We start from the raw sequence: 119,654 nt of genomic DNA, 5'->3' as shown, positions 1-119,654 counted from the left end.
GATTGCAGCGTATTTGCCATAGGAAGCGTTGTTCCCACTGCATTCTGTTCTCTCCTCTCGTTTTTTTACCACCTCATCCATCTGCCAAGACGTGTGCATGGCTCCCGGTCCCCATGACAGCCAAAAACTTCTCGGCCGCCTAAAAATAGGAAGAACAGAATGAACATTTCGCACTTGTCCCCTGCAAAATGCAAAACTGGGTTTGCTAACAGATTGGCTGGTTGGTGAGCACGCACAAAAGTGCCCTCGGTATAAGAAAGACACATGGCTGCTGTGCAAACCCAGCTCACCCTTGAGCAGAGCCGGCCCACCTGTTGGGCCAGGTGAAGCGGCCGCCTCGGGCTGCGGGAGCGCAAGAGGCAGTACCTCACCCACTCCACTGCTTTACCAAAACGCCTCCCTCTTGCCAAGTTTGGGGGCATCCCTCTTGCCAAGTTTGGGCTGCATCAATAGGAGTATAGCATCTAGATCAAGGGAAGTAATAGTACCACTGTATTCCGCTCTGGTCAGACCTCACCTGGAATACTGTGTCCAGTTCTGGGCACCACAGTTCAAGAAGGATACGGACAAGCTGGAACGTGTCCAGAGGAGGGCAACCAAAATGGTCAAAGGCCTGGAAACGATGCCTTATGAGGAACGGCTTAGGGAGCTGGGTATTTTTAGCCTGGAGAAGAAAAGGTTAAGGGGTGATATGATAGCCATGTTCAAATATATCAAAGGATGTCATATAGAGGAGGGAGAAAGGTTGTTTTCTGCTGCTCCGGAGAAGCGGACACAGGGCAATGGATTCAAACTACAAGAAAGAAGATTCCACCTAAACCTTAGGAAGAACTTCCTGACAGTAAGAGCTGTTTGACAGTGGGATTTGCTGCCAAGGAGTGTGGTGGAGTCTCCTTCTTTGGAGGTCTTTAAGCAGAGGCTTGACAGCCATCTGCCAGGAATGCTTTGATGGTGTTTCCTGCTTGGCAGGGGGTTGGACTGGGTGGCCCTGGTGGTCTCTTCCAACTCTAGGATTCTATGATTCCTGTTGTGTTCCTTGGTTTCCCGTGGGCATCTGGTTGGGTATCCACCGTCAGAACAGGATGCTGCACTAGATGGGCCATTGAGCTAGCTAATCCAGGAGGGCAATTATTATGTTCTTAACTGCAGGCAGAATTTTTTAGCCAGCGCCTGTAGTCACCGAGATGTAGGTCTTTCGATTGTTTGTTATCGCCGTGCTGTTAATATTTAAGCAATGTCAGCTTAACATGTGTAAAAAAACCTTTCAGGCTCGGATTGCCCTTTTTTTTAGATCATCAGATTCCACAGGTGAGGTGCCCCTTCTCTCCCCAGCTGTTTCCCACCCATCTCATCTGCGGCCACGATCCAGAGCTCAAGGTCAAGTCTCCCTGTAATCTCGATCCCTCTTGGAGAATGTCTGAGTAAAGCAGCTCGTGATCAGGGCGTGACGGGCAGGAGAATGATTGGGGTGCAAGGGGCATCTGGTGTTGTCAGCTCCTGGTTATGCAACTATAATAATAATAATAATAATAAAACCCACAGACTCCAGGAAGGAGACAGGCTTCTTTTTTCAATCACTGTATTGGGCTTCCTCAATGACCGCACAACACCAGAGGAGGTGTAAATAGCAGTGGTTGGAGCCGCCGAGCCTCTGCAGGGTTGCGGTGACGGTAAAAAATAGTCTTTTGCCTGTCAATGTGGATTTTGTGGCAAGAGGGTAAAGCACGGCTGGTTAAACACTTCTTTTCTTTTTTAAAATAGACACCTGATGAGACACAGCAGGACAGGGAGGCAAGGAGGAAGAAGAAGAGTTTGGATTTGATATCCCGCTTTATCACTACCCGAAGGAGTCTCAAAGCGGCTAACATTCTCCTTTCCCTTCCTCCCCCACAACAAACACTCTGTGAGGAGAGTGGGGCTGAGAGACTTCAAAGAAGTGTGAGTAGCCCAAGGTCACCCAGCAGCTGCACGTGGAGGAGCGGGGAAGCGAACCCGGTTCCCCAGATTACGAGTGCACCGCTCTTAACCACTACACCACACTACACCACATTCTCTTTCCTAGCTAGCTGTCTCTTTTATCAGGTCTGTCTCTGATATATATATATATATATATATATATATATATATATATATATATATATATATAATTTTTTTATTAGGTTTTCGGTTTTACAATTTGAAGTACTCATTTTTACATCCTTAAGATATCAGTGACTTCCCTTCTTCTCTTTCCATGGTTCATTTTACATATCATAAGTGCCTACATATTTTACAGAAACTATACCATTCAGGATTCTATTATTGCATCCATCATAACTTGTTTACACTGTTGAATTTGCCTTAATGCTGCCGGCAGTGGCATACATAAATAACCTTTTTTGACGCCTGGGGATTCTAGTGTGAACTATCCTCAACAGAAAGGACTCTGGGGTTTTTTTGGGGGGGGAAGTACTTTTAAACTTTTTCCCCCCCTTTCAATTCGTTATGGGTCATTTCCCAATACTCTTTTACCCTTTTACAAGTCCACCACATATGAGTCTACAAGTTTTCAAACGGTGTTTTGAGAAGCTCTGGGGTTCCCCAGAAGCCCTTCAAGAATTCATGAGCCCTTCAGGAATTTCCTGAGCACTCATCAGAAGTTGCAGACGCTGGAAAACTCGGGATGGGCGAAAAAAATAGAAGGCACCTCGCCTTTACACAGCATGCAAAGTCTGGCAGCGATGCCAACCAACTTGGATGGCTTCAAGAGAGGATGAGGGAAACACATGGATGAGAGGGCTCTCGGTGGCCACTAGCTACAGTGGCCGTGTTCTCCCTCCAAGATAAAAATGTCTTTCAAATAACCTGCTCCAGAATCATCGAAAGCACGTCAAAGTGCAAGTAGATAAATAGGTACCGCTCCGGCGGGAAGGTAAACGGTGTTTCCGTGCGCTGCTCTGGTTCGCCAGAAGCGGCTTAGTCATGCTGGCCACATGACCCGGAAGCTGTACGCCGGCTCCCTCGGCCAGTAAAGCAAGATGAGCGCCGCAACCCCAGAGTCGTCCGCGACTGGATCTACCGGTAATGGTCAGGGGTCCCTTTGCCTTTACCTTTTAGAATCATGCAGGACTTTGTAGGTTATGATTTTGTTTTTTTGTTTTTTTCTAAATTAGGCCATTCGTCCACCTACCCAGTGGGGCAACCCAATGTCCTTTTTAAGTGGAGATGTTGGAGTCTGAGCCTATGGCTTTCTCCAGGCCAGTGGCGGACCTTGGGGGTCTCAAATTTCAGCAGCTCCCTGCGCGACACCCAAATTCAGCACCCCTCCGGGCTCTTGTGCACAGTTCTAAGTCATAGCTGCTCCCGGTACGGTTGAACCAGTCGCACACACCTAAATCAACCTCTGCCTATGCAGAATATGTGATTTACAATTGAGTTGTCAACATAGCATCTTTTGAATTTGTCATGGCAAAGCTATGACCAGTATGCTGCCCTGACCCGGGGTCCCTCCAGACTGGCAAGCTGAATCTGCGACATGTTCTTGACACCTTAATGGTTTGTTCTGCTTTCTTAGTGGTTCTGTGATTCCTTTATTAGTCGTTCTGTGATTTATTAGGCTTTTCTGCCAATGAGCTACAGCCCTTCCCTTAAAATGTTTCCGCCCGGGAGCTAAACGGGCGACCTTTCGCACGGGAGGCGAAAGCGACAATTGCTAAAAACGTTATAGTGCAAAAGAAGCGGGACAAAAACAAACCAGAACATTTGAGACATAAAAAGCTATGAGATTTCAGCAAGAAATTACAGAATAGGCGCTGGATGGTAATGAATAAGTGTGACTGCCCCAAAACCTTAGCAGCCTCAAACAGTATCAAAAGAGAGTTCCCAGGATCTATTGGCTATGTGAGGGCTTGTTGTTCAGTCGTTCAGTCGTGCCCGACTCTTTGTGACCCCATGGACCAGAGCACGCCAGGCACGCCTATCCTTCACTGCCTCTCGCAGTTTGGCCAAACTCATGTTAGTAGCTTCGAGAACACTGTCCAACCATCTCATCCTCTGTTGTCCCCTTCTCCTTGTGCCCTCCATCTTTCCCAACATCAGGGTCTTTTCCAGGGAGTCTTCTCTTCTCATGAGGTGGCCAAAGTACTGGAGCCTCAACTTCAGGATCTGTCCTTCTAGTGAGCACTCAGGGCTGATTTCCTTGAGAATGGATAGGTTTGATCTTCTTGCAGTCCATGGGACTCTCAAGAGTCTCCTCCAGCACCATAATTCAAAAGCATCAATTCTTCAGCGATCAGCCTTCTTTATGGTCCAGCTCTCACTTCCGTACATTACTACTGGGGAAACCATAGCTTTAACTATACGGACCTTTGTCGGCAAGGTGATGTCTTTGCTTTTTAAGATGCTGTCTAGGTTTGTCATTGCTTTTCTCCCAAGAAGCAGGCGTCTTCTAATTTCGTGACTGCTGTCACCATCTGCAGTGATCATGGAACCCAAGAAAGTGAAATCTCTCACTGCCTCCATTTCTTCCCCTTCTATTTGCCAGGAGGTGATGGGACCAGTGGCCACGATCTTAGTTTTTTTGATGTTGAGCTTCAGACCATATTTTGCGCTCTCCTCTTTCACCCTCATTAAAAGGTTCTTTAATTCCTCCTCACTTTCTGCCATCAAGGTAGTATCATCAGCATATCTGAGGTTGTTGATATTTTTTCCGGCAATCTTAATTCCGGTTTGGGATTCATCCAGTCCAGCCTTTCTCATGATGAATTCTGCATATAAGTTAAATAAGCAGGGGGACAATATACAGCCTTGTCGTACTCCTTTCCCAATTTTGAACCAATCACCAATGTGAGGGCTACTATCCATTTTTCTGTTTTCCTTGGGTTTCATTTTTTCTTTCCTTCTGTGTTTTTTCCCCCCAATGAAGCTGAAAACCTGGAAAGAAAGATTGTGTCTGACCGTCCTCCTGATAGCAATAAAAAGGGCACACGGGACGGTTGACCCTAGAAGGCAATTATTGAACATGCTGTTCTTTTTCAGGGAGAGGAAGCTATTCTTGAAATCTAGGTAAAAGTTCGCCGTGCGACACAGCCCAAGAGAGGACTTTGCACCTATGGGCTCACTGCCCACCCCAGACTGGAAAGGAGCAGGTGTGGGTGGGTGTGGGGGTGGTGGTCAAAAGCTATTTAGATAACAGTTACTCAATTTGACCCAGCATCGCTGATTCCTCCTTTTTGCCCATCAACGAGCAGTCTATGGTCCCATTGGTGGACTGGACAAGGGGAGGGATTTATAGTTCCCCGACGCTGGTTTTTTTTTTTGTTTTGTTTAGTTGGAGTTTAAACTTTGCTACACAGTGGAAGAAGGTTTCGGGGCAGAGGGACCCAAGTAGGAAAGGAGGAGGAGAAGAACTCAGCCGGAGACGCCACCATCACGTTGGAATAAAGACCACTTGTCAAAAGCCACACCGAAGGCGGCAGAAGCCACCAACACACGGCTGGGGTGAGTTGGCGCAGTTTGGTTTGTGGCAGAATTTGGCTCCCCCCCCCCTGCTGCAACCCCCCCCCACCACCACATCCGCCACCGTTTGACCCAACCTGGGCCATCTTTGGAAGCCTGGGCAATGCAAACAAGAGGACGAAGGTCAGGATGGAGATGGGAGGGTGGAGTGTGGGGGGGAGATTAAGCCTGTTAGCCGCTTGAGCAAGCAAACAACAAACAGTTTGGGTTGCGTCTAGCTCAGATCCACACCCTGCAGATCCTGCTCAGAGTAGACCCATCGAAACCAACAAACCTAGGGGTCGCTTGCTTCCAGTTTTAGTTCTACTTGGAACAGACCTACTGGAATGACTCGACCTAAGTTAGTCATGCTCATGAATTTCAGCGGGTCTGTGCCGAGAACGACTAACACTGGGCACAGCCCTAATCCGTCATGTTCATTAACTTTGGTGAGTCTACTCTGCGTAAGGTTAGCATATGGTACAGGCTTGCTTGGATTCACAGCCCCAGGTACAGTGGCATTTGCGTTTGGTTGCAATTATCTTTTTCAAAGCGGGGGAACATGCTCAGAATTACTGAAGAGTCATGATTTTGTAGGTAGGCACGAACTGGAAAATTGTGCATGCATTAATTCTGCTCACAGGGCCTGAATTATCTTGTGCCACAGTAGCAGAATGCGTATTTGGTGTCAAAGCTCAGGCTAAAACCTGGTGGATTAATATTGATTATTTCAAGTATTTCAAGTGTTCTACATCCTTTCCTTAGATGGGTTTGTTTAAAGCAGGTTTGCAAAACCACACACTGCAAACACGAACTAAGCATTTAAAAAAACCCCAAAATGTACATACTGCTGGATCGTAATAAAACATCTGAACTGTTTACCAAAAAATTAGATTTAATAGAACATTAAAATTTTAAGTCTGTTAAAAAAGGTATTGAAAACATTTGAATGATAATTAAAATCAAAGATGGGCTAAAAAGACTTGTGCTTAATCTCAAATGCTGCATGTCTGGGTAGGCTTTCCTTAAAAAAAAAATGTTTTAAGCAAGCACTGAAAAGAGCAATGCAAAGACACTTGCCTGATGTCAATAGGCAGAGAGTTCCAAGGTATAGGCACTGCCACGTTAAAAGGTTGGTGTTTTACAAGTGCAGGACAATTATTACTGGCACCTGCGCCAGTTCCTCAGATCGAAGCAGTCATCTGGTAAAACCTGGAGGTCAGTAAAGTGATCCTTCAGATAAACTGGCCTCTTGGACTCGGACTCCCCATGGAAACTGGGCCAATAATGGTCAAGTCTTCCTTGTGCGCAACAGCATCACGGAATCATAGTTGGAAGGGGCCACGCGGGTCATCTAGTCTGACCCCGCTAAAATGCAGGAATCTTTTGCCCAATGTGGGCTCGGACTCATGGCCCTGAGACAGAGCCTCATGCTGTGCTGAATGAGCTATCGCCCACAGCCCTCCACTGCTTGCTTGTCCCCCCCCCCAAAAAAAACCAGGTTTGAGCTTGGAAGCTCCATTTTACTAAACTGAAGCATATATAGACATTGCTGCCTCGTGCTGCTTATTGTTTTACTGCATTTATTCCCCCCCCCCCACTTTATGCTCCAAGGAGCTCAAGGTGGAATGCATAGTTTTCCAGGTTCAACCCCCTGGCTGAAAGCCCCAGCACTTATTTTAAGGGAGCCTAAGCTGGCGCTGTGGTCTAAATCACTGAGCCTAGGGCTTGCCGACCGGAAGGTCGGCGGTTCGAATCCCCGCAATGACGGGGTGAGTTCCCGTTGCTCTGTCCCAGCTCCTGCCAACCTAGCAGTTCAAAAGCACGTCAAAGTGCAAGTAGATAAATAGGTACCGCCCCGTCGGGAAGGTAAGCAGCGTTTCCGTGCGCTGCTCTGGTTCGCCAGAAGCGGCTCAGTCATGCTGGCCACATGACCCGGAAAAACTGTCTGCGGACAAACGCCGGCTCCCTTGGCCTGTAAAGCGAGATGAGCGCCGCAACCCCAGAGTCATCTGCGACTAGACCTAACGGTCAGGGGTCCCTTTACCTTTTTTATACTGGTACTGTAGCAACACCTTGAATTTGGACAATGCAGTTCGCTGAGGACTGTCATATGCTGACTGTGCCTCCCTCTTTATAGAGTGATTTGAGCATGTTCAGGGTGCATTTCCACCTGCCAACGAGCAATCAAAACCAACTTTCCTTAACCCTCCACCCCAGCGGAGCCTATGGATCTGGTTCAGTGTTGACAATTCAACCTCGCTGTATAGTATTCTCTCCAGTGAAGGAGAGTCCGTTGTCTTTCCCAGGTAGTCCGTTCCACTGTCAGAAAGCTCTTCCTAAATATATATATATATATATTTCTTTTTTCTTCTTCTTTTTCAAACCTGCATATACTGCTGCATTGCAGTTTCTACGAGGATCTACGACAGACTTTTATTACCCCAGTTCTTCACAAGTTTAAAAATGAATCAGAATCCCAACGCTTGAGAGCCCTAGTAGAAGACAGGGTCTCCGAGACTACGATTAATGTTGCCAAATTCTGCGTTTCTGCTACTAGACGCAGGAAATATAAGCTATCCATTGACAATGTGCAGGCAAAGGCAAACGTTTAATTTTATTTAAGATCTTAATTTCGAAATGCTGTTTTTTCGTGTGTTTGTCTTGTGTGTGCTACGTTGATCAGTTGAAGAGGACGATCTGGTCTGTGACCATTTAATAAAATTTGATTTGATTTGAAACTTCTTCTTTTTACATATAATTTTTATTGGTTTTATTGATTATATGCTTTTTGTTTATTGTTTATTTGTTTCTACTGGTTGATTGGGTATGATTGTATTTTATAAGTTGAATTTAAATAAAGCTATTTTTTAAAAAATGGTTTTTGCACATGTTTTCCAAACATAACACCCCATCGTATACAATATAACAAACCTGTGGCTATCACAGCCTAGGACTTCTGTCAACCTCGACTAACGGTTTTCTAACTTTCTTTCTGATTTTGCATTTTATTTTAATAGTTACTGCTATAAAATCCAAATCCTAAATAAACTCCTTCTTAGTCCTTTTTCGCATTAATTCATATAATTCTCCTTACAAAACTTCTTGCAACCCTACAAGCGATGTCAATTGATTACAATTGTCTTTCAAATATATCATAAATTTCCTCCAATCTTTCAGGAAAGTCTGGTCTTGCTGGTTCTGAATTTTTCCCAGTTAATTTCGCCAACTCGGCATAGTCCATCAGTTTCATCTGCCACTCTTCTTTTGTTGGTAGTTCTTCCTGCTTCCATCGCTGGGCTAATAGTATTCTTGCTGCAGTTGTCGCATATAAAAACCAATTTTTTTATCATGCTTGTAAATCCCTGTACCTACTATACCAATTAAAAGGGCTTCTGGTTTTTCTGCAAATGTATATTTCAGCATTTTTAAAAATCTCATTATAAATCATTTCCCAGAAGTCCTTTACTTTCTTACATTCCCACCACATATGGCAAAAAGTACCTTCTTTTTCCTTACATTTCCAGCATTTGTTATTTGTTTCCTAAAAAAAAAAAAGATTTTTTCAAACCTGTCCATTTATTCTAGCACAACACACCTGAGGAAATGCAGCCAAGTCTTTTCTGTGCATTGCTGGCTGGTTTTTGCTGGCTGGTTTTACTTATTTATTTTTCGGCAGACCGTTCCGCTGCAAGCGCAACTTGCTGTTATCTGTACAGCGCAATTGAAACAACACCCTAAAATTGAAGTACAAAATGCCCCAATAGCAGCAAAAACAGCCAAAACTAAATGTTGACCTCCAAATAAACCTATAAATAAAATCGCTGCCTCTCTAGAAGAAGGTGTTATCTGCTCCCTTCGGAGGCTCCCCACCAGACAGCTGATCCTGTCCCAGTCACACATCCAAGCAGAAGAGAATGTGCTAGTGGTGCTGGCCTTGTATTGGTATTGAAGCAAACACAACAGAATATTGTGGCACCTTAAAGATCAACAGTCTGTAGCCAGTAGCCCTGAAGTAGCCCTGAACTCCTGTTATGGCCAATCAGGGCCGGCCCACCCATGAGGCACAATGAGGCAACAGCCTCAGGTGGCAGGATCCACTGGGGCAGCAGACCTGGCCTCCAGGAACGCATTGCCCGCTGCCGCCGCCATGATAACAGCAACAGCTGTGATGGGCTCCTTGGACACCAACTGTGCCCCTACAATGCCATCTCTACAGTGGCCTCTTGGCCAGCTGGTCTCCACCCACCCTCAGCTGGTTCACCTCGGGTGCCAAAAATGTATTGGAGTGGCCCTGTGGCCAGTGGCAAAGGAAGACAGGGGCTACCTTTGAAGGTGACCCAGAACTAATCCAGAATGCAGCAGCTAGACTGGTGACTGGGAGCGGCTGCCAGGACCACATAACTCCCAGTACCTACATTGGCTCCCAGTATGTTTCCGAGCACAATTCAAAGTGTCGGTGATGACCTTCAAATCCCTAAACGGACTCTGCCCTGTAGACCTGAAGGAGCGTCCACCCCCATCGTCCAGCCCGGACACTGAGGTCCAGCTCCGAGGGCCTTCTGGTGGTTCCCTCACTGCGAGAAGCAAAGTTACAGGGAACCAGGCAGAGGGTCTTCTCGGTAGTGGCACCCTCCCATCAGATGTCAAGGAAATAATGAACTACGGTAGTACCTCGGTTTAAGAACAGCCCTGCTTATGAACTATTCGGTTTAAGAAGTCCGCGAAACCGGAAGTAGTGTCCCGGTTTGCGAACTTTACCTCGGTCTACGAACGGAAGCCGAACGGTGGAAGGGCACCGGCGGAGGGAGGCCTCATTAGGGAAAGCGCACCTCGGTTTAAGAACGGTTTCGATTTAAGAACGGACTTCCATAATGGATTAAGTTCGTAAACCGAGGTACCACTGTACCTGACTTTTAGAAGACATCTGAAGGCAGCCCTGTTTAGGCAAGTTTTTAATGTCTGATGTTTTATTGTATTTTTTATATTTTATTGGAAACCGCCTAGAGTGGCTGGGGAAACCCAGCCAGATGGGTTGGGTATAAATAATAAATTGTTGTTGTTGTTGTTATTTCTGCGTGGTGATGAATGCTGTGGATGTGGCCCACAGTCCCGAGCTTGTGGCCATGCCGACTCCTCTCTCTCTCTCTTGCAGACATGACGGCCGCCAGCCTTGACAGTATGGAGCTGCTGGACCTCCTCTTTGACCGGCAAGACGGGGTCCTTCGCAGCGTGGAGATTGGGTCAACGGCGACAGCTTGGATGGGACTGGAAGACAGTGTGAGTGTAAAAGCCTGTACAGTAGTGGCACAGAAGCAGAGAGGGAACCGTAGAACAGTAAGGTTGGAAGGGATCTCAAAGGGTCAGTCCAGTCCAGTCCAGCCCCCTGCAATGCAGGGATCCCTCTTGCAGGCGACACCCACACCACAAAAGCACGATGTCTGGCCCCTCTCTCTGCCAAGCAGTGGCCAGAGCGCATGGGGTTAGAGGCATAGCTGTCAAGTTTCGGATTTGAAAATAAGGGATCAGCAGTCTCACCTATCCCGGGGACAGTCACATGTCAGTGGTGGGCGGAGCCAGAAGCAAAAATGGGCGGAGCAGCAATGTAAACTCCAAGCGGGCTCGGGCTCGGAGTGGAGCAAAGAGGAGGGCAGCCATGTGCTCCGCGCGATGGAGCCCCATCGTCTTCTTGTCTGATCCCATCAAAACAGGACAGGAAGCAGCAGCTGCTCAAAGGCAGCCAGGCTCCGCCCGCCAGCTAACCCTATTGGCCGGCTGAGGGGCTCGGCAGCAACGGATAGGGGCTGATGCAGGGGGAGGAATACACCCCCCCCCCCTGTAAGCGCGGGAAACGGCTCCCACTTGCTTTGAGGGCTGAGGCTTTTCTCTCCAAGTAGGTGAGGTCTTCCCACCCAGTCCTTGGCCAGCAGGGGAGGAGCTGCTTCCATTAAAAACGGGAAATTTAAGGGAAATAAAAAATAAGGGAGAGCAGCGGGAAACTGCTTGAAATAAGGGAGAATCCCGGGGAAAACAGGATACTTGACAGCACTGTCTCTAAGGTGCTACTGGAAGGAATTTTTTACTTTATTTTGTTTTGACTATGGCAGACCAACACGGCTACCTACCTGTAAATGGTTGGACAGTGTTCTTGAAGCTGCTAACATGAGTCTGACCAAACTGCGGGAGGCAGTGGGAGACAGGAGTGCCTGGCGTGCTCTGGTCCGTGGGGTCACAAAGAGTCGGACACAACTGAACGAATAAACAACTTGCCTGTCTTTTTACAGCGTTTGCTGAAAGCTCAAGAGAACGAGGATTTCATCAATTCTATCTTGGGGGCCCCAGATGCCGCCCTTGACTCCCCAAGCTGGTCCCCAGCAGCCAGTGACAGCGGCCTCTCCGAGGACCCCAGCTCTGACCAACTGGACAGCCCCCCTCACTACGTGCCGACGGGCAGCCCTGGTGCCTACTCTGACGGAGGCTCACACGGTGACCTCACTTACCCTTCCTACCAGGACTCCTGCCGAGCCCTCCCGGTTCTGAAAGGGCCGGGTGCTGAGCTGAGAGAAGCGGAGGTGTCCATAGACTTCAGTGAGTGACACCCTTTGTCTTTCGCTAGACCAGATTTTCCCAAAGTAGCTTTGGAAAGTTTGTATCGCTGGATCAGCTGCATCCGTTTCGTTGAATTATTTATTTCATAAAATTTATACATCGCGTGACTGTAAAAAAATTGTTGCAGGTCTAACTATTTTATATATAGTTATTTTTATTAATTTTGCAGTACATTTTAGATTACATTTTGTAAATTTATAACAATCCAATCTTATCAGTATAGCATAGTAATCCATGTAAAACATATACACATACATATACCTATTCATATACATATACATATATAGTTATAAACTGTTTTATATATATTATTTGATTAATTTTGCAGTACATTTTAGATTACATTTTGTAAATTTATAACAATCCAATCTTATCAGTATAGCATAGTAATCCATGTAAAACATATCCATGTACATATACCTATTCATATACATATACATGGTATGTTAACAAATTAACAATTTTACTTTCCTTATATACTGCCATTTCTTATTTCCATATCGGTTTCTTACCCCTTGTCTTCCCTCTACCTGTGTGTGACTTCCTTATTAATTTTGTATAATTCTTCTGTTGAGATTATGCTTCTCTATCTTAATTCACAATCATTCATTTTATATAATTTCATATCATAACTTGGTCCAGCTTAACTTTATGAGCTCAGTCTATACATATCAATAAATTCTTATTCACGCTTCTTTTATTCATATATTCGTCAACACATCTCCATTCTTGCTTGAGATTTTGGTTGGATTGCATTCTAATTGTTGCCGTCATTCTTGCCAATTCAATCATTTCAAAAAAATTATTTTGCCACTCTTCTAATGTTGCAGGTCTAACTAATCAAATGTCTTCTCCCTCCTCCTCCTCTTCCTGACCCTATTCAATTTCTTTATGATCAGTCAAAAACCTTGCTTATTTCTTTGTTCCCCGGTTGTTCCTTGCTTACAGTAGGAGGTGGCGCTGTGGTCTAAACCACTGAGCCTCTTGGGCTTGCCGATCAGAAGGTCGGCGGTTCAAATCCCTGCGACGGAGTGAGCTCCCATTGCTCTGTCCCAGCTCCTGCCAACCTAACAGTTCGAAAGCACACCAGTGCAAGTAGATAAATACGTACCACTGCAGCAGGAAGGTAAATGCGCTGGTTTCCATGCGCTCTGGTTTCCATCACGATGTCCCGCTGCGCCAGAAGTGCTTTAGTCCTGCTGGGCACAAGACCTGGAAAGCTGTCTACGGACAAACACTGGCTCCCTTGGCCTGAAAGCGAGATGAGCGTCACAACCCCATAGTCGCCTTTGACTGGACTTAACCGTCCAGGGGTCCTTTATCTTTTTTATGTTACCTGCATGAATCACTCCTCTCCACATCTAGGGCTTCCTCTCCTGAGTTAAACTCAGAAAGAGAAAAACCTGATCTAGAACATTGGGTGGTGTAGTTGTCTCTGCACAGCAATGGTTTGGTGTCTTGTGTTGCTGCCAGGAGATCTCCCCATATGTTATTGGGGTGGGTGGTGGGTGGGAAGCAAGGCTGATGGGCTGAGACTGAGTACGACCTGCTGGCTTGCACATTTTTCATTTGGGCTGCAAAGCCAGAAAGAAGCCAAGCTGAGGGGTACCCTGTGAGCTTTCTGCTTACCGTATTTTTCGCTCCATAAGACGCACTTTTTTCCTCCTAAAAAGTAAGGGGAAATATCTGTGCGTCTTATGGAGCGAATGGTGGTCCCTGGAGCTGAATTGCCCAGGGGCCAAAAGAGGATCATGTTTTTTATTTTACAAAGAGAAAAGGGGGTGTTGAAAGGACCCCGCTCAGCAGCTGATCAGCAAGAGATGGGGAGAGAGATAAGAGTTCCAGCTCCCTTTCAGCCCCGCCCTCCTTTGTTGAATGTGCTGCAGAGGGAGGTTGTTTGTTTCCCCAGCTACATGTGACTAGCTGATTAGATTATCTGTCTGGAAACTGTAGAAAAGGCTCCCTTTCCTTTAGAAGCTGCAGAAATGTGAGTTGAACCCCATAAAAACAGAGCTTTTCCTCTTTGCTTTTCCCCCTTTGCAAAAAAACTGCAAAACTTTTAGCTGATCCGCAAAAAAACAGGGTTTTTCCCTTTGCAAAAAAAGCTGCAAAACTTTTAGCTGATCCTCAAAAAACCAGGGCTTTTCCCTTTGCAAAAAAAGCTGCAAAACCTTTAGCTGATCCTCAACAAAACAGGGCTTTTAGAGGAGGAAAACCAGAAAAATATTTTTTTTTTCTTGTTTCCTCCTCTAAAAATGAGGTGCGCCCTATGGAGCAAAAAATACGGTACCTTGTTTTCATCTTCATGCAAAATGCACCAGAGCAAACAGACTGGAAAACAGAAGGGAAAGTGGACATTGCTATTCTTCAGGTGCTTCCAGAGGTCTTATTTCTTCAGCATCCGTCCTGATTTGTTTGCAGGGAGATTAGACGACCGTTTGCATCAAGGCAACTTCTGCCCTGGCCCTGTCACTTCCCTTATCTCTAAAAAGTCTGACCTTTCCGAGGGAGCAGGTTCTTCCTCCAAGACCTGGCAGCCAACTTTAATTGCATAACCTGAATCTGTCAGTATGTGATTGAATCCCACACCAAATACAGGGACAGCCAGGGCAGTGCCCTCGGTCTCCAGGACCTGGTGTTAAGGATCAGAGAATTGTAGGGTTGGAAGGGATCCCTGAGGGTCATCTAGTCCAACCCCCTACAAGGCAGGAATCGCAGCTAAAGAATCCCTGACAGATGGCCACCCATCTCCGTTTAAAAACCTCCCGTCAACCACTTTCCAAAGTAGCCCAGCCCACTGACAAACAGCTCTTACCGCCAGAAAGTTCTTCCTAATTTTTAGTCCGAATCTGCTTTCTAGTATTTGAACGCATTGTTTCGAGTCCTGCCCCTCATGGAGCAGCAGAAAGCATAATTTTTGTATGCTGAACAGGCATGGCTCACCTGTGGCCTCTCCTTCCAAAATCAGTCATTTTAAAATAATCTTAATGCACTTAAAAAGCAACAACAACTGTTTCTCCTATTGATCTCCTGCCAAACTGCTTGCTCCCTGTTTTTTTTTCTAACCATTTAAATTTTTTCTAAAAACATTTTAACCCCCCTCCAATTACTCTCATAGACCACCTGCTGTGATACCATGATGCCCAAATAATTTTTTGGGGGGAGGGGGCGTCTTCAAGCCTTTCCCCAGAGTTGTTGTATATATGATTATTTGGTTGGGGGGGGAGGGGGATAAAATTAATTAATTAATTAATTAAAATTCCGAAGATCCCACATTGTGATACTGTAATGCCAAAAGCTTCTTATATTCCCCCCCCCCCACTTTTTTTTTTAAACGCAGCAACTCTGAGCGTTTTGTTTCCTCTTTTGCAGATATGTGGGAGGCGGGATTTTACCCAGAGGAGAGGCACGAACAAGCCGCCCCCCAGCTGAATTCGTGCACCTTGACCATAAAGGACCTTCTGTTGTCAAACAGCTGCGAGATGGTGAGACTCTCAATCAGGATAAAGCTCTCGCGTGGCTTCAGAGAAATCCTGGTTTGATTTATGGTATTGTCTTCTGTTGAAGAACCTAGTAAGCGGCCGACTTCGGCTTCGATTAATGCGCCCCTTTTGTCACATCACAGCACCAGCAAGGCATGAACCCATCGCTGTTGAGACAAAACCCAGGGACCTGCCAGGAACTGGTCCTGACCGAGGATGAGAAGAAGCTCTTGGCCAAGGAAGGAGTGACTCTACCCACCCAGCTTCCTCTCACCAAGGTGCGGCAAGCATGGCCATTTCACCAAACGTAAGGAGAGCATGCTACAGCAGGCCAAAGGCTGGACCACCTAATCCAGCATCCTCTTCTCGCACTGGCCAAGGGGATGCCTCAATGAGAATGCCCCAGTTTCTTGAAACCACAGGAGGAGAGAGGGCTCTTGTGCTCGATTCCGGCTTGCAGGATTCCCACAGGCAGGGCCGTCTTGCCATAGGGGCTGGGTGGCGTACCGCGCCAGGGCGCCGGGCCCCCCAGGGGCGCCCCACGAGACCGCGGACATACCTGGCTCCCCCTCCCCAACCCGCCCCCATGGGCGGGCAGGCGGGTGCTCACGCGCCGGCAGGCGAGCTGCAAGCCACCCGCCCTCCAGAGCCCCAGCTGGAGCGCTGGGAAGGGCATGCAAAGCCCCACACCGCTCCAGCGCAAAGCCCCTCATCCCCCACTCGCCCAACCCCCCTCCCAGAGGGGCGGCCAGCGCGGGAGGGAGGCGGGCGGAGAGGCGGCACACCGGGGGTGCCGAGGGATCGCCGCGCCACGGCGGCCGACCCCTCTAAGATGGCCCTGCCCACAGGCATCTGGGCGGCCACTGTGAGGACAGGATGCTGGCTTAGGTGGGCCATTGGCCCAGGGGCGTAGTGGGGGTGGGGCTACCAGGGCAATTGCCACAGGCGCAAAAATAAAATAAAAAATATGGGGTCACCTCTGCAGCTGCCATCCCGACCAGAGGCACTCCTCGTTCCACCTGCCTGCCTCACCTGATGTCAGGGACGTGGCTGAATCAAACGCCTGGGAAGAGTCAGACTCTGCAGACAAAGGAATGCCTGTACAAAGGGAGACAGAGTCCAACTCTGGAGAGGAGGAATTGCAGCCACAGCCAGAGCAAGAGTGGGCTAGTTCGGCCCCTCTTCACCAAGGGTTCCCAGATTTGGAAAGCTCACAAGCAGAGGGAAGGGAGGAGATAGATGACATTGAAGGGGTTGCTACGCAACCAGGAGGCAGGCAGTGTTTAGAGCAGGGGTTGTCAACTTGGTCCCTACCGCCCACTAGTGGCCGTTTCAGGATTCTAGGTGGGCGGCAGGGGGTTCTACAGCACAAACTGAATCCTCCTTCCATCAAGCACCAGTGGGCGGTAAGGAAATTTAACCATCAAGAAAGATGCATTAGTGGGTAGTAGGTATAAAAAGGTTGACTGCCCCTGGTTTAGAGGGGACTTCATTTGATAGTGGAGGGGGGGGGGGGGTTTGAACCAGAAGAGCTGAAAGGGTTAAAATGCAATGGAAGTGTAAGAGAAGAAGGACTAGACTCTGGCGCCCTTCATTCGGTGACGGGGCGGAGACTCAGAGTGACCAGCTCATAGCTAAGGGCAGCAGGCCAGGAGCCGCTCTCTGGATGTAAATCGGGTCAGCAAACTTTTTCAGCAGGTCCACTGTCCCTCTGACCTTGGGGGGGGGTGGACTATATTTTGAAAATAAAAATAAAAACGAACGAATTCCTATGCCCCACAAATAACCCAGAGATGCATTTTAAATAAAGGGACACATTCTACTCATGTAAAAACACCAAGCAGGCCCAACAAATAACCCAGAGATGCATTTTAAATAAAAGGACACATTCTACTCATGTAAAAACACGCTGATTCCTGGACCTTCCGTGGGCTGGATTTAGAAGGCGATTGGGCCGCATCCAGCCCCCGGGCCTTAGTTTGCCTCCCCATGATGTAAATTGTAAATAAACATACACAAAACTGCCAAAGACTCATTAATTTCTTATCGGCGTTTGCTTGCCTGCCTGAGATCATTATACCTGAGTATCACTCCAAGCTGGAGCTGGGAGAGGAAGGGCCTTTGCATCCCTCTCCCATCGTTTGTGAATTTCCACGAGTTAATTCACAAACCGATACAGAAATGAAGTACAGAAAGCGGGGGAAATGAGAAATTGAAATGGGCATATTTTCCCATGCCTACCTTAAGCTGGCTGCCAAAAAAAAAAAAAAAATCTAGTTAGTAAACCCCGTGACTAGAATCCAGCTGTTAAGCTGTTTGCTTTGCACCTTGCAGTATGAGGAGAGAGTCCTCAAGAAGATTCGCCGAAAGATCCGGAACAAGCAGTCGGCTCAGGAAAGTCGGAAGAAGAAGAAAGAGTATATTGATGGACTGGAGAGCCGGTAAGTCATCTTTCTGTGCCCTCTTCGTGCAGAATTTCTTCATAGTCTGATAAGGAAGGGGGAAAGGAGATGTGAAAGTTGAGATTTTTGAGTTCAGTGTTCAGTTCAGATTTATTTATTTATACATACATACATACATACTTTTCATATTTATACATTTCGTTAGTTCCTTAGCTTCTTTCCTTTTTTTAATATCTCTCTTTATTATTTAAAAAATACAAATACACAAACACAAACACACAAAATAAACATAAACATATACCTCTTTCCACTTTTGGGCATGTAACATTCTTGCTGCTGTAGTCACATACCTAAATAAATTTCTATACAATTTAGGTAGTTCTATCCCTATAATTCCAAAAAAAAAAAAAAAGCTTCTGGGGTTTTGTAAAATAAAAGTTATTTTGAACATCCTTTTCAATTTGTTATATATCATTTCCCAGTAAGCTTTAACCTTGCTAAACTACAACCACCACATATGATAAAAAGAACCGTCTTTCTATTTACATTTCCTTAATGTTCAGTTTAATATATATACACACACACACACACACACAGCAGACGAGGGGTGTGTGTTGCGGATAAGTCACACAGTCAGGGAACTGTCAAGTTGGAAGGTCATCCAGTCAAGTCCTCTGCAGTGCAGGAATCACAGGGACTTAACTCTTTTTCCTATGCTGTAACTAAGAACAGGGGAGAAATTAGAATCAGTTAGCATGTAAAGGCAAACCTACCTGATTTGCACTTCCTGAAACAATATGTGAACCGCCTGTCCTCCGAAATTTGCATTTCCCGGAAATCTGCGATGCAGTTCTCCGGCCAAGCAATGTGCACAAAAATGCACATGCTAGGTTACAGAGTGCGTAAGAGTCAGTGCATTAATGTGGAACATAACTTACAAAAATCCATCGTATTGGGGGAAACGGGTTTGCAAGAATGTGTGTATTGGACAAAATCACATACAAATGTGTGTAGATTTGGAGAAGTTCATACAAAAATGCTTGCCGGTATTCAAGAGCACTTTTTTTTTTTAAATAAAATAAAAGAATTGCAAACTGATGGGGAAATGTGGTGAACTAAAGACTGGCAAAAGGAGAGATACAGGTGAAACTCGAAAAATTAGAATATCGTGGAAAGGTTCATTTCTTTCAGTAGTTCAACTTAAAAGGTGAAACTAATATATGAGATAGACTCATGACGTGCAAAACGAGATATGCCAAGCCTTTATTTGTTATAATTGTGATGATTATGGCGTACAGCAGATGAGAACCCCAAATTAACAATCTCAGCTTTGGAGTTTTCATCAGCTGTGCACCATAATCATCACAATTATAACAAGCAAAGGCTTGACATATCTCGCTTTGCATGTCACGAGTCTATCTCATATATTAAACTCCAGTAGCTTATGAAAACAATTGCTTACATAAATGGACTTTTCCACGATATTCTAATTTTCCGAGTTTCACCTGTACTTTCAGGCGTGGAGAGTCCTCCCCTCCCTTCGGTAACTTCGCAGACAAGAATGAACAAGAAGCTTATATTTTACAGTCCATTTTATTCAGTCATCTGGTTGCAAGCAAAAATCCACATCTCTCTGCAAGGAGAGCAGTTGGCTACTCCAAATCCTTCCTCTTCTTTCCCCAGCAACATCCTGGGTGCCAACGGGCAGTTCCTCCTCCTCTCTGCATTCTTTGTTCTCTAATACGGTCGGAGCGCCTAGTTTGTGCGAAGGAAGGCCCCCCCCTCTCTAATGACATCTCTGCTACCTGTTCCCTCCCTTCTGTTTCTTTTTCCGTTATCTCATAACTACGCAACTCCTGCTGAAGCTGCTCAGTGCCTGTCTCTCTCTGTTCCTGGAACTGCTAGAAACGGAGGGGGCGAATGTCCCCTCTCCTCCTCCTCTTCAGAGAGGAGCTGATCTGCCCGAGAAAGTATTCCCCACTCCTCTGATTCAGGCAGAGACCCAAATGGACCAATCTGCCACTCCCTAGCTGCAGTTCTGACAAAAAAAACCCTCCTGCGAAGTTGTCGCTTGCATTGGAAAGGGAATCTGCTGCTGGCACCAATGGAAGCTTTGCGTTCCTTGTGCATAGATTTTGCCGCCTCGTTTTCTCAGCCGACAGGACGTTTTAAATTTTAAGGAATTTTTAAGGGGTGGCCGGGCTTCTTGCTCTCCTTCCCCGCTCACCCGCTTTGCCGTCTTCCAGGATGTCCGCCTGCACGGCTCAGAACCAGGAGCTGCAAAGGAAGGTCGTTCACTTGGAGAAGCAGAACTTGTAAGTCGTCTCCTGCTTCCGTGGTGGTGTTTGGTTTTTTTAACCGGGAAGCAATTACTCGCAAGAGGGGGGGTGGATGGAGAGAGGCCGTGAGACATTTGTGCCTGCGCAGATGTAGGAAGTGTGGAGGACTGAATTTAAGAATAGAAATGCGAGGAAACCGAAATGGAAACCCGTCCCTAGTTATCTACCTAATTTCTTCCCAGGTCCCTCCTGCAGCAACTGAAGAAACTCCAAGGACTGGTGATGCAGTCAAGTGGCAAGGCAGCCCAAACAGGCACTTGCGTAGCGGTACGTGGTAGTGGGGGGGGGGCCGGGGGTGTCATGTGGGTGTTGAAGAAGCTGGTCTATTCCCCCTCCCTGCTGCCTCTTTTCAAGACAGGTTTTGGGATGAGTCTAGGCTTGGATGAGTCTGTGCAGCCTGGGCTAATGATCGAGAGAGACCCCGTGGCCCTTCAGAGGTTTCCGGGCTCCACGTCCTACTCAAGAGTGGGCCTGTGGAAGTTAATGGGCTAAGACGAAGACTAAAACCACTGAGCCTCTTGGGCTTGCCGATCAGAAGGTCAGCGGTTCGAATCCCCGCGACAGCGCGAGCTTCCGTCCTTGGTCCCAGCTCCTGCCAACCTAGCAGTTCGAAAGCACGCCCACAAGTGCAAGTAGATAAATAGGTACCACTCCAGCAGGAAGGTAAACGGTGTTTCCGTGCGCTGCTCTGGTTTCGGTGTTCCGTTGCGCCAGAAGCGGCTTAGTCATGCTGGCCACATGACCCAGAAAAACGGTCTGCGGACAAACGCCGGCTCCCTCGGCCTGTAAAGCGAGATGAGCGCCACAACCCCAGTCGTCTGCGACTGGATTTAACTGTCAGGGGTCCTTTACCTTTACCTTTTAAGACAGACACTTGACTCTACTTTCTGCCCCCAAACCTTTCAGGTCCTGCTGCTCTCCTTTGCCCTGATCGTCTTCCCCTCCATCCGACCTTTCACTCGCACCAAAGCAGAGTTGGAAGGAGACTTCATACCTGTGAGAGGTGAGTGATGGGCTGGGTGAAAATGAGTGGCTGACGAGCACACACACACACACACAGTTAATTGCCAGAGGTATTTGATGCACAGAACATCTTGTTTTGTGTCCAGTAGCTAGGGATTGGGGAGGGAATGATTTCAGTACAGGTTTTCCACACCTATCAGCCAATCCCCTATTCCCACCCCCCTTCTGAGTAATACCCCTCCCCACTCTCTCACTATATATAACGTTCTGGTGACTTCTGTTTCAGTGTATCTGAAGAAGTGTGCATGCACACGAAAGCTCATACCAAGAACAAACTTAGTTGGTCTCTAAGGTGCTACTGGAAGGATTTTTTATTTTTATTTTTTTTCCATATTTAATGGCAAACCTAATTTGCAGCTTCCAAATCATTGGAGGTTTTTCAGCAGAGGATAGGTGGGAAACCCAGCCTGATGGGCGAGGTGGTGGTATTATTATTATTATTATTATTATTATTATTATTATCTCAAGTTCCAAGATGATCAAGGGCCTGGAGACCAAGCCTTATGCCAATTATTTTTTTATATATATATTCCAAATGATTACAGATTAGTTCGATGTAATACAGGGATTGGAAACCAAGCCTTATGAGGCATGGTTGAGGGAGTTAGGTACGTTTAGCCTGGGAAACAGAATGGGAGGCGACAGGGTAGCCACCTTCCTGATGGTAAGAGCTGTTTGGCAGGGCGATGCGACTCCCTCGGAAAGTGGTGGATTCTCCTTCCTTGGAGGTTTCAAAGCAGAGGTTGGATGGCCATCTGTCAGGGATGCTTTCGTTGAGATTCCCACATTGCAGGGGCTTGGAGATCACCCTTGGGGTCCCTTCCAGCTCTATGATTCTACGCTACTCTGAAAGGCAGGGCCTTCAGTTTCTGAGCCCCGCTGAATACTCAAGCCTCATGGCACTTATGCCTTGCCTTTCTCCCCCTCTTCCCAGTTTTTTACATTTTTTAAAAAAATAATGTTTATTAAATTTTACATACATTCTTTTAAACACCCATTAACATTCATCTCTTATACATGTTTTAGACTTCCATCAACCACTTCTCAGGATTTTCAAATTTCCTAGTTTCTTATTGTATTTCCAACTTCACTATTACTTTTTATCACAACAATTAATTATTACCATCCCAAATTATTTCCGCAATATTTCCTAAAATTAACCTTACAAAACGTCTCGTAGGCCTACTAGCGTAATTTGTTGTTCACAATTGTCTTTCAATTATTTCTCAAATTTAGTCCAATCCTTCAGGAATTCCTGGTCCCGCCGGTTTTGAATTCTTCCTGTCATCTTATCTGATTCTGCATAGTCCATTAATTTTATCTGCCATTCTTCAATCGTCGGTAATTCTTCTTGCTTCCATTTCTGTGCCAATAACATTCTTGCTGCCGTCGTTGCATATAGGAACAGTTTTTTTATCCTGTCTATTAATCTCTTTTCCTACAATTCCAAGTAGAAATGCTTCTGGTTTCTTTATAAATGTATATTTCAACATTTTTTTCATCTCATTATATATCATTTCCCAGAAGCCTTTCACCTTCATACATTCCCACCAAATATGATAAAACGTTCCCTCTTTCTCTTTACATTTCCAACATTTATTACTTATTTTATACATTTTGGCTAATTACTGGTGTAATGTACCGTCTATACCTTCCCAGTTTTTTCCAGGTCCCTCAACAACGACGCTTCTTCCAGGGTTGCCTACCCCATGGCAAAGGAAGCCGACCAGAGCTCCAAGGAGCCCGAGAAACCCCTCTGGACCCAATACGCCCACAAAGCCCACATGGAGCAGGATGAAACCCTCAAAAACCTGGTCACAAGGCACCACGTCTTGTCAAGGCACCACGACGCAGGAGAGGCCGTGGTGAGCAACAGCACCGAGCCTTTGCACGAGGTCACCTACTCGCACTTGGAGGGACTTGAAGGCCCCAGGGAACACGTTGGGCACAGCTTGGCATCCACGGCCTGGGCAGAGTCTGGCCAGCCCAGCAAGGGGGTCCTGGAGCAGGCCGACGAGTTGTGACCCTCTCTTCCTTCTGCTTTCCCCTGTACGGCATTTGGGGACTTAACAGGGGGTGGTGATGGGAGACTGGGCTGGATGTGTGTAGACCAAACTGCTTCTTTCCCACTGAGCAGGGAGGGGGAAAGGCGTGGAGGTGCTGTCTGCAAGAGAGCAAGCGAAAAGTGTAAAGAGGGTGGCCCGCTTTCTCCTTGCCCTCTCCGTGATAAGCCTCAGAAAAGCCCAACTCCCTCTCTCCCAGTGCCTACAGTCAGCAGTGGGCCTCATGCAGGGAGTCTTAGCTTAAGGCTTGTTGACTCCATCCTTCCTCTGCCCACTGGACATCTTACACAGCAATTCCTCCTCTGCTTTAGAGGTTTTGTCCAACATTGCCAACGTTTTCGAGTATATTTCTTTGCAGTCACGAGGGCTAGAAACTCCCAAATGAAAGCTTGGCTGGGCAGGGGAAGGCAGTGGTTTTCTCGTCCTGTCCTGGGTTCGTCTCAAACAGTGCTGTTCCTGTTCTGCTACAGTTCGGCTTCTGCCATGTTGTTTCTTTCGCTATCTGCTGTAGCCTGGAAGTAATGTAATGAATTGTGTACTTAATCTCAACGGAAGGGAAGCATCAGAAAACAAGAAAATTATTTATGTAATGTTTGTGGACTAATAAAATAAATTCATTGCAAATACCACTTGTATGGGAAATAATGTATAATGAATTGGGGGGAAAATGTTTAAAAGTACATTTCCAAAAAAAAACCAGAGTCCTTTTTGTTGGGGATAATTCAGATGGAAATTCCCAGGTGTCAAAAAAGACTATTTTTGTATGCCACTACTGCGGCCCGTGTTTTGTTAGCCCAAAAATGGAAAACGAGCGAGGTCCCAACTAAAGAAGAATGGCAACTTAAACTGATGGAATATGTGCAGCTTGCGGACCTAACATATAGAATAAGAGAACAAGAAGAACATACGTTTAAAGAAGATTGGAAAACGTTTATTGAGTATATGGGGGGGGGGGAATTGTGTGCACTTGAAACACTGGCAGCATCAAGTGTAAATAAGTTTTAATGGATATAATAATGGAATACTGAATGGTATGGTTTCTGTAAAATATGCAGGGATTTATGATATGTAAAATGAACCACGGAAAGAGAAGAAGGGAGGTCACTGACATTTTAAGGTTGTTTAATGAATATTTCAAATTGTAAAATAGAAAACTTAATAAAAATTATTTAAAAAGAGCGAAATACCACTTGTATTAGCTTGTGTGATTTCCGTTCCTGACCTTCAAAGAACGCACAAATTGCGGAAATGTCAGTTTCCGCTTCTGGCAGAATTCTGTGACCTCCCCAGTGAACCCCTGAGGTTCTTAGTGAGCTGAATTCTATGACTGCATTCTCCAGAATCACAGCAAGGTTACACATCCCTGGTTACACTCTTTTCTACTGTAGAATTAGAGCTGAGAAGCTTCTACAATCCAACTCTTTGAGCCAGTTTTCAACAAACAAATCTATTTTCTTACCTTACATTTCATTTTATCCGGGGCTTCTTCCATCGGTCTCCCAACTAGTCTAGTTCAACGCCAGTTTTGTTTTAGGCGCTCCTGAACCATTTGCCCCCTCTCTTAGAACAAAACAAAAGCCCCAAAACATACGTCCTGTGTTTGCATACTCAGGCCCCACAGCGCTGTACTGTTAAAAAGCACATCCTATTGCTCTGAACAGTCATGGCTTCCTGCAAGGAATCCTGGGAAATGTTGTTTGTTAAGGGCGCTAAGAGTTCTTCAGAGACCCCCTAATTCTTCTTGCAGAGCTACAATTCTCAGATTTCCTGTCTAAAAAGTCGCCCGTCTGAAAGCCAGGGCCTCGTCAAGAATAAAGACAGGCTACTTGTGAAGAGATGCTCCCTCACGAGTAGACACAACTCAGATAGCTCTGGTGGCCAACCAGCTGTACCTAGAGGGGGGCTTAGCAGGCTCCTGGATAATTTAGTCCTGGGGAAAGCTGCCAGAACAATTGCCATATTCCAGCTTCTCAACCAGTTGCGACGCCTTGCTGGGAACCTGATTTCCATGTTTGCATGAACTTGGCCTGTGACTGGGCTTCGCCTCTCTCATTGACCCAAACCAACATGACCTGACCTTGCACTCTGAACCATCCAGTAAAGGGACTTTTGACTCCTGGAATCCTTATCCCCCTCTGAAGCAGGGCGCTCTGCCCCCCCCCTCTCCACAAAAATATCGCAATAAAAATCATCCAGCCTTTCGGGTTCGTTTGGGAAACTCTGGCCCTTGTTGGATCCTCAGAGCGAAGTGAGAAAGAAGATTTATCTCTCTAGAAGAAAACAGATCCATAAAGACAACTACTACATTTGGAAAAAAAAAACACATTTTATTTTTTCCCCCAAAACTTCTTTGTACAACTCTCCTCTCCCTTTGCATGGCCGGCATGCAGGTTTTTAATGTACGTCTTTGTCCCGAAGCAGCAAAAGCCCAGCTTTTTCACTTTTCCTTTTATCTCCTTACACCGGGGGGGGGGGGGGCACACAACTGGCTCATCCATAGACACACTAAGCATTAGATGGTTTTTGCCAATGAACTGCTCTGGATTATACACCCTGTGTCCCAAAGTGGCCCTCAGTCTTTTTCAGATCTAACTTCTTAAAAATTAAAAATTCCAAGTAAGAAGAAAACATGAACACAGGGTATAGACAAGGCCCTGAGAGCTTCCTGAGCCTCTCGCATTATATAATAGCAGCCACAACCTTTTAAAGTCAATATGACTTCCAAACCTCCTTAGCTAGATAAGCACTTGGTCTCTTTTATCCTAAGGAAATTATAACCTAGCAAAAGGTAAAGGACCCCTGGACAGTTAAGTCCAGTCAAAGATGACTATGGGGTTGCGGCGCTCATCTCGCTTTCAGGCCGAGGGAGCCGGCGTTTGCCCGCAGGCAGCGTTCCGGGTCATGTGGCCGGCAGGAGGGAAACTGCTTCTGGAGCAACAGGACACCATGATGGAAACCAGAGCGCATGGAAACGCCGTTTACCTTCCCGCCACAGCGGTACCTATTTATCTACTTGCGCTGGCGTGCTTTTGAACTGCTAGGTGGGCAGGAGCTGGGACAGAGCAACGGGAGCTCACCCCGTCGTGGGGATTCGAACCGCCGACCTTCCGATCGGCAAGCCCAAGAGGCTCAGTGGTTTAGACCACAGCGCCACCCTAGTTAGAGATGCTAGCAAGATGTGGCTTGGGGAAATTCCATCCTGCTGTCTTGTTTGGGCAGAGTTGAAAGCAGTTGGCAACAGGCTTCCTTACACCCTTTATCCTTTAAAGGGTGCATCGTTAAACTACGAAACCTGCCGGTCATAGGAGGCAGCGATGGCCAAAAACCTTTAAAAGAGGATTTCGACAAATTCATGGAGGAGAGGGCTATCTAAGCCTACTAGCCGTGATGGCTGTGCTCTGCTGCCACAGTTGGAAGTGGCAATGCTTCTGAATACCAGTTGCTGGAAAACACAGGAGGGGACGGTTGCTCTCATGCTCGAATCCCGCTTGCATATTTCCCCGCAGGCGTCCGATTGGCCGCTGTGAAAAAAGGATGCTGCAATAGATGGACCACCTGGCCTGGTTCAACAGGCTCCTTTTACGTCTTCTTCATGGGAGGCTCATGTCTCAGGCCAAATGCTGGGCGGTAGGGAGGGGGCAAACAGGGAAGGTCTTATTGCACTTCTTTCCTGCTGATGGACTTCTAAGTCGGGCATCTGCAGGGGAAGGTCTGTAGCTGAGCAGCAGAGCGTCTTGCTTTGCATGCACAAAGGTTTTGGGTTCAACCCCTGGCATCTCCCAATAGGCTAGGAATGGCTGGGAAACAGGAAATCCTGTTTGCCAGCTTCCTACGGGCATCTGGCTGGCTGCTGTGAGACTAGATGGGCCACTGGCCTGGCCCAGCAGGCTCTTGTCATGTTCTTATCCGTGCAAGAGGAGGTCTTCACGCCGTGGCACTTTGTGTCGTTCTGAGCTTCTTCTTCACCGTGCATATCTCTCTGCTGTTGTTTGTGCGCGATGAGGCCCTTGTCCGGTGGGACACTCAGAGGATCAAGCAGCTGCAACAGGCACCTTCTTAGCACTGACCTGCCTTCCCTTCCCAGGAGCAGGTGGGCTGCAGGTTATCACACCTGACAGATGTTGTAATTCTTTTGCTCAGCTAAAACCTCTCCGATCACTTCCATCACATGGTCATTGGAGGCAGGCGTCCCCCTCAAGGCTGCTTTTTCTTCGTTGCTCTCGGGATCCTGCAGGGAAGTGGGAAGCAAAATACAGGTGCTGAGATGAAACAGCTCTGAATTCAATTCAGTCCACATTTTTAAAGCGTGCAAGCCAAATCTTTGCCTTTCGAAACAATGTGCAAAACGAAATGCAGACGTTCCTTAAAATTCTGCACTCCTTCAGCCAAGTAATGGGTACAGAAATAGATAGATAGATTTATTGTCATTGTCCGTATATACACAGTATACACAACAACGAAAATCAAACACCCAATCAAATGTACAAGCAAAGGCAACGCATGCATATAAATGCACATTTTTTGTGAAAATATCATACAAAACTGGGGGGAAATCGCTCTGCAAAAACATTTATTAGTCAAAACCCAGTTTTTTAAAAGTATGTTTTGCGCTAAGAAGCTGACGAATCGTCATGAGGACTTTTTAAGCAAATCACAAATTACTGTGGAAATGTGGAGGACTGAACTTAAGATTGGAAAAATGAGAATTTTTGAAAACCAAACCCGATCGATTTGTCCTTCCTTACCCCTTCCACCCACCCGACTCCTTAACTGACTCTCTGATATGTTTGGATGTACAGTGGCACCTCGGGATACGAACTTAATTCGTTCTGGAGGTCTGTTCTTAACCTGAGGTACCACTTTAGCTAATGGGGCCTCCCGCTGCCGCCAGCGCACAATTTCTGTTCTCATCCTGGGGCAAAGTTCTTAACCCGAGGTACTACTTCCGGGTTAGCGGAGTTTGTAACCCGAAGTGTTTGTAACCCGAGGTACCACTGCAACTGCTTCTCAAGTGACACCCACACATACTTTGCCTGGTTTCGGAGCAAAATCTTTCCGACAGACGTGGGCTATGATTCCTGCTGCCAGCGCATCTCCCAAGACGTTGGTCATTGTGCGTAATCGGTCCCTAGGTGATGTGGGGAACAAAGAGAACGGGTTGGAAACCAATTCAAAGGGGAGGTTCAGATGGTCAGACAGGCTGCCCTTCCCATTTCTCCGCAGTTTTATGTTCAAAGAGGATCACCTGCAATTTCCCATCTGAAGCTGTTCTCCAAATGGGCGGGCGATCACAGAATTGTAGAGTTGGAAGGGACCTTGCAGGTCATTTAGTCCAGTGATGGCCAAAATTGGCCCTCCAGCTGTTTTGGGACTACAATTCCTGAACACTGGTCCTGTTAGCTAGGGATGATGGGAGTTGTAGTCTCAAAACAGCAAGAGGGCCAAGTTATTTAGTGCAACCCCCTGCAATACAGGGATATGCAGCTGTCCCATACGGCAATCAAACTAGCAACTGCCCTTAGCTCTGAAAATCTGAGTCCTTCCTGGGACTGTGTTCTATCCACAGAGCAGACACACTACAAACAATGGCCTGCAGTCCCATCATGCTCATTAATACCAGTGGGTCTCCTCACCGTAGGACTAACACTGGGTACAATCCCATCTCTTTTGCTCTTTTTCCTTGGCTGAGCTGCAATTACTGTGATTATTCTGATTTATTACCCGGCCTTCACCTTGAGGCCCCAGGTTGCGCCACAACCATTTGAAATACAGTATTGAAAATGGTTTCAAGCAAGCTGCAGTCACAAGAACAGGGTGGAGCCTGAAAATGTATATCTCAAGTGTCAACAGTCAAGGTAAAGGAGCATGTCTTCAGCAAGCAACAGGAATGGCAAGGGAATGCAACTCCATCCAAGCTTTTAAGGGTTCAGTTTTTATACGGCAGGACACAGCCTTTCTCAAGCTCGAGCCCCCAGATGTGGTTGGACTACAACTCCCATCATCCCAGAGCGCTGGTCCTGCTAGCTGGGGATGATGGGAGTTGTAGTCAAACATCTGGGGACCCAAGCCTGAGAAAGGCTGCAACAGGACATTAAACGAAGCCAGCTCACTCACGCTACCAACTTTGGTTTTGTTTTTTTTTGTAAACTTGTGGGCATGTGGTTTTGCCAATTTCCCCTGTTAGCAATGCAATCTTAGATAGACCCTTAAGACTATAAGGACAGAGTAAGAGCCTGTTGGATGAGGCCACTGGCCCATCTAGTCCAGCATCCTGTTCTCAGAGCGCAAGCGGAACATGAGCACAAGAGCACCTTCCCCTCCTGTGTTTTCCAGCAACTGAGATTCGGAAGCACTGCTGCCTCCCAACTGTGGAGGCAGAGCATAGCCTTTGTGGCTAATAGTTGTCAACAGCCCCCCCCCCCCAGATTTCTCTAATCAATCTGTACCCAAACACGACACACCAATGGAGTAAAGAGCAACTCACAAGGCCCAGTCAACAGCGATGATCAGGGTGATGTCGTCCGTAGGGAGGCCGACAGAGGTCAACACGATGACCATCGTAACAAGGCCCGACTGGGGAATCCCGGCTGCCCCGATGCTTGCTGCTGTGGCTGTGATGCTGCAGGAAGAGGAGAAGCAGGGTGCTGTTGCTCTGGGGACAGGGGGGCTTCCCCAACCATTGCAGCTACCATATAGACCAGTGGTGGCCAAACTTGGCCCTCCAGCTGTTTTGGCGACTACAACTCCCATCATCCCTAGCTAACAGGACCAGCGGTCAGGGGTGATGGGAACTGTAGTCCCAAAACTGCTGGAGGGCCAAGTTTGGCCATCACTGATATAGACGAATGGTCAGAACCTTTCAGTAGCCCCCGGTGATTTCCACTTAGCAATTTCCGCATCATCTCAGCAATCCTTACAGCTAAACCGGCCAAGTAGTATAGCCCCCATTTTACAGATGGCATTGGGGGGAAGTTAAGTCTGAAAGGCAGCAGCTGGCCTAAGCAGGGCCGGCCCACCCAAGAGGCAAGGTGAGTTGACTGCCCCAGGTGGCAGGAGTTCCCGTTGTCAATCTTTCTTTCCCTTGTTCCTGATGTAATCTTCTCTCACCCCTTCTTCCCTGGCAGGGTGGCAGGGAAGGGGACGCCATTTTGGGGTCTGACTCAGGTGCCAAAATGTCTTGGGCTGGCCCTGGGCCTAAGCCACTAGAAAGGTCCATAAAAACTGGTCTGCTGCATCCCCATCCAGCCCAGCATTCAGTTCTCACAGTAGCCACCCAGCTTGTAAGGCCCAAGAACAATGTCTCCCATCTGCAAACTCCAGGAACTGGCATTCAGAGGCATGCAGTCTCTAATACTGGTGGGCAACACAACCATCAACGCTAGCTGCCTGGACCCTGGTTTTAACTGGCTACAGGTTCATCAGTTTCAACATTTATCGACACATCAAAGTTTGCCAAGCGAACTAAAGGTGAATTAAGTTCATCTCCTGGCAGAACTTCACATGATTTCTAGTTGAAGTTGAAGTTCAGAACAAGAAAACTCGAAAAGTGTTGTGAGGAATTAGCAATTCATATCCTATTGTGTTATGCATTTTGAGGGTTTCATAGTCCTTTTACACATGTTTTTTTCTGCTTTAGATTCTTTGGGCCTTTAAGCTTAAAGATTGCGAAAATAAACAAAGCCATTCACATTTCATGTTTTCTCAGTCTACTTAATTATATTTTATACTGCAGATTGGAACATTATGAATACAGATTTTTGGGGGGGGGGGGAAGGGGGCGAAGATGGATTTTTTCTAAAGTTTTCATAAGTTTGGATTAACTTAAACTAAACTATCTTGCTTTGTAAAACGATGAACTGTTAACAGGAACTAGTTCATTTTTGGAAAAGATGAACTTGAGCTGCGTCTTTTTTCTTTTCTTTTTTAAAAAGAACTTTCTAAGCACTGGGTCATCACCATATAAAATAAAGAAGACTGGCAAAACATAAGAAATATGGTGAGAAAGCCACACTTGCATTTTCTTGACACGTATCATGAAAAGTGAATGGTCTCAATCACAACATCTGAAATTGATTGATTGATTGATTGCATCTGCTTCAGTTACAAAGGCCAGAGGGGGGGGATGAAAGAAGGAAGCGGACTTACCTGATGGTTATGATCTGCCCCAAGTCCAGGTCGTATTCGTTGACCTGCGCGATAAATATGGCTGCCACAGCCTCATAAAGCGCAGTCCCGTCCATGTTGATGGTTGCCCCGACCGGGAGGACAAATCTGGCTATCCGCCTGTCAATCCCGTTGTTTTCTAAAAGACACTTCAGGGTGATGGGCAGCGTGGCTGAACTACGGGGGGAAAGCCATGCTAGTTAGCAAGACACAGGTGTTTCCGTAGGGAGGCCCTGTAACCACCCTGTTCCCTAAGATGCAAATAACTAGACAACACGCGGCATATTGGTTTGGGATCAAATAAGGCCACAAAGTTATTGGTTACAGATGTGAAGGTTTGGCCATAGGCATTGTGGCAAGTAATTGCATATGTCACTCCCGGTCGTCCGCTGGAAGTGTTACTAAGGGTGAAGCCAGTGGGGGGACGGACGCCCTATGACCTACATCAAATTGGAGCGTCCCCCAAGTGGTCCCTGTTGGAGGAGCAGTATAGCCCTAGCCCCTGCCTGGGCATCAGACAGGGGTCACTCCTCTTGGATCCTTTTAACAGGATACCCTTACCCATGGAGGGGCAGGAGGAGGCAACAACTCCCCCTCCAACCAAGACTAGGCTTACCCAACGCCTATCCACCTTTCAGTGAGAGACAGGCCGAAAGGCCCCACAGGCCAGGAATTTATCCTTGCCCTGGGCGTTGGGCCAAGCGCCACTACTGGTCAGTTGGCCCCGTGCCCACGCTCTGATCCCTGCCGCCATTGGCCAACTTGTTGGCCGGAGGAGAATCTGGCTTGCGACAGGCCGGTTCGCAGAGGAGGCCCGGGGCCCATCCGCAAAGCCGCCTGCCCAAGAAGGGGCAAACAGACTTCTAAAACCAGCTGTGCATACACCATATACACATGGCGTGTGTGCACACCCCCCCCAAAGAATCCTGGGAACTGTAGTTTTTAAAGGGTGCTGGGAATGATAGTTCTGCAAGGGGTAAACTGCAGTTCCAAGGATTCTTTCAGAGTCAGGAAGATGTCAGAAAGAAGAACCTAGGGAATCTCTTCCTGCTGCTGCAGCAGCAACTAGCTCCCTTCCCCTCTGGTCTCCCGGAGAAGAGCAGAACAGAGATTAGTTGTCTGCAGACACTGTTTGAGACTGCATGGGGGAAAGCCCTCGAGAGGAGAAGCCTTAGAGAGAGGAGTGGGAAGGGGTGGGGTGCTGCTTCCTGGTAAGCTACACTCTCTATTGTGTGGGCTGGGTAGTCCCTCCCCTTACCTGGCCAATCCCCTGGCTATGCCTCCCCCAGGCAGGACTGGACAGTTAGCTGGGTAGGCGGAAACTCCAGGTATCCCTTCTGGGGGAGGGTGCAGCCAGCCGAACTACCAGGTGTCGCCCAGGAATTCAGGGGGCTACGCGCGGCCAGGCAAAAGTCGCCCCCCCCCATTTTAATGTGGGGAGCGGTCATTTGTCAGGAATGCTTTGATGGTGTTTCCTGCTTGGCAGGGGGTTGGACTGGATGGCCCTTGTGGTCTCTTCCAACTCTATGATTCTATGATTCATTGTGTGCAGACACTGCTTGAGACTGCATGGGGGAAACCCTCGAGAGGAGAAGCCTTAGAAAGAGGGGTGGGAAAGCAGGGACCGTCAGTCCTCGCAACTGCTTCATTGGGGCAAGACCTCCTGGGAAGAGTTGCTGAGACCACTAGGCCTGAGCTCCGTGGCTGGCTTCCTTGAATGAAGATTTAACTTCACTGGCCTCGGGTGATTTGCCGTTTGTGTTGCTGACCTCTGCCTGGCTCCAGCCCTGACACCACATTACGCCTTAAGAGTCTCTCCTGCGCCTCTTACCTGGACGACGTTGCCAGAGCGATGAGCAGGGCTTGGAGGATCCCCCGGATGAAGGAGAAAGGGTTCTTCTTGGTGATAAGCACAAACAGCAGAGGCAGGAAGCAGAGGCCATGGATGGCCAAGCCAGTCACAACAGTCATGGCGTAGAGGCCGAGCTTCTTCCCAATAGTGGAGGGGTCTTCCATCTCCAAGATCTTCCCGGCTATCAAGAAGACGATGCCGAACGGGAAGTACCTGCAACAGCACAAAATGGGCAAGCTCAGGATCAGTGGAGCCTGTGGCGAGGGAGTCAAAACACACACACACAGAGGAATGTGAACTGCTTCGTTTATTTTCCCCAACAATTTAAATTTAAAGGCCCAGAGAGCAAAGCAAAACGTAAGGGGATTAGCTGGAATGTGAGCTAGAAATCATTCTACTCCGAAACAAATTTAGTTCACGTTCTATTCGCTCAGCAGCTGGAATGACTTTGGAACTTTTGAAACTTATTTAGTGAACTTCTTCTTCTTCATCATCATATATATTTTTGTACCCTGCTCATCTGGCTGGGTTGCCCCTGCCACTCTGGGTGGCTTCCAACAAATATACAAAGACACAACAAACCACAACGCATTAAAAACTTCCTGATACTGATCTGCCTTCAGATGCCTACGGAAGATTGTATAGTTATTTATCTCTGACATCTGATGGGAGGGGATTCCATAGGGTGAGCACCACTACCAAGAAGGCCCTCTGCCTGGTTCCCTGTGACTTCATTTCTTGAAGTAAGGGAACCGCCAGAAGGACCTCGGAAGTGGACCTCAGTGTCCGGGTAGATCGATGAGGATGGAGATGTTCCTTCAGGTATACAGAACCAAAGCCATTTAGGGCTTTAAAGGTCAGCACCAGCACTTTGAATTGTGCTCGGAAACGTACTGGGAGCCAATGCAGGTCTTTTAGGACCATTAAACCAAACTACTGTAGCTCGTTCCACTGGAAGAAGAACGCAGCCACCAGGGCTTATTTGTTTTAAATATTCTAATCTTGCTTTTCAGACAATTACTTTCTCCCAACATGTCTCACATCAGTAAAAAAAAAGGGAGGCAGGCCTTGCCACCAGGTTTACAAACTAAAAAGGCAAGACACACACATACCGGTACCTGTCAAATTTGATCCTGGAAAGGACCTGGCCCACGAAGCCGAAAAGCTTCCCCATCTCTGCCTGAATTGCGGCATTTGACTTACCAGACTGCCATGGCCACAATCTTCATTACTGCCTCGTTCAGGCACTGGCAGACGTTCACCAGAGGAGCCCCTCGCTCGCCCATCTTCCCCAAAAGGAGGCCTGCCAACAAACAGTTGCTGGTGTATAAATGAAGGTCCCACTTGCATAATAACAAGGTGCAATGTGTGGGAATGTTTAGGAATGTGGATGAGTATATATTATTTTATATATATCATCCCAGCTTGTGTGAGCAAGCTCCAAACTTAGCAGAGTTTCATTCCCTTTTTAAAACACAGCAGAAAACGGTTGCATAGGCTTGCTAAAGCCTCTATAAGAAATATATATTCCTGGTATATTCCCCTTTTTCCCTCTTAAAAGTAAAGACACAACAAAGTACTGATTATAAGATATAAAAGTTTACTTACATTCATCCATGAGTTGCAGTACAGGCTCAAAGAGGCAGATAAGCTTAGATAAATCTATTTACATGTGGTGAAGCTGATTCCATAGGGGAACAGGCTTCACCTCTGCTTCTCTCAGCTGGAAGCTGAGAGAGAGCATCCTACTTGTTCAAAAGACGAGGCAAAATGGGGAGTCTTCTTTGGGTTCTTGTTCCCAGGTAAGACCACACCTACTTCTGGTTCCTGTAACTCAGTCCAGGTAAACAGGAAGTTAAGCCTGGAGGACTGAGTTACCTTCATGTCCACTCTAGCAGTGTTGTGTTTGGCTGCTCTGTGTTTACATCCCACACAATGCAGTGTCCAGCTTTACTCGCGGCTGCAGCGGGTCGTAAACAATGCCAGCCCTACTCAGGACAGACGCACTGAAATGAATGAACCCAACTTAGCCATGCCCAGTTAACTTCAATGGGACTACCCTGAGTAGGCCTGGCATCGGACAGAGTCCTTTACCAACTGGTGTGAGCCAGTGTGGTGTAGTGGTCAGCATGCCGGACTAAGACCTGGGAGACCGGGGTTCAAATCCCCACCCAGCCATGAAGCTCGTGTGTGACCCTCAGGTCAGCCAGTCTCCCAGCCTAACCTGCCCCACAGGGCTGTTGTGAAGATAATATAAGGAAAGAGTGCACTACCTTGAGCTCTTCGAAGGGAAGGTGGGGTGCAAACGTGATAAATAAATGTAAATAACAAGAAGCATGATCTCGTCTTCAAGGGGTGTAAGGCAGGATGTTCCTTTCTTGTTTAGTTTCCAGCCAGGATAATTCAGCCAATTATTATGTGACTTTTCTCTTTGCAGATCAAGCTGGTGGCAGCAGAGTCTGCAAAATTCTTAGCGACAGCCACAGTCTTGCCCCATGTTTTAAATTGTATGGGTTTTTTTAAAATTATAATTGAGCTTGAAATTTTATTTGCTTAGTAGTGTGTACAGTGGGACCTTGGTTCTCAAACTTAATACGTTCCGGAAGTCTGCTCCAAAAGCAAAGCGTTCCGAAACCAAGGCACGCTTTCCCATAGAAAGTAATGCAAAATGGATTAATCCGTTCCAGACTTTTAAAAACAACCCCTAAAACGGCAATTTGACATGAATTTTACTATCTAACGAGACCATTGATCCATAAAATGAAAGCAATAAACAATGTACTGCAGTCACACAATCAATCAATCAATCAATCAATCAGTAGCTGAACTGGATTCCACACGGTCACAAAAACAAAAGTGTCACAAAAAATAAAAACGCAAAATAAATAGCAAAAACAGACAGACCTCAGTGTAACACTCAAAACGGAAGTGTGGCACTCAAATCGGAAGCCTAACACTCAAAACGGAGCACGTTCGGCTTCCGATAAAAAGTTTGCAAACCGGAACACTTACTTCAGGGTTTGCAGCGTTTGAGTTCCAAGTTGTTTGAGAACCAAGGTATCACTGTACGTACTGTATGTTTATATTTTGTGCACCAATCGTTAACAGGACAATTTGCAAATGTTAAATTCAGTTTGCTAATTCAACAATCATAGAACTTTACAGTTGGAAGGGACCTCAAGGACTATCTAATGCAATCCCCTGCAATGCAGGAATCACAGATAAAGAATCCCTGGCAGGCAGGCAGCCATCCAACCTATGCTTGAAAACCTCCAATGAAGGAGAGTCCTCCACCTTCCAAAGTTGTCCATTCCACTGTTGGAACGGCCCTTACTGGAACAGGAATCACCAAGATGATGCGCTAACATGTGCTATCCATCTTGTGATCAGGATGGATAAAAATCAATGATTTTTTAAAAAATATATATTAAAAAATCAGATTTTTTTTATTTAAATCAGATTTTTTAAAATAAAATGCTTTTTGGGGGAAATATATTACCATCCAAAGGTTATTCAATCATGAAATAAATATTAGTTTTTTTAATTATGTAGAATAAGGCTGGATATGTTTAATTTTTTTGGTAAATAAATTCCATTAATCCATTCACAATGTCATTTATGCTCTTCCAGAGGTTTTGGTAAGATTATTGGGCAGTTTCTCTGCCTACAAGATATTATCACAGATGCTTGGTTTACTTTTGCAGTTCTCAAAACTGAATTTGACTCAGCAGAGATCACATGCCTCTTCTTCACAGCAAAAAATGTTATAACGTGAACAGAGTTGAGAAAAAGACCTTAATCCTATTGTTCTACAAACCCATGAATACAGAATCAACCCCTTCAGTGTTAAGTTTCAAGAAGTTCAGTGAATAGAATAGAAACAATATTTTTCTGATTGTTTGCAGTGGAATGGATCTAATAAATCTATTTAAATTGCTATTATTAAGGTAATGATTATTTTTCCTCCTTCCTAAGTACAACAGAAAAGTTGTCCAAATATGAATGATTAACCTATTAAACTGGGCATAAAAAACTAATATGAAAAGTTGTTATTCTAAAAATCTTCATCTACTTGCATATTAAAGTTATACCAGCAAGAATTAGTCTTTATGTAGAAGACTGTGATTTAAATCAAGCCTTACTGACTAGTGATTTAAATCGTGATTTAAATCAGTTTGATTTAAATCAAATGCACCCTGCTTGTGATGTTCTCTTTCTTCCCCCTTTTTTACATTATTAACGAATGAGAGCATGTATAAAATTGTTGGCCTTGGGGCAGGGGGAAATGTGTATTAACAAAACCTTCTTAAAATCAAGACATCTTAGAAATACAAAGGGCTATATCCAACATCCTCTGTCCTTTGGCACAAGGGCACTTGCGCTAGTAGACAAGCAAGTTCTAATCCTGTGCACGAGAGAAACCCAGTGCAGCAGTTGCACCAGTGGAAATTCACTGGGGGGGGGGGGCAGATTGTGCAACCAAGTTACCAGCATCCTTCTTACGCATTCTCTTGCGCGACAACGTTCCTCTGGCACAAAGCATTCTGCCAGCAGTTAACTTACTTTAACTTACTGCTACACTGCACGCAACCCAAAAACCTCAGCCACCCAAAGAACCCCTTTCTGTGCAGAGAGAAAACCATGTCTCCGAATCCCGACTTCACCAAATCCATCTGTTCGCGCACGTTGGGGAGGAACCACCCCCCCCCACGGTGGGATCTGATATGCGTACCGATTGTGGCTGAGAAGATAACTATTCCTAGCACGTTCATCTCGTTATTGCTGCCAGGGAGGGTCCGGTAGGTCATTTCTGGCGCTGGCGTGATCTCAAGGAGCACCGGCCGCTGGATCTCCGAGTTCTCAGCATCCGGCACAAAGTAGATGAAACTTAGTGACTTTGTGGATATCTTTGGGATCCCCGGTGACTTCACCACGGGGAGAAGAACTGTTCGGTACTAGAAGCAAAATGTCAGATGACAGTGAAAGATGGGTGGATCCCGGAGAAATTGTTTTTTTTTTTTTTTTTTTACACAATTTGGGTTGGGCTGCTTTGTTTAAATCATGGGTAGACAAACTAAGTCCTGGGGGCCGGATACGGCCCAATCGCCTTCTAAATCCAGCCCGCAGAATCAGTGTGTTTTTACATGAGTAGAATATGTCCTTTTATTTAAAATGCATCTGTGGGTTATTTGTGGGGCATAGGAATTCGTTCATATCCCCCCCCCCAAAAAAAAATATAGTCTGGCCCCCCACAAGGTCTGAGGGACAGTGGGCCGGCCCTCTGCTGAAAAAGTTTGCTAACCCCTGTTTAAATCTTAGAAAAGGAGGGCTCATAGCTTTTTCAGCTGGGGGTTCCTAAATTTACAGCTAGAAAAAGAATATGGATGATTACTGCAATATATGATCACAATGGCAAGACTGCTATATGCACAAAGATGGAAAGACTTATTATTACCTACTGTGGAAGAACAGTTATTAAAACGAATAGATTTAGCTGAGATGGCAAAGCAGATGTATTTAATTTGAGAAAAATCACTGCTGACATTTATTAACAGCTGAAAACTCCCCACACAACATGGAAAACGAACTTGTGGTGTCAGGGTTTGAAGACAGAAAAAAGAAAAGGTTGGTTTATGGAAAGCGGAGAACAGAATGTTATTATGAAGCAATAATTCTACGTAAGTTTTTTAAAGCTGGTAGACAGAGAATCGGAAGTTTTTTTCTTTTTCTTTCCTCTTTATGTATTTTCTTTTAATCTTTATGTTAAAAAGTGCTGGATGTCAGATGTTTTATTTCTGCACACTGTCTTGTTTTTCCCCAAGCTTTAATTAAAAGAAAATAGAAAAGGAGCCATATACCATATTGGCCCAAATATAAGCCGTCCTTTCCCCCAAAATTCTGACAGTGAAAAGTTAAAAGTGTGGCTTATATCTGCGACCTTATGCTGCTGGCAAAACAGCGTGGCTCCCCCCCCCCAAGGAAGCAGCCTGAGTATTGTCTTTTTTTCCTTCCCCCTCTTCCATTTTAAAGGTGCAGCTTATTTGTGGGTGCGGCTTATATTCGGGCCAATAAGGTAGGTAACACCCACACCATATATTTAAAGTTTGTGGCTTCCCCACAAAGCAAGCACAGGCAAACTCGGCACTCCAGGTGTTTTGAGACTACGATTCCCATCATCCTTGACCTCTGGTCCTGTTAGCTAGGGACGATGGGAGTTGTAGTCCCAAAACATCTGGAGGGCTGAGTTTGCCTATGCCTGCCCCAAAGTATCCTGGGAACAGTCATGTGTCCCTCATCAAACTACCATTCCCAGCACCCTTAACAACCTACAGTTCCCAGGGTGGTTTGGGGGAAGCCATGTGCTTTACATGTGCAGGGTCGTATTCAACCAAGTCTCATTCGGAGATTGTTGAAATCACCCCAATGTGGATGTCACTTAGGCCTCATAAAACTAGTCCAATCCCCTACAATATAGTCATACCTCGGGTTGCGAACGTGATCCGTGCGGGAGGCACGTTCGCAACACGCAGCGTTCGCAGCCTGAAGCGCTGCGTCTGCGCACGCGCGTGATGCGATTTGGAGCTTCTGCGCATGACGTCACTTTTCGCTTCTGCGCATGCGGCCCGCAACCCAAAAACATGCAGCCCGCAGCGTTCGTAACCCGAAGTATCACTGTACAGGAAATCACAGCTAAAGAATCCCTGACAGGTGGCCATCCAACCTCTGATGGTCTCAGTCCACCTCCACCTCTCACTGGAGCTATCCATGGTGCTGAGACCATGGAGTCTTTTCAGCTCATAGTACCTGCTATGGATGGGTGAGAACACAACCCTCCTGGCTCGCTGAGGGGGGAAAAGAGCTTGAGAGGGTTTCCCCCCCTTGTGAGTACATTCTGCAACAGGCAAATAGTGCATTAGCAGTCAGGCAGGGACGCGGGTGGTGCTGTGGTCGAAACCACTGAGCCTAGGGCTTGCTGATCAGAAGGTCGGCGGTTCGAATCCCCACGACGGGGTGAGCTCCCATTGATCGGTCCCAGCTCCTGCCAACCTAGCAGTTCGAAAGCACATCAAAGTGCAAGTAGATAAATAGGTACCGCTCTGGCGGGAAGGTAAACGGCGTTTCCATGCACTGCTCTGGTTCGCCAGAAGCGGCCTAGTCATGCTGCCTACATGACCCGGAAAAACTGGCTGCAGACAAACGTCGGCTCCCTCGGCCTGTAAAGCGAGATGAGCGCCGCAACCCCAGAGTCGTTCGCGACTGGACTTAACTGTCAGGGGTCCTTTACCTTTACATTGTGGACTGACCACACATCATTTTGCTTTATTAGTTGTTCTGTGATGCATCGTTATTGCGATCTGGAGGGAAGCTCTTGTGGTACAGCTCAACGAAAGCAGAACAACCTCCCTCTCCACCAAAAGATTAGCTCCCTCACCATCAAAGCATTTGCCGTATTAGAAGCTATAGGGTTTTAAAAGGAAACTACAGGACTTGCACCAATTGCAGAGGAAGCAGTCTGACTGCCCTGGGACTTTAGCAGGGGAAATGGCAGTGGAAGTGGGATTGCACAGAACCACGCCAATACCACCATGAGCAGAAATCATCACGAAAGCACAATAAAACAGATATCTGGAGGGGCCCTGTGTGTTTTTTTTTTTTGCTGGGGGTAGGAGAGAAATCCGATTAAGTTCACTTTTAAAGCCAAATTCACACTTTCTTAAACGACATGCAAACCGAAACAACAGCCATCCTACAAAGTCACACTTCTTTGAATTTTGCAGTCAATTACAAACACGCGTATACTAGAGTAAAGCGCATATTTTAGTGGAAATAACATACAAGAATGCTAGGGGGAATGGCTTGTCAAAAATATGTGTGTTAGGGGAAGACCTCTGCATCTCACAAACACAAGGCCAGCCCACCTATGAGGCAAGGTGAGGCAAGTGCCTGAAGTGGCAGGCTCCACAGGGCCAGCAGATTCTGATGTAGGGTATTTCTTTCCCCCTTGTGCCTGATGTAGATATTCCCTCACCCCTTCTTCCTCACTGGTAGTAGGAGGAATTATTTTGGGGACTGCCTCGGGTGGCAAAATGTCTTGGGCCAGCAGGCCATATATTTCTGGAAGCTCTCGAAAATGGCCAGGCTGGGGTTAGGATATCCTGAGCTCTCAGAGATTCTGAATATGCCTATGCCCTATGGGCCACATGAATAAGAACTGAGAGCAGAGAGAGGCAGCCCCTGGGCTGGCTGGACAGCTTGATCTGCACACAAGGGCTGGGAAGAGAACTATTATCAAGGGCTCACCTGCTGGAACGAAGCCTCGATGAGGTTGGAAGGAAACATATTTCTGCAGGAGACAGAACAAAACAGTATTGAGGAGGCCACTCGAGACCTCAGCCTCAGCAACACGAATGGAGGTTTACTCGTTTATTTTTGGTCACACCCACACCATACATTTGAAGCACATTTGTAGCACATTAAGAGTCATGGCTCCCCTCCCACCCTCAAAGACTCATGGGAACTGTAGTTTACCCACAGCCCAGGTTGGGTGGGACACTTCACAGACTAATGATGGTACCTGTCAATGGCATATCGAGAGGGTGGGGGTGGAACTGCCAGTGCACCATATCAGAAAGTTTGAGCAGCAATGATCTATGAGATGCTATGGCATCCGTGCCGGAGGCTCACAATTTCTCCACCTCTTGATCTCAAGTCGTGGGTGGCCGAGCTAGGCAGCCCCCCAAACAATCTTTAAGAAAGGGAGTCGGATTCATATTGGAGAAGTGGGATGTGAGAGTCCAAATTAGAAAAGCAAATTAGAAAAAAACCTCACGGCAAGTCACAGTTATTTACTAAAGTAAATAATCTCCGGAGAGTTTCCGTCATTTGCATATTAAAACCACATTGCTAGCCCTTACTGGTCTATAGAAAGAACATGTACAGGCAGTTGCTCCTGAATGGGGTAACTGAGCCCCTGAAGGACCAGGTGCGCAGCCTGGGAGTCATTTTGGACTCATAGGTGTTCATGGAGGCGCAGGTTAATTCTGTGTCCAGGGCAGCTGTCTACCAGCTCCATCTGGTACGCAGGCTGAGACCCTACCTGCCCACAGACTGTCTCTCCAGAGTGGTGCATGCTCTGGTTATCTCCAGCTTGGACTACTGCGAAGCACTCTCCATGGGGCTACCTTTGAAGGTGACCCAGAAACAACAACTAATCCAGAATGCGGCAGCTAGACTGGTGGCTGGGAGTGGCCGCTGAGACCATATAACATCGGTCCTGAAAGAACTACATTGGCTCTCAGTACGTTTCCAAACACAATTAAGTGTTGGTGCTGACCTTTAAAGCCCTAAATGGCCTTGGCTCAGTATACCTGAAGGAACATCTCCACCCCCATCATTCAGCCCGGACACTGAGGTCCAGCACTGAGGGCCTTCTGGCAGTTCCCTCACTGCGAGAAGTGAGGTTGCAGGGAACCAGGCAGAGGGCCTTCTCGGTGGTGGCGCCTGCCCTGTGGAACACCCTCCCGTCAGATGTCAAGGAAATAAACAACTATCTGACTTTTAGAAGACATCTGAAGGCAGCCCTGTTTAGGCAAGTTTGTAATGTTTGATGTTTTATTGCTTTTTATTAATCTTCTGTTGGTAGCCACCCAGAGTGGCTGGAGAAACCCAGCCAAATGGGAGGGGTATGTATGTATGTATGTATGTATGTATAAATAAATATTATCCTGGGAAAGATTGCACTTGTCAGAGGGTGACTTCAGGGCATTAGATCTATGGCCCTTACACCGACTACAGGTCTTTCTTAGATGCAAACAACAACAACAACAATTTCTACTTCGCCCATCCGGCTCCCAACAGATTAAAAGCAGAATAAAACATCAAACATTAAACCCTTGTTCTAGTGAGAGTTGGCTACCTCCTCTGTAATATAAAAACCATTTGACAAATCTAGTTCAAAGTGCTGGCTGGCAAAGCCCTCCAGATATGGCTGGACTCCAGCTCCCATCATCCCTGGCCATTGGCCATACTTGCTGGGGTTGCTGGGAGTTGGGAGTCCAGCAATGCCCACAGGGCCAAAGGTAACCCAATTTAGGACCAAGAAACCTGAAGTACTGTCTCATCCCTTATATACCTGACTGATCACTGCACTCTGCAGTAGAGGGCCTCCTACAGATGCCATCTTGAGCAAGTCCATTCCACAAACTGTCAGGATCAGGCCTTTAGCGTGGCAGCACCTACTTTCTAAAACTCCCTCTCGATATATATGTCAGGCAGGCACAACCCTCTATCGTCTTTTTGGTGCCTGTTGAAGGCTTCCTTATTTCAAAATGTCTCCAAAGCACAGATCTGTTTTGCCCCAGTCAGGATTGGGTTTGAACTTGTTTCCACCAGAGGCGGATCTGCTATGAAACTAAGGAAGCTTAAACTCCAGGGCCCCTAATCCTGAAGGGGCCCCAGAAACAAACTGTGTTCACATTGCTTTAAAAAATTGGGCCTAGTAGGTGTGATTTGAGTTGCACGACTCAAATTGATTAGTTTTTAAAACCAAACTCTTGGTGAAAAGAAAAGAAAAGAAAAGAAAAGAAAAGAATGATGAGACTAAAAATTACAAGATGTGTCAGGTCTGAAGACTGAAAAGAAGGTTAAGTATTTATAGAATCATAGAGTTGGAAGAGACCACAAGGGCCATCCAGTCCAACCCCCTGCCAAGCAGGAAACGGTTGGTGTATGGTTAACAGCAAATAGTACAAATCTGTATAAAGATAATTATTTAAAAACCTGGGAAGATATTAAAAGTAATTTCCAAATTTGGGGCAGAATGAAACTTTCACTGTTAGGTAAAGTCTGGGCTATAATGTGGCTTCCATGGGCCGGATGAAGATACCTGGAGGGCCACATTTGGCCCCCCCAAGGCTGAGGTTCCCCACCCCCCCTTTTAAACGATTCAAACACACCGCAAGCTTTTGAGAAATAATAATGAGAAGAAGAGTTTGGATTTGATATCCCGCTTTATCACGACCCGAAGGAGTCTCAAAGCGGCTAACATTCTCCTTTCCCTTCCTGCCCCACAACAAACACTCTGTGAGGTGAGTGGGGCTGAGAGACTTCACAGAAGTGTGACTAGCCCAAGGTCACCCAGCAGCTGCATGTGGAGGAGCGGAGACGCGAACCCGGTTCACCAGATTACGAGTCTGCCACTCTTAACCACTACACCGGCTCTCAAAAACATGCAGAGAAGCAGATTGTACCTGATGAGGTCCAGCAAAGCATCTGCGGAGCTGAGCACCATTTTGCCGACGGTGTACTCCTCCTTTTGGGCAGCAGCCCCTGGGTGGATGCTGATGACTAGGATGATCCCGGTGGTAACTGCCAGGAAGGTGGTCCAGAGGTAGTATGTGATGGTGATGACTCCCATCCTTCCACAGGCTTTGGAGTCCATGGTGGCCAAGCCAGACATCAAGCTGAAGGGAGGGAAAGGAGGATAGTGGTGATCTGGTTAACTGTGTACATCACCACAAAGACTTCGCTGCGATTCCTGTGTCACAGGGGGTTAGACTAGATGACACCCCCCACCAGCCATCCTTCCAACATTACATTTCCGCGATTCTATGAAGACGGGGTGAGCTCCCGTTGCTCGGTCCCTGCTCCTACCCACCTAGCAGTTCGAAAGCACATCAAAGTGCAAGTAGATAAATAGGGACCGCTCAAGCGGGAAGGTAAACGGCGTTTCCATGCGCTGCTCTGGTTCGCCAGAAGCGGCTTAGTCATGCTGGCCACATGACCCGGAAGCTGTCTGCGGACAAACGCTGACTCCCTTGAGATGAGCAAGATAGATAAGATTTCTTTATTGTCATTGTACAAGATGAGCACCACAACCCCAGTTGTCCGCGACTGGAGCTAATGGTCAGGGGTACCTTTACCTTTACGAAGCAGACAGATAAATAAGACGCAAAGGTCAGCAAAGTTTTTCAGCGGGGGGCTGGTCCACTGTCCCTCAGACCTTGGGGGGGGGGAAGACTATATTTTTTTGGGGGGTGAACGAATTCCTACACCCCACAAATAACCCAGAGATGCATTTTAAATAAAAGCACACATTCTACTCATGTAAAAACACGCTGATTCCCAGACCATAAACGGGCCAGATGGAGAAGGCAATTGGGCCAGATCTGGCCCCCGGGCCTTAGGTTGCCTACCCATGAATAAGAGGATGCGGAAGAGGATGCACCTGTAGACAGATATGGACTGCATGATAAGAGGAGCCATGTTGGATCATCAGGGTCATTCCAGTCCAGCATCCTGTTCCCCACAGTGGTCAACAGGCACATGTTAGTGGTCATTCTAAGTATCCTACAGGTTTGGCACTAATCTATACAATAAAATGCTCGTTTTCCCCCATATTGAGAACAATTGTTCAATCAGTGAGTCGGGCTTTTTCTCATCTTGGAATCACAGAATTGTGGAGCTGGAAGGGACCCCTAGGATCATCCAGTCCAACCCCCTGCAATGCAGGAATCTTTTGCCCAACGTGGGGCTTGAACCCACGACCCCGAGATTAAGAGTCTCGCGCTCTACCAACTGAGCTATCCCAGACTGGCAAAGTCCTCAAATATGAGAATTGATCTAGTAAGCATACACAGTACGAATTTGGACTCCCCTGTAATGTTTCCTGGGTGTTTAAATCATTTGACTGAGATAGCATTGGGTAAAGGGGTGGAGGTTTCAACGAGATTCCAGATCTGATTTCCTGCCCTGCCATCCCATCGGCAGAGCAACATCTCAGATCTCTGCAGCAGCAGATTCCCTTAGCAGCTCATCTCTCTTTGGAGACTTGCCAGCTCCTTAAATGCATGCATTTACACTGTTTTAAGTAGCTCATTTTCAATTAGCACCTATAATTTTGGGTGCCGGCTTTGGAAGCTGCTGCTTTTAAAATTATAAATTCACTGAGCTGGCGGGAGTGAGACACAAACACGAATTTGCAGATTATCTGGGTGCAAAATACTGCCCTTTTTGTGCTGCCCAGTCTTGCAAGGTGCCCCTGCTCCGAAAGCTCACTCTCAAGTTGCTAAAATGGTGTGCCAGCCAGACTGGATGGGCAGCTTTGGGAGCTAAGACAGGTGACATGTGAGATCCCTGCCATGTCAGGTAATCTGCAGCAATTTAGCAAGGTCTAAGCTCCCAGCTGCACGTTTCTGGGCCACGTGATGGATCCCATTAAGTGAAAACGGACAGGGCGGCTGATTAAAGGAAGCAGGAAGAGAGGCTGAGGTTGTGGGGGCGGGGGGAGAGGTTTGGAAAACAAGAGATGCAACCCTCCACATGAATGGACACCTGGCACAGATGGCTAACCTGCATCTAGCAATGGAGGGAGAAACTGGATTCGGTCTGCATTTAAAGGCAAACCTACCAAATCTGCAATTTCCCCAAACAATGCACAAACTGAAACACACAGCCATCCTTGGAAATTTGCACTTCAAATTTGGCAGTGCAGCTCTTCCCACCAAGTTGTGTGTACCAAAAAAATACATATAACTAGGGTAAAGTTTATGCATTAAACTCCACCCCCATCGTCCAGCCCGGACACTGAAGTCCAGCTCTGAGGGCCTTCTGGCGGTTCCCACCCTGCAAGAAGTGAGGTTACAGGGAACCAGGCAGAGGGGCTTCTTGGTAGTGGCGCCCGCCCTGTGGAACGCCCTCCCATCAGATGTCAAGGACATAAACAACTATCTGACTTTTAGAAGACACCTGAAAGCAGCCCTGTTTAGGGAAGTTTTTAATGTTTGATGTCTTAGCATGTTTTTAATATTCTATTGTGAGATGCCCAGAGTTGCTGGGGAAACCCAGCCAGATGGGCGGGGTACAAATAAATAATAATAATAATAATAATAATAATAATAATAATAATAATTACTGCTCTGAGATCTAAGGATGAAGGGTGGTGTGCAAATTTAATAAATGATAATAATAATAAAGTTTGCATAAGAAGACATCAGTTAGCAAAAATAACATACTGGGTAAATTGCTTTGCAGAAATGTTTGTATCAGAACAGGATCGTCCAACTTCCGGCCCACGGCTGAAAAAGTTTGCTGACCCCTGGACTAGACCATGTGAAAAGTGAACATAATATTTTAGCTGCAGTTCATTCATTTTCAGCTTTGTATTCTTGTTATTAAAAAAAAAAAGCACGCCTAGACATTCTGTTGTTGCGCCCATAACCTAGGTTTAAGGTGCCATTTAGCTCCTTGCTTTCATATCTCAGTTTCTAACACTGTGCCTTGGTCAGACCACACCTGGAGTACTTGTGCCCAGTTCTGGGCACTGCAGTTTAAGGAGGATATTGGCAAGCAGGAAGGTGTGCAGAGGAGGGTGATTGCCTTCCAAGGTCACCCATTCCACTGTTGAACAGCTCTTTCCATCAAAAAGTTATTCCTAAATGTTTAGTCAAGACTCTCCTTTTGCTGTCATTTGACTCCAATGATTCAGGTCCCGCCCTCTGGAGCAGGAGAATACAAGCCTGGGCAAAATCCTGAGGCATTTAAAAAAGGGGCCCACTACACAGGGGCGGAGGAAGCCTCCTCGGTACCCGGGGCGGCGACCGGATGCACCCCTGGGGGCGGGGCATCGTGACATCGCGTTGTGACGTCATGACGCAACGTCACTGCGGCTCCGCCCCGGCAGCGGGGAAAAAAGCCCTTTAAAAAAAAGCGTGCTTGCCTTGGCTTTTCTTTTTTTTAAAGGGCTTTTCTCCCCGCTGCAGGGCGGAGCTGCCCGCAGGGGCGAGGGGGGCCAGTGAGGATGGGGAGGTGTCAGCCTTGTGACAAGCGTGGCACCCCTCCTCCTCGCTGGCCGCCCCGGCAGCGGGGAGAAAAGCCCTTTAATAATAATTTTTAAAAAAGGAAAGCAGGCGCCAGCAGCTGGCTAAGCAAGCAAGCAAGCCTCCGATCGCGGGGGGGCTGTGCGCCCCACCCCAAGTGTCATCCCCACCACAGGGCGCTGCCTGGGGCAGCCCGCCCCCCTCGCTACGCCCCTTCCACTGCACCCCCCCACGTTGCCCTTCCTGTTTGATGGGTGCTATTTTTCAGTGTGTGTTACCTCTTTGTCAATCCCCTCGAACTGAAGCTCCGCTCTATCCCCACAACCTTTAAACTCCTTTATCATTCAGCTGGAGAGGGTGGGTTTAAACTCCTTGTGGGGAAGAGGGTGTAGGGAAGTGGGGTGAGGTGTGCAGACTAGGCTGCATCCTGGCCAGCTCCTCAACCCTTTGCCCAGGGAACGCCTTCCCTATCGTCTGCCTTGCCTTTGCTACCAACCTCTGTGCTGTGTGGCTGCCTTGAGGCCTGAATCTCAGCCTCTCAAGACAGCCTCTGTTCTTTCCTCTGCCTGAAGTCAGCTTTTCCTTGACCCTGCCACCACCCAGTTTTCTGGTTCACCTAAGGTGGCAAAATGTCTTGGGCCGGCCCCGATTCCTGATTTGCATGCATTCGGATGAGTTGACCCTTGGGACCCCTCGTGACTCTACGGTTCCATGCGTAAATAAATGCAGAGGCCCGTGAGATTCGAATGTTTTCTTCCCTGGGGTTGAGAATGTGCTTTACGGTGTTAGGTGGCTCAAAAACAAAGCTTATTATTTCTTTTGTTGGAATAACTAATTGCACCTCTCCTGGTACATTGCCCATGGCAACTCTGGAGGGAGGTCTGAACTGCACCCCCAGGAAAGCAAACTCCTCTTCCAAGGTGCAAAGAAGCCATTCTAAACAATATGCAGTGCTGTCAAGTATCCCGTTTTCTCCGGGATTCTCCCTTATTTCAAGCAGTTTCCCGCTGCTCTCCCTTATTTTTTATTTCCCTTAAATTTCCCGTTTTTAATGGAAGCAGCTCCTCCCCTGCTGGCCAGGGACTGTGTGGGAAGACCTCGCCTACTTGGAGAGAAAAGCCTCAGCCCTCAAAGCAAGTGGGAGCCGTTTCCCGTGCTTACGGGGGGGTGTATTCCTCCCCCTGCATCAGCCCCTCCCCGTTGCCGCCGAGCCCCTCAGCCGGCCAATAGGGTTAGCTGGCGGGCGGAGCCTGGCTGCCTTTGAGCAGCTGCTGCTTCCTGTCCTGTTTTGATGGGATCAGACAAGAAGACGATGGGGCTCCATCGCGCGGAGCACATGGCTGCCCTCCTCTTTGCTGGCTGCCCTCCTCTTTGCTCTGCTCCGAGCCCGAGCCTGCTTGGAGTTTACATTGCTGCTCCGCCCACTTTTGCTTCTGGCTCCGCCCACCACTGACATGTGACTGTCCCTGGGATAGGGGAGACTGCTGATCCCTTATTTTCAAATCCGAAACTTGACAGCTATGAACAATATGGCAACTCCCTCTCCACCTGCCACTTCCTGGTCTTCTTGCTCTCACCTGGAGGTGATCAGTGGTAATATCAGCATCTTCAGCATCCTCATCAGGAGTTCTCCAGGGAATGAGAAATACTGCTTCTCCTGTAGGGGAGAGAGGAAAGGCAAAAGTGTTAGGCCACAGAGGAGAACTCGGGAAGAGCAGAGAAACACTGAGGCCAGAACTTGCAGCAAAAAAGAAGAAGTCACATAGCTGTCAACTTTTCCCTTTTCTTGCGAGGAATCCTACTCGGAATAAGGGAATTTCCCTTTAAAAAAGGGGGAAGCTGACAGCTATGAAGTCATCACACACAAGAGCTGGAACCTAGGTTGAAAACAATTTCACATTCACGCCATACATTTAAAGTGTGTGGCTTCTCCCGAAGAACTCTGGGAAATGTAGTTAGTTAAGGGGGCTGGGAACTGAAGCTTTGTGAAGGGTAAACTACAGTTCCCAGGATTCTTTGAGGGAAGAGATGTGCTGGTGTGGATGTGACCAAATAGCAGCCATCGTTCAATGGCAAGGATGTTCTTTTCAAGCACATTTACATGTTGGTATTATTTTTATAAAGTCCCTTTTTTGCCAAAGCAACTCAAAAGTATTTTAAGCATTAAAGCTAGCAAAACAAAACAGAACAAACCACACACCTAAAAACCCACATGAAAACATCGCACTCACACAAAAGGGCCAAAGTTAGTTAAAAGCCAAAGGCCTGGTGGATGTTTTCACCTGGCACCTAAAGATATGTAACGATGGTACCAGGAGAGCATTCCGTAATGCTCCCTAGTCTCCCCAGGAGAGCATTCCGTAATAGTAGTAGCAGTAATAATAATAATAATAATAATATTTACACCCCGACCATCCGGCCACCACTGAAAAGGCCCATTCTTGTGTTGCCAGACATACATTTTGGGACCCTGAAGCTTGAACTGTTATGGGGGCCCCCTTTGCAACCAGCAACAAGGTCTGGGTAACCACTGTTATCTTCTCCAACGGGGTTGTTCCATGACAGATCACCACATTTTTTATTTTAAAAAATAACTACTACACCTAAGATTTGGCTTAAAATTGCTGTACTGCGACACTCCCCCTTTACAACATTTGTGCTACTGATGCTCAACACTTTGGGATTGTTGAAACATAAACAAAAAAAATAATCAATTTTGAGTTAATGTTACGGGGAAAACAGCTTCCTTGGTGGCCAAATTTCTTTTTCTAGCTCTTAAGTGCCGTAAGACTAAAACTGATTGCATTGACATGGGTTTATCTGTATAGCTTCCTGTTAGTGCTGGCTATGTTTTATTCTAAAGTTCCTCTAGATGTTTTAGATGTTTTAATTTTGTATGGATAAATGTATCTTTTCTGACTGACGGACGAATAAAGAATGATGATGAAGTCAATTTTGAGTCGTGTGACTTAAATTGGGTCTACTAAACCCAAATTTTTAAAGCAATGTAGACTAACGTCACTTCTGGGGTCCCTCTGGGATTAGGGGCCCTGAAGCTTAAGCTTCATTAGTTTCATAGCAGATCCGCCCCTGGCACCAATAATTTTCCAATTTCAATTTATTCAATTCAGCACTGCATTCAGTGGGAATTGTAGCCACTGCTGCAGTTAAGTAACCAGTTTAGCTTGGCACTATGAGCTATGACACCAGCACCCGTTAACTGAAATGACTTCTCTAAACCCTGCCGGAGATGGCACAAGGCCATGTCGAAAGAGGAGCTGGACATCACAGGAGCCAAGGCGGGTGGGGAAACAGTAACAGCTCATTCTCTGGTGATTCCTTCTGAGTTTTCAGGCAGCCACAACCTCTGAAATAAGGAACACCCGTCCTTGGGGATGCAGGATGAGTTTGATTTGAATCACATTTAAAGGCGAACATAGCTAATTCAAGCTTTCGGAAACAATATGCGATCTGAAAGACAGTTGTCCTGAGAAATTCACACTTCTGAGTTTTCCAGCCAAGTAAGGTCCCAACATTTTGGTACAGATTTCTCCTAATAAGCACATTTTTGGAAGCAATTCCCTCTAATATAATGCCTTTTTGTACGTTACCTTCACTAATACATGTGTTTTTCTATACAGTATATTACTTGATTGGAACACTGCACTGCAAAAGTCAGAGAGGTGTGAGTTTCGAAGGACAGCTGTGTTTCTGTATTAGTTCAAGAAGTACATAACAGTTAGTTTCTCATTAAAATGCAAATAAAATAGAATTGCTCCTCCATCTTTAACCCACAGATCATCATGCTAGCAAAAAGCTTCACCTGCAGAAACTCTGCCTCTCTGGATACCAATCCCTCTGCCAGAAAAAAAGTGAAGAATCCTAAACTCAATGCCCTCACTAAACAAAGCAACAGCCAAAAACACACTCTCTCCATTTTTCCAGGGCCACTCAAGATTTGAAACTGGCTGCTTCTGGGGTAACAAAATCCCACTGCTCAGTTCCTTTCTCCAGAAAGAAGCTTCCTGCAATATCTGCATGGTATGTTAAGTGTACCTGAGCATATGCACTATACTGGAGTAAACACAGCAGATCCCTACCACGTTGGGGTCATGCCAGAGTATGCCATTTCCAAGCAAGCTATGTCCTCTTGTAGAAATCCAGTCTCTGCCTATTGCATGCCTTGCTTCAGAAAGGCCTGTCCTGTTGCTGTTCCATAAAAACCAGTCACTTACCAAATCAGATAATTCCAGTGTCCTAAGCAGAAACCCCACAAGGCATCCAGTCATCACAGAAAGCATGGAAAGTGTCAAGAGGCCATTTTTGCTCCAGAAGGCCCGGATCCACTTCCGGAATCCCACAAGGCTGATGGAGAACGGGCAAAAGAGTGCTTTCTTCAACTGCTCCCACATGGTGCCTTAGCTTTCAGAGCTTCACCAAGATCAAGGGCAGGATTCTGAAGCCCACGGGGCATCATTGAGGCACCTTTTGTCCCGGAGGAATCATATCTCCTTGCTGATTGGAACCTGTCTGGAGAGGTAGAAGGAATGCAAGACAAGACTCTCTCTTTCGCTCCCTGATAATCTCCATGGAGGATCACACCAGAGCACAGTTGTTATCTGATCCCCTTTTAGCTTAATAGAAAGTGACATGTCCTGTGACGTATTAATCCAAGTCTAGATTTGGAATAAGCAAGAATAGAGCCATGTCTGCTTGCAGCAAAAACAAAGGAAGGCCCTTCCAAGCATCTGATCCATTGCACATTCACAATGATTTGTGCTCAAGGTAGTCACACGACACACAGCCAACCCCACTTTCAGTACTGTATGTGTGCTTGCAGAAGTTTTGAGGTGGCCACATTGCTTCATTCCTAATGTGCATATCCTGTATACCTTCCCGGTGAAATCCTGTAACTGCACAAATGTTCTTTTCGTCCCATTTTCTGTTGTCCTCTGGACAGGATAGCATTGGAGAAGCATCACAGAACTACGGTAATACAGTAAAGCAGAATAAATCCACCACTGTTACTATGTCAAGAACATGTTGGCAGGATACACACCCAATAACACACCAGTGTGCAGGAGCCCAGGGTCATATTGTATACTTCAAAGGCTCTGATTTACCAAGCAAGCTCTCAGTGTAGACCTCCCTTATGCACTCAGAAGCAGATCTTGTGCACTATTTCTGGTCTTGCCCACATATTCAAAAAGCTGGAAATGAAACCCTGACTGCAGTTCCAACAATTCACAGGATACCAGTTGTCAGCAAGCCCCCACAACCCAAATATTTACTTAATTAAAGTGAAATACTAAAATACTAACTTAGAAGCATTATGCCGTCTTATCACTGTTCTGTTTAGCTGTCATGCTTGCATTGACTCACCACAGTGCTCCTATGTTTTGTTATAAGCCCTTTATAGAGCATTTCCTATTTAATTCAGCCCGTTATTCAGGATCCATTAATTTTTATGGAAAGGTCCAGAGCTCAATGGTAGACTTTTACATGCCCAAGGTCCTTGATTCAATTCCCAGCATCTCCAGATAGGGCTGGAAAGGACCCATCTTTAAAGTTACTGCCAGTTGGCATAGCTGATATTGAGCTAGGTGGGCCAGCAATTTGACTTGATACTGGTTACACTTCTCCTTCTTGGGAGAAAAGCAATGACAAACCTAGACAGCATCTTAAAAAGCAAAGACATCACCTTGCCGACAAAGGTCCGTATAGTTAAAGCTATGGTTTTCTCAGTAGTAATGTACGGAAGTGAGAGCTGGACCATAAAGAAGGCTGATCGTCGTAGAATTGATGCTTTTGAATTATGGTGCTGGAGGAGACTCTTGAGAGTCCCATGGACTGCAAGAAGATCAAACTTATCCATTCTCAAAGAAATCAGCCCTGAGTGCTCACTAGAAGGACAGATCCTGAAGTTGAGGCTCCAGTACTTTGGCCACCTCATGAGAAGAGAAGACTCCCTGGAAAAGACCCTGATGTTGGGGAAAATGGAGGGCACAAGGAGAAGGGGACGACAGAGGATGAGATGGTTGGACAGTGTTCTTGAAGCTACTAACATGAGTTTGGCCAAACTGCGAGAGGCAGTGAAGGATAGGCGTGCCTGGCGTGCTCTGGTCCATGGGGTCACGAAGAGTCGGACACGACTGAACAACAACAACAACACTTCTCCTTTCTATCAGCTTCTGCATCGGTATATTTTTTAATACCAGTGTAAATTAAATAAGGTCTGGGTAATATGCAGTGGGTAAACTGTAACTGTCAGAAAGCCATGCAGAAGATTCCAGTTTTGATTCCAGTTACCTTGTAAGATGCCACCGAAAACTCTGGAGGGGCATTGCCACAATGTGAAGCCCTGACTTGGAATTTGGCAGCTTTCTATGTACTTCTCTTTTTTTATCTTTTTAATCTATACTTCTTTAATCTATCATTGCTTAAATTATCATATACACAATAATCACTATAAAATTCATAATTACAATAATATTTCTTCATTTGTCTACAAAGCTTCTTGTAGTCCTATAAACGTATTCAATTGAGTATCATTGTCTTTCAAATAATTCGTAAATTTAGTCCAGTCTTTGATTAATTTCTGGTCCCGCTGTTCTCGGATTCTTGCTTTCTATGTACTTCTCAATACTAAATATGATCAAGTAAAAGGAAATAATCACTACCTCAATTTATTCTAAACCAGAATATATATATATGCACACAATGGAATATTGAGTCCATGGTGGTGATTACGAGAAGGATTTATGTATTGTTTATTAGCAGCACCCTACCTTACAGGATTTTTCGTAAAGATTACGACAAAATGTCCACAAAGCCATTTGAATGCTCAAAGGTTCTATACTTTTTATTTTTAAAAAATGTAGGGGAGCATCGTGTATCAAATAATATTTTAGCTGGTTATCTGCCTTTATAAAACACACTTCTTTCCTGGATATTCTGGAAAGGGACTGTTGTCCTTAATAATGTATATGGTTGACTATTTTCTTACTTCTTATAAAATACATGGCAACCAAAACTCCGTATTTCAAAATGAATATCCCCCACCCCACCCTTCATCGCTTACTTTTCCAATGGGTTAACTTAGCAACGAGCCAGTTCCCTGACAACTGGAATCCGGTCTAGAGGTTTGCCACGTGGTAACTTAGCCGCCTTTGAACATGTGATAGCATATAGGGCTCAAGAAGCACGTGGCGCGCAAGAGGGGGCGTGGCGTTTGAGCGCAAAGAGCGGGAGATGGGCGCTTCGATTGACAGGCCGGCCGCGGCGCAGGCGCACTGGCGCCACTCCGCAGCCCGGCTAAGATGGCGCTGGCTGAGGGAAACGCCGTGGCGGCTTCGGCGCCGGCAGACGAAGAGTCCGAGCCGCCGCCGCCGGCGGCAGTACCGGGGGCGGCAGCTGCTGCCACCTCCTCCAGCGCGGCCCGGCCAGCCCGACTGCCGCTGGCGCGTGTCAAGGCGCTGGTCAAAGCCGACCCGGACGTCAGCCTGGCCAGCCAAGAGGCCATCTTCATTTTGGCGCGCGCTGCGGTGAGCGACTGACTGAGGGAAGCGGTGGGTGGGGTCTCGTGTTTGCCTCGGCCAATCAGGAGGCCGACTGCGTTGGCGCGCGAGCGCGCGGCGGTGATTGACTTAGGTTAAGGCGGTGGGCGGGGCCCCGCTTTTAAGCCTTCGCCAATCAGGAGGCCGGCTTTCGTGGTTGGCGCGAGCTGCGGCGTTTGACGTGAGTTTCTCTCGAGCTAAGGAGGTGGGCGGTCCTGGACTGTTACGCCCTTGCCCAATCAGAAGGCTGTTTTGTCTTCGGCTACGCGGGGACGGGTGGGTACGTGGGTCACCCCTAGCCAATCAGAAGCTTACTTTTGCCCTAAGTCGGGTGAAAGGCGTGACAGAGTGGAAAGGAGGGTGGAAGGTAGGCGGGGCTGAGCAACTTCTGGCTACGGCGATTGGCTGCAAGTTCTAACCACGTGGCGAAGAGAGGGTGGGATTCTGCAAACATATTCCTGATGCTTGTTCTGTTAATTAACCTGGCCAAGTAATTCATTATTACATGCTCCGTATGAATTAATTACAATTGTGGGTGTTCTGATTATAATTATGGCTATTCTTGAATGTTTATCCTAATTGTGAATATTGGTGTGTCTAATACAGTAATCGTAATTATTTTTCTAATGCTCATAATTAATATTATAAGTTTTAGCTCCCCAAATTGTTTATAAATCATCTTATGCTGGTATATTTCCTTGGGACACATGTAAAAGGCAAAGCCTAACTTGGGAGACAGGCAGGATTCATATTTTAAATAAATTCATATATTAATTAATTTAATTTAATAATTTTTATTGTGCTAGCCAGAGGCCATGGCAACATCCGAAGAAGGAAAAAACGAACAAACCAGCAGTTGCCGGATGGGCTAGCGGTCAATTGCAAAGGGGACTCAGATCTAATTTGCACACTTTATTTGAGAATTACTTTTTTATTCTGTGCAATAAGACATTTTGTTGGATTTGACCATGGCTTTATATTAATTAATAATATGATAACCAATACTCTGCAGTAAATAAAGTGCTGATGACACTTAATTATTGATGATTCTACTGTTTTGAGAGAACACTGATATTAAGATTAATAAAATAGGATGTTTTAGTATTGGGATGTACCATTGGTAGTGTTGCTGAGTGAAATTTTTATTTGTTAAGATAAAGCTATTGACCCCACTGTGGCTTTTGGGTCTTCTTCTAACAAACCAACATGGCTGTCCATATTAATGCACAGTATCATAATGCTGTTATACAAATCTATGGCATGAATGTGCTTGAAAATACCATGTACTTCTTTGGACACAGGTGGCGCTGTGGTCTAAACCACTGAGCCTACGATCAGAAGGTCAGTGGTTTGAATCCCCAAGGGGTGAGCTTCCGTTGCTCTGTCCTAGCTCCCGCCAACTTAGCAGTTCGAAAGCACACCAGGGAGAGTAGATAAATAGGTACCTTTTTTGTAGGAAGGTAAACAGTGTTTCCGTGCGCTCTGGCTTCCCTCATGGTGTCCTGTTGCGCCAGAAGCAGTTCAGTCCTGCTGGCCACATGACCCGGAAAGCTGTCTGCGGACAAATGCCAGCTCCCTCTGCCTGAAAGCGAGATGAACGCCACAACCCCATAGTCTCCTTTGACTGGACTTAACTGTCATGGGGTCCTTTACTTTTACCATACTTTACTTTTTTGGACACCTCAACTCAATAAGGATATTGTGGACTTTAAAAAGGCTCAGAAAAGGCAACCAAAATGATCGTGGTGGTGAGACAACTCCCTGATGACGAAGGGTTGCAACATTTGGGGGCGTTTCAGTTCAGAGAAAAAGCAAGAAAGCAGACATATAAGAAAGGCGTATAAAAACTGTGAGAAGGAAGTGAACAGAGAGAAAAGTTTCTCTTCCTCTCTCCATAATGTCAAAAGTCCTGGTCATCCAGCAAAGCTGAATTTTTGGTGATTCAGGACAGACAAAAGTAGATACCTTTTCACACAGTCCATATAAGCTGTTTCCCCCCGCTTTGCTTCCATCCCCATAGGAGTTGTTTGTGGAAACCATTGCAAAAGATGCCTACATCTACGCACAGCAAGGAAAACGGAAAACTCTCCAGAGGAAAGACCTGGGTAAGGAAGTAAAATAACAATAATAATTTTATCATTTATACCCCACCCATCTTGTCTTCCTAATTCTTGAGAACCTAAATGAATGCGTTGACAAGGTTGTAAACCAGAGGAATGCTTCGTGGGTTATCAAAGAACTAAACAAAATGGGGTTGCCGTATTTTGAAAAGTGAGCTTTTTTTTGGGGGGGGCAAAGTTGTTGGGCTTTTTTTTGCAACATCTCCAATAAATAGAAGTTTTCAAGCTATGTTTTAGGGAATTTACCAAAAGAAAATCAACGCTTCCCATATGGGCTGCCATATACCTGGGTTTTCCTGGACATTTTAACTGATTCTTATGTTGAGGTCCCAGCTGGAAGGGGCCACTCCTGGATTCTGCGAGTGACTGATACAGGCATGAACTTGCAGCTCTGCACTGTAAATAGCATGCACAATAAACCTGTTAGAAGACAGGTTGGAGTCTTGCCCAGTTACTTGCGAGCAACCTTACAGGCAGAAAAAGAGTGGCCATATCGGGGATCTGGGGAAGCTGCAAGGGTATGGAGAAGATTTGAACTTAGCTGCCATTAATTCGGAATACACATTTCTGTGATCTGATCCATCCCTGCAGATATCAGTCCTAATTTCCCTTTTACTATTATTTCCTTTTCAAATTGGTGCTCCTGCCGCAGACAACGCCATAGAAGCAATAGACGAGTTTGCGTTTCTGGAAGGTAAGGTTTTGTTTCAAGTTTTCTTTGCGGTATCGCTGCTTTGTCAGAATGGTGAGCTCGCCTTACTTTGGCTCTGAATGGAATGGAATAGAATTTTATTTACAGCCATAGGCCCATACAAGTAAAAAACACATAGATAACAACTTATGCAAGTGGGAACAACAGCCACTAAAACACCACAGTAACAATAAAATACAATAAAATAGAATGGCATACTAAGCCTTAGCTAGCTTGTAGTGCTCCTTGGCGTCGCTTTTGGGTAAGGACAGCGACCAGGAACCTTGCCACTTTCAGGGTCGTATGAGTATCCTTATCCTGCAAGATTTGGGCGAGGTGGAATTCTGGTGGGGTGCCCTCTAGTTTCTGTATGATTGATCCCAGCAAATTTGCCCGTGGCACGTTGAACAAGGGGCAAGCGAACATAATGTGCTGGAGAGGCTCCAGTGTCTCCTTATCACATTCGCACATGGCAGAGGCTTGGCTCCAATTCAGGCGGCGGGTCACTTGGGTCACATCTACAGCATACATTTAAAGTTCATGGCTTCCCCCCAAAGAATCCTGGGAACTGTTAATTTGCCACTCGCAGAGCTATAATTCCTGGCACCCTGAACAAACTACAGTTCCTGCCATTCTTTGGGGGAAGCCATGAACCTCAGAGGTATGGTGTGCATGTGAAGCCAGCAATTTCAAGGCTTTCAAGTTAATTTAAAGTCAAGTTAATTTCAAGAATTAACTTGAAAGTCACCCTGGGTAGCCAGTGTGAATGCCATCCAAAAATGGTTGGAGTCCATTCTCCCATCAGTCCTAGCAGCTATCATAACCAGCAGCCAGGGATTATGGGAGTTGGAGTCCAGGAAATATCACGTGCTCTCACATACCCTTTCCCAGTGCCTTAATGGATGTGTGTGTGGGTTGGATCCTTCAATTGCTCCAACAGTGTGTTTTGCGGCTTGTGGGCATATGAGATGGTGTTTGTTTTTTTGTTTTTTTGTTAGGAATTTTTTTATTAATTTTCAACATCAAACAACAAACAAACAAGAAATAAACCACACAAATACAAATATAACAATACTACAATTACAAGAACAAGAACAAAGAAAAAGAAAAAGAAACTTATACATACCTAACACACGAACACTGGAACAATACAAACTTATTGTTTAAATCTAATTTCAAATCTTAATTGGGGACTTCCCCCGTTCTCTCATCTTCGTTCAGTTATAATTTACTTTAGTAACTTTGTAACTATTTTATCATTCATTCACCATTATTCTTAATCCAAATCCAATAACATCTAACTTATCACTATTAACTTATTTCTAACCTCCTTAAAATAAAAATTCCATATACAATACTTCTTCTATACTATTTTGATCTAACATTGTATAACTAAAGCCACTTATATTTACTGATTCTGCTTCAAATGTCCCAATTTTTCACGATTTTTAAAATCTTTAAATTTCTTCCAATCTTCTTGCACCTTCTCCTCCCTCTGGTCTCGGAGTTTCGCGGTGAGATGGTGTTTGAAATCCTTTTGATGGCAACTTGAGATGTAAAGGAGTGATTTGTTTGGTTGGCCTTGGGTTTAAGAGCTAAGGCCTCCAAACAACAATACAGTATCTGGAATATTTTATTTTTATTTATTTTCTAGTAGAAAAGTGTTTCCCCATTGCCACTTCTCCACTCAGTCACACACACCCCTACCAGATTTGCAAACTGGAGGAAAAGGCATTTGAAGGGGTGTGTGGGTGTGTGTTTCTAATTCAACCTCTTCCTTCAAAAACAGGGTCTTGTGGCTATTGCAACCCTCAAACTATCCCAAAATACTATGGGGTACAGTAGGTTAGGACTCTGTGCTGTCTCATTCTGTGTAGATCCAGGCCCGGTTTTTGGAACAAAGTTCGCTGAATCGGTTCAAAAGTCTCTGAACTGCATGTGAAAGTAGCTTCCACAATTGCTGGGCGAACTGAACCTGAATTAAATTTGTTTGGTGGTAGAAGTTGGAATGACTTCTAGTTTATCATCGCATCCATTCTCTTATATGTATTTTTTAGTCTCCAGAGCAGCCTTTCGCAGCCTTGGGTCTCCAGATATTCTTGAGTTACAGATCCCATTATCCCTGACCGCTGGCCATGCTGGCTAGGAATGATGGGAGTTGTAGTCCAACCCTTTGGGCCTTGAAGGTTCGTGATCCTAATAGTTGAAAAAATTAAATTAAACCATTCGCATTCCGTTGTGTGTGTGTGTTTTCTGATGTTTTCTTAGTCTTCTTAAGTATATTTTATGCTTTAGCACGTCAGTTTGTAACAACCCGAATGCTGAGAAGCAGAACAGAAGCCAAGGCACAGCTGATAAAAATGGATAAATTTAGACCCCTTCCTAAAGGCATGAACGTGAACTGGAATTAGTTCCTCTTTAAAATGAAACTTTCCTTTTTTTTTTTTTTTAAAGATTTTATTATTTTTCCATATGCATATATAAAGAAAACAAAACATACACCAATACACTAAAAATACAGAATACAATAAACAATAAACAAATCAAACAATAACACAATAAACATAAGAAAAACACATACAAACCTGTCTAAACACTAATCTTTATCTCGTTCTTATTTTATCTTCTAAGCATAAGGGGGACTTCCCCCACCCCCTCCACTGCATTGTTATTCCAATATACTTTAGGTAGCTATATATCTACTTTCATAACTATTAACCTTCTTATTTGTCCTTAGATTCCTTTACTAAAAAAAAACATAGTTCTTAATCTATTCTTAAAATCTTCAGACATTCTTATTTATATCTTGTACTATAAAATTCTTACCAAATCTTTAACTTAAATTTATCTAGCTAAAGCCTGTTCAATAGCTAATTCTGCTCAGATATTCAATTTTACATCATTAACTAAGTAATCCTTAAATTTCTTCCAATCCTTCGACACCTTCTCCTCCCTCTGGTCTCGGATTCTCGCGGTCAGTTCAGCAAGCTCCATAAAGTCCATTAACTTCATCTGCCATTCTTCCACCGTTGGAATCTCTTCACCCTTCCAATTTCTTGCCAGTAAAATTCTAGCTGCTGTTGTGGCATACATAAAAAATACTCTGTCTCGACTGGGTATCTGTTCGTTGGTCATGCTCAAAAGGAAAGCCTCTGGTTTCTTACTAAAGGTAATTTTCATTACCTTTTTGAGTTCATTGTAAATCTTATCCCAGAAAGCTTTAACCCTTGGGCATGTCCACCACATATGATAAAAGGTACCTTCCACTGATTTGCACTTCCAACACAGGTTGGTCATTGACGGGTTCATCTTAGCAATCTTGACTGGTGTTAAATACCATCTATATATCATTTTCATAATGTTTTCTCTTAGGTTATTACAAGCTGTAAATTTGATACCTTCCTTCCACAGTCTTTCCCAGTCCTCTAACATAATGTTATGTCCCACATCCTTTGCCCAATCTATCATTGTTGATTTAACCATTTCATCCTTCGTATGCCACTCTAGCAACAAATTATACATTTTGGAAAGATTTTTTGAATTCGATTCTATTAGCTCTGTTTCCAGTTTTGATTTTTCGACTTGAAAACCAATCTTCTTGTCTGCTTTAAAAATCTCATAAATTTGATGATATTGCAGCCAGTCGGTGACCTCGCTTTTTACCTGATCATAACCTTTCAATTTAAACGATTCACCTTCCTGCTGCAATATATCTGCATATCTTAACCATCTTGCAGACATATTAGGTCTCTTATACGCCTTGGCCTCCACCGGTGAAATCCATCTAGGAGTCTTTCTCTCTAACAAGTCTTTATATCTCACCCAAACCTGGTACAAGGCCTTTCTAACAATATGATTTTTAAAAGTCTTGTGGACCTTAGCCTTGTCATACCAAAGATAGGCGTGCCAACCGAACATGTTATCAAAGCCTTCCAAATCTAAGACATCAGTATTTTCCAGTTTAAACCAATCTTTCAGCCAGCAAAAGGCCGCCGCTTCGAAATAAATCTTTAAGTCCGGCAGAGCAAAGCCTCCTCTCTCTTTAGAGTCCGTTAAAATCTTGAATTTAATTCTAGGCTTTTTTCCCTGCCATATAAATTTTGATAGGTCCTTTTGCCATGTTTTAAAACAGTCCAACTTATCTAAAATTGGAATGGCTTGAAATAAAAACAGCATCCTTGGTAAGACATTCATCTTCACCGCAGCTATTCTGCCCATCAGTGAGAGTTTCAGTCTTGTCCATATCTCTAAGTCCTTTTTTATCTCGGTCCACAGCTTCTCATAATTGTCCTTATACAGGTTCAGGTTTTTTGCAGTGAGATTGATCCCTAGATATTTTACTTTCTTGGCAAAATTGAGGCCAGTAGATTCATGTAGCTCTTGTATTTGTTCTGTTTTCATATTTTTAGTCAACACTTTGGTCTTCTGTTTGTTAAGTTTGAAGCCGGCTACCTGCCCATACTTCTCAATTAATTCCAATGCTTTGGGGACACTACTTTCAGGGTCTTGTAGGGATAACATTAAGTCATCTGCAAAGGCACGTACCTTGTATTCCTTCTCTCCCACCCTAATTCCTTTAATCTGGTTCTCTTTTCGTAACATATTTAGAAGAACCTCCAGGACCGTAATAAATAATAAAGGGGAGATAGGGCACCCTTGTCTTGTTCCTTTTTCCACTCTAATCTCCTCCGATATCACACTGTTGATTATAATTTTTGCTTTTTGTTCTGTATATACGGCATTAATGCCATTCAAAAATCGTTGTCCGACTGCCATTCTTTCCAGATTTTTCTTCATAAATGTCCAAGAAATATTGTCAAAGGCTTTTTCTGCATCTATAAACATCAGTGCTGCATCTATATTTATGTTTTTTTCCAGTTTCTCTAAGATGTCCACGACGATTCTAGTATTGTTATTTAGTTGTCTACCTGGTAAAAAACCTGCTTGATCTTTATGTATATATTCCTTAAGCACTCTTTTTAATCTTGTAGCCATGACGTTCGCAAAAATCTTATAGTCCACGTTTAACAAAGAAATTGGACGGTAATTTTTCATATTAGTCTTATCTGTATCTGGTTTCGGGATCAGTGTGATATAGGCCTCTTTCCATGTCTCTGGTGCCCTATCTCCTTCTAGTATTTTATTGCAAACTTCTTTTAAAGGCTGTGATAGCCAATCTTTCAAACATTTGTAGTATTTTGCAGTCAAACCATCTGGTCCTGGGGCCTTTCCTATCTGCATATTGTTAATTGCTTCTTCGATCTCTTGTGTCGAAATAGGGTGGTTGAGTATTCTTGATTTGTCTTCTGGGACTTTTTGCAATCCATTTTTCTCCAGGAATTGGTCAATCTCTATTTCGTCTATCTTCTCCTCCTTGTACAGTTGTTTATAAAACCTTTGAAAATGCCATCTAATTTCCTCTGGATTCTCCACCATCTTTCCATTTACTACCAAGTTGTTGATGATATTTGCTTTTTGTCTTTTCTTTAATTGCCAAGCTAGTAGTTTTCCACATTTATTTGCTGACTCGAAGGATCTCTGTTTCATCATTTTGATCTTCCATTCGATATCTTGATTTATGATTTTAGCGTATTGGGATTGCAAATATTTTATTTCTTTTTGTATTTTTTGGTTCTTGGGGTGTCCTCTTAATTCTTTCTCTTTCCCTTGGATTAATTTCAAAAGTCTTTCCATTTCTGCGTTTTGTTGTCTCTTCTTTTTTGCCTTTTCACTTATCAGGAACCCTCTCATTACTGCCTTGCTTGCATCCCAAACAGTCCTCTTTTCCACCTCCGAATTTAAATTAAATTGGAAATACTCCTTCATCTTTTTTACTGCCCTTTCTACTAGCTTGGTATCTCTCATCAAGGTATCATCCATTCTCCATCTAAAAGAGTCCTTGGAAATTAGTTTTAGATTTGCTTGTACAGGATTATGGTCTGAATATGTTTTAGGGCCAATTTCTGCTTTACATAATTTCGGTGTCAATTCATTCGATATCCAAATGTAATCTATTCTCGACCATGACTGCTGAGGTTCACTGAAAAAAGTTGCCTCTGTTTCCATAGGGTTTCTTAGCCTCCAGGCATCCACCAAATTTAAATTGTCAACCATTTCGAAAAAGGTCTTTGGCAGTTTCCCCTCATTTGTTAATTTAGTCCTCTGGGATCTATCCATTAATGTGGAAACTGCCCCATTGAAATCTCCAAGGCATATTATTTTGTAATCCAAGTATTCCAACAGCAGATCATGGATCTTTTTGTAAAAAATTGACTTACTATCATTAGGTGCATAAAGTCCCAGAATCAGGAATTTTTCGCCTTGTACTTTAATTTCAATTGCAATGTACCTCCCTTCTTCATCTTTAAATAGCTGTCTTGGGCTGTATTTCTCTTTTACATATATTACCACTCCTCTCTTCTTGACTTTATCCGATGATATAAATTCTTGGCCTAGTTTTTTGTTTTGTAGAATTCTTCTATGTCGTCGAACCACATGGGTCTCCTGTAGACATATTATGTCTAGATTCTTTTTTTCCAAACTATAAAACACTCTGTGTCTCTTTGGTCTCTGGTTCAATCCCCGAACATTCCATGTCATCAATTTTAGAGCCATTTTGAATCTTTAATCTGATCCTCCTGTAGCTAGGTCTTTCTTATCTTTTTCTGAGTCTCTTGGGTCTCCTGTTCCTGGTAGTGGAAGCTCTCCTGGTGTCCCTGGAGGTGGAAACACCCCAGGTAGTCGGTACATATACGCTGGGTCCAAAGCAGAACCCTTGAAGTCTTCCAAATGTTTGTCTAGAAACTTTTGCTTATCAGCCGGAGATCTTATCCTGATTCTTTTTTCTTTAAACATAAAAGTCAGTCCTTCTGGAAATTCCCAGCTAAAGGAGGTGTTCCTTCTTCTTAGCTCAGTTGTTAGGTCGTTATAAGATGCTCTTTTATCCAGGAAAAATTTGGGGATGTCTTTAAAAAGCACAACTCTGTTCTGCTGTACCACTAGATTGTTCTTGTAGTGCAGGTCCAAGATGTAATCTCTTTGGTATCTGTTGTTCAACACAATAAGACAGTCACTCACCGTCTTGGAGCTTTTCTTTCCTTTTGTGCCAAATCTGAAGGCCTTCACTATGAGTGCTGAGACGTCTTCTTCTTTCAGATGCCAAAATGTTGAGAATTGAGTTACAATATAGTCCTTTAGGCTTCCTTCCTCCAATTCTGGTAAGCCCCTGAGACGGATGTTTCCTTCCCTCTGTTGTAGTTGCAGAAACGCGAGAGACTCTTCCACGCTTCTCTGCCTGGATCCAATTTTTTCTATATTCTCCAGGTCAATATTGTCTAACTTCTGTTCCACTGTCCGAATTTTCTCTTTTACTACCTTAATTTCCTCTGTCTCCTTTTTTAAGACAGTTACTTCCTGAGCAACTTTATTAATTTCTTCTCTGTTTTTCCTCACGTTTTGCTCAATTTGACCAATAGATGTTTCAAGTCTTTGAGAGGATTCTTTTATTTCTGCTTGTAGTTTCTCCGTTGCAGAGTTTACTGTTGAATTAACAGAGTTTACTGAGGATTGTGTCTGTTTCACATCCTCAGAAACTTTTTTCAGTCCTTCTGTAATTTCTGCAATACTTGAAGTTAGTTTCTCAATAGCCTGGGCCATTTGTTCTTGTGTAGTTAAAGAAAAGGAGCTCTTTCTTTGTTGTGTTTTAGCTCTTGTGCTTTCTTGCATATCTTGTTCACTTTGCAGCTGCAATCTCAAGGTCACACCAGTTTTAGTAATTGTCCCAGACATTCACAGTAGAAAGCCAACAGTCCCAAAAATCAACACCAGGTGGCCAGCACTTCTATCCAGATAACAAAGAGGCAACAGAGCAGAGCCAGAAGTCCCAGGCAACCCAGGCAGTTTCAACCAGTTCCAGCCCTCCAAAAAAAATAGGCAAAGATCCTTAAAGTTTAAAGTTCTAAAGTCTCTCAAAAGTCAAGAAGAAGTTAATTTCCAACAGTCCAAGGCAACAATATAATTTTACATAGTGTATCCACCAAGTCCACAATGTTTCCTGGGCTGCAGACAGCCACAAAAAAAGTTTATTCAGTCTCTCTCTGGAAACAGTTGCAAAAAAAAAATAATCCAAGGGGGAGAAATGGCAACTAAGTTACGCTGCCTGCTTACTGACCCGGAATCCTATCCAGAGGGTGAAGCAGTGACTTCTTCAGTTACCATTCTCAGTTTTAAGTCTTTATAAACAATTTAAACAACTTTAAAATCACTTTTACGAAGTTCAGCAGAGTTAGCAAAACTTTTTCCCGTTAGTCGCGGCTTAGCGCTCTTGCCGCTACCTCGCTCTATCAGCAGTTCAAAGAGAGCGGGCTTCCTTTTGAAGTTTCTCTGTAAGTTTTCAAAAGTCTTAATTCCAGCAAGAAAAGCAAGTTTACTTACAGAGTCTCTACTGTAATCCAAGTTAGGAAGTGCCAGATGCTCAGGAAAGGCGGAATCGCTGCTTCGTTCCTCAGGGGCAGCCGACTCTTCAGTCCCGTGTCAGCGCTCCGTTCACCCGTTCTCCCCCCTTACGAGGGTCGATCGGGAGCGGAGATGGCACGTCTTAATCCAAATCCAATAACATCTAACTTATCACTATTAACTTATTTCTAACCTCCTTAAAATAAAAATTCCATATACAATACTTCTTCTATACTATTTTGATCTAACATTGTATAACTAAAGCCACTTATATTTACTGATTCTGCTTCAAATGTCCCAATTTTTCACGATTTTTAAAATCTTTAAATTTCTTCCAATCTTCTTGCACCTTCTCCTCCCTCTGGTCTCGGAGTTTCGCGGTGAGATGGTGTTTGAAATCCTTTTGATGGCAACTTGAGATGTAAAGGAGTGATTTGTTTGGTTGGCCTTGGGTTTAAGAGCTAAGGCCTCCAAACAACAATACAGTATCTGGAATATTTTATTTTTATTTATTTTCTAGTAGAAAAGTGTTTCCCCATTGCCACTTCTCCACTCAGTCACACACACCCCTACCAGATTTGCAAACTGGAGGAAAAGGCATTTGAAGGGGTGTGTGGGTGTGTGTTTCTAATTCAACCTCTTCCTTCAAAAACAGGGTCTTGTGGCTATTGCAACCCTCAAACTATCCCAAAATACTATGGGGTACAGTAGGTTAGGACTCTGTGCTGTCTCATTCTGTGTAGATCCAGGCCCGGTTTTTGGAACAAAGTTCGCTGAATCGGTTCAAAAGTCTCTGAACTGCATGTGAAAGTAGCTTCCACAATTGCTGGGCGAACTGAACCTGAATTAAATTTGTTTGGTGGTAGAAGTTGGAATGACTTCTAGTTTATCATCGCATCCATTCTCTTATATGTATTTTTTAGTCTCCAGAGCAGCCTTTCGCAGCCTTGGGTCTCCAGATATTCTTGAGTTACAGATCCCATTATCCCTGACCGCTGGCCATGCTGGCTAGGAATGATGGGAGTTGTAGTCCAACCCTTTGGGCCTTGAAGGTTCGTGATCCTAATAGTTGAAAAAATTAAATTAAACCATTCGCATTCCGTTGTGTGTGTGTGTTTTCTGATGTTTTCTTAGTCTTCTTAAGTATATTTTATGCTTTAGCACGTCAGTTTGTAACAACCCGAATGCTGAGAAGCAGAACAGAAGCCAAGGCACAGCTGATAAAAATGGATAAATTTAGACCCCTTCCTAAAGGCATGAACGTGAACTGGAATTAGTTCCTCTTTAAAATGAAACTTTCCAAGCTACTTTCCAAGCTAATGTTAAAACGGTAGCTGCCTTGATTCGAAAACCACCTATTTCACGGTCTGCCTGCTCCTCTGTTTAATTCTGTAGGTACTCTGGACTGACGCAAGAAAGAGGAATCCCTGGAAGGAGAGATTGGAACAGAACGTGCTGTGCAAAAGGGACGGAAGGAAAAGTTCCCAGGGAGATGAAGGGCCTGTTTCTGCCTGCCAGGCTTGGTGGATTTGAAATGGCCCTGAATTTGAAACAGGATCTGTTGTAAATTGCTTTGTATATACCCCAAACCTTGTGGTTTCTCCAAAGTCTGTATGTTGTTGTTTTTTACTCTAAATACATACATTTTTTCCCAATACCTCTGTTGTGCAGTACAGTGTTGTGTATGTCACCTCTTGGCCACCTGGTCTCTACCTTGCAATTCCTAATATAAAACACGCATTGGTAAGGTAAAGGGACCCCTGACCGTTAGGTCCAGTCGCAGACGACTCTGGGGTTGCGGTGGTCATCTCGCTTTACTGGCCGTGGGAGCCGGCGTACAGCTTCCGGGTCATGTGGCCAGCATGACAAAGCTGCTTCTGGCGAACCAGAGCAGCGCATGGAAACGCCGTTTACCTTCCCGCCGGAGCGGTACCTATTTATCTACTTGCACTTTGACGTTCTTTCAAACTGCTAGTTGGGCAGGAGCTGGGACCGAGCAACGGGAGCTCACCCCGTCATTGCGGGGATTCGAACCGCCGACCTTCTGGTCGGCAAGCCCTAGGCTCTGTGGTTTAACCCACAGCGCCACCTGGGTCACACGCATTGGTACGTTCTCATTAAAACATTGGCATCAGAAGTGGCTGCGATTAAAACACGCAGTTTCAATAGCCCCGTTAAACATAGCGCCGCAATTAAAACAGGTGACTTGGGGTCAAAGAAATCGAGGGAATGTGTGTGTAAAAAAGGGGGGGCTGGCAGGTTGCCAGTGCAGATGGGGGGCATCTCATATTTCAGCAGGGTGTGCATTTCACAGCAATGATGCTGCTGGTGAAAAAGCATGCCTGTTAGTCGCTGATAATCATTGAGCCATTGTAAGACAGACCAGGTTGCATTGGGAATGTTGATTCTCAAGAGCCATTCCCTCTTTGGCGTTGTTTTTTAAAATCTCTGCTCTCGTTAAGCATTTGTGGGGGCTGGTAATGATCTTTGCCTATCTCGACTCCTGGCCTCATTGCTTGGTTCCCTCTCGCTATCACTGGGTAACTGCAAACATATTTCCTTTTTTTCAGATTTCTTTTATTTCAAGATTCAAAGTTACGTTTTATCACTCAACAGCTGTAACCCTTATTCTACAATGCTAATCTCTTCCTGCTCACCCACCCTTGATATTTATAATCGCGATTACGTACAACTGTGTCTTGAAATACCCAGTCTCATCCTCTTTAACAGGTTTCTCAATGTATTCTGCTATTTTTCCTTAAAACTCCAAACCCCGCTGTGGACTTCGCTAACAGAGAATTGTTTTTTTAATGGACTGGAAAACGTTTCCCGTCCTCCTTGAAAGATTCTAGATTTGTGTCTCTTATCAGAGCTGTCAGTTTGGCAGCCTCTGTATATTCCATGATTTTCATCAGCCATTCTTCTTTTGAGGGTAGTGTTTATTCCTTCCACTCCTGTGCATAAGGATTTTTGTCGCTGTGTTTACATACATAAATACAGTTGAAGCTTCCTTTGGAATTTTGCTGTCTAGTATCTCCAGCAGGAAGGCCTTGGGAAAAATAATGTTTGTTTGTTTGTTTTTAAACTTCATTGTATATCATGTCCCCAAAGGGAAATATGTTTTCTGAGCGTTTTTACCTTTACTTTGCCGTCACAAAAAGTTTGGGCTCTTTTGCACTTGCAAAGATAGTAACCCAAAGTGACTTGCGATATATAAACACATACACAAGGAGAAGGGGATGACAGGAAGAGGTGGTTGGACAGTGTTCTCAAAGCTACCAACATGAGTCGATGACTAAAGTGCGGGAGGCAGTGGAAGACAGGAGTGCCTGGCGTGCTCCGGTCCATGGGGTCACGAAGAGGCGGACACGACTGAACGATACGGCTGCATCAATAGGAGTATAGCGTCTAGATCCAGGGAAGTAATAGCACCACTGTATTCTGCTCTGGTCAGACCTCACCTGGAATACTGTGTCCATTTCTGGGCACCACAGTTCAAGAAGGATACTGAGAAGCTGGAACGTGTCCAGAGGAGGGCAACCAAAATGGTCAAAGGCCTGGAAACGATGCCTTAGGAGGAACGGCTTAGGGAGCTGGGTATGTTTAGCCTGGAGAAGAGAAAGTTGAGGGGTGATATGATAGCCATGTTCAAATATATAAAAGGATGTCATACAGAGGAGGGAGAAAGGTTGTTTTCTGCTGCTCCAGAGAAGCGGACACGGAGCAATGGATTCAAACTACAAGAAAGAAGATTCCACCTAAACATTAGGAAGAACTTCCTGACAGTAAGAGCTGTTGGACAGTGGGATTTGCTGCCAAGGAGTGTGGTGGAGTCTCCTCCTTTGGAGGTCTTTAAGCGGAGGCTTGACAGCCATCTGTCAGGAATGCTTTGATGGTGTTTCCTGCTTGGCAGAGGGTTGGACTGGATGGCCCTTGGGGTCTCTTCCAACTCTAGGATTCTATGACTAAACAACAACAACAAATATTAACACCCTGTGCTGTGTCTTGCTTTATTCCCGTAGTAGCAGTTTTATTGTTCCGCTATAAACCATTGCAAAAGGAACATTCAGAGTAGAGTCCCAGATTTAGCTGTTAATTCTCTAGTTGCGTCGACACAAAAGAACGTAGAACAAAATAAAATAAAAAATTCCTTCCAGTAGCACCTTAGAGACCAACTAAGTTTGTTCTTGGTATGAGCTTTCGTGTGCATGCACACTTCATCAGATACCACGAAAGCTCTTACCAAGAACAAACTTAGTTGGTCTCTAAGGTGCTACTGGAAGGAATTTTATTTTATTTTATTTTGTTTTGACTATGGCAGACCAACACGGCTACCCACCTGTAACAAAAGAACTTAGTTTTCATTATTGGGTGGGTGGGTGGGGAGATAACAGACTTGCAAAGACTAAACACAGATGCTTTCTCCTGAGAGTCCCGAGAGGAGAGCTATGTAAGGAACAATATCCTCAGGCAATTTCTTAAAATGGCCTTGTGAAAAAGCACAGGGGGTGTGACATAAAATCTCAGTTCCGTAACAGTGTTCCCTGAGTGCAGCTCTAAAGCAATGAGATCCAAATAGTTTCTGGTGATCTGGTGTGAGATGCAATGCCATCTGATTCACTCCAAACCTGTGCCAAACTTTGGCAAATGTTTTCCTGTGTTTTTCAGCGAAAAACCTGTGCCGGTTTGAAGTGAATTGTATAGTGTTTGTGTGACCTTGTGACTCCCAGAAGTTTGAGGGTCTGTGGCTCTGCGGGGTGCTGCAAAACGGGGTCTTCGCTTCAAAACCTTTTGCCCAAATTTGGCGCCCCTTTTGGAGTGAATGGGACAAATCTGGGTTTTGGGGTGTTAACTATGAATCTCGGTTTGATGCATCCATTACTCGATTGTGGGGCACTGCAAAACATGGGGGTCTTCGCTGCAAGATACAGGCAAAACTTTGCCACTAGTTTCAAGGGGATCACATATTTTGGGGTTCACAGTTAATGAAGCTCACGGATTGTTGTTGTTCAGTCGTTCAGTCATGTCCAATTCTTCGTGACCCCATGGACCAGAGCACGCCAGGCACCCCTATCCTCCACTGCCTCTCGCAGTTTGGCCAAACTCATGCTAGTCGCTTCGAGAACACTGTCCCACCATCTCATCCTCCGTCGTCCCCTTCTCCTTGTGCCCTCCATCTTTCCCAACATCAGGGTCTTTTCTAGGGAGTCTTCTCTTCTCATGAGGTGGCCAAAGTACTGGAGCCTCAACTTCTGTCCTTCTAGTGAGCACTCAGGGCTGATTTCTTTGAGAATGGATAGGTTTGATCTTCTTGCAGTCCGTGGGACTCTCAAGAGTCTCCTCCAACACCAGAATTCAAAAGCATCAATTCTTCGGCGATCAGTCTTCTTTATGGTCCAGCTCTCACTTCCGTACATTACTACTGGGAAAACCATAGCTTTAACTATACGGACCTTTGTCGGCAAGGTGATGTCTTTGCTTTTTAAGATGCTGTCTAGGTTTGCCATTGCTTTTCTCCCAAGAAGCAGGCGTCTTCTAATTTCGTGACTGCTGTCACCATCTGCAGTGATCATGGAACCCAAGAAAGTGAAATCTCTCACTGCCTCCATTTCTTCCCCTTCTATTTGCCGGGAGGTGATGGGACCAGTGGCCACGGATTAGGGCCCCCCCCTTAAAAAAAACGGCCTTTGGACATGCCGGCTTCAATCCCTTTTCAAACCTACTTGAAAACATCCCTCCAGGGACTTGAGAATTTAATGAGTTTTCAAGTGGGGGGCTCCTGGAGAGGAAGCTTGCCCTTTTCCTCCTTTGATCTTCCCTCCAGACATGTCTCCATCCCATCTCAGGTGCCTCAGAGGTGCTGCCGCAAGAGATAACACTTTCCTGCCAAGGGCCAAGCCCCATTTTGGCAGCCGCCTCTGATTAACCCAGGAGATAAAGAGATCCCTGTAGCAGAGAATCTCCCAGCCCAGAAGGATGCTCTTTCTCTCCTGGTTGGTTTGTCTCTCCAGCTCTCTCAGTAAGTCTTATTTCTTCCTTGCTTTTTGGGTGTGCTGGGTTCAGGGAGCTGCCGGCGGGGGGGGGGGGGAGGCATAGCTGTCAACCTTTTCCCTTTTTGCGGGAAATTCCCTTATTATAGCATTGGGAAACAGTAGGGAGGGTTGACAGCTATGCGGGGGGACGGGACGCCTTCTCAAGTGTCGCGTGCGCAGGGCCGGATTTAGGTTTGATGAGGCCCTCAGCTACTGAAGGTAACCCAGAAAAAACTGCCTGTGGACAAACGCCGGCTCCCTCAGCCTGTAAAGCGGGATGAGCGCTGCAACCCCAGAGTCGTCCGCGACTGGACCTAACGATCAGGGGTACCTTAACTTTTACCTTAGGGCCTCATCAAGCCTAAATCCGGCCCTGTATGGAAGGGATCACAAAGGTCCTCTAGCCCAACCCCATTCCCCCCCCCCAACTTGGCGCTCAAACCCACAACCTTGGGATTAAGAGTCTTGTGCTCTGCTGAATGAGCCGTTCCTTTAAAGGTAAAGGTAAAGGGACCCCTGACCTGCTTTTAGGGAGATGGAGGTTCTTCCCGGTTTCAGCCCCAGAGTATGACCGAGAGGGATCCCTGCCCATGGCAAACCGAGCTGATGGACTATGCCGAGATGGCGAAGCCGACTGGGAAACTCAGAAACCAAGAGGACAAGAACTTTATAAAAGAAGGGGAATAATTTATAAGTTATTTAGGAGGCCACTGTAAGCGGATGGAAACAAAAGCAGGGTTTTGATTTCCCTTGCAGTGTAAAAAATACCATGGATAATATGGTTTGATATAAAAATTGGAGAATGGGTGAATCTGCAGTAAAGGGAAAGGGACCCCTGACCGTTAGGTCCAGTCGTGGACGACTCTGGGGTTGCGGCGCTCATCTCGCTTTACTGGCCGAGGGAGCCGGCGTACAGCTTCCGGGTCATGTGGCCAGCATGACTAAGCCACTTCCGTGCGAGCAGCGCACGGAAACGCCGTTTACCTTCCCGCCGGAGCGGTACCTATTTATCTACTTGCACCTTGATGTGCTTTTGAACTGCTAGGTGGGCAGGAGCAGGGACCGAGCAACGGGATCTCACCCTGTCACGGGGATTCGAACCGCCGACCTTCTGATCGGCAAGCCCTAGACTCTGTGGTTTAACCCACAGCGCCACCCTTAGTTTCCTTTAAAGGCTTTCCCGGGTGTTAAGCTGGCGCAACCTGAGCGTTGTGTTTTGTAACTCTAGGCATGAGAGCTGCCAGCCAGCTCCACGAAGAAAGGAACCTCTTTGCCAAGCACGGATGCTGCAAGAGGCAAGCGCGGTCCATCTACATTGGGCACGGTGAGTCGTCCAGAAAACCAGGTTCTCTTCCAGCTGCTCCGTCTTCTGGTTCCCTCTGCTTGTTTCGTTTTAAACTTTCATATCCCACTTTCCACCCGGCAACCGTACATTTTGAAGGACGTGAATCCTGGGAGCTGTAGTTTTGCGCCTAGCGAAACTACAGTTCCCGAGACTCTTTAGGGGAAAAAGACTGTGTGCTTTAAATGCATAGCGTGGATTTTAGCGCTTGTTTCGTTAAAAACTTTCATATCCCACTTTCCACCCCGCACCGTACATTTTGAAGGACGTGAATCCTGGGAGCTGTAGTTTTGCGCCTAGCGAAACTACAGTTCCCGAGACTCTTTAGGGGAAGAAGACTGTGTGCTTTAAATGCATAGCGTGGGTTTGATCTCCGGCTTTAAAGAAACGAAACACAAAGCTCGCAAGGCCAATTTGAGGTGGTCGCAACCGAGGAAACAGACTTGAGAGGAAAATGAAAGTCTCGCCCTTCCCAAAAAAGATGGATGAATGAATGCCAACATTAAAAATATGTGGAGAGAAAAAACAGAACAGGCAAGGAGCAGCCAAATATTTTGCCCATCAAATGTTAATTATTACGAATTTAAAAACGCAGCGATTCATTAATCGGCGTCACTTTTAACAGCTGGGTGAACCAATGTGATACAGTAGTTGAACGTGGAGGTGGGTTCGAATTCCCACTCTGCCCTTAAGCTTGGGCCAGTCACTCGCTCTACGCCAGGGGTCAGCAACCTTTTTCAGCCGTGGGTCGGTCCACCATCCCTCAGACCATGTGGTGGGCTGGATTATATTTTTTTTTTGGGGGGGGGGAGGAATGAATGAATTCCTGTGCCTCACAAATAACCCAGAGATGCATTTTAAGTAAAAGGACACATTCTACTCGTGTAAAAATGCCAGGCAGGACCCATAGATAACCCAGAGATGCACTTTAAATAAAAGGACACATTCTACTCATGTAAAAACACGCTGATTCCCGGACTGTCCTCGGGCCGGATTGAGAAGGCGATTGGGCCGCATCCAGCCCCCAGGCCTTAGTTTACCTACCCCTGCTCTACGCCTAACCTTCCTCACAAGTTTGTTGGAATTAAAGAAAAAGGCGGAGAAACATTTAAACCACGTTGAGCTCGATAGAGGAAAATTTTGGGTGTAAATGCAATCAACTGATCAACGGACCCGTCAAATGAAATAAAACCGCTGGTTTAGATGCATACGGTCCATATATACAGGTGAAACTTGAAAAATCAGAATATCGTGGGAAAGTCCATTTATGTAAGCAATTGTTTTCATTAGCTACTGGAGTTTAATAGATGAGATAGACTCATGACATGAAAAGCGAGATACGTCAAGCCTTTGCTTGTTATAATTGTGATGATTATGGCGCACAGCTGATGAAAACCCCAAAGTTGAGATTGTTAATTTGGGGTTCTCATCAGCTGGACGCCATAATATCACAATTATAACAAATAAAGGCTTGACATATCTCGCTTTGCATGTCATGAGTCTGTCTCATATATTAGTTTCACCTTTTAAGTTGAATTACTGCAAGAAATGAACCGTTCCACGATATTCTAATGTTTCGAGTTTCACCTGTACTGTAAACTGTTTTCCACTTATATAAGATTCCCCTTTTTTCTATGCTTTGTAGCAGCCCCCCCGCCGCCCCCCGCCCCCCACCTGTAGTCCTCTAGTCAGGGGGCGCTTACTTCTCAGAGCAAGCTTATGCATTTCTACTCGAAAGTAAGCCCCACCGATTTCTCTGGGACTTACTCAAAGGTAAGTGCGCATAGGATCGCGGCCTTGAACGATGGCACGTGTAACATTTCAATCGCATCTCTTATACTTTAAATATGTGTGATATCTCATTTGCTTGCCTGTTACGGTGTAGTGTTTTTGTTTAAAATAAATGGAAGAGAAGAGTGAAAAAGCAAATGCAGAGGCCTATAGAGTGCTTGGAAGAATTTTCTTTTTTTAAAATAATAATGATGATGATGATGATGATGTCCGAATCTTGACATTTCCCCCCCCCCACTGTTTTGACATAAATTTGTTCCTTTTATTGGAGAAAAAAGTCATTTTAGAAAATGGTTGTTCACAGAAGGGATAGAAGGAAGCGATTTTTCAGCATGAATAAAATGCACCAGATGGGACAAAAAACAGATGGAATGGATTTTAAACCCCTCCTTGTCGTTTTCTTTTAAAAACTCCTGCCGTTGCCTTTGTCCTGAAATACACCCTGGCAGATTTACTCAGCTTCCTTCCCAGGTCTCTCTCCCATACAATAAAAGGTTTTCTTTTTAAAAACAAACAAACAAAAAAACCATTTCCCTTCCGCCTGATTGATAAATATATATAAAAAATCAAAACTTGCTTGCAAATGGACAACGCTGGGCTTAATAATGCAAGTCTTGTCTTGAATCCCTAACATAAAAACTAAGAATCCTTTTGCAGCCAGCAGCCAAGACAAAAATTAATTCAGCACAGCTTTTGTGGTAAATGCTGTGTGGCACAGGGCTGCCTCCTAAAGCACTTGCCAGCTTAAAATAAAAATAATTCTAGAGGGTTTTGAAACCTACCCCCTTCTGAGAGTACTTAGCAAATCCACCTTCATAGTAGCAAAGGAACCTGATGGAGTAGGTTGAAGACGTTCTCAAAGCAAGGCAAAGCGAACCCTGGCTGGACAGAATCTTGACATTTTTACGGCTTCGGATCTTCCTTATCCAGAACCTATAGAAACATTTCCTGTATAAAGGATGAGAGCTCCCAACTTCCTTGCTTTGTCGTTTGCATTGCAGATGTCAGAAATGCAAAAAAACAAAACAAAACACCAACCCTTTCAGGTCTTCTTAAGAACCAGGTGTGAATTCAGACTCATTGGGTTTGTTTGTGGGGGTTTTGAGTTGGGGTGGGGGTGGGGGAGAGCAGTCTTTGCATTTCCCTCATCCTGTGATTGTTCTTCCTGCCTAAGTGCAGGACCTTACACCTGAACCCTGATGAAATTCATTTTGCCAGCCTGCTCAGGGGTCTCCGATCTGTTAATCAATCAATAGAAATTTTTACAGGTAGGTAGCCGTGTTGGTCTGCCATAGTCAAAACAAAATAAAAAATAAAAAAATTCCTTCCAGTAGCACCTTAGAGACCAACTAAGTTTGTTCTTGGTATGAGCTTTCGTGTGCATGCACACTTCTTCAGATACACATGAAAGCATGCACACGAAAGCTCATACCAAGAACAAACTTAGTTGGACTCTAAGGTGCTACTGGAAGGAATTTTTTTGGAGACTAAGGAGCTACTGGAAGGAATTTTTTTTTTAAAATTTTTATTTTGAACAGAAACTGGCCGTAGCAAGAAGAGAACATTGAAATACACATGGAAGAAAATGGAAATTAAATATAAAAACGCAGTTTTGCGTCCTGAGTTGACCGTCAGTTAATGGACCGTCTTCTCGGATCTGTTAAGGTCACCTTGAACCCTGAAGATTCTGTCTTCTGCGGCATTGGCTACCCCTCCAAGTTTGGTGTCAACTGCAGATTTGATGAGCATCTTTTCAATTCCTTCATCCAGGTTAAAACAATTCCTTCCAGTAGCACCTTAGAGACCAAGAACAAACTTAGTTGGTCTCTAAGGTGCTACTGGAAGGAATTTTTTTGTTTTATTTTGTTTTGACTATGGCAGACCAACACGGCTACCTACCTGTAACTTCATCCAGGTTGTTTGTAAAGACATTGGACAACAACGGGGGGGGGGGGGGGGCAAGACTGAACCCTGCGAGTGATGGCCAAACTTGGCCCTCCAGCTGTTTTTGGACTACAACTCCCATCATCCCTAGCTAACAGGACCAGTGGTCAGGGATGATGGGAATTATAGTCCCAAAACACCTGGAGGGCCAAGTTTGGCCATCACTTCTTTATGCCCATCGGGGATGTTGTGTTTCTTTGCCACCAGAAGGTGGAGCTGGTCCAAAAGGTAAGGGCAGCCTTTGCACTTCTGTGGCAGCCAAAATTTAACTACTACTACTTGGGCGATCACTTGTAGAGATTTGTCTTCCATGAACGCGGTTTTAACAGTGAGTCCGTAAGGGACTGGGGAGGCCAAATCTGGATCCACACACCCTTCCACAGTGGGGACATAGGTTTCCGGGCGGGAGTTGGTCCCGGTGAGGGTTTGCCAAGCGTGCCTTCCTCTTAGCACGTTTCTCCCTTGTGTCCTGAGTTCGAGTGTCTTCAAAGCCCACGACGCCTTTGGTCAAGGCTGTTCTCCAACTGGAGCGCTCGCAGGCCAGTGTTTCCCAGTTGTCGGTGTCTATACTACATTTTTATAGATTTGCTTTCAGAGAGTTTTTTTTTTTTTTTACATATATATAATTTTTATTATTTTCACACTATACTACTACAACATTAAATCAAACATTTTCATACATTTCCCATTTTGGCCTACAAAGCCGTGACTTCCCTCAATCCCTCCACATGGCTTTCAAAATTATATCTTGATATTATATTTCTTAAATCAACCATTGCTTACATTATCATAAAATTCCTTCTTATTTTTACTGTCATACTTACAATAATAGTTCTACACATTAACTACAAAACTTCTTGAAATCCTATAAGCGTATTCAATTGTAAATTGTCTTTTAAATAATTCGTAAACTTTAACCAGTCTTTGATGAATTTCTGGTCCCGCTGTTCCCGGATTCTTCCCGTCATTTTGTCCAATTCTGCATATTCCGTCAATTTCACTGTCCATTCTTCTTTCGTCGGTAATTCTTCTTGTTTCCATTTTTGCGCTAGAAGAATTCTAGCTGCAGTCACTGCGTACTGGAAAAGTCTAATGTCCTTCTTTTCAATGTCTGTACCTACAATACCTAACAAAAAAGCTTCAGGCTTCTTGACAAAGTTATATTTCAACATTTTTCTTAACTCCTGATATATCATATCCCAATACATTCTGCTTTGAGAGAGTTTTTAAACCTCTTTTGTGGACCACCCGCTTTACGCTTTCCATTTTTAAGTTCGGAATAGAGGAGTTACTTTGACAGACGATAACCAGGCATCCGAACAACATGGCCAGTCCAAGGAAGTTGATGTTGAAGAATCATTGCTTCCACACTGGTGATCTTTGCTTCTTCTTCTTCTTCTTCTTAGCAGTGGCTACAGGGTGGTCAGGCTATCCCTGTTGAGAAATGGCCATAGCTGGCCAAAGCTGGCCAAAGGCGCTCCTAGCCATGGACAACCCTCAGGCCTCTAGCAGCAAAGATGTATCTCAGGGTTCTTAGGTCTTGGCTGTTAACCAGAAGGTGGGCGATATGAGACAACCCAGGAACTTCTGCAGGCAGGATTCCTGCATTTGCAGGGGGTTGGACTAGATGGCCCTCAGGTCCCTTCCAGCTCTACAAGTTTATAATTCTATGAAAGAACACCCCCCCAAGCTACACACCAGGTCCTTCAGAGGAGGTACAACCCCATCCAGAACAAGTGACTTGCCTATCTCCCAGACACACACACACAAAAACCACCTATCTTCCAAAGACTCCGGCGCAGTTTATTTTCTGTGCTAACATCTGGTGGCCTCGATCCAGCAGTTGCAAGCTCTTTAAAAAAAAAATAATGCATATTTTCAGCAGAAAGCAAAGCCACACATTCACGGCATTTCAGAACATCGTTTTATAGCCCTGAATTGCTCCTCCCCCCTTAATCACTTGGTCAGATTTGTGCGGGAGGGGGGGAAGGAAGGAGGAAGAAAACTGTACATTCCTTAGCTCAGTGTTTTTCAACCTTTTTTGGGCAAAGGCACACTTGTTTCATGAAAAAAATCACGAGGCACACCACCATTAGAAAATGTTAAAAAAATTAACTCTGTGCCTATATTGACTATATATAAAGTAATTTTTCAATTTTTCCCACGGCACACCAGGCAACATCTCGCGGCACACTAGTGTGCCGCGGAACAGTGGTTGAAAAACACTGCCTTAGCTGGTATATTTTTTAGCATTCACCTCCTTCATAACAAACTGAAAGGGCAGCCTTGGAAGCAAAAAAAACCTTTATTCAGAGATGTGCTTGCAAGCTCATCTCTGCTCCCCAGCCCCCAGCCACTGCCCCCCCCACCTGATCCTTTTGTCTATTTGGTACTCTGTAGATTACGGTCTCCCACCGGTTTGCTAATCTAATACCTGCTACTGGTCTCACACCCTATTAACACAGCTCTAAGACAGTGAAAGGAATGGTAAATAGTAGTGGCAAACTGGTCTTAGGTGAAATGTCTGGATGTTCGGTTTTTTTGTTTTGTTTTAATAACTTTTTTTGTACATTTTTTTTAACCTTGTCCTTCAACCGAAGTGCATTTCTTCCCCAAAGAAACCTGGGAACTATAGTTTGACCCTCGTTTAATAGGCGCAATATGGGTATTGATGCAGCACACAGTGGAACTACAAAACTCACTCACTCAGGAAGCAGTGCCTTGGGGCAGGCCCTCCAAGTGCCCCTATTTTCCAGGGACATTCCCGGATCTACAGAAGCAGCCCCGGTTTTTTATTTGATCCCAGAATGTCCCGCTTTTCCTTAAAGGTAAAGGTACCCCTGACCATTAGGTCCAGTCGGGGACGACTCTGGGGTTGCGGCGCTCATCTCGCTTTATTAGCCGAGGGAGCCGGCGTACAGCTTCCGGGTCATGTGGCCAGCATGACTAAGCCGCTTCTGGCGAACCAGAGCAGCGCACGGAAACGTCGTTTACCTTCCCGCCGGAGCGGTACCTATTTATCTACTTGCACTTTGAGGTGCTTTTGAACTGCTAGGTGGGCAGGAGCAGGGATCGAGCAACGGGAGCTCACCCCGTCATTGCGGGGATTCGAACCGCCAACCTTCTGATCAGCAAGCCCTAGGCTCTGTGGTTTAACAGCACAACCTGCTTTTCCTTAGGGCATCCCAATTTTCATTGAAAACTGTTGGAAGGGGTATGGATTTATGCAACCTCTGAGCCAAGGAGATGAGTAATTATACAACCTTTAGAAGGCATCTGAAGGCAGCCCTCTATAAGGAAGTTTTTTTAAAAGTTTAATGCTTTATTATGTTTTTATAAGTTGGAAGTTGCCCAGAGTGGCTGGGGCAACCCAGTCAGATGGGTGGGGTATAATAATAATAATAATAATAATAATAATAATAATAATAATAATGGAAGCAAGGAGAAGAAGCTATGGCTTCTGGGATCCAGTGAGATCCGTGAGATTGTGCCGAAATCTGGAAGCAGCAGCCATGGGATCCCAGAAAGCAAGGTTCAGCGGAACGTCAGTGGGAGGCAGTGAAACGGGTCACCCCTGTAGGGTGGCGCTGTAGTCTAAACCACTGAGCCTCTTCGGCTTGCCAATCAGTAGGTCGGCGGTTCGAATCCCCGTGACGGAGCGAGCGCCCGTTGCTCCGTCCCAGCTCCTGCCAACCTAGCAGTTCGAAAGCACGCCGGCGCAAGCAGATAAATAGGAAGGTAAACGGCGTTTCCATGCGCTCTGGTTTCCGTCACGGCGTCCCGTTGCTCCAGAAGCGGTTTAGTCCTGCTGGCCACATGACCTGGAAAGCTGCCTGCGGACAAACGCCGGCTCCCTTGGCCTGAAAGCGAGCTGAGCGCCCCAACCCCATAGTATATATTCTACATTAAATATTGAGGGTTTTGTTTTGTTTGTTTGCTAAACTCCAGCAATATAGATATAGTGCATGCAGAACTCAGCCGTGGAGGCTTTGCAAAGCGAAATGTCTGCTGGTAAGGAGGTCGTCCCAATTGCCCGGTCTTGCTGTTGTAGGTTTCCATAAGAGCTTTTCTTGGAGATACAAACACCCCTTTCCTTTGTTTTTCTACCCAGATCTCGAACCCCGGCAGCTTTCTTGGGAGGGTGGAGGTTGGATTACCTTCTGTGTCTGCCAGGGCCCACTTAAGATTCCTACGATTTTACATCAACCTTGCAAACACTTCGAACACCTTATTGGCCAAACAAGCCTTTGTATCTCTTCAAAAGAACACCACTTGGCGTCAAAACCTATCTGAGATCCTGGTTAGATACACCCTACCAGAGTTTAATACTCTCAAACTGTGGAGCCCAGACAAAGTTCGGGAATGGATCCTGGAGAGAGACGCCCGGTTAGACACCACAAAAATACAGAACCCAGGGTCCTCCCACTGGTTTCCCCGACTGAAAACAGTCAAAACCTGCGCCAATTACTTGGCGAATATCACCGATCCCACCCTTCGGAGAGCCTATCTGTCAGGCAGATTTGCAAAAACCCCGGTAGAGCACCGTATATGTCCTTGTCATATGAGAACCAAAGAGGATCTCACACATTACATGTTGTATTGTCCCATCTACTCGGCCTTCAGGGATGTGATGTTACAAACTATTCCCAAATCAATAGTCAACTCTGAGGACCAAGTAAAGTTTTTGCTGGTGGACGCTGATCCACGGATTTCCTACGTGGTAGCGGTCTTTGTGGTGAAGGCTATGAAAACTAGGGTATGGTTCCTGGATGAAGTGGTGAGGTCCCTCCCATTGCTCTCCTAACCTGTTGTTGTATCTTCTTTCCTGAATGGTGGGGGTTTTTGGGTAGTCTACTTTGCTGGGACAGCGCAGCATGAATTTTAACTTATTTTAATAATTTTATTGTTTATCTTTTTAATAACATTTTATGGTATTTTGTGTAAAGGCATGGACCTCACAAATTTAATAAACTTGTTTTTCTACCCAGATCTCTCTGGCAGCCCGGTGAGCATCGACGTGGGCACCTGCCAGGCACACTGTGGTGGTACCCGAAGAAAGAGCGGGTCAGGTTTCGCCGGCGTCTCCCGACAATCCTCCATGCTGGACTTCCTCAAAACCAAAAAGGTACGGTGTCTGTTTTTGTTTTAAGAGCACAGGAAGCCAGTGGGGACACCGGTCCGTTTGGGCGACTTAACAACCAGACACCCTAAGCTCTGTGGTTTAACCCACAGCACCACCCACGTCCTATTTGCTAGTTTGTTGTTGTTGGTTCGTTCGTTCAGTTGTGTCCGACTCTTCGTGACCCCATGGACCAGAGCACGCCAGGCACTCCTGTCTTCCATTGCCTCCCGCAGTTTGGTCAGACTCATGTTGGCTAGTTTACTGGGTGTTAAATACGGCACATCATTTTCACATAGTTTTCTTCCAACGTATAACATGCTGTAAATTTTAATACCCAATTCTATAACTTCTCCCATGCTGTAAGTTGCATATAATACCCCAAAAAAGCTTAGCTTTCCCCGCTTTCTTCTTCTTGCTCATCCTTCCAGCTACAGGAGAGGCTCCCCAGCTCCCTCGCAGTATCCGAACCCTCCGCCAGGTTGGAGCGTTCCTGCCCAGAGAATTACCGCTGCGAGCCCAGCAGTGTCCGGGTGCAAGAGCTCCTGCTTCTGGAAGGCGTTCGACAGGTGGAGGTCATTGAAGACTGCCAGTGCAACGCTAGCCCATCCGAATGTCTCCGGCTGCCTTCTCTGAAAACCTTCTTCCCAGACTCCCCTCTGGAACAGACATTGGACGTCGGCAGGTGTTCCGATCCAGAACATTCTGAAGGTAACGCGAGGCAGAGGTGTTGTGGAATGGGACTCCAGGGCCTTTTTCAGAGCAGGATCAATGATGTCATCTCCTGGGGAAATCGACAGGGAAGAAGAAGAAGAAGAAGAAGAAGAAGAAGAAGAAGAAGAAGAAGAAGAAGAAGAAGAAGAGCCAGTGCGGTGTAGTGGTTAAGAGTGGTAGACTTGTAATCTGGTGAACCGGGTTCACTTCCCCGCTCCTCCACATGCAGCTGCTGGGTGACCTTGGGCTAGTCCAGGCATAGGCAACCTTCGGCTCTCCAGATGTTTCGGACTACAATTCCCATCATCCCTGACCACTGGTCCTGTTAGCTAGGGATCATGGGAGTTGTAGGCCAAAACATCTGGAGAGCCGAAGGTTGCCTATGCCTGGGCTAGTCACACTTCTCTGAAGTCTCTCAGCCCCACTCACCTCACAGAGTGTTTGCTGTGGGGGAGGAAGGGAAAGGAGAATGTGAGCCGCTTTGAGACTCCTTAAGGGGAGTGAACGGCGGGATATCAAGTCCAAACTATTAATAATAATAATAATAATAATAATAATAATAATAATAATAATAATAATACCCCGCCCATGTGGCTGTGTTTTCCCAGCCACTCTGGGCAGCTCCCAACAGAATATTTAAAACACAATAAAACATCAAACATTAAAAACTTTCCTAAACAGGGTTGCCTTCAGACGTCTTCTAAAAGTCAGATAGTTGTTTCTTTCCTTGACATCTGGTGCCTACATTCTGCATGGACTGGTTGCGTGGCAGCATGGGCAAATGGCTTTGGATACCTATGAGGTCCGTAAATTACCATATAGCGTATATTCAACACAAATAAACAGCAACAGTTTATTGTTGACAATGGACAGCTGGACATATAAAGGGCCCCATTACCTTCAGTAGCTGAGGGCCGCATCAAACCTAAATCCGGCCCTGGTGCAAATCATGAGCACAAATCGTCATGAATGCTGGGCCGGATTTAGGTTTGATGAGGCCCTCAGCTACTGAAGGTAATGGGGCCACATTATATGCTATATGGTAATTTGAATATATGCTATATGGTAATTTGAATATATGCTACATGGTAATTTGAATATATGCTATATGGTAATTTATGGACCATATAGAGAGCTGGACCATAAAGAAGGCTGATCGCCGAAGAATTGATGCTTTTGAATTATGGTGCTGGAGGAGACTCTTGAGAGTCCCATGGACTGCAAGAAGATCAAACCTATCCATTCTCAAAGAAATCAGCCCTGAGTGCTCACTAGAAGGACAGATCCTGAAGTTGAGGCTCCAGTACTTTGGCCACCTCATGAGAAGAGAAGACTCCCTGGAAAAGACCCTGATGTTGGGAAAGATGGAGGGCACAAGGAGAAGGGGACGACAGAGAAGGTGGGACAGTGTTCTCGAAGCTACTAACATGAGTTTGGCCAAACTGCGGGAGGCAGTGAAGGATAGGCGTGCCTGGCGTGCTCTGGTCCATGGGGTCACGAAGAGTCGGACACGACTGAACGAATGAACAACAACAATTTATGGACCTAATAGGTATCTAAAGCCATTTGCACCTAACAAAATATGCACTTTATCAAAGTAATTGATATAGAAATGAGCAAACCAGTGATATTTGAGGGAGCAGGCTAGCAGGCGGGGCCCATGACTTACACCCTAGGAGCCTGGACAACACAAAACACTGTTGCTGTATGTAGGTTTTATTTCATTTGCTTTTTATCTTATAATTTGGAAATGTGCATCCAGTTTCTCCCCCCCCTTTAATTTTTTTGGGGGCCCCCCAAAGGGAGTGGGGGCCCTAAGCTATAGCTTGTTTAGCTTATACGTAAATCCAGCACTTTTTGTAATGGTGGAAACCATCCCTTTCCCCCCTCGGATCTCTTTTCAGGGGGGCTGTTCTGCCTGCCCACGGATTTCGACTCCCTTCTGATGAAGACCCCAAACGGGCACCGTGCGGTCCAGATCCTGGGGAGCTGCCGGCTGAGGGAGCCCTGTTACCGGGTCTCCCACATGGAATACTACTACGAAGTGGTGCTCAACTCTGCGGGAGAAAAACTGGAGCTGATTAAGGTGCGGATGCTACTCCTTCCTGCTTCCATTGCAAAACCCGCTCGCGTTAATTGGGTGGGCTCCCAATTCGCATCAGCCCCAGCCAACCAAGATGATAAAGGAAAGCAAGTCTCCTCTAGGCTAAACCTATCCAACTCCCTCAACCGTTCCTCATCAGGCTTGCTTTCCAGACCCTTGATCATCTTGGTCGCCCTCCTCTGCACACCTTCCAGCTTGTCAACATCCGTCTTAAATTGTGGTGCCCAGAACTGGACACAGTATTCCAGCTGAGGTCTGACCAGAGTGGAATACAGTGGTACTGTTACCTCCCTTGATCTAGACGCTATACTCCTATTGATGCAGCCCAGAATTGCATTGGCTTTTTTAGCTGCTGCATCACACTGTTGACTCATGTCAAGTTTGTGGTCTACCATGACTCCTAGATCCTTTTCACATGTACTGCTCTCAAGCCAGGTGTCACCCATCCTGTATTTGTGCCTTTCATTTTTTTTGCCCAAGTGTAGTACTTTACATTTCTCCCTGTTAAAATTCATCTTGTTTGCTTTGGCCCAGTTCTCTAATCTGTTAAGGTCATTTTGAAGTGTGCTCCTGTCCTCTGGGGTATTAGCCACCCCTCCCAATTTGGTGTCATCTGCAGACTTGATCAGGATGCCCTCAAGCCCATCATCCAAGTCATTGATGGTTTGACCAAGGCAAAAGAACAGCCCTTAAGATATTGCGAACCGGGTTCGATTCCCCACTCCTCCACATGCAGCTGCTGGGTGACCTTGGGCCAGTCACACTTCTCTGAAGTCTCTCAGCCCCGCTCACTTCACAGAGTGTATGTTGTCGGGGAGGAAGGGAAAGGAGATTGTTAGCCGTTTTGAGACTCCTTCGGGTAGTGATGAAGCGGGATATCAAATCCAAACTCTTCTTCTTCTTCTTCTTCTATCATATCTCCTCTCAAGTCTACTGTTTTCCAGGCTAAACATACCCAGCTCCTTCAACCGTTCCTCATAAGGCTTGCTTTCCAGAACCTGGGTCATCTTGGTTGCCCTCCTCTCTGCACACCTTCCAACTTGTCAATACCCCTCTTAAACTGGGGAGCCCAGAATCATAGCTGTCAACTCTTCCCTTTTTTTGAAGGGAAATTTCCTTATTCCAAATAGGATTCCTTGCAAGAAAAGGGGAAAAGTTGACAGCTATGCCCAGAATAGATCGGGATACTGTTACTTCCCTCGATTTGTAAACAAAACCCTAGCCTAGAATTGCATTCGCCTTTTTTGCCGCCGCATCTCGCTGTTGGCTCACATTAAGAACATGGTCGACTGAAACCCCCAGATCATTTTCGCACGTCCTGCTGTCAAGCCAGGTGCCCCCCCCCCCAACATCCTATTATTATGCATCTGTTTATTTCTAAGTGCAGGACCTTACAGGTGAAACTCGAAAAATTAGAATTATCGTGGAAAAGTCCATTTATGTAAGCAATTGTTTTCATTAGCTACTGGAGTTTAATATATGAGATAGACTCATGACATGCAAAGCGAGAGATGTCAAGCCTTTGCTTGTTATAATTGTGATGATTATGGCGTACAGCTGATGAAAACCCCAAAGTTGAGATTGTTAATTTGGGGTTCTCATCAGCTGTACGCCATAATTATCACAGTTGTAACAAATAAAGGGTTGACATATCTCGCTTTGCATGTCATGAGTCTATCTCATATATTAGTTTCACCTTTTAAGTTGAATTACTGAAAGAAATGAACCTTTCCGCAATATTTTTTTAGCGAAGCGAAGCGAATATATTTTATTCGGTCACAGACCAACATAAAACAGAATATTTGCATTTATAAAAACAATATAGAAAATATATGTCTAAACGGGTACTCATTACATTGTGGGGGCATATTCAACATATCCAGCCCGACTTAAACCAATATTAAACCGCAATATTCTAATTTTTCGAGTTTCAACCGTACATTTGTCCCTGTTGAAATTCATTTTGTTCCTCTGGGCCCAATCCTCCAGTCTGCTAAAGTCACCTTGTTACCTGCATTTTACCTTTTGAGGTATGAGCTGCCCCCCCCCCCAGCTTAGTGTTGTGTGCTCAACTTTTAAGAACCCTCCTTTTCTGTGTGCTGTTTTCTGCAGCGATAAAACTCCAAAATAATAATTTCTCTGGAAATGATGTTTAGAAACACACACCCCTGCCCCCCCTTTCCCTGTTGCAAAGACAAGCTGTGTTTGCCTTCTTCATTTGGGGGGTGGGGGGGTGGGTCCTAGAAGGTGTATTTGTGAATGACACATATCCTTTTTGAATTCCCACCGTCCTGCCAAGACAGTGGGAGGCTGGTAAGTGATTTCCCCTCCTTCTTTTGTGTTTCAAATCTTCCAGGAAATTGATGTGGGAAGGTGCTTAGGCCAATGTGCCCCTGGAAGCCCCTGCCTGCTAAGGTAAGCACAGCTGCCCCCAAAGGTGTGAGCACAGGTGCTAGCTGCACATCCCCCCCCCCCAAAAAAAGTGACAATTGCAATTGTAAATGCATGCCCACAAACTGCTCTAAGGGGAAGGTGTGCAAGCACAGGAGACACACACAATGGCAATGCCTGAGAGCTGAATCCGAATGGATTGTTCCCGTTAATTTTCCCCACTGATTGACAGCAACCTGTTTAATCGGCTGTGGATTGGGCTCAGAGGCAGACTGGGGGAAAGAGATGCCCCAAGGGAGGTTTCTAGAGGTGAAAAAGTGGGTCTTTCACCCAGCACACACACACACACACCAAAAATGCTGGCCTCATCCACACTTGCACTTTCCTGGGGATTATGAACTACGGACCCCAACATTGGGAACCCCTCCAAACCTGTGCCAAAGTTTTTTATATATAAAGTACATAAAGTATATGCGGTTATAAAGTACGTAATGATATGTGCACTAAACATGGTGAGACGTAAATAAAAGAGAGAGGAATAGATAAAAAGAGAGAGGAACAGAAAAAGAGGAACGGCGCTGGAGCTCAGTGTCTGGGCTGAACGATGGGGGTGGAGAGGTTCCTTCAGATATACTGGGCTGAGGCTGTTTTAAAGGTCAGCACCAACATTTTGAATTGTGCTCGGAAACGTCCTGGGAGCCAATGTAGGTCTTTCAGGACCGGTGCTATATGGTGTCGGCGGCCGCTCCCAGTCACACAGTCTAGCTGCCGCATTCTGGATTAGTTGTAGTTTCCGGGTCACCTTCAAAGGCAGCCCCACGTAGAGCGCATTGCAGTAGTCCAAGCGGGAGATAACCAGGGCATGCACCACTCTGGAGAGACAGTCTGCGGGCAGGGAGGGTCTCAGCCTGCGTACCAGATGGAGCCAGCAAGTTGAACACCGGGGGTCGCTTCTCTCCCCACCCCCCAGCAGTCTGGACTTGGCGTTTTGCACCAGCGGGAGCCTCCGAGTCGGGCCCCATGTAGAGTTGTAGCCTTACAACACCTGGAAGGAGCCAGGTTGGCATAACAGGATGCCCTAGCCTGGCGTTGGCTCTCACTGCCAACTGCTTTGTTTCTCAACACAGGGACCCGCAAAACCAGTGCCTTGTCGGAGGCGAAGACATCTCCAGCTCCTGCACCCCTCACCAATACGAGACTAATACCTTCCGGAGCCGAAGCGGGGAGCTGCGCACCGTCTTTGCCGTCCGAGCTTGCAAATGTGGGGTCTTAAAGGGTCTGGAACGGGGGCCCCAAAAAACTCGAGGTTTAATTTAACAAGCCAAAGGGAGGAGAATTCTGCTTGCCAACGTCTCCCCCAGATGTAGTTCGCCAAGAGCTGGCTAATACTGTACATGAATAAATGTGTGTGTGTGTTTTGTGGGGGGGACGTTTCAGTCATTTCAACCTTCAAGACTCCATAGCACACCTGCTTATAAGCAGTTAGAATGACCATTGCACGGATTCGCGTCTCCGCTCCTCCACCTGCAGCTGCTGGGTGACCTTGGGCTAGTCACACTTCTCTTAAGTCTCTCAGCCTCACTCACCTCACAGAGTGTTTGTTGTGGGGAGGAAGGGAAAGGAGAATGTGAGCCGCTTTGAGACTCCTTAAGGGGAGTGAAAGGCGGGATATCAAGTCCAAACTATTATTTGTTTGTTTGTTTGTTTATACATTACCCCGCCTATGTGGCTGGGTTTCCCCAGCCACTCTGGGCGGCTCCCAACAAAATATTTAAAACACAATAAAACACCAAACATTAAAAACTTTCCTAAACAGGGCTGCCTTCAGATGTCTTCTAAAAGTCAGATAGTTGTTTCTTTCCTTGACATCTGGTGCCTACATTCTGCATGGACTGGAAGGGGAAGGAGAATGTGAGCCGCTTTGAGACTCCTTAAGGGGAGTGAAAGGCAGGATATCAAGTCCAAACTCTTCTTCTTCTTCTTCTTCTTCTTCTTCTTCTTCTTCTTCTTCTTCTTCTTCTTCTTCTTCTTCATTTATTTATTTATTTATTTATTTTGGTTTTATTTTGCGCCAGCATGTGTCCGACAGCAGTCTCTAGCTGCATGTGTGCTGTGTGTCTCTGATCCCCAGATCCCTGTTTGAGGACACCGTGTCTTGCAAAAAAAAAAAAAAAAATTCTTACAATAACCTTTTCCCTGGAAATTAATTAGAAAAGAAAAAGAAAAATGAAACACCACCCCCCTCCTGAGTTTGCAAAGTCTGTCACCAAACGCAAACCCATCCGTTGGATCCACATTTAGTGAAGCTTGAAATCAATGGGACCCCATGAACATTTCCAAGGATCTGAGTCTTGGAACACGCTAATGAACCAGGAAAGTTACTACCCTAGCAATTAAAGAGGAGAGAGGCCGAAAGGATTATAAACAGAATTAAATGGTAAGGGAAAATAACAACCAGCACTAAAGAAATAGAGGAACGATTTGTTCAATTTTACAGCGAACTTTATAGGGAAGGAAATGAGGCAATAGAAGAGATTAACGTCTTATCTGAAACAGAACTGCCTCCTGAAACTTAATAAGGAACAAAAAGAAGTACTGAACGCTCCTATTACATCGTACGAAATCCAAAAAGCTATTAAGGAAGTAAAGACAGGAAAGTCACCAGGACCAGACGGCCTACCGGCGATATATTATAAAAGACTTGAGGACATACTCTCAGAGCCGCTAAAGAACATTATGAATAATATTTTAAAATATGGGACTATGCCAGACTCCTGGAGAGTCTTTTTCTAAAGGGTAGACAACAGAGCCATGACTGCTTTCTCTATTCCACTATACACAGACATACACTAACCAGGGAGATCATCTTTCAAAATATTTTTTTAAAATTAGCAGGGCAAACCTTTGCATGTCTACTTGGAAATAAGCCCTCCTGAGTTCAGGTGAAAGCATTCAGGCTTTGCTGCCTGGGCATCCCCAGTACAGTACATTTCTGTTCTGTACTAAGACCCAGCGAGTTCAGAAACACAGCCTTATAGGCCATTAAAAAACATGGCGAGAACATTTTTTTAAAAAAAATCTTTTTTTTTTAAATAAAGAATTTATTGGTATTTCCACACAAAACAACAAATAAAAAGCATACATACTACATAAAATACAAACACACTACAAAATACAAATAACAATCAAATAAAACTGATACATACCTAACACCCCACAGGAACACACCAATATAATTATTTTAGCCTTATTTCAAATCTTACTTAGGGGACTTCCTCACGTTCTCTCTTCTGCGTTCAGTTCGAATTTACTTTAGTAACTTTGTAACTATTTTAACACTCATTAACAATTATTCTTAATCCTGATCTAACATCTTATCTCTATCAACTTATTCATAACCATGATATCTAATATAAAAAATCACAATCTTAACTTCTTATATACTATTTTAACCTAACATTGTACAGCTGCCGCCTATTATGTTCACCGATTTCACGTTGTTTCAAATATTCTTTAAATTTCTTCCACTCTTCCTGAACCTTCTCCTCCCTCTGGTCTCGGAGTTTCGCGGTCAGTTCTGCGAGTTCCAATCAATTAACTTCATCTGCCAATCTTCTACTGTTGGGAGCTCTTCACCTTTACAGTTTCTAGCAATCAAAATCCTAGCAGCTGTTTTTTTTTTTTTTAAAAATCAATTAATTCAGCATTGTTGAAGTAGGCCAAAGATCCACCCACATTTTCCCCACAGTAGCCCAACCAGAAGTTTTCCAGGAAACCCACCAGCAAAGCCTGGAGGCGATATCCCGCCGCCCTGTAGGTATGTGCTTGCGAAAGGTAGACTGCCCCTGGAAACAGAGGCTCCATTCAGTGATGCCAGGTGAGGCTGTCAGGCAAGACCTTCCCCCTTCCTAGTGCTCCCTCTGAGATGGTAGAGAGGGAAAGGTTGGGTGGAACATACCCATTGTGGCTAGGAGGTTTCCAACTGAGGATTATCTCAGCCTCAGATCCATAGTTTAACTCTGGACTGCACTGTGTTGAAGGACTTTCTTTGATCCGACCCGAAATCTTCCAGCATTCAGATTTGTTGGGACGCCTGCGAGTTCCGCACATCCTCAACGTGCCAGCGTTGCAAAGAGTGCTCATTTGATGATGTCGCAGCCGGGAAACAGGACTGAACTCTGGCTTAATCCAGATGTGTCAAAAGTGTCGCATATTATTAGAGAGAGGGTCACATCTGCGCCACGCAACTAAAGATAAGATAAGATAAGATTTATTTATTGTCATTGTACAGCACAATGAAATTGGATGCCATCCCATAAAAACAACACAGAACACACTTCAGCTACACATACAGGTGAAACTCGAAAAATTAGAATGTCGTGGAAAAGTCCATTTATGTAAGCAATTGTTTTCATTAGCTACTGGAGTTGAATATATGAGATAGACTCATGACATGCAAAGCGAGATATGTCAAGCCCTTGTTTGTTATAATTGTGATGATTATGGCGTACAGCTGATGAAAACCCCAAGGTTGAGATTGTTAATTTGGGGTTCTCATCAGCTGTACGCCATAATCATCACAATTATAACAAATAAAGGCTTGACATAGCTCGCTTTGCGTGTCATGAGTCTATTTCATATATTAGTTTCACCTTTTAAGTTGAATTACTGAAAGAAATGTCCACGGATATCCACGATATTCTAATTTTTCAAGTTTCACCTGTATGTTCACACGTGGTGGGGGGTGTAAATGTGTACAATTTTTCTGGCAAAGGGTTTTGAAGGAGATGACAGAAATCACTGGGTTAAAGCTGACCAAAAGTCCAGAGGTAGCATTATTGATTTACGATGGAGTGGAAGGTTCACAGGCTAGGAAGGACTTGCTCACAGATTTATTGACAGCTGCACAAATTATTATAGCCAGGAAGTGGAAGGGACAAGCAGAATATAAAATGGAAGAACGATTCAAAGAGGTGTGGGATATAGCTATTAATGGTAAATTAACATGTGCCATTAAGGTTAAGATGGGGAATATGCAGGAGAAATGATTCTGAGGAGATATGGAAGGTATTTGCTGAATTTGTACTGTTAAAACGGAAAGGAGTCAAACCATCGCAAGAGGTGTTGAAATTTTGGGAGGTTGGATAGTTACAATGGAATGTTATCAGTGGTGGGGTCCACATTTTTATTCTTATTTATTTATGATTATTACTTTGTCAAAATAAAAAAATTAAAAAGGGAAAGAGAAAGAGAAAGAAACGGGACACTGCAGCAGGGGAGCCCTGTGGCTAAGTGGTACAGTCCTCATTTGCACGGGACCAGTCCGCACCACACAGTCAAAGCACATTTGCAGCACTTGGAACAGCTGCAGTCCCGTCCCCACTGAAGAATCTTGGGAACTGTAGTTTACCCCTCCAAGAGTTGCTGTTCCAAGCACCCGCAACCAAACTACAGTTCCCAGGATTCTAAGAGAGTTACTGTAGATGCAGGGTGTATGGGATGTGAGGAAGAAGAAGAAGAAGAAGAGGAGGAGGAGGAGGAGGAGGAGTTTGGATTTGATATGCCGCCTTTCACTACCCAAAGGAGTCTCAAAGCGGCTCACATTCTCCTTTCCCTTCCTCTGTGAGGTGAGTGGGGCTGAGAGACTTCAGAGAAGTGTGACCAGCCCAAGGTCACCCAGGAGCTGCATGTGGAGGAGCGGAGACACAAACCCGGTTCACCAGATTACGAGTCTACCGCTCTTAACCACTACACCACACTGGCCCTCAGGGAGGGGCAGTACCTCTGGCGGGGGCCACATTTTGCTCCTTCTGGGGTGGTTTATCCACCCCACTCCGCACCTGTGGCTCCTAGAAGCGACAGCAGCCACGCCCCAGAAACGGCTTTGACTGGCCGTTGACTGAACCAGGTGAGGGCAGCCGACGGGTCTCAAGCCCTCTGTGAGTTAGGGGCTTCCCCTGCATGCGCAGACAGGCTCTGGCGGACAGAGCGGACGAGACCAGGAGTGGGTCCAACGGTCAAGAAGGCAGTTTGTGCCTGTGCTGCAAAGGGAAGCGAGGGGCAGGTGGGGCTCGTCCACCTGGGGAGGGAGCCCATCTAGCAGAAGGAAAACTCTGATACTAAACCTCCACTGTCTTGTGGTACATTTTTGGGAGAAGAAAAGTATCAGGAGTGAACCCTACACAAATCTGGAGCGGAGTCCCTGTGGCACTTTGTACGCCTCCTTCCAGCAACTCCTGCAGCAAAGCTGGTGCCAGATGTTGGACCCCAACAGCGAGGCTGAGAAAGGGGGGGGGGGTCTTGTGATCTGTGCAGCCCAAGACCACCATGCAGACTGCCCAGGCTTGCGCCCCGGGGCGGCCACTTCTTGGGTGCTGCAAATGTATTTTAGATGCGCTGTTTGGATGCTGGACTGGGTTAAATTTCTGCCTGAAAAAAACTGGAGAGTCTCTTGTCAGTCCACACAGGGAATCTTGGGCCTGGGTGAACACAGCAGCTTTAGCCCTTGATTCAGGGCCACGAGGACTAGGATATCTGCGGAGAGTAAAGGACACTGAGCTGGATGTGGCGCTGGGTCTGATCTGTAAAGGGTAGCTCCCTCTGCTCCTATAACAATGCAACAATAGTGGAAATAGTGTTTTGCACATACAAAATGGCATTGCTCAGCCAAATACAGGTTATAGCCAAAAAGCAGAAAAAGAAGAGAAGGAAAGCAGTGCACGATCTCAGAGGCATTAAAAAAAAAATGCTTATAATAAGTCGGGTGACTCTTATCTCAGAGTGTAAGGGTAGGCTCATGGGTTTTCCTGAGTTGGGAGTCTTCTGCTGCAAACTTCGCTGCCTTGAAGCATGGCTGGTTTGACCAAGCAAGAGAGCAGATACCTGATTTTGTTGATGTTCCTGAGGGTGACAAGCAATTTAAGGACTGATCCCTCGGCTTTTCATGCAACTTTACAGGATAACATAATAGCGTGTGGCATTTTGATAGTTACAGGTAGGCAGCCGTGTTGGTCTGCCATAGTAGAGACAAAATTTTTTAAAAAATCCTTCCAGTAGCACCTTAGAGACCAACTAAGTTTGTCACTTGGTATGAGCTTTCGTGTGCATGCACACTTCTTCAGATATCTGAAGAATATCTTCTGAAGATATCTGATATCCTTCAGGTATCTGAAGAAGTGTGCATGCACACGAAAGCTCATACCAAGAACAAACTTTTTGTTGTTCAGTCGTTCAGTCGTGTCCGACTCTTTGTGACCCCATGGACCAGAGCACGCCAGGCACGCCTATCCTTCACTGCCTCCCGCAGTTTGGCCAAACTCATGTTAGTAGCTTTGAGAACACTCTCCGATCATCTCATCCTCTGTCGTCCCCTTCTCCTTGTGCCCTCCATCTTTCCCAACATCAAGGTCTTTTCTAGGGAGTCTTCACTTCTCATGAGGTGGCCAAAGTACTGGAGCCCCAACTTCAGGATATCTTTTATATGTCCATGGAGTTTTCTTGGCAGGGATACTGGAGTGGCTTGCCAGTTCCTCCTCCAGATGGATCACGTTTGGTCCAAACTCTCCACTATGACCTGTCCATAGCTTCCCTGAGTAATTCAAGCCCCTTCGGCATGACAAGGCAGTGATCCATGAAGGGGAGAAGAAACTTAGTTGGTCTCTAAGGTGCTGATATACCTGAAGAATATCAGATACCTTCAGAAGATATTCTCCAGAAATCTGAAGAAGTGTGCATGCACACGAAAGCTCATACCAAGAACAAACTTAGTTGGTCTCTAAAGTGCTACTGGAAGGAATTTTTTTTTAAATTTTAAATTTTGTTTAAATCCATGATGTACACTCTGTTTTGGGGGGGGGGGGGAATAAGGTTCCTTGGCTCCTCTTTTTTTTTCCTTCTTGCTTGGTGCACGTTGTGTATTAGCCTTCCCCCCCTCCTGCCTTCTTGCAGAAAGGCTGCCTCAATTCCCCACCTGCGAATGGCCCCATTAGACACCCGTTAGCCTCCTGGGGAGAGCAATCCCTCCTCCTGCCCATCCTTTGCCTACTGAATAAACTTTGGGAGCGGGGGGGGGGGGGTTTCCAGGACAAACCCCCTTCTCCTTCCTGCCAAGCCAGGATCATCTCCCTCTTTTTCTGCAAGGGAGAGAATCCACAACCCTTCCCCCCCCCAAAAAAGGCTTGCGTATTTCTTCGCACCTTGTTAGCGCATCAATTAGTCCTTCCTGAGTGGCCCATTAGCAGGGGGACCTAATCCATGGCTTCATTGTGTGGCCAAGAGATGGGCAGCAGCCTTGGTTTATAAGTGCAGCCTTTTAGGGGAGCCAGATGTTGAAGGAAGGGAGAGAAATCAGCCATGCTCCATCTCCAGCAATTGCTTTGGCTTCTCCTGGCTTGGGCTCCCGCCTTACCTGGCAGACCCTCCTCCTCCTCATCCTCTGCCCACCTGGAGGCAGCAGGGGACTCGGAGGAAACACGAGCCCGGGCCCTCAAGAGGCTGCTGGAAGTCTTCGGCATCGGGGACCCCCCTCAGTCCCCCCAGCACATCACCCGTCCTCCTCCCCAGTACATGGTGGACCTCTACAACACGGTGGCCGATGACGACGGAGTCACCAAGGATCCGGACATCTTGGAAGGCAATACAGTGCGCAGCTTTTTGGACAAAAGTAAGTGGCAACAACGCACGCAGGGAAGGGGGGGCATTGGCGAGAGGGGTGCCAGCCAGGGTCTCTGGGGCACGAGGCAGGCTAGGTAAATTTGGGCCATTCCATTGTCACGGGTGGGACACTTTGACCATGTTTTTTGGTATTCACACATGTGTAACAATGTAAATATACATAAAAATTAACAACCAAAATTTAAACTATGTTCTTAATAAGATACTGAACATTTTACTAATGTTTTCTTATTTTTATGGATATTTTTGACAATTTTATTAAATGTTAAAAGTGTTGTCACGGGTGGGACAAAAAAAAAAAGGACATGGAGCTTGAGATAAGTTTGATTTATGGAAAAACTCTGTGAGTTGGGAGGTGACTCAATGATAAACTCAGCATGTCTGTTTAAATCAATGTTTATTGGTTACAACTATGCAATCAGGAATTAAGTTTAAGAAATTTAACGATACAAAATTAAGGAAAAAATGCTGTCACGGGTGGGACAATCATCAGAAAACTTTTAATTTGAACACTTCTGTGAAGACTACGTGGGTGGACTTTTGAAAAGAAGGTCCATAAAATAAACTTCTTTTGTCTTTAGCTTTTTTAAAAATGGTTAGACTGCACGTTTGGAATCTTCCTCACCAAAGTCCAGTGCTCATCTAGCATTCTTATCAGGCTCATTTTTCACGGAATGGCCCGTTTACAGGTGATGGGCGGTTGTCGTTAGAGACCCCAGTGCCAGGTGCTGCAAACTTTCCTTCCCACCTTGCCCCTAAAAGCTGTAGCTTCAGGATCATAGCTGTCAAACTTTTCCCTTTTCTTGCGAGGAATCCTGTTCGGAATAAGGGAATTTCCCTTTAAAAAGGTGGGGGGGGGGGAGTTGACAGCTATGTTCAGGATGGCTAGCTAAAGCCCAGGCGTGGGGAACCTTGCACCCTCTGGACGTGATGAACTACAACTCCCATCACTTCCCACCCCCCCATTGGCCGGGTCTGCTGGTGCTGCAGCCGAGCAACATCTGGAGAGGCAAAGATTCCCCACAGCTGGCTTAAGATCTAACACAGGCATGCCCAACCTTCGGCCCTCCAGATGTTTTGAGACTACAATTCCCATCATCCCTGACCACTGGTGCTGTTAGCTAGGGATCATGGGAGTTGTAGGCCAAAACATCTGGAAGGCATTTGGCTTGTTTTATTTTATTTGTGCTCTTCCGGTTTATACATTTCATTAATTTTACAATCATTTTAACATTTCAAAACTCAACTTCCTTCCCCCCCCTCTTTCTGCGGTTCCTTAAATTTATTTTTAATATCTTTTCCGCATATCCAAATTAACTTAATTTGCCCGTTTATTCATCAACTTTATAAATATGTACTCTTACGAAACTGCAGGTTATTACAATATCCCCTGCCAATGTTCTCATCTGTTTGCAATTTATCTGTAAATATTCACTAACCCATTTCCATTCTTTTATTTAAAAAAGTTTGTTGTCTTGATTTCTAATCCTTCCAGTAAGTTTCACTATTTCTGCTTATTCCATAAGTTTCTGTATCTATTCTTCCTTTGCTGAAACTTCTGCTTCTTTCCATTTTTGGGCGAGTAACATTCTTGCTGCTGGAGTAGCATACAGGTGAAACTCGAAAAATTAGAATATCGTGGAATGGTTCATTTCTTTCAGTACTTCAACTTAAAAGGTGAAACTAATACATGAGATAGACCAGTGTTTTTCAACCACTGTTCCGCGGCACACTAGTGTGCCGCGAGATGTTGCCTGGTGTGCCGTGGGAAAAATTGAAAAATTCAAGAGAATTACTTTATATATAGTCAATATAGGCACAGAGTTAATTTTTTTTAACATTTTCTAATGGTGGTGTGCCTCGTGATTTTTTTCATGAAACAAGTGTGCCTTTGCCCAAAAAAGGTTGAAAAACACTGAGATAGACTCATGACATGCAAAGCGAGATACGTCAAGCCTTTATTTGTTATAATTGTGATGATTATGGCGTACAGCGGATGAGAACCCCAAATTAACAATCTCAACTTTGGGGTTTTCATCAGCTGTGCGCCATAATCATCACAATTATAACAAGCAAAGGCTTGACATATCTCGCTTTGCATGTCATGAGTCTATCTCATATATTAAACTCCAGTAGCTAATGAAAACAATTGCTTACATAAATGGACTTTTCCATGATATTCTAATTTTTTGAGTTTCACCTGTACATGAATAATTTTCTATACAGTTTAGGTAGTTCTGTCCCTGTTGGGTTTTTGGGGTTGATCTTCACACACACCTTTCCTTCAAAACAAAACAAAATAAAAAATTCCTTCCAGTAGCACCTTAGAGACCAACTAAGTTTGTTCTTGGTATGAGCTTTCGTGTGCATGCACACTTCTTCAGATACACTGAAACGGAAGTCACCGGACCCTTATATATAGTCTGGTGACTTCTGTTTCACTATATATAAGTGTATCTGAAGAAGTGTGCATGCACACGAAAGCTCATACCAAGAACAAACTTAGTTGGTCTCTAAGGTGCTACTGGAAGGAATTTTTTATTTTATTTTGTTTTGACTATGGCAGACCAACACAGCTACCTACCTGTAACTGGACCTTTCCTTCAGTTTTTCTGTGATGGCTAGATGGTAAACAGAACGAGGGAAAGCTCTAGGAGGACTCCAAAGCTTGCACACTGTTTTGTAAAAATTCAGCACAGCTGTGCAGATGGTGGTATTCTTATGGACACAACAAGACTGTCTTTCCTTGCTCATACCAAGAACAAACTTAGTTGGTCTCTAAGGTGCTACTGGAAGGAATTTTTTTAATTTTTTAATTTTGTTTTTTCCTTCTTATTGTCAGTATCTTTATATTTTATCCAGGTGAGGAAATGATTCCTTGGAGCCAGGATAGCTCATTTGGTTAGAGTGTGGCGCTCATAAATGCCAAGGTTGCAGGTTTGATCCCTGTATGGGAATGCTGTATATTCCCGCATTGCAAGGGAATTGGACTAGATCAGAGCTTTCCACGTTGGGGACACACTTTTTAGACGTGCATCATTTTGCAGCACAGTAATTCAGTTTTACTAGCGAACCAGTGATTCGCTCTGGGTGCACACTTACAATTGCAAACATGCATTTTAACTTGAGTCTGTGAGTCAGTTGCAGCAAAAAATTACAAGACTTCTGGCATGTGTTAGTTTTCCAAAATATTTCACATTTAGCACACCCAAAACTTATTTTGGGTTGTATCTATCCTTTTAAAATTAATGGACCCCAGTAATTCGTATCCGTTAATTTCAGCAGGTTAGCTCTGATAGGGCTAACATCAAATGCAACCCATTTTCTCTTATTTTTAGGAGTGGGGGTGGGGGGTGGGGTTAACTTAGAAATAAGTGTTGAAACTCTTTTTTAAGTGTCCACTTTCTGCACTCAAAGTTCTGTCCAGGTGACACAAAAAATAAAAGTAGTTTAAATTAACATTAGGACATTTCTTCACCAGGTCATCCAAAAATATTACATGATAAGCATGCAAGCTTTTGAGTCCTCCAGAGCTCTTCCTCGGGCTAGGTGAAGAGACCTGGGGAACGTGAAAGCTTGCACACTATTCCCATAACCTTTTTGTCAGCCTAATTTAGGAATTGGCCTAACGTGGATTTTTAAAATACAAAATAAAAAATAAAAACATTCCTTCCAGTAGCACTTTAGAGACCAACTAAGTTTGTTCTTGGTATGAGCTTTCGTGTGCATGCACACTTCTTCAGATACACTGAAACAGAAGTCACCAGAACCTTATATATAGTCTGGTGACTTCTGTTTCACTATATATAAGTGTATCTGAAGAAGTGTGCATGCACACGAAATCTCATACCAAGAACAAACTTAGTTGGTCTCTAAGGTGCTACTGGAAGGAATTAATTTTATTTTTGATTTTGTTTTGACTATGGCAGACCAACACTGCTACCTACCTGTAAATGGGTTTTTTTCCTCATGAGCCACTGCAAACTACCTTTTAACACGGAATGTAGGAGGCAAGACATGGCTCTGTTAGGTGCCATGCAGGTTTCAGTAGCACCTGGGACGAAAGGAGCATCTCAGCATCCAAGTGCTGGTTTAAACCAACTCAATTTTCCTTGCAGAAGTTTTGGCATATGCTGGGATGTGTGTGTTTTTTTCCTGTGTAGCCACCCACAAGCGGCACCTTCAAGGCTTAAAGCAGGCTTGTTCCCTACCTCAAACATACAGAAGCGTTGGCACAATGACCCCACCAGGCTTTTGTTTTTTTTGCCTGGGATCGGGACCCTCGAAACACTTCCTTTAGGAAAATCCATTCCGCCTTGACATTTGCTAGGGCTGATGGGAGCTGTACTCCGGCAGAAATCCTTCTTCCTGTGCCACCTGTAAAGCGCTAACCTGCGCTTCAGATTGGTGGCAGCGCCTGGGGGTTCAGGAGAGCCGAGTTCGAATCTTGACTGGGCCCTTGATGCATTTACCAGCTGTCCTTTACTATGTTTCTCTCCCCCCCCCCCCCCGCTTCCCTTTTCTGGTTTTGAGCCCTGAAATGCTGCCTATGAGCTACACCAAGAGAAAGCTGGATTTCGCGGCTGAGCCGGGATCTGAACCCGGATCATCACGGCACCACAACACCGGCAGGTTTGCAGGGCGACCTTAGCGACTCCTGCTCAGCCACTCCTACCTCCTGTGGCCGCTATACAGGTGAAACTTGAAAAATTAGAATATCGTGGAAAAGTCCCATTTATGCAAGCAATTCTTTTCATTAGCTACTGGAGTTTAAGATATGAGATAGACTCATGACATGCAAAGTGAGATATGTCAAGCCTTTGTTTGTTATAATTGTGATGATTATGGCATACAGCTATAATAATAATAATAATAATAATAATAATAATAATATTTATTATTTGTACCCCGCCCATCTGGCTGGATTTCCCCAGCCACTCTGGGCGGCTTCCAACAAAAATCAGATACAAAAATATCACACATTAAAAACTTCCCTGAAAAGGGCTGACTTCAGGTATTTTCTGAATGTCAGGTAGTTGTTTATCTCCTTGACCTGTGATGGGAGGGCGTTCCACAGGGCGGATTGTTGATTTGGGGTTCTCATCAGCTGCACACCATAATCATCACAATTATAATCAGAGGCTTGGCATATCTCGCTTTGCATGTCATGAGTCTATCTCATGTATTAGTTTCACCTTTTAAGTTGAATTACTGGAAGAAACGAACCTTTCCACGATATTCTAATTTTTTTGAGTTTCACCTGTATTATTTGCTGGAAAGCGCTGCAGAAACGAAGAAGGGCTTCCGCACACCTCTGTTTACCCCTGCCCTTTAGTACTGAATCTGAACAAATGGCAAATTGATTGTGGACAAAAGAGCGACAAAAGGACATTCTTAATAACCTTCCCTTCCTCCTTATCCAGCTCACGGTGACCGGATGCGTTTCCTCTTCATCCTGTCCAGCGTGGCAAAGAACGAGAGAGTCCTCACAGCCGAACTGCACCTCTTCAAGCTGCGGGCGAGGGCGGCCGGCGGACCTCTTCCCAGGAGGCAGCACTTCTGCCAGGTAAACGTCCAAAGCCTTCCCCGGGAGCTTCGCTCTTTCCATGCCCAGAGGCACTCTTGACTTCTGGAGACCCAGTTGCCGGGAATCTCTCAAGGGCTGCTGCACTCCCCGTGGAATTTGGGCCAATAATGGTCAAGTCTTCTGAAGTGTTTTTGATTGTTGGAAACGCTTCAAACCAACTTCTGCACTTCTTGGAGCCCGGCACGTTTCCTCTGCGCGTACCTTACTGAAGCGCCTTTCCTTGCTGCCGTCTCCTGTGCTATCAGCAGAGTTATCTTCTTATCTTCTCTCACGCAGCGGGGGTGTGCATGCCAGCATATTACAGACAACAGAGTCCGGCTTCTTTCTAATCTAGAAGCTTTATTTTACAAGGCATAAATCTACATTCCTGGAGAGACGCACGACATTTTGCCGTCTTCTCCCTTCTCCGTTCTCCGGACAACAGAAACAGAAAGTATCACATTACAAAGTACAACAGTACACAGAGCATCCGGTGACGCTCTTCCTCCTGTGGGTGGGACAACCTGGTTGAGCTTGTTAACTCTAAAAGCTCCAAACCTCTACACCCCCTCTTGTCCCGCACACAGGGGCGTTGTAAGCTTGCAGCTTACCTCACACAAACCCTCACAGAACTCCCCATGACGTTGGAAGCTCAGGGGCTTCGTGAACCCAACCCTCTGGTTCACCTGACCAGGACAGTACTTCAGCTTCTCCAAGCCGGTCTGAACGCACACGTCTCGAAAGAGAACGTCTAGGTGTTTGGGTCTGGCCTTGACTTGTCCAGACTCTGCCACCAACAAACAGAGTTGGTTGTCCTCCCAAACCATCACGGGCAGGCAACTCTGAACGCAGATCTCTTGGACCAAACACCTATAGAACTCCAGTTCCCTGCAAAGCACTGACAACGCACTGTACCTGGCTTCTGCACGAGAATGAGCAATGAGGCTCTGGCACCGGGACTTCAACCCGTCTAGAGCTCCTCCACACTGTACAACCATTTCAGACACAGATTTCCTGTCCTCGGAATTTGCCCAACCGCCGTCGCACCAGCGCGTGAGCTGGGGCTCACCGGTAGCTGACAACTCCGGGCAAAACTCCTTAGTCTCCTGCAAACTCTGGAGCACTCTCACCATGCCATTCCAGGCATGCACGCTGGGATTTGCAGCCACCTTGCTGAACAGATCCACAGCAACTGCTATGTCAGGTTTTGCTCAACTAGGAAGGAAACAACAGCCTCCCAGGAGCTGACCTAAACACCTCGGGGCTCTCGAACTCAGAGCGTTCCCCGGTCTGACTGTCCTCACCTAGACACGTCTCCATGAGTGTTCTGACACTAGCACATTCAGACACTCTGAACTTCTTCAACGACTGCACTACCTTGCCAGTCTGATTGAGCAAGACACTACCGTCTTCGGCTCTGTCTACCTGCACACCTAGGTAAACACCAACAGGGCTTAGGTTCCTGAGCTGGAAAGACTGACCAAGCTCCTCTGCGAACCGTTGCACCTGTCCCCTGGTCTCCACCAGGTAAAGCATGTCCGCACCGGACTGCAGAACTAGCTCCTGCTCTGGACTTACTCCTGCCAGAAACAGGCAGCTATCAGCACAACTCTGGCTGACACCTAGCTTTCTCAAAGCTTCTTGCACGCCTGAGGACCAATCTCTGGCTGACTCCTTCAAGCCAGTGATTGCCTCGTGCAAACTCCACACCTGATTTGGCCCGTTGTCCTCGAACCCTGGCGGAGGTACCTCGTACCTCTCCTCATCCAGGTCGGAATCCAAACAGGCATCCAAACCAAAGTGGCTTGCCTCAAAGCTGCTTTGAGTCGCGACCGCTAACAGCATGCGCGTGGTTTCGCTTCTGAGAGAGGGCGCGTCCAGTACCTCGTAACAATGGACCCCCTCCTCCTGAGTGAAACCTCTGGCTACTGACCTAGCCTCGCACTGCAACTCGCCAGTTGCTGCCGTCTTGAGTCTGTACACCCAACGACCTTCTGACAGCGTCGTGGTTGTGCACACACCCAAAGACCTCATTGAGCTTACCTGCTCTACCATGGCATCCTGCCATTTCTGGGCCTCACCTTGAGATACCCATTGAACCTTGCTCTTGCTCCGGGATGAGACCTGCGCCAGGCTCTCCTGGAGAAGAGTTGCCACACAAAGAGTCGCCAAACGTGGCCTGCCTCCTAGTCCGTGACATAGGAGTTGCGGGTGCACTCCCAGGCTGCTGCCTTGGAGTTGCCCCTAGCTGCGCTGCACCCTGGTGATGACCGGGAACTCGGCCCGAGCCACTAGCAGGTGCCAAAGCCACAGCAATACCCCCTCTTGGGGCTGATCCACCTGGACAACTGCCACCAGCAGGTGGCGCATCCTGTCCAGCACTGACAGGACCATCCAGAACATCAGGGCTTCTAGGGATGTGTTCCAATCCATTCTGCTCACAAAATTCAGCACTCCTGCTGACTAGAACCTGGGTCTGGTCACTATCTGGGCTAACTAACCTCCAGCTATGCAAGCTGGGTTCGCACCCACAGAAAGACACTTTCAGAACCTTGGTACCACCCAGTTCCACCCAGAACCCTTGAGGAAGCTCTGCATCCAAGAGCATGTCTTCAGTGGCAGCATGCAGCATCCTTTGCTGCCTCTCTGCAAGACCACATACCTGTGAAGAAAACAGGTTAGTCACACTGTGCTTACTCCCCCTCTCACTGAGGACCTGGGAACAGCCTACTCCAGTAGAAACCTGCTGTTCCACTGCAACCAGTGGTGCTGCCTCAGTTGCCTCCTTGAGCAACGCAGACCACATGTGGTGAGAGAAAGCATCAGCCAAACACTCAGAACAACACGCTCCCCCCAGGTTAGCTTCTGGCATCCCTTCAGAAACAGCCACATGAACCAGGGAAAAGGGACGCGTGGTTTCCCTTTCAGACGCGGGGTAGCAGGATGTCGACTCCTCGACCTTGCAAACCCTGCAATCAAGAAAGCTGTTACATGCCCTTAACTTGCACCCTTCAGAGAACTCAGGCTGCTTCAGCACACTGTCCCAGTGGCGACTTGCCAGCCTTTGGTACCACTGACACAAACATAAGTGGTGCACGGGCACACTGGTGCACTGAGCAAACATTCCATCAGCGCCACCTCCCCCTGTTCTGGATTGAGACTTCTTAACAGCAAACAGCCCATCCTGGCTGCCTTTCACGCGTAGAAGCATCTTCTGGCCCCTGCAATCAGAACAGGTGATAATCACAAAACAAACAGCAAAAACATTGGACAGAAGGTTTGACATAAACAAACAATACAGAGTTATGTCAACAGCCACAGAAAACGCCAGTTCTGTCCCTTTAAGACCTGCAGAGACTGTCTCAAGCACGACAAACTGTCTCTTGCATCCAACAGTCACAAACTGCCTCTCGACTGCAGCAGCCAGTACGTTGAACTGCTCTGTAGAAGGAGACTCGCAGTTCCTCACATGTCCACCAGGAGGAACGATGACGATGCAAAGAGACGCTGCACAGGCACTCATCACTCGCAGCCCACCAGGGTTGGCCTCTCTCAGCGTTGCCTCGGTGACCGCATCACAACAGTAGGCATCCTCTTCCGCCTGGGCTGTGGTAGAGCTGTTGCGATTCTCATGGCCAGTACCACACGTCATGTCCTTGGCCTTATCTTCAGCCATGCACGTCAACAAAAGACCAGGTGCAGGCTACGTGCCAAAACACAGGTCCACAATGAAGGCCTTTACGCTGGCTTCAGACTTGGAAACAGCCCCTCCCTTTCTGGGAGCAAAGCCCACGGCGATCTGGCCCCCCTCCTGCTTTCCATGGCACTGTTGCTTCTCAACAGCCATAAGCCGAGCTGGGGGCGAGCTTTCCAAAGCCACTTCAGCCAGTCCCTCAGCCCCGTGAAACTGGGCTAGGGTCTTCTTCCAGGCTTCACAAGCACTGGCCAGACCTTCCTCCTCACAGGCGTTGGCCAGAACATCAACACTCTCAGGGAACAGCCCTCTGCATTGAAGCTGTGAGGCTGGAGGTGCTTGCAAACAAAAGCTTCCCTCCTCCTTGCTGGGAATGCTATGGCTCCCTCCATCTTGCCCAGGGGTAGCGTACTTACGAATCTGTAGCTTCTCACCCGGCTCCACAGATGGGGGTTTCACCAGAGAGGTACAACTGCTTTTGCAGCCCTCGATCTGGGCTTCCCTGCTGCCTTCCAACCTCTGGCAGCAGGTTTTAGGCTTCTGAGCCATTCAGCAGACTGCTGAATGCTCCTGCTGGCAAAGCAAACTTTCCTGGGTGCTCCACCACAGTCCAAACCAGGGAGGCAATGCACACACAGTCTGGAACTCCTTAGAACCGCTCCTGAACCAGTCCAGAATCATAAACAAGCGCAAATATGGGACTGCCATAACCTGAAGTGTTTTTGATTGTTGGAAACGCTTCAAACCAACTTCTGCACTTCTTGGAGCCCGGCACGTTTCCTCTGCGCGTACCTTACTGAAGCGCCTTTCCTTGCTGCCGTCTCCTGTGCTATCAGCAGAGTTATCTTCTTATCTTCTCTCACGCAGCGGGGGTGTGCATGCCAGCATATTACAGACAACAGAGTCCGGCTTCTTTCTAATCTAGAAGCTTTATTTTACAAGGCATAAATCTACATTCCTGGAGAGACGCACGACATTTTGCCGTCTTCTCCCTTCTCCGTTCTCCGGACAACAGAAACAGAAAGTATCACATTACAAAGTACAACAGTACACAGAGCATCCGGTGACGCTCTTCCTCCTGTGGGTGGGACAACCTGGTTGAGCTTGTTAACTCTAAAAGCTCCAAACCTCTACATCTTCCTTGTGCGCAACGGCATCGCGGAATCGTAGTTGGGAGGGGTCACGCGGGTCATCTAGTCTGACCCCGCTAGAATGCAGGAATCTTTTGCCCAATGTGAGGCTCGGACTCATGGCCCTGAGATAGAGCCTCATGCTCTGCTGAATGAGCTATCGCCCACAGCCCTCAACTGCTTGCTTGTCCCCCCCCCAAAAAAACCAGGTTTGAGCTTGGAAGCTCCATTTTACTGAACTGGAGCACATATAGACATTGCTGCCTCGTGCTGCTTATTGTTTTATTGCATTTATTCCCCCCCCCACACACACTTTATGCTCCAAGGAGCTCAAGGTGGAATGCATAGTTTTCCAGGTTCAACCCCCTGCCTGAAAGCCCCAGCACTTATTTTAAGGGAGCCTAAGCTGGCGCTGTGGTCTAAATCACTGGGCATGCTGATCGGAAGGTTGGTGGTTCGAATCCCCACAATGACGGGGTGAGCTCCCGTTGCTCGGTCCCAGCTCCTGCCCACCTATCAGTTCGAAAGCACGTCAAAGTGCAAGTAGATAAATAGGTACCGCTCCGGCGGGAAGGTAAACGGCGTTTCCGTGCGCTGCTCTGGTTCGCCAGAAGCGGCTTAGTCCTGCTGGCCACATGACCCGGAAGCTGTACGCCAATATGTAATTTAAAATTTTTCTTTTCTTTCGAGTTATTGTTTTGTTTTATTGTTTTTTCCCCCCTTTTTGTATCTGAAGTAATAAAGTTTAATAAAAAAATTATTTAAAAAAAAGGAAGTTGTACACCGGCTGCCTCGGCCAATAAAGCGAGATGAGCGCCGCAACCCCAGAGTCGGACGCGACTGGACCTAATGGTCAGGGGTCCCTTTACCTTAAGAACCCCTGCTGGACCAGAGGATTCGCCAAGGACAGCATCCTTCCTCCAGCAGCGGCTCAAGGGAGAGTCCGGAAAGCAGAGCCCAAAGGCGGCAGCACCCCTCCCCTGTGACTTGCCTCCTCCATTGTTCCGTAGTTGGCAAAGGAGAGGTAGCCTGCCTCTGACCCTGGAGGTTCTCAATGCCTCCCGTAAACAACTGTTGGCATCCGAATCCCCTTTCCAAGCCCCGGGGGCTGCTGCTGCCGCTGCCCCGCAGAGCTTTGAAAGAAGCCGTGAATGGTGTTTCCGGAGAGCATGTGCAGAGTGCTTTCCCCCGCTGCCGCATCTCAGGGTGGGAATGGACATTTGCAAACTGGAGCGCTTTGGGGCTGGTGTGAGCAAGACCTGGTTCCTTTGGCTGACCTCTCTCTCTCTTTCTCTCTCTCTCTCCCCCCCCCCCCCCGCCATTTCAGGTGAGCATTTATCAGGTGCTTGACAAAGACAGCATGGATGCCCCCGAAGGGAAGAAGCTGCTCTCTGCTAAACTCCTTGCCTTGCAGGGAACTGGCTGGGAGGTCTTTGCCATCACGCAAGCGGTGAGTTTGTTTCAATGCCATTTTTAGATTCGGCTCTAAGTTGACCCCAGAGGTTTCCAGGATTGCAGCCGAGCAAATGTTTTCAGTGCCGCAGCTGATTCTGTTTTTGGTCTTTGCTGCAGAGCAGGAATCAGGCAAGTCTAGTTGTTTCTGGTCTACACAGACCCTACTTGGACCCAGCTGCAGGAACAATAATGAGTCGCAAGCCGAGATCCTATCTATCTATCTATCTATCTATCTATCTATCTATGTGTGTGTGTATGTATGTATGTATGTATACACACACACACACACACACACAACACAGTATATATATATATATATATATATATATATATATATATATATATATACAGATAATATATATATTATAATTTTCTGTTTTACAATTCAAAACACTCATTTCTACATCCTTAAGATATCAATGACTTCCCCTCTTCTATTTCCACGGTTCATTTCACATATCATAAATCCCTGCATATTTTACAAAAACTAAACCATTCAGTATTCCATTATTGCGTCCATCTAAACTTGTTTACACTGTTGAATTCATCCTAATGCTGCCAGCGTTTTCATCTGTACACCATTATTCCGGAGAGGAGGCAGGAGGAAATTCAACAGGAGAAACTGTGGGCATGGACAGTTTACATTTAGATAGATAGATAGATAGATAGATCTTACTTTTCCATTTCACAAAAATAGCCACCACAACGCGTGGCCAGGCTAGCTAGTATTCAGGTAAATAATTTTTGATGGATGTAGAAGTTGGAAACTGATTTGAATGGTTAAAGTAAAATATGCAGGGATGTATGATGATGTAAAATGAACTGTGGAAAGAGAAGAAGGGAGGTCATTGGAGATGTTTAAAGTTTGCAAAATGTTTATTTCGAATTTGCAAAATGGAAAATTTAATAAAAGTTATTTTTTAAAAAAAACAAGTTTATAAAATTGCGCAGAGCATGAGGAAAGCGGATAGAGAAAGGTTTTTCCTCCCCCTCTCAAAACTCTAGAACCCGTGGAAATCTCACGAAGCTGGATGATAGATAGAGACGCAGAGCTGGAAGGGATTCTGAGTGTCCTCTAGTCCAACACACACACACACCCCGCGTGCCAAGGCAGGAATTTTTTTGCCCAACATGGGATTCGAACCCATGACCCTGAAATAAAGAGCCTCGTGCTCTAGTGGCTGTGCTATATCCCGAATGAGTGGAGATTCAGGACAGGTGAAAGAATGCCCTCCATCTCGCAGCACATTGTTAATCTATGGAACTCTCAACCCCAGGAGTCAGGGATGGCCTTAAAAGACAATTAAGCAGATTAATAGCGGGGAGGGTTTTGGCCATGGTGAGAACAAGAATGCTGGGCTAGACGGGCCATTGGCAGGATCCAGCCAGCTGTTATTACATATTATTTTACCGAACCCCCATCATCCTCTACTGGCTATGCTGGTGGAAGCTGATGAGAGTCTCAGTCTGCGAGCAATATAGGTTAAAAGGGAGAAAACAGATTTATATACGTTTGAAAATTATTATTTCATGAGCAATATATTGAGGCAATAGGTTTATTAGAGTGGGAAATTGGGAAAGGACGGGAAGCCAAACTTATGTACTAAATATATTGTAGAGGGACTTACATATATTAGAAATATATTCTGTCGGTTCCCTCACTGCGAGAAGCAAAGCTACAGGGAACCAGGCAGAGGGCCTTCTCGGTGGTGGCGCCCGCCCTGTGGAACGCCCTCCCATCACAGGTCAAGGAGATAAACAACTACCTGACATTCAGAAAATACCTGAAGGCAGCCCTTTTCAGGGAAGTTTTTAATCTGTGATATTTTACTATTTGATGGAAGCCACCCAGAGTGGCTGGGGAGACCCAGCCAGATGGGCGGGGTACAAATAAATAATAATAATAATAATTATTATTAATATTATTTATTATTACATTCTTTTGCTGGATTTTTTGCTTTGACAAAAGTGGCTTATGTAAAATAAGGAAGATATGTCTTTGTACAGATGCAAGTATGAACAATAAACCATATTAAAAAAAGAAACTGCAATATGGGAACCAGATACTTGCGTGAGAAAACTTTCGATTTGAATATAATGCATTGCAATAACTGAGAGTATAATTATGTTTTGGTGCAATTAAAGTATTTTTTTTGTCAAAGAAGAAGAAGAAGAAAGAGTCACAGTCTGACACAATCTGGATTCTGATACAGGTTTCCTCACCTCTGCCACCGGGCGCGGCTTGGCTCGCTCTCTTGAGCCACACAGCTCTGTGTGCAAAATGTTAACCGGTCTGATGTGATGTTGCAGGTCCGCTCCTGGATGGATGAGGAGAGCAGTAATCAGGGGCTGTTGGTGACTGTGCGGTCACTCGGTGGGGAACCCCTAGACGATGGAGCTGTGCAGTTCGCGTCTGGCAGAGATCACCACGAGAGCAAAAAGCCCATGCTGGTTTTGTTCACCGACGACGGGCGTCGGGGAGCCCTGTTGCCCACCAACCCTTTCTTAGGTGAGTCAAGAAAGATGCGGTTTTTGTCTATCGGTGTGGCAGGATCCAAGACATTGCTGTAAGAACATACAAGATTCCTTGCAGTAGCACCTTAGAGACCAACTAAGTTTGTTCTTGGTATGAGCTTTCGTGTGCATGCACACTTCTTCAGATACACACAAAAGCTCATACCAAGAACAAACTTAGTTGGTCTCTAAGGTGCTACTGGAAGGAATTTTTTTATTTTTTATTTTGTTTTGACTACGGCAGACCAACACGGCTACCTACCTGTAACTGGAACATACAAGATTGTAACATCTGCAGTGAACTTGGAATAATGCACTTTCATTGCCTCGTTTCCATCATATGCTCATGCCCTCCCCACCCCTTGACACTTGAAATATCCATTTTCAGGACCCACCCTATTCCCGCGACTGTAATTTTTCAGCCTAGTTACAGGGAACCAGGCAGAGGGCCTTCTCGGTGGTGGCCCCCGCCCTGTGGAACGCCCTCCCGCCAGATGTCACAAGAGAAAAACAACCACCAGACTTTTAGAAGACATCTGAAGGCAGCCCTGTTTAGGGAAGCTTTTAATGATTAATAGACTATTGTATTTTAATATTCTGTTGGAAGCCGCCCAGAGTGGCTGGGGAGACCCAGCCAGATGGGCGGGTTATAAATAAATTATTATTATTATTACGCACCCACCCAACAGTGGCTTCGATGTTCAAGAAGGCTGTTTTCTGCATGTGCTGTAGAGAGAAGGGAGGGGCAGGTGGGGGCTCATCCACCTGGGCAGGTAGATCATCCAGAAGGAAAAGTCTGGTCCTAAACCTCTGATTCCTTGTGGAATATATTTGGGAGAAGGCCCAGGAGTAAACCCTACACAAATCCAGAGCGGAGTCCCTAAGGCGGTCCACATCAGGGAGGCTGTGTGTGTGTGTGTGTGTGTGTGTGTATCTTGTGCCCCAGGGAGGTCATTTCGCCGTTTCACCTTCGGAGGCGCACTCCATTGTCTTGTTTAAAGCCAACAAAGCTTTAAACTTTCTTTTGCAACGTGGCACTTTTAAATGATTGCGAGAGAGAGAGAGAGGGCGGCATCTAAATGTTTTCAGAAAGATAAGCGAACGTTAATCTTCTCAACTGGCCTTTCATGCTACTCACAGCTGTCCATGGAGGCGCAGGTCAGTTCTGTGTCCAGGGCAGCTGCCTACCAGCTGCATCTGGTATGCAGGATGAGACCCTCCCTGCCCTCAGACTGTCTCACCAGAGTGGTGCATGCTCTGGTTATCTCCCGCTTCGACTACTGTAAAGTGCTCTCCGTGGGGCTGCCTTTGAAGGTGACCCGGAAACCACAACTAATCCAGAATGCGGTAGCTAGACTGGTGACTGGGAGCGGCCGCCGAGACCACATAACACCAGTCCTGAAAGACCTACATTGGCTCCCAGGACGTTTCCGAGCACAATTCAAAGGGTTGGTGCTGACCTTTAAAGCCCTAAACGGCCTCGGTCCAGTATACCTGAAAGAGCGTCTCCACCCCCATCATCCAGCCCGGACACTGAGGTCCAGATCCGATGGCCTTCTGGCGGTTTCCTCACTTTGAGAAGCGAAGTTACAGGGAACCAGGCAGAGGGCCTTCTCGGTGGTGGCGCCCGCCCTGTGGAACGCCCTCCCGTCAGATGTCAAGTAAATAAACAACGATCTGACTTTTAGAAGACATCTGAAGGCAGCCCTGTTCAGGGAAGTTTTTGATGTCTGATGTTTTATCACTTTATTATTATGTCAAGGAAATAAACAACTACCTGACTTTTAGAAGACATCTGAAGGCAGCCCTTTTTAGGGAAGTTTTTAATGTTTGATGTTCAATTGTGCTTTTAATATTATGTTGGGAGTCGCCCAGAGCAGCTGGGGAAACCCAGCCAGATGGGTGGGGTATATTATTATTATTATTATTATTACTACGATCTCGTTCTCTCCTGCTTAGATTTGTCCCATCAGAATGCGGCCCTTCCTGGGCACCTGTCAGGCCCCAAATCCAATGGCACCCGGACCCCTCGCTCAGTGGACAACCTACTGCCTTGCCAGAGGCTCCCGCTCTCCGTGGACTTTGAGGAGATCGGGTGGTCCGGCTGGATCATCTCTCCCCGGGGGTACAACGCCTACCACTGCAAGGGTTCCTGCCCCTTCCCGCTGGGGGAGAACATGAGGCCCACCAACCACGCCACCGTCCTCTCCATCATCAACGCCCTGAAGCTGAGCCAGGAAGTCAGCGGCCCCTGCTGCGTGCCGGACAAGCTGTTCTCCATCAACCTGCTGTATTTCGACGACGACGAAAACGTGGTGCTGAAGCAGTACGACGACATGGTGGCGGGGAGCTGCGGCTGCCACTGAGCCACACATATCGCCTCCGTGGCGTGGGAATGTTCAGCGAGGCAGGAGAGGATATATTGTTTGTGAATATCCTTCCTTTTTTATTACAATTTTTTATTAAGTTTACAATTTTATCATCCCCGCATTCCATCGATCATACATATTACCAAAGGGATTACTCAACTGACCTCCTCCCCGTTCTCTGGCTTTCCTAGGAATCCACTTAGGTCTTAGAAAGGAGGTAAATAAGTTGCGAGTGGAATGCTATCTTGATAATTTCAACCATTCTAATTGTAAATTAGTTCCCTACGTTAACATCGCAAAACATTTTAAAACTCAATTCTACAAACGTTTTTTAAATGTTTACAATGACCTTTCATATATTGTATAAATTTAACTCCGGTCCTTATCCAACAGTTCATCACGCTGGTTTCGGATCTTCCCCGTCAGCTTAGCCAGTTCTGCATATTCCACCATTTTAACTTGCCATTCTTCCACTGTTGGTAATTCCAGCTGCTTCCATTTCTGTCCCAACAATATCCTCGCCGCCGCCGTAGCATACATAAACAGATTTAAATCTTTATTAGGAATTTCCTCTCCCATTATACCCAACAAAAATGCCTCTGGTTTTTTTTTAAATCAAAATTATACCTAAAAACCTTTTTCAATTCATTATATATCATACCCTTCCTAACCCCTTACTTAGCAGAGTTTTACATTCCGCTTTTAAACTCACAGCGGGTAGCTGGTTGCAGGCTTGTTTAAGCCTCTCAATATTAGGTTCCTGGGAAGTTCCCTTATATCCCTCTTTAAAGAATAAACACGCCACAATCTTGCGTGAAGTATATAAAAGAAGTTTACTCGCACCATCAGTTCACAGTTGGATCCCTGAAGGCAGACTTAATTACAAATACGTACATGTGGATCTACCCCATTTTGGGGGTTAATCCCAGTGACTGCAGACTGGCAATCAACACAGTTCACACGACGAAAGGAAGGTGGAAAAGGAGGAATCAAAGAGGGGGTGTGCTGCGTGCCTTGCCCTTTTGTTACCTGGGCAGGTAAGGCCACGCCCACCTCTAGTCACATGCAAAGGAAGTATGTCCCAGCCAGGAGGAAACAGGAAGTTCTCGACTGGCTGGACCAAACATCCCCCTGCATGTCCACTCTAGGAAAACAAGGAATGTTGTACTTGACTGCTACTTGTGTATCACATCCTGTGGGCCGTGTCTCACCATTGGTGGCCCCCGCATTAGAAACGCCAGACGGCGCCTGTTCCCCAGGCCTGATTTGGCCCCGTCGCCAACCCCTGCATGCAACCTCCATTCTCCCAGGCTTGTAAGGAAAGCCAGTGTTCTGGAATTGAGTGTTGCTTATTCATAAACCTGCCATTGGATGGAATTTCCTTTTTGGGGGAGGTGAGGGAAAGAGAGGAAGGAGTGGGTAGGTGTAAAGCAAAAAAGAAGTTAGTTGCAAAACATGGTCTCAGGCCAAAGGATCTTCTCAATACAGAATGTACTATACTGTAAATATCCAAAATGTTAATATATATGTGTGTGTATGTGTGTATGTACAGATGATGTTGTTTTCAGCTGTGTCAGACTCAAAGAGTAGACCAACTGAAGCCAGTGGAATTAAGCGAGTCACACCCAGATGGGTCTGGGTCTAGAATCGTAGAGCCTGGAAGGGACCACCAAGGGTCATCTAGTCTGACCCCCTGGCATGCAGGAATCTTGGCTAAAGAATCCTTGACAGGTGGCCAGCCAACCTCTGCTTGTTAACATGCGATGGAGGAGAGTCCATCGTTTTCTGAGGGCCTACTCTGAGTAGGATTTAGTTGGATACAAATACTGGATGCTCCCTGTACAGAGGCACCTGTAAATATTTGTAAAATGTTGTTACGGCTTCCATTATTATTTTGGCGTGTGTCGTGTTTCCAATGGTACTGTTTTCCTATTAAAAAACCAAACTAGACTTTTCTTTCTCCTCTAAATAGTATTCTTGTCTTAAGTGGGGTTTGAGACGGGAGAGAAGGTGATTCACCAAGATTTGTGAAACTGCATGCACACAAAAGCTCATACCAAGAACAAACTTAGCTGGTCTCTAAGGTGCTACTGGAAGGAATTTTTATTTATTTATTTATTTTGCAAAGGCAAATTAAGCTCTAAATCCAAACCGGGGCAGGGGGTAGTATATTGGCGTTTCAACAGCTGGTCTGCCCAGCCCATTTGGTGAGCCCTATTTGCTCACCTGAATAAATTCAAACAGTGCAACAAACTAAAAAAATACTAGAAACAGAGAATTGTAAAGTTGGATGGGGGTCACCAAAGGCCATCTAGTCCAGCCCCCTGCAATGCAGGAATCACAGCTAAAGAAAACCCTGACCCGCCACCTTCTGAGAAGGGTCAGAAAGTTCTCTGGAATCTCCTTTCCTTGCAATATGAACCCATTGGTTTGGGTCTGGCCTTCTGCAGCACCAGAGGACAAGCTTGCCCCATCTTTCACGCAGCAGCTTTTTAGATATTAGAAGATGGCTCTCTTATCACCTCTTTGGTGATTGTTGTAACATGGGGGTCGTGATTCAGCAAGTGATTTCAGTTCTGACATAGCAGGCAGGAAACAGCTTCTTCATGTAACACTCTTTATTCAGACAAACAAGACTAGGGAACTGAGGAGAGGGAAGCTACATTTATAGGAAGAGAAGACTGGCTAGAAAGGATACATTTTGGAGGGAACAATCTCAAGCAATCACAAAGCTGCCTTTTGGTGGGAACCAATAAGACTGAGGATCCAAATGCAGCAACTTGAATAGTAGCTGTTCCTTCTGGAACAGGAAGGCAGTTACTTTCCCCTAATGTGAATACAGGCAATAGTAACACAGATATGATAACCCTTGAATCAATACACAACAGTGATGCTTGCCAGTTAGGCTGTCAAATTTCTGCTGCTCAGAGGGCAAACCAGAATATGGCTACCCTGATCCAAAACACCCACCCACCGCACTCACACAGGAAACCAAAGATCACCACAGTCAACCACAAATGAACAATCACACCCCACGCCAACCCCGACCTCTCTCACCGCCAAAGGAGCACAAGTGAACAACAGAGAACCTACACAAACAACGCTGACACCAAACCCTACTCATATTAAGTAAGATAGAAACATTGTCACCCCACCCCACCTATCTCCCCATCCCACCCACCTCCTCTCTCCCACTTTTCTTCCTAACATCTCAACAACAAAAACTGATTTGTAAAAATGTTATATGGAAAAATACGAGATAGACCTTTGTAAATCAAGAAAATCTTTAAGAAAAATATTAAAAGAAGAAGAAAAAGAAATCAAACCAGAACATTTGTGGGATTTCCTTTTTAAAATTTTTTTACAGTGCTTTAGCAACAAGTTTCTGTATATGCACCGATTGCAAATGAAGCAAAGCTTTTGCAGGCACTGTAAACAGTTGAAAATGGGATAGCATCATGAACAGAAATTGCCATGGATGCAGGAAAATAAAAAGGAAATCAGGAGGGCCCCAAATGCTCTGGATTCTTGTTCTACTCTTGCACTCTAGCCCTTCGAAGACTACTGGGGAAGCGTTGCAGAACAAACTGAAGCAGAAAAAAGTGCAGTCTTATTGTGACAGGACTACACCAGTAATAAGTAGGTCTGGAGGAGCACAGAGTCCCAGTCAACAGGGCAATAAGGTTTGCTATATTTCAAACAGTGAAAATCAGGACAGAAAAGTTGTTGAGCTTTGGCACTGCCAACATAGACTGCCATGAGTTCGGATTTCCCCAGAAATTTGAACAATTTGCGCCCGGACACCACTGCAGTATTCCAGATATGTCCGGAAAATTCTGGACGCATGGCAACTTTAAATAAAACAGTTGTCACACAACAGTGCAAGCTGAATTTAGAAGAAATCTTTACAGCAGGAGCAGCAACAGAAAACAGTAAAAAAGGGGGGGAGGGCAAGGACTAGGAAGAAAAAGGAACAATTTTAAGAGAGACATAAAATATCCTGGAATTGGACCCAGAGGGTGCGACTCCCCCTGATCCTTCTCCTTCACCTGGGAATTAAAAGATCCTGGCAGCGCCATCGTGGTCAGGCTGTACGGCTCAGAAACCCTGACCTGTCGAGACATTTAATCATTTAATCCTAGATTAGCAAGCTCGCTCCTTCTTTCAGCCGATGCCGACTTTATCTCGCTGCTGCGAAAGTTCCAAAATGTTTTTTTATTATCGAGACCAATCACTTCCCACGAGCTTTCTAGTCTGTTTCAGCGGCTTTCTGGATTGCAGGAGGGCATCAAAGTTCCTTGCTGGTTTGCATGTAGCGGCAATCCTAAAGTCGCACTGCGCGTATTGCGAAAAGTGCCGTTTCCAGGACTAACAATGCGCCTATCGAGTGACTAGGTGAAAGGGGGTCCCCTGTTGCAGGCTGAGAGTCAGAGGAGGGTCTCGGGGGCTGGAGGACCCCTTGCAAGAGCGCATTGCCAAAGGGGTGAAATGCCACCGTTTACAATTTAACTCCAGAGTGAGTCTCCAGCTTTTTTTTTTTTGGTACTACAATTCCCATCACCCCTGACCACTAGTCCTGCTAGCTAGGGATGATGGGAGTTGTAGTCCCAAAAACAGCTGGCGACCCAAGTTTAGGAAACCCGGCTCTAAACAACCCCATGTTATCTGCCTCCCCACCAAACTTCCATTGCTCTGAAACCTGTGGGGAGCCAACCACTGCAGCTCAGCCAGTGCCATATTTACGTGTAAGCTAAACAAGCTATAGTTTAAGTTACAGGTGGGTAGCCGTGTTGGTCTGCCATAGTCGAAACAAAATAGAAAATTCTTTCCAGTAGCACCTTAGAGACCAACTGAGTTTGTTCTTGGTATGAGCTTCCGTGTGCATGCACACTTCTTCAGATTTCTGAAGAATATCTTCTGAAGATATCTGATATTCTTCAGGTATATCAGCACCTTAGAGACCAACTGAGTTTGTTCTTGGTATGAGCTTCCGTGTGCATGCACACTTCTTCAGATATCTGAAGACTATCTGAATACTATATATCTGAAGAAGTGTGCATGCACACGAAAGCTCATACCAAGAACAAACTCAGTTGGTCTTTAAGGTGCTACTGGAAAGAATTTTCTATTTTGTTTCAAGCTATAGTTTAGGGACCCACTCTCTTGCCCCCCCCAAAAAAAAAATCTAAAGGAAAAAAAACCTGGATGTACATTTCCAAAATATAAGATAAAAATAAAATAAAACCGACATACAGCAACAGTGTTTTGTGTCCGGAACAAAATTCATGTGCACGCACACTTCTTCAGATACACTGAAACAGAAGTCACCAGACCCTTATATATAGTGAGCGGGTGGGGAGGGGTATTACTCAGAAGGGTGGTGTGAATGGGGGATTGCCTGCTAGGTGTGGTAAACCCGTTGACGACTGTTAACGACTGCAATTGGTCTTATAGGAAAAAGCAAGGGCTGAGATGGCTAAAAATAGCTTTATCATGTATAATGAGATAGGAATTTTTGTGTTTTGTGTAGGCTCCTAGGATGTGAGTCATGGGCCCTGCCTGCTGGCCTGCTCCCTAAAATATCACTGGTATGCTCATTTTTATATATAGGGTGCCTACATTCTGCATTTTAAGTTAGAGCTTAATAATTATTTCACTGTTAATATACTTCTTCTTAATTGCATTTCACTATTAATATACTTCTTAACTGTATTTCAGTTCAACAATTACTTTGATAAAATACACATTTTGTTATGTGCAAATGGCTTTAG

At 45.6% G+C, this 119,654-nt stretch overlaps 5 protein-coding genes and 1 non-coding gene across 6 annotated transcripts; 4 read left to right on the top strand and 2 right to left on the bottom strand.

The window, feature by feature from the left end:
• The first annotated feature begins 4,970 nt into the window (after nucleotides 1-4,970).
• On the top strand, nucleotides 4,971-24,053 carry CREB3L3 (cAMP responsive element binding protein 3 like 3). Its single transcript, XM_033136784.1, has 11 exons — nucleotides 4,971-5,043; nucleotides 5,309-5,478; nucleotides 10,631-10,755; nucleotides 11,760-12,063; nucleotides 15,457-15,569; nucleotides 15,710-15,844; nucleotides 17,901-18,007; nucleotides 20,215-20,283; nucleotides 20,490-20,574; nucleotides 21,214-21,310; nucleotides 22,990-24,053. Exons 1-11 carry the CDS (start codon nucleotides 5,000-5,002, stop codon nucleotides 23,352-23,354), a joined length of 1,614 nt encoding a protein of 537 aa, XP_032992675.1. The 5' UTR covers nucleotides 4,971-4,999; the 3' UTR covers nucleotides 23,355-24,053.
• Nucleotides 24,054-27,248: 3,195 nt separating this feature from the next.
• LOC117039634 (excitatory amino acid transporter 5-like) lies at nucleotides 27,249-53,155 on the bottom strand. The gene is made up of 11 exons (XM_033136812.1): nucleotides 53,117-53,155; nucleotides 49,802-49,881; nucleotides 44,658-44,870; nucleotides 41,710-41,752; nucleotides 38,141-38,363; nucleotides 34,612-34,711; nucleotides 33,388-33,621; nucleotides 31,539-31,733; nucleotides 29,878-30,012; nucleotides 28,422-28,521; nucleotides 27,249-27,621 (listed from the first exon to the last, which is right to left on the bottom strand). The coding sequence occupies exons 2-11, from the start codon at nucleotides 49,843-49,845 to the stop codon at nucleotides 27,499-27,501; spliced, it is 1,410 nt and encodes a 469-aa protein (XP_032992703.1). The 5' UTR covers nucleotides 49,846-49,881; nucleotides 53,117-53,155; the 3' UTR covers nucleotides 27,249-27,498.
• Nucleotides 45,927-46,000, bottom strand: TRNAK-CUU. The gene has a single exon. It is a non-coding gene; the product is annotated as a tRNA-Lys (tRNA).
• A 2,362-nt stretch (nucleotides 53,156-55,517) lies between the features above and the next one.
• On the top strand, nucleotides 55,518-68,681 carry POLE4 (DNA polymerase epsilon 4, accessory subunit). The gene is made up of 4 exons (XM_033136581.1): nucleotides 55,518-55,768; nucleotides 57,801-57,885; nucleotides 58,553-58,594; nucleotides 68,441-68,681. The coding sequence occupies exons 1-4, from the start codon at nucleotides 55,544-55,546 to the stop codon at nucleotides 68,452-68,454; spliced, it is 366 nt and encodes a 121-aa protein (XP_032992472.1). The 5' UTR covers nucleotides 55,518-55,543; the 3' UTR covers nucleotides 68,455-68,681.
• A 5,626-nt stretch (nucleotides 68,682-74,307) lies between these two features.
• On the top strand, nucleotides 74,308-89,799 carry LOC117039705. Its single transcript, XM_033136886.1, has 6 exons — nucleotides 74,308-74,401; nucleotides 83,143-83,279; nucleotides 83,705-83,984; nucleotides 85,892-86,073; nucleotides 88,448-88,506; nucleotides 89,610-89,799. Exons 1-6 carry the CDS (start codon nucleotides 74,308-74,310, stop codon nucleotides 89,797-89,799), a joined length of 942 nt encoding a protein of 313 aa, XP_032992777.1.
• Nucleotides 89,800-96,834: 7,035 nt separating this feature from the next.
• Nucleotides 96,835-113,880, top strand: LOC117039704 (bone morphogenetic protein 2-like). Its single transcript, XM_033136885.1, has 6 exons — nucleotides 96,835-97,144; nucleotides 102,579-102,721; nucleotides 108,873-108,995; nucleotides 111,311-111,486; nucleotides 112,130-112,160; nucleotides 113,488-113,880. The coding sequence occupies exons 1-6, from the start codon at nucleotides 96,835-96,837 to the stop codon at nucleotides 113,878-113,880; spliced, it is 1,176 nt and encodes a 391-aa protein (XP_032992776.1).
• Nucleotides 113,881-119,654: the final 5,774 nt, after the last annotated feature.

Source organism: Lacerta agilis, chromosome 18 (genome assembly GCF_009819535.1).
Source record: "Lacerta agilis isolate rLacAgi1 chromosome 18, rLacAgi1.pri, whole genome shotgun sequence".
Classification (NCBI taxonomy): domain Eukaryota; kingdom Metazoa; phylum Chordata; class Lepidosauria; order Squamata; family Lacertidae; genus Lacerta; species Lacerta agilis.
The sequence above is the reverse complement of the archived record's forward strand: the minus strand, read 5'-3'. Positions and strand labels throughout refer to the sequence as shown.

What these genes read in the sequence shown, in the direction of transcription:
- CREB3L3 (XM_033136784.1), top strand. Translation starts at nt 5,000, where the DNA reads ATGCTGTTCTTTTTCAGGGAGAGGAAGCTATTCTTGAAATCTAG. An exon ending in CCCAGCTTCCTCTCACCAAG is followed by an intron (nt 15,845 to 17,900) that starts GTGCGGCAAGCA and finishes TGCACCTTGCAG; the next exon opens with TATGAGGAGAGAGTCCTCAA. An exon ending in CACTTGGAGAAGCAGAACTT is followed by an intron (nt 20,284 to 20,489) that starts GTAAGTCGTCTC and finishes ATTTCTTCCCAG; the next exon opens with GTCCCTCCTGCAGCAACTGA.
- LOC117039634 (XM_033136812.1), bottom strand. Translation starts at nt 49,845, where the DNA reads ATGAGGATGCTGAAGATGCTGATATTACCACTGATCACCTCCAG. An exon ending in TTACCACTGATCACCTCCAG is followed by an intron (nt 44,871 to 49,801) that starts GTGAGAGCAAGA and finishes CCCTCCCTTCAG; the next exon opens with CTTGATGTCTGGCTTGGCCA. An exon ending in TATCTTCTCAGCCACAATCG is followed by an intron (nt 34,712 to 38,140) that starts GTACGCATATCA and finishes GTTTGTTGGCAG; the next exon opens with GCCTCCTTTTGGGGAAGATG.
- POLE4 (XM_033136581.1), top strand. Translation starts at nt 55,544, where the DNA reads ATGGCGCTGGCTGAGGGAAACGCCGTGGCGGCTTCGGCGCCGGCAGAC. An exon ending in TCATTTTGGCGCGCGCTGCG is followed by an intron (nt 55,769 to 57,800) that starts GTGAGCGACTGA and finishes CCATCCCCATAG; the next exon opens with GAGTTGTTTGTGGAAACCAT. An exon ending in TCTCCAGAGGAAAGACCTGG is followed by an intron (nt 57,886 to 58,552) that starts GTAAGGAAGTAA and finishes CTCCTGCCGCAG; the next exon opens with ACAACGCCATAGAAGCAATA.
- LOC117039705 (XM_033136886.1), top strand. Translation starts at nt 74,308, where the DNA reads ATGAGAGCTGCCAGCCAGCTCCACGAAGAAAGGAACCTCTTTGCCAAG. An exon ending in GTCCATCTACATTGGGCACG is followed by an intron (nt 74,402 to 83,142) that starts GTGAGTCGTCCA and finishes TTTTCTACCCAG; the next exon opens with ATCTCTCTGGCAGCCCGGTG. An exon ending in CGATCCAGAACATTCTGAAG is followed by an intron (nt 83,985 to 85,891) that starts GTAACGCGAGGC and finishes ATCTCTTTTCAG; the next exon opens with GGGGGCTGTTCTGCCTGCCC.
- LOC117039704 (XM_033136885.1), top strand. Translation starts at nt 96,835, where the DNA reads ATGCTCCATCTCCAGCAATTGCTTTGGCTTCTCCTGGCTTGGGCTCCC. An exon ending in GGAGGCAGCACTTCTGCCAG is followed by an intron (nt 102,722 to 108,872) that starts GTAAACGTCCAA and finishes CCGCCATTTCAG; the next exon opens with GTGAGCATTTATCAGGTGCT. An exon ending in GACGGGCGTCGGGGAGCCCT is followed by an intron (nt 111,487 to 112,129) that starts GTTGCCCACCAA and finishes GAAGCCGCCCAG; the next exon opens with AGTGGCTGGGGAGACCCAGC.